Source organism: Blennius ocellaris, assembly GCF_963422515.1.
Source record: "Blennius ocellaris genome assembly, chromosome: 1".
In the NCBI taxonomy this organism is placed as follows: domain Eukaryota; kingdom Metazoa; phylum Chordata; class Actinopteri; order Blenniiformes; family Blenniidae; genus Blennius; species Blennius ocellaris.
The window spans coordinates 1,371,414-1,513,674 of NC_137650.1; the positions used below are offsets into that span (position 1 = coordinate 1,371,414).

The 142,261-nt window shown below is 43.3% G+C and overlaps 2 protein-coding genes across 2 annotated transcripts; one reads left to right on the top strand and one right to left on the bottom strand.

Annotated features, from left to right (window-relative positions):
- Positions 1 to 13,039: 13,039 nt before the first annotated feature.
- On the bottom strand, positions 13,040 to 16,418 carry uqcrfs1 (ubiquinol-cytochrome c reductase, Rieske iron-sulfur polypeptide 1). The gene is made up of 2 exons (XM_080507885.1): positions 16,161 to 16,418; positions 13,040 to 13,898 (listed from the first exon to the last, which is right to left on the bottom strand). Exons 1-2 carry the CDS (start codon positions 16,369 to 16,371, stop codon positions 13,288 to 13,290), a joined length of 822 nt encoding a protein of 273 aa, XP_080364011.1. The 5' UTR covers positions 16,372 to 16,418; the 3' UTR covers positions 13,040 to 13,287.
- A 3,218-nt stretch (positions 16,419 to 19,636) lies between these two features.
- On the top strand, positions 19,637 to 120,897 carry mapk8ip1b (mitogen-activated protein kinase 8 interacting protein 1b; the record flags this gene model as incomplete). Its single annotated transcript, XM_080520605.1, has 12 exons — positions 19,637 to 19,713; positions 47,975 to 48,086; positions 85,063 to 85,320; positions 100,887 to 100,968; positions 104,143 to 105,273; positions 109,261 to 109,336; positions 110,769 to 110,941; positions 114,336 to 114,439; positions 115,950 to 116,066; positions 119,327 to 119,397; positions 119,748 to 119,846; positions 120,812 to 120,897. 12 exons carry the CDS (start codon positions 19,637 to 19,639, stop codon positions 120,882 to 120,884), a joined length of 2,373 nt encoding a protein of 790 aa, XP_080376731.1. The 3' UTR covers positions 120,885 to 120,897.
- Between the last annotated feature and the right edge of the window lie 21,364 nt (positions 120,898 to 142,261).

A 142,261-nucleotide genomic window follows, 5' to 3' on the forward strand; every position in this document is an offset into this window, starting at 1 on the left:
AATAAAACTAGTTGGTATTGGCAGGTTATTGACAGGTTATGAGCTAATAAAACTAGTTGGTATTGGCAGGTTACTGACAGGTTGTGAGCTAATAAAACTAGTTGGTATTGGCAGGTTACTGGCAGGTTATGAGCTAATAAAACTAGTTGGTATTGGCAGGTTACTGACAGGTTATGAGCTCATAAAAGTAGTTGGTATTGGAAGGTTACTGGCAGGTTATGAGCTAATAAAACTAGTTGGTATTGGCAGGTTACTGACAGGTTGTGAGCTAATAAAACTAGTTGGTATTGGCAGGTTACTGGCAGGTTATGAGCTAATAAAACTAGTTGGTATTGGCAGGTTACTGACAGGTTATGAGCTAATAAAACTAGTTGGTATTGGCAGGTTACTGACAGGTTATGAGCTCATAAAACTAGTTGGTATTGGCAGGTTACTGGCAGGTTATGAGCTAATAAAACTAGTTGGTATTGGCAGGTTACTGGCAGGTTATGAGCTAATAAAACTAGTTGGTATTGGCAGGTTACTGGCAGGTTATGAGCTAATAAAACTAGTTGGTATTGGCAGGTTACTGACAGGTTATGAGCTAATAAAACTAGTTGGTATTGGCAGGTTACTGACAGGTTATGAGCTTATAAAACTAGTTGGTATTGGCAGGTTACTGACAGGTTATGAGCTAATAAAACTAGTTGGTATTGGCAGGTTACTGACAGGTTGTGAGCTAATAAAACTAGTTGGTATTGGCAGGTTACTGGCAGGTTATGAGCTAATAAAACTAGTTGGTATTGGCAGGTTACTGACAGGTTATGAGCTCATAAAAGTAGTTGGTATTGGAAGGTTACTGACAGGTTATGAGCTAATAAAACTAGTTGGTATTGGCAGGTTACTGACAGGTTGTGAGCTAATAAAACTAGTTGGTATTGGCAGGTTACTGGCAGGTTATGAGCTAATAAAACTAGTTGGTATTGGCAGGTTACTGACAGGTTATGAGCTAATAAAACTAGTTGGTATTGGCAGGTTACTGACAGGTTATGAGCTAATAAAACTAGTTGGTATTGGCAGGTTACTGACAGGTTGTGAGCTAATAAAACTAGTTGGTATTGGCAGGTTACTGGCAGGTTATGAGCTAATAAAACTAGTTGGTATTGGCAGGTTACTGACAGGTTATGAGCTAATAAAACTAGTTGGTATTGGCAGGTTACTGACAGGTTATGAGCTCATAAAACTAGTTGGTATTGGCAGGTTACTGGCAGGTTATGAGCTAATAAAACTAGTTGGTATTGGCAGGTTACTGGCAGGTTATGAGCTAATAAAACTAGTTGGTATTAGCAGGTTGCTGGCAGGTTATGAGCTAATAAAACTAGTTGGTATTGGCAGGTTACTGGCAGGTTATGAGCTAATACAACTAGTTGGTATTGGCAGGTTGCTGACAGGTTTTGAGCTAATACAACTAGTTGGTATTGGCAGGTTACTGGCAGGTTATGAGCTAATACAACTAGTTGGTATTGACTCATAACTGGCAGGTTATGAGCTAACACAACTAGTTGGTATTGGCAGGTCACTGACAGGTTATGAGCTAATAAAACTAGTTGGTATTGGCAGGTTACTGGCAAGTTTTGAGCTAATACAACTAGTTGGTATTGGCAGGTTACTGGCAGGTTATGAGCTAATACAACTAGTTGGTATTGACTCATAACTGGCAGGTTATGAGCTAACACAACTAGTTGGTATTGGCAGGTTACTGACAGGTTATGAGCTCATAAAAGTAGTTGGTATTGGAAGGTTACTGGCAGGTTATGAGCTAATAAAACTAGTTGGTATTGGCAGGTTACTGACAGGTTGTGAGCTAATAAAACTAGTTGGTATTGGCAGGTTACTGGCAGGTTATGAGCTAATAAAACTAGTTGGTATTGGCAGGTTACTGACAGGTTATGAGCTAATAAAACTAGTTGGTATTGGCAGGTTACTGACAGGTTATGAGCTCATAAAACTAGTTGGTATTGGCAGGTTACTGGCAGGTTATGAGCTAATAAAACTAGTTGGTATTGGCAGGTTACTGGCAGGTTATGAGCTAATAAAACTAGTTGGTATTGGCAGGTTACTGGCAGGTTATGAGCTAATAAAACTAGTTGGTATTGGCAGGTTACTGACAGGTTATGAGCTAATAAAACTAGTTGGTATTGGCAGGTTACTGACAGGTTATGAGCTTATAAAACTAGTTGGTATTGGCAGGTTACTGACAGGTTATGAGCTAATAAAACTAGTTGGTATTGGCAGGTTACTGACAGGTTGTGAGCTAATAAAACTAGTTGGTATTGGCAGGTTACTGGCAGGTTATGAGCTAATAAAACTAGTTGGTATTGGCAGGTTACTGACAGGTTATGAGCTCATAAAAGTAGTTGGTATTGGAAGGTTACTGACAGGTTATGAGCTAATAAAACTAGTTGGTATTGGCAGGTTACTGACAGGTTGTGAGCTAATAAAACTAGTTGGTATTGGCAGGTTACTGGCAGGTTATGAGCTAATAAAACTAGTTGGTATTGGCAGGTTACTGACAGGTTATGAGCTAATAAAACTAGTTGGTATTGGCAGGTTACTGACAGGTTATGAGCTAATAAAACTAGTTGGTATTGGCAGGTTACTGACAGGTTGTGAGCTAATAAAACTAGTTGGTATTGGCAGGTTACTGGCAGGTTATGAGCTAATAAAACTAGTTGGTATTGGCAGGTTACTGACAGGTTATGAGCTAATAAAACTAGTTGGTATTGGCAGGTTACTGACAGGTTATGAGCTCATAAAACTAGTTGGTATTGGCAGGTTACTGGCAGGTTATGAGCTAATAAAACTAGTTGGTATTGGCAGGTTACTGGCAGGTTATGAGCTAATAAAACTAGTTGGTATTGGCAGGTTACTGGCAGGTTATGAGCTAATAAAACTAGTTGGTATTGGCAGGTTACTGACAGGTTATGAGCTAATAAAACTAGTTGGTATTGGCAGGTTACTGACAGGTTATGAGCTTATAAAACTAGTTGGTATTGGCAGGTTACTGACAGGTTATGAGCTAATAAAACTAGTTGGTATTGGCAGGTTACTGACAGGTTATGAGCTAATAAAACTAGTTGGTATTGGCAGGTTACTGACAGGTTATGAGCTCATAAAACTAGTTGGTATTGGCAGGTTACTGGCAGGTTATGAGCTAATAAAACTAGTTGGTATTGGCAGGTTACTGGCAGGTTATGAGCTAATAAAACTAGTTGGTATTGGCAGGTTACTGGCAGGTTATGAGCTAATAAAACTAGTTGGTATTGGCAGGTTACTGACAGGTTATGAGCTAATAAAACTAGTTGGTATTGGCAGGTTACTGACAGGTTATGAGCTTATAAAACTAGTTGGTATTGGCAGGTTACTGACAGGTTATGAGCTAATAAAACTAGTTGGTATTGGCAGGTTACTGACAGGTTGTGAGCTAATAAAACTAGTTGGTATTGGCAGGTTACTGGCAGGTTATGAGCTAATAAAACTAGTTGGTATTGGCAGGTTACTGACAGGTTATGAGCTCATAAAAGTAGTTGGTATTGGAAGGTTACTGGCAGGTTATGAGCTAATAAAACTAGTTGGTATTGGCAGGTTACTGACAGGTTGTGAGCTAATAAAACTAGTTGGTATTGGCAGGTTACTGGCAGGTTATGAGCTAATAAAACTAGTTGGTATTGGCAGGTTACTGACAGGTTATGAGCTAATAAAACTAGTTGGTATTGGCAGGTTACTGACAGGTTGTGAGCTAATAAAACTAGTTGGTATTGGCAGGTTACTGGCAGGTTATGAGCTAATAAAACTAGTTGGTATTGGCAGGTTACTGACAGGTTATGAGCTAATAAAACTAGTTGGTATTGGCAGGTTACTGACAGGTTATGAGCTCATAAAACTAGTTGGTATTGGCAGGTTACTGGCAGGTTATGAGCTAATAAAACTAGTTGGTATTGGCAGGTTACTGGCAGGTTATGAGCTAATAAAACTAGTTGGTATTGGCAGGTTACTGGCAGGTTATGAGCTAATAAAACTAGTTGGTATTGGCAGGTTACTGACAGGTTATGAGCTAATAAAACTAGTTGGTATTGGCAGGTTACTGACAGGTTATGAGCTTATAAAACTAGTTGGTATTGGCAGGTTACTGACAGGTTATGAGCTAATAAAACTAGTTGGTATTGGCAGGTTACTGACAGGTTATGAGCTAATAAAACTAGTTGGTATTGGCAGGTTACTGACAGGTTATGAGCTCATAAAACTAGTTGGTATTGGCAGGTTACTGGCAGGTTATGAGCTAATAAAACTAGTTGGTATTGGCAGGTTACTGGCAGGTTATGAGCTAATAAAACTAGTTGGTATTGGCAGGTTACTGGCAGGTTATGAGCTAATAAAACTAGTTGGTATTGGCAGGTTACTGACAGGTTATGAGCTAATAAAACTAGTTGGTATTGGCAGGTTACTGACAGGTTATGAGCTTATAAAACTAGTTGGTATTGGCAGGTTACTGACAGGTTATGAGCTAATAAAACTAGTTGGTATTGGCAGGTTACTGACAGGTTGTGAGCTAATAAAACTAGTTGGTATTGGCAGGTTACTGGCAGGTTATGAGCTAATAAAACTAGTTGGTATTGGCAGGTTACTGACAGGTTATGAGCTCATAAAAGTAGTTGGTATTGGAAGGTTACTGGCAGGTTATGAGCTAATAAAACTAGTTGGTATTGGCAGGTTACTGACAGGTTGTGAGCTAATAAAACTAGTTGGTATTGGCAGGTTACTGGCAGGTTATGAGCTAATAAAACTAGTTGGTATTGGCAGGTTACTGACAGGTTATGAGCTAATAAAACTAGTTGGTATTGGCAGGTTACTGACAGGTTATGAGCTCATAAAACTAGTTGGTATTGGCAGGTTACTGGCAGGTTATGAGCTAATAAAACTAGTTGGTATTGGCAGGTTACTGGCAGGTTATGAGCTAATAAAACTAGTTGGTATTGGCAGGTTACTGGCAGGTTATGAGCTAATAAAACTAGTTGGTATTGGCAGGTTACTGACAGGTTATGAGCTAATAAAACTAGTTGGTATTGGCAGGTTACTGACAGGTTATGAGCTTATAAAACTAGTTGGTATTGGCAGGTTACTGACAGGTTATGAGCTAATAAAACTAGTTGGTATTGGCAGGTTACTGACAGGTTATGAGCTAATAAAACTAGTTGGTATTGGCAGGTTACTGGCAGGTTATGAGCTAATAAAACTAGTAGGTATTAGCAGGTTGCTGGCAGGTTATGAGCTAATAAAACTAGTTGGTATTGGCAGGTTACTGGCAGGTTATGAGCTAATACAACTAGTTGGTATTGGCAGGTTGCTGACAGGTTTTGAGCTAATAAAACTAGTTGGTATTGGCAGGTTACTGGCAGGTTATGAGCTAATACAACTAGTTGGTATTGACTCATAACTGGCAGGTTATGAGCTAATAAAACTAGTTGGCATTGGCAGGTTATTGGCAGGTTATGAGCTAATAAAACTAGTTGGTATTGGCAGGTTACTGACAGGTTATGAGCTAATAAAACTAGTTGGTATTGGCAGGTTACTGACAGGTTATGAGCTAATAAAACTAGTTGGTATTGGCAGGTTATTGGCAGGTTATGAGCTAACACAACTAGTTGGTATTGGCAGGTTATTGGCAGGTTATGAGCTAATAAAACTAGTTGGTATTGGCAGGTTACTGGCAGGTTATGAGTTAATAAAACTAGTAGGTATTAGCAGGTTGCTGGCAGGTTATGAGCTAATAAAACTAGTTGGTATTGGCAGGTTACTGGCAGGTTATGAGCTAATACAACTAGTTGGTATTGGCAGGTTGCTGACAGGTTTTGAGCTAATAAAACTAGTTGGTATTGGCAGGTTACTGGCAGGTTATGAGCTAACACAACTAGTTGGTATTGGCAGGTCACTGACAGGTTATGAGCTAATAAAACTAGTTGGTATTGGCAGGTTACTGGCAGGTTATGAGCTAATACAACTAGTTGGTATTGACTCATAACTGGCAGGTTATGAGCTAACACAACTAGTTGGTATTGGCAGGTCACTGACAGGTTATGAGCTAATAAAACTAGTTGGTATTGGCAGGTTACTGGCAGGTTATGAGCTAATACAACTAGTTGGTATTGGCAGGTTGCTAACAGGTTATAAGCTAATACAACTAGTTGGTATTGGCAGGTTACTGACAGGTTATGAGCTAATACAACTAGTTGGTATTGGCAGGTTATTGGCAGGTTATGAGCTAATAAAACTAGCTGGTATTGGCAGGTTACTGGCAGGTTATGAGCTAATAAAATTAATTGGTATTGGCAGGTTACTGACAGGTTATGAGCTAATAAAACTAGTTGGTATTAGCAGGTTATTGGCAGGTTATGAGCTAATAAAACTAGTTGGTATTGACAGGTTACTGACAGGTTATGAGCTAATAAAACTAGTTGGTATTGGCAGGTTACTGGCAGGTTATGAGCTAATAAAACTAGTTGGTATTGGCAGGTTACTGGCAGGTTATGAGCTAATACAACTAGTTGGTATTGGCAGGTTACTGGCAGGTTATGAGCTAATAAAACTAGTTGGTATTGGCAGGTTACTGGCAGGTTATGAGCTAATAAAACTAGTTGGTATTGGCAGGTTACTGGCAGGTTATGAGCTAATAAAACTAGTTGGTATTGGCAGGTTACTGGCAGGTTATGAGCTAATAAAACTAGTTGGTATTGGCAGGTTACTGACAGGTTATGAGCTCATAAAAGTAGTTGGTATTGGAAGGTTACTGGCAGGTTATGAGCTAATACAACTAGTTGGTATTGGCAGGTTACTGGCAGGTTATGAGCTAATAAAACTAGTTGGTATTGGCAGGTTATTGACAGGTTATGAGCTAATAAAACTAGTTGGTATTGGCAGGTTACTGACAGGTTGTGAGCTAATAAAACTAGTTGGTATTGGCAGGTTACTGGCAGGTTATGAGCTAATAAAACTAGTTGGTATTGGCAGGTTACTGACAGGTTATGAGCTAATAAAACTAGTAGGTATTAGCAGGTTGCTGGCAGGTTATGAGCTAATAAAACTAGTTGGTATTGGCAGGTTACTGGCAGGTTATGAGCTAATACAACTAGTTGGTATTGGCAGGTTGCTGACAGGTTTTGAGCTAATAAAACTAGTTGGTATTGGCAGGTTACTGGCAGGTTATGAGCTAATACAACTAGTTGGTATTGACTCATAACTGGCAGGTTATGAGCTAATAAAACTAGTTGGTATTGGCAGGTTACTGACAGGTTATGAGCTAATAAAACTAGTTGGTATTGGCAGGTTACTGACAGGTTATGAGCTTATAAAACTAGTTGGTATTGGCAGGTTACTGACAGGTTATGAGCTAATAAAACTAGTTGGTATTGGCAGGTTACTGACAGGTTGTGAGCTAATAAAACTAGTTGGTATTGGCAGGTTACTGGCAGGTTATGAGCTAATAAAACTAGTTGGTATTGGCAGGTTACTGACAGGTTATGAGCTCATAAAAGTAGTTGGTATTGGAAGGTTACTGGCAGGTTATGAGCTAATAAAACTAGTTGGTATTGGCAGGTTACTGACAGGTTGTGAGCTAATAAAACTAGTTGGTATTGGCAGGTTACTGGCAGGTTATGAGCTAATAAAACTAGTTGGTATTGGCAGGTTACTGACAGGTTATGAGCTAATAAAACTAGTTGGTATTGGCAGGTTACTGACAGGTTATGAGCTCATAAAACTAGTTGGTATTGGCAGGTTACTGGCAGGTTATGAGCTAATAAAACTAGTTGGTATTGGCAGGTTACTGGCAGGTTATGAGCTAATAAAACTAGTTGGTATTGGCAGGTTACTGGCAGGTTATGAGCTAATAAAACTAGTATGTATTGGCAGGTTACTGACAGGTTATGAGCTAATAAAACTAGTTGGTATTGGCAGGTTACTGACAGGTTATGAGCTTATAAAACTAGTTGGTATTGGCAGGTTACTGACAGGTTATGAGCTAATAAAACTAGTTGGTATTGGCAGGTTACTGACAGGTTATGAGCTAATAAAACTAGTTGGTATTGGCAGGTTACTGGCAGGTTATGAGCTAATAAAACTAGTAGGTATTAGCAGGTTGCTGGCAGGTTATGAGCTAATAAAACTAGTTGGTATTGGCAGGTTACTGGCAGGTTATGAGCTAATACAACTAGTTGGTATTGGCAGGTTGCTGACAGGTTTTGAGCTAATAAAACTAGTTGGTATTGGCAGGTTACTGGCAGGTTATGAGCTAATACAACTAGTTGGTATTGACTCATAACTGGCAGGTTATGAGCTAATAAAACTAGTTGGTATTGGCAGGTTATTGGCAGGTTATGAGCTAATAAAACTAGTTGGTATTGGCAGGTTACTGACAGGTTATGAGCTAATAAAACTAGTTGGTATTGGCAGGTTACTGACAGGTTATGAGCTAATAAAACTAGTTGGTATTGGCAGGTTATTGGCAGGTTATGAGCTAACACAACTAGTTGGTATTGGCAGGTTATTGGCAGGTTATGAGCTAATAAAACTAGTTGGTATTGGCAGGTTACTGGCAGGTTATGAGTTAATAAAACTAGTAGGTATTAGCAGGTTGCTGGCAGGTTATGAGCTAATAAAACTAGTTGGTATTGGCAGGTTACTGGCAGGTTATGAGCTAATACAACTAGTTGGTATTGGCAGGTTGCTGACAGGTTTTGAGCTAATAAAACTAGTTGGTATTGGCAGGTTACTGGCAGGTTATGAGCTAACACAACTAGTTGGTATTGGCAGGTCACTGACAGGTTATGAGCTAATAAAACTAGTTGGTATTGGCAGGTTACTGGCAGGTTATGAGCTAATACAACTAGTTGGTATTGACTCATAACTGGCAGGTTATGAGCTAACACAACTAGTTGGTATTGGCAGGTCACTGACAGGTTATGAGCTAATAAAACTAGTTGGTATTGGCAGGTTACTGGCAGGTTATGAGCTAATACAACTAGTTGGTATTGGCAGGTTGCTAACAGGTTATAAGCTAATACAACTAGTTGGTATTGGCAGGTTACTGACAGGTTATGAGCTAATACAACTAGTTGGTATTGGCAGGTTATTGGCAGGTTATGAGCTAATAAAACTAGCTGGTATTGGCAGGTTACTGGCAGGTTATGAGCTAATAAAATTAATTGGTATTGGCAGGTTACTGACAGGTTATGAGCTAATAAAACTAGTTGGTATTAGCAGGTTATTGGCAGGTTATGAGCTAATAAAACTAGTTGGTATTGACAGGTTACTGACAGGTTATGAGCTAATAAAACTAGTTGGTATTGGCAGGTTACTGGCAGGTTATGAGCTAATAAAACTAGTTGGTATTGGCAGGTTACTGGCAGGTTATGAGCTAATACAACTAGTTGGTATTGGCAGGTTACTGGCAGGTTATGAGCTAATAAAACTAGTTGGTATTGGCAGGTTACTGGCAGGTTATGAGCTAATAAAACTAGTTGGTATTGGCAGGTTACTGGCAGGTTATGAGCTAATAAAACTAGTTGGTATTGGCAGGTTACTGGCAGGTTATGAGCTAATAAAACTAGTTGGTATTGGCAGGTTACTGACAGGTTATGAGCTCATAAAAGTAGTTGGTATTGGAAGGTTACTGGCAGGTTATGAGCTAATACAACTAGTTGGTATTGGCAGGTTACTGGCAGGTTATGAGCTAATAAAACTAGTTGGTATTGGCAGGTTATTGACAGGTTATGAGCTAATAAAACTAGTTGGTATTGGCAGGTTACTGACAGGTTGTGAGCTAACAAAACTAGTTGGTATTGGCAGGTTACTGGCAGGTTATGAGCTAATAAAACTAGTTGGTATTGGCAGGTTACTGACAGGTTGTGAGCTAATAAAACTAGTTGGTATTGGCAGGTTACTGGCAGGTTATGAGCTAATAAAACTAGTTGGTATTGGCAGGTTACTGACAGGTTGTGAGCTAATAAAACTAGTTGGTATTGGCAGGTTACTGGCAGGTTATGAGCTAATAAAACTAGTTGGTATTGGCAGGTTACTGACAGGTTATGAGCTAATAAAACTAGTTGGTATTGGCAGGTTACTGACAGGTTATGAGCTCATAAAACTAGTTGGTATTGGCAGGTTACTGGCAGGTTATGAGCTAATAAAACTAGTTGGTATTGGCAGGTTACTGGCAGGTTATGAGCTAATAAAAGTAGTTGGTATTGGCAGGTTACTGGCAGGTTATGAGCTAATAAAACTAGTTGGTATTGGCAGGTTACTGACAGGTTATGAGCTAATAAAACTAGTTGGTATTGGCAGGTTACTGACAGGTTATGAGCTTATAAAACTAGTTGGTATTGGCAGGTTACTGACAGGTTATGAGCTAATAAAACTAGTTGGTATTGGCAGGTTACTGACAGGTTGTGAGCTAATAAAACTAGTTGGTATTGGCAGGTTACTGGCAGGTTATGAGCTAATAAAACTAGTTGGTATTGGCAGGTTACTGACAGGTTATGAGCTCATAAAAGTAGTTGGTATTGGAAGGTTACTGACAGGTTATGAGCTAATAAAACTAGTTGGTATTGGCAGGTTACTGACAGGTTGTGAGCTAATAAAACTAGTTGGTATTGGCAGGTTACTGGCAGGTTATGAGCTAATAAAACTAGTTGGTATTGGCAGGTTACTGACAGGTTATGAGCTAATAAAACTAGTTGGTATTGGCAGGTTACTGACAGGTTATGAGCTAATAAAACTAGTTGGTATTGGCAGGTTACTGACAGGTTGTGAGCTAATAAAACTAGTTGGTATTGGCAGGTTACTGGCAGGTTATGAGCTAATAAAACTAGTTGGTATTGGCAGGTTACTGACAGGTTATGAGCTAATAAAACTAGTTGGTATTGGCAGGTTACTGACAGGTTATGAGCTCATAAAACTAGTTGGTATTGGCAGGTTACTGGCAGGTTATGAGCTAATAAAACTAGTTGGTATTGGCAGGTTACTGGCAGGTTATGAGCTAATAAAACTAGTTGGTATTGGCAGGTTACTGGCAGGTTATGAGCTAATAAAACTAGTTGGTATTGGCAGGTTACTGACAGGTTATGAGCTAATAAAACTAGTTGGTATTGGCAGGTTACTGACAGGTTATGAGCTTATAAAACTAGTTGGTATTGGCAGGTTACTGACAGGTTATGAGCTAATAAAACTAGTTGGTATTGGCAGGTTACTGACAGGTTATGAGCTAATAAAACTAGTTGGTAAACCTCCTCTGGTGTCCCTCCTGTCCACACCCACAGCACCTCATATTGTCTGTGGTGGCAAACAGGACATAGTCAAACCTGTCTGCGTCCACGTTGAAGGACAGGTTTAACTCCGGCCTGCTGTCCTCCATCACCTCCTGTGGGAGATGACTTGTCTGTCCTCTGGCTCCTTACAGCCTGAGGACAGCTTCCTCACAGGAGACACCACCTTTCCTTACCTGGAGAGCAGCTCCACTAAGGTTCAATCCTCCGATGGTGGAACGTTCCCCACCTGCAGTCTTTTGAGAGGGTCTGGCTGCAGGACCTCCACTGTGAGGCTTCCTCCACTGTCAGACAGGAAATGATGACACATTTAACCACAGATACAAGCTACATAGCGCTAAGTTACTACTTTGAAATTTCCCGAAAAAGCTGTGAATGTATGGTTTCTTGCGTGTCGCTGTTGATATACCTGCTATAAACTAACATATATTGATGATGATAACAGCGTGTTAAACCAGTGGTTTAGGTTACGTGTTAACTTAACGTTGACTATCAATAAAGTACCCAGGTTGACCTTTTTTCACTACATAATGGAAAGAAACTGTTTGTATATCTGATGGGTGAAACAATTTGTAAAACATACAGTAATCAATAAATCCTCCATGCAGTAGCTAATGCATGGCAATGAAGTAGAAAACGTGTTTTTCTCAGCTCGTGAACGTTTTAGAGAAGCGAGGTTCTCACAGGACGGCCAAAGTATCAACATATAATGTAAAGCAAATGATGCATTACTGTAGTTTATATTAGTATCTGAAGTTGTTAAAAATAGCTCAACCTTAATCTGTTGTAGTAAAGAGATTAACATATATCAAATCCAGGAGTAAAATTAATGCAGTACTGATTGATAAAAGTGGCTGCTTTTAATTTTTTCCTTCATTTTAATTTATATTACTGTATATATGGTATGTGCGCGGCATCCATCTTTACATGTCAGCAGCGTCTTCTGGGCTACAACCGCCGGGTCCCATCACGTTCCACAACCGCCGGGTCCCGTCACGTTCAGCAACCGCCGGGTCCCGTCACGTTCAACAACCGCCGGGTCCCGTCACGTTCAACAACCGCCGGGTCCCGTCACGTTCAACAACCGCCGGGTCCCGTCACGTTCAACAACCGCCGGGTCCCTTCACGTTCAGCAACCGCCGGGTCGCGTCACGTTCAGCAACCGCCGGGTCCCGTCACGTTCAGCAACCGCCGGGTCCCATCACGTTCAACAACCGCCGGGTCCCATCACGTTCAGCAACCGCCGGGTCCCATCACGTTCAACAACCGCCGGGTCCCATCACGTTCAGCAACCGCCGGGTCCCATCACGTTCAACAACCGCCGGGTCCCATCACGTTCAGCAACCGCCGGGTCCCATCACGTTCAACAACCGCCGGGTCCCATCACATTCAACAACCGCCGGGTCCCGTCACGTTCACGCAGCAGTCTGATGGGAGTTCGGGTTTAAAACCAAACGTGAACGATCACGCAGAGAATCTGACACCAGCAAAAAATGGGAATTGATCGTCAAGACCTGTATTAAAATGTACATCGTCTTTTCAATTAAACAGTCGTGAACTTGTGAACTGCTGGGATGTAAATGAGAGGTTCAGCATTTCATTTTTGGACAAGTCCTGAGCACAGCTGACAGTTTTGAACATCTCAGTGCCGAGAGCCAAGAAAGACACGAGACAGACTGCAGCCATCACATAAAATAGAAACCTTTATTATTTCTCAGCGCAGACACACTACAAGGCTCGTGATAGGTAGCAGTTTGACGGTATTCACAAAGAGTGGTGTCCTCATGTTCACATATCCTGGCTGCTCTGCATAAATAAAGGTTGAAGACAACACTGAGACACTCCTGTGAGGTGACGATACGCCAATCATTTTCTTTGCTTCTATACTCAACGTGTCATCACTGCCTGAGGAACCACCATCCCTGCTACACTCTCATCCCACCACCACCGTCTCCTCGTCTGGGAACTCATAGAAGGGGACCTCCAGATTGAGGGGGGCCGGGCCCTTCCTGATGCGCCCCGAGGCGTCGTAGTGTGAGCCGTGGCAGGGGCAGTAGTAGCCTCCGTAGTCGCCTGCGTTGGCGATGGGCACACAGCCCAGGTGAGTGCACACTCCCAGCACGATGACCCAGCTGGGGTGGAGCACCCGGTCCTTGTCGTGCTCCGGGTCCCGCAGCTCTGCCAGGTTGACGGCAGCCTCGGCGGCGATCTCCTTCTCGGTGCGGTGACGTACAAACAGTGGTTTCCCTCGCCACTTGAATGTCATGTTCTTGCCTTCGGGGATGTCGCCCAGCTTGATTTCGATCTTGGACATGGCGAGGACGTCAGCGGACGCACTCATGGAAGACACGAACTGAGTGACCACCGTCTTGGCAGCATAGATGCCCACGACCGTGGAGGCCCCGGTGAACAGGTAGGAGAAGGCTCTTCTGGACTCACTGCTGCCCTGAGACGACTTGTTGGGGTCCAGCACTTCTGGACGCCTGTAGTCGGAGAAGTCCGGGACTCTGATGTCTGTGTGGGCCAAGCGGACTCCTGCACACCCTGCAACAAGAACACAGTGGGGAGTCAGGCTGCACCAACTCTACCTGAAATACATTATTGTAGAACACATTACATTCATAATAATAACATTATAAAAACACATAATGTGTGAGTAAAGCAAAACACTGACAATATCGTTCAAGCGAAGAACAGTGCTCTTTCTCTTGCCCCCAACTCACACTGGGGGCCTGGAAGCAGTCTTTGTTGAGCCACATCTCCCATTGTGTTTTTCCAGCTTTGTTTTCGCAGTAAGACATTGAATATTTGTCTATCAAAATTATCTCCATGCAGCCCTGTTTAGCAGTTTGTTCACTTTACTTTTCTTCTTTATATTTGTGCTTCTGATCTCCGTCTTGTCACCAGACTGGATGTGATGACACGGTATCAAAGAGATGTCATTTGTTTTAACACAGGACGTCTGATTTTGAAAGAGACAGTATGTTAACTTCCTGTTTGGTCGGATCTTCTTTGGGGCCGAACATGGAAAACAATCAGTGTGAGAGCTGTGGAGACTCAACAAATCTAAGAGCTGAACTACGACGCTGGATGTTCTCTTACTGAGGTAACTTCAAGGATTAACCCTGGGTTTTCTGTACTATGACGCTCGCTCACTTCTCACTGGGATAAATCACCATGGTAATGATGTAATTATGTCCAGAGCAGGTTATGACCCGCCCATTCTTAAATGATGGTGATTGGTGCGTGGGTTCAGCGCTGGGCTGCAGCGGAGATGAGAAGAGAAATTAATTGAGAGATCTTTGTAACAGAAGATAAATCCTGGTCCTTTGAAGGATGTTCTTGTTGTTGACTTGTTCCAAGTCTGCTTTTCTCCACGAGGGGTGACAATGAGGTTAATGATGACATCCGACACACCTGCAGAAACATGACTCTGCAGAACGCAGAACTCCTCATGCCGTCGCGGTGATGAATTCATATTCCAACACAAAACACTCACACAAGAGAAACTCAGCCTCAAAACAACTGGATGCAAAATGTAAACTAAAAGAGCAGTGAGGAAGTTCAGCCCAACACGTTTCTGCTGGAAGAACTGAGTGATCAGAGGGCCGTCCCTTTAGATCGCCGATGAATTAATATCCTAGAATCTCACACATTAATAAGTTAGGAATGGTCAGGCTTTGGGGAAAAAGCAATAGTGTTTTAATTCTTCATTTGATCAGAGAATAACTGCTCCTCCATGTGTCCCATTGGTCAGACATGAAGAAACTCCACTTCTTTTGAGTGAACACACACACACACACACACACACACACGTAGGTCTGGGCTGAACCAGTGAGTTGACAACCTGCTTCGCAGTAACCATTATCAGGATGGTGCGTGTCTGGATAAGTCAACCCAGGAAACGGAGAGACACTGGATATGTTGATCATGGTTTGTAGTTCAGGCTGCTGGACTCATCTGATTGGTTTTGATTGAACGGAGCATGGAAACATCATGTATCCCAGTTGCCATACATTACACACGTTAATATTGTGATGACGGCATATTTGGAATACATTGTGCTTTAAAACAGCTTACTATGTATTGCTTTACATGTCACACATCTTTCCAAACAAGTGCACTTAATGTCAACGAGACCAACTCCTGGAGCTGAACCACCAGAGACCGTCTGACTTCAAACAGAACTTTCTGCAGACCCGCAAGAAAAAGCCAAGAATCACCTCCCAGCCTTTATACTGTAACGTCCACCCAGACCTTGTAAGAACCACAAGTTCACCAGCTTTATTACCTGGTCACCTCCTCTAAAGCTCCTTGACGGAGGAGCAGCTCCTCTACACCTCCTCTAAAGCTCCTTGACGGAGGAGCAGCTCCTCTACACCTCCTCTAAAGCTCCTTGACGGAGGAGCAGCTCCTCTACACCTCCTCCTCTAAAGCTCCTTGACGGAGGAGCAGCTCCTCTAAACCTCCTCTAAAGCTCCTTGACGGAGGAGCAGCTCCTCTACACCTCCTCCTCTGAAGCTCCTTGACGGAGGAGCAGCTCCTCTAAACCTCCTCCTCTGAAGCTCCTTGACGGAGGAGCAGCTCCTCTACACCTCCTCTAAAGCTCCTTGACGGAGGAGCAGCTCCTCTACACCTCCTCCTCTAAAGCTCCTTGTAGCTCCTCTACACCTCCTCTGAAGCTCCTTGACGGAGGAGCAGCTCCTCTACACCTCCTCTAAAGCTCCTTGACGGAGGAGCAGCTCCTCTACACCTCCTCTGAAGCTCCCGTGAAGCTCCTCGGTCAAAGAAGAAACCGGGACTCACCGTTAATGCTGACCGACACAGCGGGCCCGGTTCTCGGGCTCTGACCGTTCAGGGACTCTCGGCACAGGAACCGCCTCTTCGGGTTCAAAGCGACTTGCTCTCCCTTCAGAACCACCCCGGGAACCAGAGCCTTTAACGGACCGGCCACGGAGAAAGCCGTGGCCTGCATGTAGATGGAGAAAGGCCCGGAGCGGGCCGCGGCGGACATCATGTTTCTGCTCGACCTTGTGCCGACTCTTCTTCTGTTGAGTCAACGGAGCTGCTCCACAGTGGCTCCATGGCCACAGCGCCCCCTGCAGACCCGGAGCTGCTCTCCAGTACTGCTCTGCTTCCACAGCGCCCCCTGCAGACCCGGAGCTGCTCTGCAGTGCTGCTCCATGGCCACAGCGCCCCCTGTTGCGGTCAAGCCCGCCTGCCGTTTCAAAAGCCTAATAAAGTGAGTCCGCACGGCGGTGTAGGTCATCTTGTTGCGTTCGCCCGCTCCACCCAGTGTGATCTGTTTGGCAGAAGTAACGAAGTGTCAGCCACTTTAATCATAACTTGCTGAATAGTAAACTGATTTTCACCTGGTTTTCTTTCCTGCAAACGTCAAACATGTAGTTCTGATACAGAACACATGGTTTGGAGTATTTTAATGTTCATAGTGGGCTAAACAATAATAGAATGTGCAGAATTGTGATATGTAATTTCTAAAACACAACACAACACAACCACACGCACACACACACATATACACACACACACGCACGCACGCACGCACGCACACACACACACACACACACACACACACTAATATATGATGGAGAAGCAGAAGCAGCTGTCTTAATAACTTGAAAAATGTCCATCCATCCATCCATTGTCTGCCGCTTATCCGGGGCCGAGTCGCGGAGGCAGCAGTCTGAGCAGAGTTGCCCAGACTTCCCTCACCCCAGACTCTTCCTCCAGCTCTTCTGGTGGCACCCCAAGGCGTTCCCAGGCCATAGAGAGACATAGTCCCTCCTATTGACCTTATTCCAGAAGTTTGCGTGGGCGGCGCCATGCGCGTAATCACACTTCCGGTTTAGCCCCGCGCTACTTGATTTGCGACACCAGTCTGTTTAATTGTTTCCAATTTAAAGCACAGTCACAAGTCAGCAAGATTACATCGCTGTGGTAAGACATCATGGAGGAGAAGTAGGCCAATGTAGGCTTTGTTTATTTGTTTATTTGTTTATTTGTACATTAAAATTCCTCCTGAGCTCCTCAGTGCATGTGTGGTCTCTTCCCATGTCGTTCTCTCCATGTTTCTGTGACTGACAGTGAAAGACAAGTCATTAGCAGAGGCAGAAAAACAACGTTTTACAAATGGAAATACAATATAACAGACTATTGGTGCAACAGAAAGTATATAAGAGATAAAGTAGCTGTACTTTAGTTTTTACATTCATGCTTCACTGTTCTCAGTTTTAGAATAGACGAGACCAGTGTTTTTCAACCTTTTTGAGCCAAGGCACACTTTTTTGATTGGAAAAATCTGGAGGCACACCACCACCCGAAAATGTTAAAATGTGAAACTTTAGCCTATATTAACAATATAAAGTCATTCTCATCAAAGTTTTATCAACAGGAATCAAATAAATACAGAAAAAAAGTATTTCCCAATTTCTTTTTTTTTTATTTTGACTCCCTCAGTGTGAAACCTGGACCTGATGGATGAAGAGCTGAGATCCTGGTTTTCAAAAACTTCTCCATCACTGTCACTGACACAGTACTTTGATACAAGATGGTAGCAGGAGGTGGAGATTAACCACACTGACGTCTGTCACTTTACATTTCACCGGCAAAGTTCTGTGCTGCCCTCTAGTGGTGAAGAGTATTTATACATGATTACTCTTCAACACACTGCTCTTACAGCTGACGGGGACTGTGAGAGCAAATGAATTTTAGAAAAAAATGTGAAATTGGATAATTTCCCACGGCACACCTGACTAGATATCGCGGATTCACGGAACACCAGTGTGCCGCGGCACAGTGGTTGAAAAACACTGGACTAGACTACATTATCATCATCAAATGTATAAACACCTCTAGAAACACCTCAAAGTCGTTTTCAAACTATCAACAGAAGCAATGCATCGTTTACTCGTTGGTGTACATCTTCATAGCACATTTGCTGCAAAATAACCTGATATGATATTTTAGATGCAAGTCTTCCCAGTAGTTCTCCGTTGAAACAAACGCGATTTCGCTGGAACAGGAAGTGCGTTTCAAACGGAAGTGTGGGACAGAAGTAAAAGTGGGCGGGCGGAATAAGGTCAATAGCGTGTCCTGGGTCTGCCCCGAGGCCTCCTACCGGAGGGACATGCCCGGAACACCTCCCTGGGGAGGCTGACGGGGGGGGCATCCGAAACACATTGAGAGGAGCCACCTGGCTCAATCCAGAGGGACTTGAAAAATAATTTTAATATATTATAAACCAATATGTCAGATACACAATACCTCATAACACAATAGACAAGTTATTGATCAAAATAAAATATATTTTTTTTAATTATTAATTCATTTCAGGCATATGGCACTGTACATGTGTACAATCACACACACACACACACACACACACACACACACACACACACACACACACACACACACACACACACAGAAGAGTATTAGGGTCACTGAAGAAAAAGAATTGGAGGTTGAAAATTAAAAAAAAACCTTCATGCACCTCAGAAAAAGTCGAAAATCAAAGTCCAGGTTTTTTTTTCACGGAGAGACTTCGGTCCATCCCTCATCATCGTGGATGTGAAATCACATTAAATCACTTAATTCTGACTATATAGTGTGGCTTACTGCTTATGGACATGTGATTAATAATAACACATTTAATAAGCACCCGGGATCCGTGCCTTTGTCCTTGGTTCTCCACGACAGAACCACGCTGCAGGCTGCACTGTGTTTGTGCTTTTTACCACTTCATTAAACCGCCTGCGATACATTTTGAAGCAGTCAAATGCGTTGCCATATGGATGTATGGACTTTGTTTAAAAAAAAACCCAAAACAAAACGAAAAAATCTCCGCCAAAAAAATTCCGACTTTGACTTTTTATATATTTTTTTTTTCTTCACTGGCCCTAATACAAGAGAGAACATGGTAACATATTTTCATAAACCCACTCTTTGCAGCATTTAAAAATGCATTAAAATTGAATTTAAAGTTTCAATATTTGTGGAGGCTCCAAAGTGACCTTGCTTTGGGTGTCCAGAGTATCTAGAAACTATATCCTTTGCTCTTTTTAATGGTGGAATACATGTATGTTGAAGGGAAGTGGTGATAAAACTTCACAACAATCTTCACCATCGTTTGGTTACGTAGTGCGGCCGAGTGGCCAGTTTTCCCACTGCCCCTGAAGGCGTCACCGCCGCTCCTCTCAGGTGTCCGCGCCGGGCGGCTGCACCGCGGAGCGCAGGCGGCTGGAGCGTGAGCGCTGAGCGGCATGGCGGACCGAGACAAGAGGAAAGCCGACCCGCCGCCGGGTCGGAACGTCCAGGTGAACTCCACGGCCGGCTTCACGTAAGCGCACCGGGCTTGACGGGGCGGAGGAGGGAGGGGCGCGGCGGGGCGCGGCGCGGCGCAGCGGGGCTGCGCTCGGCAGACCTGCAGCCGCTGATATGAGCTGCTGCTGCTGCTGCTGCTGCTGCTGCAGACATTCTCCCGGTTGCAACGTTTTTGAGTCGCATGTTGAGAGTTTGATTTGGGGCGTGTCTGCTCCCGCAGGACCGAGCACGGTTCTTTGCGGCGTGTCGCAGACTTTGTTGCTTTGTGTCCCGGTGTGTTAATTCATCAGCGGCTTTACTAGATCCAGCTTTGCGCGCTGGATTTAGTTTACAATGACCTTGCAGCATCTTTCTTGTTTTTTTGTTTTTTTCCCCTTTGCATCATTTCTGGATTCACAAAAACAAACAAACAAACAAAAACAATAAAACAAATCCCATCTAGTTCAGCCCTCATATCTTTTAGTCTTGTTGATATGACTTATTTATGATTTTCGTCGTCTCAAATTTAAAGTGGCTTCAGTTGAAAGTTTGCCAGCTGCACCTTAAAATTCGTATTTCTTCGACATAAATGATTTTTTGACATCCCATTATTTCCAAAACTTCGATTTTGTTTTGATGCAACAACCAAGTATGTTAATGTATTAATTAATATTAAAAAAGAAATAGGTCTGGAAACATAAGGAGATCCACATTTCCAGTAATTAATAGAAAATGTTCTCTTAAGCTGATCTTTGAATATATCCCATATATTTCTATTACCTTGTGTAAATCAGGTGTTAAATATGACATGTGGGCCAAAACCTTTAATGCAATCTGCTGGTGTCTCGGATAGATATCTGTACGTTACAAATGTTTGATTGTGCATATTTGGACTTGACATTACACAAATCTGTATGCGTGGAAAGAATTGCATATATATGTAGTTTTATCTGTGTATGTGTTAAAATTATTGATGTGTGCATTCTGAGATGTATGCACACATATAGGCACCTCGGAACATCTGCTTTTACCTTCTTTTCAGACAGGACTCTCATGGATTTGGTAGCTTATTTTTGCAAGATTATTATTGTTTTTTCCCTCACTGTAGACTCCCAGGCTCAGTTCATCAATCCAGTTCAACTTGCCTCATGTTTGGAAAAAAGAACCAGATACATTGCCACTTAGTGTTGGGAAGCTCAGGAGACATGCAGATGAAAAGGCACTCAGTCTGTAAAGCCCACAAGTCTACAACCAAGGTAAATAAAAGCTGTACAGGTCCCTGTAAGCACACACAATTCACAATAGCTGCACACATACAATAACACACAAGCACAAATAAATCTCATTGCAGAGCCACAAGTAATGCAAACATGCCAATACCGTGCATACGACCCACAGCTCACGTTGCTCTCTAATAAGTCAGCCTGTATAAGGAGGAGACTTAACGTAACGCTGAGACCCAACCATTAGATCACTGAAGCTGCTACACCACCTTTCTCTGGTACCATTAGTATCAGAGCCATATTGTGAAGGTGGGCTGGTAAAAATGTGCATATGTTACCAGAATTACAATTGTGGACAAGATTTGGCAGATTTGTCACATCATTTGTTGCACTGATGCAACAAAATTCAAAGAAAATACAAAGTACACCTGGATGACGCTTTTGGAGACTCAGCTGCATTTTGAACCAGTAGGTATTGTTAGAAATGGAAATGTGTTAACATTGCACTTATTTTTTTAAATTCAGAATAAGGTCTGTAGTACATCTACACATTTGTCGTGATCTATATTTTCAGGTTCATCTATAGACCGTGGTCTGAATGGAAATTAACTCGACACTTCTCTCAATAAATGAAAGCCGTCAGTCAATTTGGTCTGTTGCATCACTTTTCATGGCATTTATAACCTTTTTTCTCCTTCAATTATAATGTCTAAAAAAATCCCTTTGTGCTTCAATAACCAGGGATGAGTTAGGAGACAGATGCAGCCAAGTTATCCAGTGTCTTTGTAAATGAAAAATGATCGAGCCTGCCAACCTTATCGAGCTCATTTTTAATTATCGTGCAATTAATTGATTTATTGATTATCGCCACAGGCCTGAACACACACACACACACACACACACACACACACACACACACACAGACACATACACATACACACACCCTCAGGCTCAGACTGTCCCTGTCCCATTAGCTGAGCTGCGAGCAAACATACACAGCTTTATGTAAATATGTGGACAGTTTTACTAAAAAACTAAAAAAGTTAGTTTTTCTCACTGAGCTTGAACAACAACGTCATTGCTCATGCTTCTCACGCTTCTCATGCTGCTCAAGCTACTCACCCTGTTCATGCCGCTATGCTTCTCACCCCACTCATGCTACTCATACTCTCATGCCGCTCATACGCTCATGCTGTGTCTCACTTCATGTTCTTAACGATTGTTTAAATGCCAGAGTTCCTAGTATCTGTGTGCGTTTTGAACGTTGGTTCGCTGTTTGGATCTACCGCTACTGAAAAGCCTCATGCTTCGGTCTTACTCTTTGTTTTGTAAAATAATTCTATATATTTTCATTGCAGCTTTTAAATCAGGCTAAACAGTATCTGAAAATCTGAGCCAGCAAGAACTTGTGACTAACCCCTAAAGTCACATTGGATGCATCTTTGGAGAGTCACGGATGTGCTTTACCGTCCAGAATGACCGCTGGTCTGTCTTGTTTTACCTTAAGCTGCAATTTAACTCTCAGACACTCTCTGGATTATTTAAAAGAGCTGAATGAAGTTGCAGAGAGAAGGTCAAGACAGACAGGAAGTTGTATTCTACTTTATTATGTCAACATTACTTCATACCTATAGACCACAAAGCAGAATTCAGAAACACAAAACTGGGGGACAATTACCAGAAACAAGTGTTAAGCAACTTCTCCAGCTGTCAAGTGTTGCTGATGGGAAATGCAGACGCATACATGACGGGGGAATCAAAGCTAAGTCACAGTGTGAATTCGGGGCAGGAGAAAGAGCAGTTCATTGAACGATCAAATCCCAGACATCAACATTATCGACTTGTGCTTGTGTTTTTGGTGTAATGCGCTCGTTTTGTCACTCACAAAGTTGCTTCATTATTTATGCCCCAAAAAGGGAAAAATATGCCGGAAAGATGCACTTTCTTTTCTGCCATTTCTGTGTGAAGCAGCCGTCTGCAACCTTAATGACTAAAAGGGCCGTTTTCACAATTTTCCACCCAATGAAATTTGTCTGGAGCCACAAAATCTGTCAATTATTGGTGTAGGTTTTCCAATAAAACCTTCCACTATCCACCGGAGCTTATGGCTGACGCGTGTTTAAAAAAGTGTCCTCCACAGTGGTCTCTCTTTTATGTTATTTATTGGGCAAAAATACAAAAAGACAAGCACCTGTTCCACACGAATTCCTCGAGCCAAACACTGTTCCTACACGGTCCTAACAGGTTCCTAACTCGGTCTTAACACAATCCTAACACGTGGCTAACGCGCTCCTAGCACGTAGCTAGCACGGTCCATACTAGTCATCCACGTCGCTTTGCTCCTAAAACTTCCAAGCCTCAAAAACGAAACTTAACTCTTTAAAGCTACAGGCTCTTATTTTTATCCACGACACAAATAATAATGAAATATCAACGTTCGTGTGCAACATCAATAACAATGCAAATATTAATATTTTACAACTTAAATCAACATTTTCCAATACAATTAAATAATGAAACTAATATAAATCCAAAATGTATTGTACCATGAACTGAAATTACCATGAAATACTTACTAACTAATATGGCACCTACAATTGGGCTTGAAGGAAAAAGAGCAAATAGAGATGGCTGTCAATGCAAAAACAGGATTTGCATTCATGAAGCATCGTATGTACAATTTAGATACATTTGATTATATTGTTTACCTTTTGTAGCCATTTTTAAATATTTTTTTGTTCAGTTTTAGCTGAACTGGCACTTTTCTGTCTTTTTCTAGCCATTTTAACCATCATAATTGGACCATTTTTTAAAAAGTAATTTTCATTATTTTCTCCCAGCTTAAATCTCTTGAATACCTGGAATTGTTCATTCCAGGCATTCAAGAGATTTAAGCTTTTTTACCTTATTTATCTGTTTTTAGCCTGGAGATTAGACCATTTTAGATAATCAGTGTGGAATGCAAATGAAACAACATATATAGTGCTTATTTACATGACATATTGTGAAAGCTTCAGGGAGCTGCTCCAGAGGGCCAGAGGAGCCGCAGGTTGCAGACTTCTGGTGTAAACGGACATCATTTTAAAAATGATTGTCACATAAACGTGAAAACGCAAATTCTATGTGTTTTTGCCTGAAATGTTGTGTAAAATTGCCTTGAACGGCATTTCCATGTTTAAAATGATTCAGGTCTTGATCGATGTTTCACTGTTGTGGCTGACAGGAGGAGAGTAAGTGAGATTATCCTCAAGGTTGGCTCGGCTCCACAGCGGCCATATGTCGACACGTTTCCCTCCATCACCTCCTTGTCTGCAAAAGCTGTGGCCGAAGCCTCCATCTTTCCCCAGCCTGTGTAGATTCTTTTAGTGTGGAGGTATTCAGCCCCTGGACGTTGAGGGATGCTTTGATTCCTTGCATGAATTCTTTAGCATTTTTAAATTTGACCCAACACAGCAAAACTGTGTTAATTATATAAAACAAATTAAACGTTATCGTTTAATTTGTTCTAATCAATTAATTAAATTGACACACTATTTTTGACAGCACTACTAAAAATACATTCATGCTGAGTAGATTAGATGAAGATGAATGTTCGCTTTTACCATCATGCTTTCGTCTGCATGAATGCTGGATCAAATATTCAAGCAGTACATTTCAAAATGTCCATCATAGTGAGTATTCTGAATGAAGGATGGACAAATCTGCAGTGTCTTGCTCTTTTTTCACTTGATAAATCGTTCACACCTTCTTTCATCTTCGCACTTCCAAACCGATGTGCCTCCCCTGGCGAGACGTGTCGGCAGAGGCATTCACAGTGTGGGAGGTGAAAGAGAAGTGTGAGAGGAGCTGACCACGGTGAAGCAGATCACATATGTTGCTTTTCCCTGATATACTGCAGCCTCCTTTTCAGAGACTTTGAGGATTTGGAAGGGGAAAAAAGGAAACTCAGAGTCTCTTTAAAAGCAGGATTACCCAGATGTCTTTTATCCGTGGGGAGAGAATCGAGGTGAATTTATATTGAGCTGATTTGAATTTCGCCCACAGTGGAAGGTGACGGATTGGATAGTTATTGCTCCGGTGGCAGTTCTGGTCTGCTGATTTACTGCTTCCGCACAATTTTGATGAGGATGCATATTTCACATGGCTGCACCTCCCCTCTGCTCATACACTGCACTCCCTCTCCTCCTCTCTCTCTCTTTCTGTGTAAAAAAACTGAGTAGCTCAAACCTAGCATTGACTCAAGAAGCTGGTATACCTTTTTCACTTATTTAAAAGAAAAGCTAAACATTTTTCATCATGTTGTTCTAGGAAATCCAGCAAATCTCTTCAATGTTATGTTTTGAAAAATATTATTTATACTCCGTTTATAGTGAGAAGATGATACGTGCAACCTAATTTGAAAAAGTCATACTTACTAGATAGTAATAATGATTAAATAAAAAATCAAAATTGATACAATATCAATAAGCATTATTGTGTCAATGAAGCCTCCCTACAGAGCTTGAACCATACCGTACCTCTTCAACCCCACTAGATAGAAGCTTTCAGTGTGAAATATTTCGTAGGTTTCAGATGCAGTCAACAGCGACGGCAGGTTCCTGAGTGTTTGTACTGCTCACGCTTTTCAATTTAACATGTTGTGAATTTACAACACCATCATTTGCATCTGTGAAGATGTATTTGTAGCAGATGGTGCAAAAAGACAATTTAAATGAGCTTGGATGTTTCTGTCCTACTCTTCTCTTTAAGGATGCATGAGTGGCTGTATGACAAGAGCACAGCGCCATCGTATGGCTGTCCAGCATGACTACAGCGGGGCTGCAACTATTACTGTAATTTATGAACTATAAACCGCTACTTTCCACATTCTTTGAACCCTGTGGCTTAAAAAAGCAACGTGGCTAATTTATGTATTTTTACGGGTTAATATATGGTGCTTATAGTCAGCACCTCAATAGTCTAAATATACACTCAAGTATAAACTCGACTATATACTGTGTCAATTTTTATTAACTCCCTGAAGTGTTTAAACCTTGAACTTAGTCAAGTGTAGCAATCTTTGTCCCAGAATGTCGTCACCCCCTGCCTCCCTCACCACCTGCCTGCTGCTGGGGGGTTAAATTGGCTTTTGCACTTTTGCTCAGGCGATGGCTTCTGCACGTCATGCAGCAACAGCTTGAAGTTCTCCAGTTGTTATAATGTTTATATGCAATAGAGTATACTAGAGAATTAATGACTAGTTTAAGATAAAAACAAAATTGTAGTATCATACATTAAATTATATTATACAGTGACCAGATTACACCCATAAAAAGACACAAAACTGATTCATGACAGAGTCCAGTAATGTAGAACACAAACTGACAAAATATATATCCAGTTTTTTGTCACTAAAATATTTTGAAAACAAGTATTGAAGCACAATTAATGAACATTCAAATGTTCTTATTTCAGATTGAGGGACAGCTTCAGGAACCTGCTCAGCTCCATCGCAGTGGGGAAGCACTGATCCACGTTTTTCCACTTCCGATTCGATCCTGATACCCAAATTTGTATATCTGCTGATACTATTCTGATACCAGAGCTGTTTACTTTAATATTATTATTATCATTAATGTTGATTTTTTGAGACAGTAATAAACTCGTCTCAACAGTAAAGTAATAAATGTAGGAATGTTTGCATGTTTTCTCTCAAAAGACAACTTGAGGTTAGTATAAGGTGAGAAGAGGAAGCAGTACAAAGTATTTTAGTTCCATGTGGACAATGTTGGGGTCTGTGTGACGTCATCATCTCTAATAAACTAGTTCCATCTTTAAAACCTCAGAATCACGTTAGTAATCCCTGCAGAAATTCTTTAGCAATGTAGCACAAACTGCAGTGTTTCCAGCTCTAATGCAACACAAATGATTGGGACTATTTTCAGTGAGTTTAGCGCAGCTCAACAGACGTGTGACTCGGCTGCTACAGCGGAGGAGTTCCTGTTTTGATGCCGCGATCAGCGCCGTTCTCCTCGGTGAGCTGATGGTGACGTCAGGCGGCAGAGCGTCCTCCTCGCTGGACAACGGCTTTGCAAACATCCACGTTGATGTTTGCTTTGCGGTGTTATGAGCGTAAAATACGTTAAAACAGCGGACATGTCATGAAAAGTTGGTTAGCTGTAATGCTAACTTCCCCAGCAGAGTCGCCAGCAGGTAACAGTAAAGCAGAAGAGACTTTATGGATCTGAAATCTCCACAAGTTGGACCGGAAATTTCTAATTTTTCACAAGTCCCACGGACTGGCCATCGGAAATGTGTACTAGTCAGTAGAAATATGTACTAGTCTCGGACTGGCGTTATCGACCCATGGTTAATATTTACTGTATTTTCTGGACTATAAGTTGCACCTGAGTATTAATCACATCTGTCAAGAACAGGAGAAAATATAGGTCACACTGATGTATAAGACTATAGGTGTGAAATTAATCGTAGAATGACAGATGTGTCTTATACATCAGTGTGACCTATATATGTTTATAAGGTTTTTTTTTTCAAACTTGTCCCAATTATGGTACACACTCTTACACAGAAAATTCTGAAATATCTTACTTAATGTAATTTTTACTATAAAAGTATTTTTGGGGAGTGATGTTTCACTCACTTTCAGTCAAACACAATAGCGATGGAGGTTTTTGGTTTTCTGTGACACTCTAGCAGAATTCTGTTGCTATACAGTGACATCTGGTGGTCAGTGATGGTATGTTTTTATATTGCAAGTCACTTGACTAGCCAAACAACAACAAATGGGGTTGTAGTACAACTAAAATTGGTTTGACCAAATAATATTTTTGTTGTTATTTTGTAAAGAGGAAAAGTTTGATATATTAATCAGTTAATCATATCTAGTTGTTTAGTATAGCGGTATAATTCTATGATAAATATAAACCCTTGACGGTAAGATGTTAATGTGTTTGTGCCGCAAGGGTTGTTCATGCTTTGTACGAGTCGTCAACTAATTTTCACCCTCACGAGTCACTTACAACATGTAGATATAAAAGCAGATTGCCATTTTTTTTTTACTTGCGTACTGCCATGTCAGGATTTCTTGTTGCTGCCAAACCTCAGCATTAGCCTCCTTCGCAGAGTGTGGTACTGAAGTGATGGAAGACTATAAGCCCCGAATTTCCTTTTAAGAAGATGAATGAAGGGAGAGAAAAAGAAAAATTTGGAGCCCTCCATGATCATTCAGCCTCATAAATAATTGAGAGAGAGAGAGAGAGAGAGATGGAGAGAGAGAGAGAGAGAGAGAGAGAGAGAGAGAGAGAGAGAGAGAGAGAGAGAGAGAGAGAGAGAGAGAGAGAGAGAGAGAGAGAGAGAGAGAGAGAGAGAGAGAGAGAGAGAGAGAGAGAGAGAGAGAGAGAGGAGAGAGAGAGAGGGAGAGGGAGAGGGAGAGGGAGCGAGAGAGAGAGAGAGAGAGAGATTCCCCCTGCGGACAAAAGCCAGCAGCTCCGGATCGGACGTCTCTACGAGCTGCGCCCCTCCTCCCCTCCTCCCCTCCTCCTCTTCCTGCTTGCTCCTCCCTCTCTGTGTCTCCCACCCTCCTTCACTTGTTCCAGCCTTCCCTGCTCCATCTCCTCCTCCTCTCGCCTTAGATGTGGATTCCCTCCTCACTTACAGCATGGACTCGGGAGGGGAAGGAGGAGAGGGCTGGATGGAGGACCAGTGGGAGAAATGGTAGGGCTTCTCTTTCTCTCTCTCTCTCTCGCTCTCTCTCTCTCTCTCTTTCTCGTTCATTGTTTCTGCGCTTCTTTTTTACTGAGTGACCTTGTGTAAGTGCTAACATCTGTTCTTCTGGCATGTCCTTGAAGGGGAGCAGATGCATATGGCCGTGTGTCGAAAGTGGAAGGGGAGGGGGTATGCAGGTTGATGGTGATCAAAAACAGGAACAGAGAAGCCATGGGGGGGAACTCGGATCACATCCTATGCTTGCCGTATGTATTTTAGGTCTGATGTGTAGAAGAACTGTGTAGGGTTTGTTGTCATAATAATAGCTGTGGTTGTTTACCTGTATATTGATTGGTTCTGATGGGACGGTCCAGATCAGGAGGCTCTTGGCGTCCTTGCAGGAGGGCAGTGCTGCTAGTTGACCTACAGCCTGTCGTCTTGTAATCTCTTCCCAGGAGCATGAAAATGGGACAATTATTAGCGAGAAATACAGATCTCCAGGTTTCTGGTAAATGCAGAAAGTGAATGGAGAGTGAATATGAGAGCACAACACAGATGCGTGTCCCTTGAGCCCTGCAAAACATGGATGTGCAAGAATAGACATAGTTGTGTGGGTAGTCCAGTTTCTCTTTTCCTACCAATGTAATTGCAAATGCTGCACAAATTAAGGTACTCATTTGAGATCAATATTTTTTTCCTGAAGGCGTTCGGGTCTATAATTAGCAGCTTTTCTACATTATCTCTCTATTATTCAGCTCGTTTTCTCGTTCTGGGAGGTGTGACCTTTTTTTCCCAGAAGTCCCTTGTGATCGCAGGCGTTATAACAACTTCTATGTCTGTGGGGACGGAAAACGTTACCTAAATTTGACCCTGTGCGTCTGCTACTTGTAAACAAAAAACCGAACAGAGTGGATCCATGCAGGTGCAGTGAGAGTTGGAGGATTGTATGGAGACTAATAAGCGAGCTGAGACGACCATGCCCTGAGCAGGAGGTCACGCTGTCCTTCATTAGCACCAGCAGAGAGGCAGGCCGGGAGACACAAGCATGACAGCAGGTGGCCTTGTCACCTCCCACTGTCAGGATGAGACTGCAGTTTATCCCAAATCCTTCCTGGTACCAAGTTACACATCAATCCTGCAGAGCTAAACTGCAAACTGCAGTAGATTTGTGAATGTGGCCAAGAGATGAGCAAATAGCAATCAGGATCACCAACTTTCATAAAGTGTCGCTTTGGTACGCTTTGCCAGGTCGACCCCGTCTGTCGATGACCACATTTACTTTTGTGCCAGATCATACAGAAAAAGGATCCCACATGAGGATCAGAGTTACAAAATGTCAGAAGGACAAAACTCATAATACTTCATTTATTCTTCAATCAGTGCATCATACCTCTTGATCCGAGCCAATGAGGGGCTGGACGGGTGTTTATCTGGTAAAAATAGCCACGGAACCAAACATTCACAAAACAGCCAATTCAATTGGACTTGAACTTGCACATCAGTACCCCAGAATATGTATATGTATGTGCTTTATGAATATATACTTCTTTATTATATATAAAAACATACATGTGCTCACAGCGACATGCACATGAATCCACACATTAAATACACCTTAATCAAACTACATACGGATTGCAGAATTGTACCACACTCACTTAGAAAATAAATACGGTATTCCAAAATGAAATGTACCTAAAAAAAAAAAAGAATAGTAATCAAACCCAGGTTTTTTAATGGCCAAACCATTTGACATATATTTAGTTTTGGACTGGCAGTGGCTCTCACCTCGCGGCTGGCAGATCCCTTGATTCTGGATTCAAGGTCTTATTATTATGAGTTTGCATGTTCTCCTTTTGCATGCATGGATCTTCTTTGGCTCCAGTACCTCCATCCTTCAATCTCAGTTCATTTTTGTTCAAATATGTGAATATGGGTTTGTCTTGGTTTGCGCTGGCATTGATTAATACACTATCTAATGTTTCCTCTGCTCTTCAGCAAGAATCAGCTGGAATTGGCTTCAGTTCCCCGTAAGCCTTAGTTGAAAAAAGCAGGTATAAAAGAGTGGCTTTTGTTTCTAAACTCTTTGCTGTATGAGCAATTTTCTCAGTGAGATGGTTCACAACAGTGATGCTGTCGATGTCAACCTGGCGCTACTATGTCCCGGCTCAACTTGCTGTGTCTGATTTTCAGTGATGATGACACAGTAGACGTGTGACAGGGATCCCTGACCTGAGCAGCCCAGGCAGTCTGCTGAGTCAGCCAGTATCGATTACCCAGTGTGTCGTTGTGTATGCAGGACAGAAATACAGCCCCACGAGGAAGTAACAGCTGTAATGTTAGTGTTTGTAGTAGGATACATGACAATTGATAAAGCCTGTTGATGCTGGGTATTTCGAAGGGAATTGATATTATGATATTTATCAAAAATGGTAATAAAAAATGTACCAAGAATTGTGATATTATGGTAGTTTTATACAGTATTTGTGTTTTTATGTGTGTGTCTGACATACATACATACATACATGAGTAGAGAGCTTTATTCCTCGCCAGGGGGAAACACAAACTTACAACAGCTCAAGGTAAAAGGTGCAGAACTTATAAAACTAAGGAATTAAAATATGTAAACATACATACATATGTAGGAATTTCTTACCTCATAAGGATCACTAGGTGCCATCTATGTGGTGCAGTCCACCATTGGGTTACCACCTATGTTGCATTTGGCAGTTTGGCTATCGATAATGATTAATAATAATCGAAGATAGTTATTAATTATGTTATTGAAAATTTAATCTGATCTGTATCAGATACCTCAGAGCTCCACCTGTCTTAACAGGAAATGATAGCCAATTCAGTTCTATCAGTCTCATAAGATATACTAAACAGTTAATCAGGAATTTGAATTAATAGTTAAATTAATTACAATTACCAGAATTAACAGTCAAGGTTGAAGGATTTTGGAGTTCTTGACATAGAAGAGGTCGACATTTCATTCTCCTTTGTGCTCATTAATAAAACAGCAAGTATGATTCCAACAAATAAACACAGATTATAACTACATATATACAGCTTGGTGTGTGTGTGTGTGTGTGTGTGTGTGTGTGTGTGTGTGTGTGTGTGTGTGTGTGTGTGTGTGTGTGTGTGTGTGTGTGTGTGTGTGCGTGTGTGCGTGTGTGCGTGCGTGCGTGCGTGCGTGCGTGCGTGCGTGCGTGCGTGCGTGCGTGCGTGCGTGCGTGCGTGCGTGCGTGGGTGGGTGTGGAGGAGGTTATCAGAGAAGTCTGTCCTGGTTCTCGACCATGTGCTGGAGAACAATGGAACATGGAAGCTAGTCTTTAGCATCTGCTTCCTGTGTGTCTCTGCTAAAGGACCATTTCTAGAATGAGTTTATGTGAATGAGACTTGTTTTGTAAAACGTCAGGAGTCGTCAGATGGTGTTCAGTTACTGTGTGATGTTGTCTTTGATGTGATATGTGTAGGATTGTGAGTTAACTAGTTAGTAAAGCAAAGATTAGCATGCAGACCCTGTGTCTGTAGCAGAGCTAACGTTGGTTTACAGGTTGATCACTGCTCCTAGTATCATTATCTATAGAACTCAATCACTGTAACAGAACCAACACATCTTCATAAAGTTAAACAGTTCTATCATAGCATCAGGTTTAACTAATCTCAGGTATTTGCAGGGAAGCTGTTTGGCTTCTATAGCAGTTAGCACCTTCTGCTAACTGTGGTTAGCTGCATGTGCTTGATGATTCAGAAGTCATCCTTCTTTGCAGCTCCTGGTTGTTCCTTTTGTCCAGACTGAGGAGCTGGTCGCTCAGGTCTGTGATGGTTTTCCTGCTGGTTGAGGAAAACACAAAGAAGTTCTGTGAGGCGTCGTTTCCCTGGTCCGTCCTGGAGGAACTGGTTGGTTTTCCTGGTTGATGGGAGATCAGACTCTGGTGGTCTTTCGATTGGAAGGAAGGTCTGACCCTCGTGGTCGGGTCAGAAGAGGAGTCGAGGCCTTTGGTTGTAGGACTCTGGTGTTAGCTGTTAGCAGGCTGGGCTACAGCTGAGCTCTCTTCAGCAACCCACCTCCTCCGTCGAAGAGCAGGACCAAAGGTTTTTGAGAGAATCTCTCCAAATGCTTTCTGGTGACGTGTCGGGGGATTCGAAGGTGTAGAATCCTGGGGCCTCCATGGGGGAAGTGTTGTTTGAGAAGAAAGGTGGGAAGATATCCATGGGTCCTGAGTCAGACTTCACATGTCATGACTGTGTATCATGACATGTGAAGATTGTCTTTCTTTAGAAATTAACCAACTTTCTGTGGTCTTATGAGATCCCAACACATCCATCCTCACACACACACACACACACACACACACACACACACACACACACACACACACACACACACACACACACACACACACACACACACACACACACACACACACACACACACACACACACACATGCATACTGAAAAGTGGAAAATATGTTATGAGATATATTTACTTGCCTTAATTGTATTTATTTACATGTCTCTCTGAAAAATACATGCACATATACATACTTGAAATTAGGGCTGCAACAACAAATTGCCAAAGTTCTCTCATTAAAAGTGTTGGCAACTAATTCCATCGTTGATTTGTCGTATTGCACGGTTTATGCGCCACTCACCATGTTGCGGAGCCATTTACTTCACCTTCCTTAACTTTCCATAACATAGCATAACGATCTGGAAAATATCTAAACTTTTGCTGCCTGGCGTTCTTCACCTTTCCAAAAATAGTTTAGGTTTCATTTCAGGAGCTTTGTGTCATTTGGCCGTCTTTATTTGCTTTTAAATTGAGATTGTTCCGACAGGGATCTGCTCACACAAGCTCTGGCGCATGCGCAGTCGGTGCGTACAGGACATGCTAAAATTGTAATAATTTTTAGTTTGATCTTGTAAAAACATGGACAATTTCATTCCATACACTGTGACCACAACAAAGAAAAACTTTGAAGTGTAAATTTAAAGGTTATTATAGCAACATTTTATCAGTCTGTTCCACTCAAGATGAAACTGGACTGTATGTGGTCACTGAATAAATTAAATCTTACTTAATAATGATCTTGTATACATCTTATATACATGTATGTATATATATATATATATATATATATGTGTGTGTGTATTTATATTGTATATATCTTTGTATTGGTTCAGTGCTTCTAAATAGTATGAATAATATGAATATAAACTACAGAACGCATGCGTGCCAAACTCAGTCTCGGTCAAAGGCTATTTAGACCTTGGAGATTTTCCAGTTAGACTATCAAAGGCTTTTGTTTTAGCCTGCATTCTTGGAATAGATGTGGTTGAGAACTCTTGATGGCATCATTTCTAAACTACCTCCCACCTGTAGAGAGATCAGCTGTTGAGAAAGCTCTCCAAGGCACAATAGATGCCTTTCACAAGGATGGGTTCCCACACCCTACCTTCAAAGAGCAATATACAGGCCGCCATTGAAACGATGGCTCATGAAACTATTCTTCAAGAGCCAAAGTATGTCATAGATTGCTTTTGTACACCGATGGGAGATGTACGTATGAAACTACCAGACAACAAAAGTGTGTCTTGCCTCTGTACAAGTCAAAGAAAGAGTAGACCAACACCTTGAAACATCAAAGGCAGTTTTGTCTCAGAAAGAACAGACAACGTTGAACCATCTCCAATGTTACGTGAAACATGCTGACGAAAACAAAGCTGTAACGGTCCTGCGGTTCTGCACCGGTGCAACTGTCATTTGTGTTGACAAAATTCTGGTCTGCTTCAGTGCTGAAACTGGAATCGGCAGAAGGCCTGTTGCTCATACCTGTGGTGCTCCACTGGAAGTACCGTATACTTACAGTTCCTACCCAGAATTTCGTTTAGAGTTTGGCAACATCCTTTCAAGTAACTATCTTGAAATGTACATTCTTTCAGCTTTATGACCACCCTCAAAGGACATGCATTGTTTGTTTTGTTATGTTTTGTGTTTGAAATGTACTCTGCAGTCCTATCTCTTCAAAATCATCTTTATTGAGCCTTTTACAATCACATGGAATCTACGACAACAGTGAGTTCTTAAAGTCTGCCTTTAAAAAGATAATGTTTAAAGATAGTGTTCATGTTAAAGATGTTCTACACTTCTGTTCTGTCATGTCTGAGCCTTGATATGTGACAATGTCATTTGTTCTGTCTTTTCCACTCGGCTGCTTTTCTTCTTACCTGCAGTTCACTGCGGCGGCGGGGTCACGCTGTCCTGTCCCCGCAATTTATCTCTCTACACCTCATTTTGCCCTCCCTCTATCCTCTCTGTCCGCTGCCTTCACATGCCTGTTCAGGGTTTAATGCCTGTAACAGTAAAGACTCCTCTCACCTCTTTATTTACAACCCTGTAAGCTCTTATTCTCTTTTTGCCATTGTGGAGGCACGCTTACAAAAACGGGCTAATCAGACATAAACATATAACTAGGGATGTCCGATGATATCGGCGGGCCGATATTATTGGCCGATATTGACCTAAAAATTTAACATTTGGAAATATCGGTATCGGATTTTTACAACCGATATTGGAATTTCCGAGTCTGCATGAACGCAGCATGGGACGTTTATGGGCGCGCGCTTGATGACGTTTAACAACAACAAATACAACATGCTGGACTCGTGGCTAAGAAGGAGAAGCCCGGTGAATGAAATGTCCGTGGAGGACTGGAGGCTCAACCAGGCCCTCTTCCCTGCTGGACCAGTACCTGACTGCACCCTGCACCAGTGTTGACAGTGAACCAGTGTTTAGCACTGGTACCAGTACCTGACTGCACCCTGCACCAGTGTTGACAGTGAACCAGTGTTCAGCACTGGTACCAGTACCTGACTGCACCCTGCACCAGTGTTGACAGTGAACCAGTGTTCAGCACTGGTACCAGTACCTGACTGCACCCTGCACCAGTGTTGACGGTGAACCAGTGTTCAGCACTGGTACCAGTACCTGACTGCACCCTGCACCAGTGTTGACGGTGAACCAGTGTTCAGCACTGGTACCAGTACCTGACTGCACCCTGCACCAGTGTTGACAGTGAACCAGTGTTCAGCACTGGTACCAGTACCTGACTGCACCCTGCACCAGTGTTGACGGTGAACCAGTGTTCAGCACTGGTACCAGTACCTGACTGCACCCTGCACCAGTGTTGACAGTGAACCACTGTTCAGCACTGGTACCAGTACCTGACTGCACCCTGCACCAGTGTTGACGGTGAACCAGTGTTCAGCACTGGTACCAGTACCTGACTGCACCCTGCACCAGTGTTGACGGTGAACCAGTGTTCAGCACTGGTACCAGTACCTGACTGCACCCTGCACCAGTGTTGACGGTGAACCAGTGTTCAGCACTGGTACCAGTACCTGACTGCACCCTGCACCAGTGTTGACAGTGAACCAGTGTTCAGCACTGGTGCCCACATCATTGATGAGAAGAGAAATCTCATACATTGCTGAGATGCTGAGATGCTTGTATTCATACAGAACAATCTCCCTCTTACACATGAGGACATGGGGGAAAAGAAATATATTTATACGTGCTATATTTATATTTACACTATTTTGTTCCTCTTAAAAGAGATTGAGCCCAGTTTGAGTCTATTATTTGACAAGTTATGTCCAGTTATTCATTCATTGACTGTTTACAACTAATGGACTGAAGATATGCCTCTTCCTTTTTTTTATATTGTCTGTGGTGTTGTTGAGTTTGTTGTTGAGGTTTCTCTCTAACACTAAATAAATATGGCACTTTTTTCCATTATTTAAGTTGTTGTTCTCTTATTTTTCTCAGTGTGTACATTTGGAAAGCCATGTTTGATTCACATATGCATCCAGTGGGGCGTCACAATAAAATTAGGCGTAATGTGTTAATTCCACAGTAGGAGATATTTTATGTTGTTGTTACCTAACAGTTTTGATGTAAAAAGCCAGCATATATCGGTATCGGTGATATCGGTATCGGTGATATCGGTATCGGAAATTAAGAGTTGGACAATATCGGAATATCGGATATCGGTAGAAAAGCCAATATCGAGCATCCCTACTAGGGCTGCAACGATTCGTCGACGTTGTCGACAAAAATCGATAATAGAAATTGTCGACAATGAATTCCATTGTCGACATTCGTCGCTAGACGGGTTTTTTCCAACAGAGTGAGGCGTCTCACTTTATTACAATCTCTGCCGAGTCGCACATGCGCAATCAACGTACACAGAAATAATGGCGGCGTCCAACACAGCAGCTGCGCGCACGAGAACTTCAAAAGTTTGTCCACCAGGACAGGTTTGTGTCCAGGTTGTAGCACACAGTCCATGTTTTCAACATGAATTTGGAACAACTCTGAATGCTTCTTCAGCGGTGTATCTACACATGTCCGTTGTTAAAACCGTTAGATTTCAGACTGTTGAGAATTGTAAAGTTCTTTTACAACTGAATGCACTTCACAAAATGCACTTTATATTTTTTTAATTTAATGTTTTACTGCTGCTAATGTGCCCTTGGTTTACAGGAAAGAAATGTTTACTTGATTTTAATTTATTTTTTTATAAAACACATTTGCCTGTCCTTGGACAGAGGTTGATTTATTTTTGGATTTATGGCCTATCAGCAGCAAAGTTGAATAAAAGACGCATTTTTCATTGAAGTACCCACCTTTCTTGTGTTTATTATCATTTGCCACATAATTAAAGCAACCTCATGCTAAATTTAAGAAAAAATTCATAATTATCCGATTAGTCGACTAATCGTTTCAATAGTCGGTGACTAGTCGACTATTAAAATAGTCGTTAGTTGCAGCCCTAATCCCTACATATAACACTTGTTTTTACATTTGTTTTTTTCTTTATTTTCTTTTGCTCTACTCTCTTCAAGGTCAGGTCCATAAATGTGTCATCCATCCATCTTCTATAGGCAGGGATAGATCTTAATTTTTTTCCCCACTAGTTGAGTGGACTAGTGAGCCATGGGTTGCACTAGTCCTGCAGCCAGTGAAATATATATTGTTAAACAAAAACAGTTTCATGTTATATTAAAATCATGATCATAGAAATAACAATAGATTTTTTTTCCAATGCTACACTTTGTGTTGCAGGTACATCATCTCAGAGTTTTCTTCCCAGATGGTACACGGCAGAAAACTAGAAAAAGAGCTCAGAATGTCGTCACCCTCTGTCTCCCTCACCACCTGCCTGCTGCTGGGGGGTCACATTGTTGTTCATTTTGCTCAGGCCATGGCTTGTGCACATTGTCCAGCAACAGTTTGAAGTTCTCCAGTTGTTATCATTTTTATATGTAATAGAGAATATTAGAGAATTAATGACTAGTTTTACATAAAAACTAAATTGTAGTATCATACATTAAATTATATTATTCAGTGACTAGAGTACACCAATGACAATACACAAAACCGATGCATGATGGAGTTCAGTAATGTAGAACACAAACTGACAAAATGTATATCCAGTTATTTTCACAAAAATATTTTGAAAACAAGTATTGAAGCACAATTAATGAACATTCAAATGTTCAACAGCAAATAAATGACTATTCAGACCAGCTGAGTGACTCTGCACTGATCTCACTATGTGCATGCCACACTGAGATCAGAAAATGTAATGATCCTCTACTAATGATCAGAATTAGCAGCAGACAGGAGAAAATCCTGAACCTCCATTTAGTCATAGAAATAAATAAAACGATCACCTCACAATTATCAAGCCCACACACAGAACTCAGACTCTGCAAAGCCTACATTTGATCTGCAGTTTCTATCAGCACAACTTTGCACACATGAACAATACTTTTGGTGTGTATCACCCTTTTTTATTTTGATTGTGCAAGGTTGGACCTAAGTGTCAAAGCGTCACTGTTTTTCATAAGTAAATAAAGGCTTGGAAGTGTCTGTCGAAATGATTGGTGTGTATACATGAAAAAAATACATATCTGTTATACAAAACTAAACTGAAACAAGGCAAGTTCAATATATTAAAATGTTCTGTACTTGAATTAGTGTTACTCCAGTTGCTAAATTATACCTGCGGAAGCAAAGAAAGACTTCATATCATCTTTGACTTTTTATTCAGACCAGGTGATTTTCATCAAGCAAAACATTCTGGTGAAAAAACATACCTCTTGGCCGCAAACGGCCATAGTAGCTCTATATATCTGACAAGCGTTCTGCAGGGAGTAGACGTTCAGGCAGACGGGCTCCAAACAAGGATGATCAACCACACGACGGGTCTTCATCCATCTCCTGTAGCGTCTCGTGACCTGCAGTGGATTACCAACAGAAAATGTCCTTTGTTTTAGTTTTGCTGTGAGATTGCTACCTGTGGTATCTCCAAGCAGCAAATATTCTCAGCTTCTGTGGGCATGGTGGCACAGTTTGCACAGGAGCACCCATCCCAAAAAGTGAAAAAGTCAACATTTCACACACATACCAGAGCTGTGGTCAAGTCCGCCTTCATCAAGTCCAAGTCAAGTCCAAGTTCACAAGGTCCGAGTCCCAAGTCCAAGTCCAGATGAGATCAAGAGTAAACCTTATGACATGAAAAAAAAGTATTTTCACAACCACAAAATTAGAGAAAATACATTTTACTCAACTCTTCTCATAGAGATTATCCACTAAAAAGACCCAGGTTCAAGTTCAGGGCCAGGGCCAGTTCTGAGCACCGCCAAAGAACCGCTTGTTTTTCCACCGTTAAAGGAGCCAAGTGAGACCCACATCATTGCGTCACTACAAAACGTGATACATCATTGATTTCACTAGTTTTCTGCCGACAGTGCTCATACAGGAACGAGGAGACAGACTGTATTCATCGGTTTGGTCCGGGTCGTTCCATCTCGTCTGGCCTGAACCTCCGATTCAGACCAAAGAACCAGAAAACATTGAGTTTCGTCGTACCTCTATTGTAGTTTATTCTGTCTGTCTATTCTGACTGTCTTGTTTTAGTCCGGAGCCCCAGAGTGGCCATAGAGAAATAAACAATAATGCGTGAATGAGCTTGGGGCTTATTTTTCAACATTTGGGCATTGCATAGTGAATTTCTGCTCCTTTTACTTTATTGCTGGACGTGTCTGAATCAAATTCTTCAACATCAGGAGGAATGGAGGTGTAGAATGATAGAATATGACAATAGGAAACTGCTTCTAAATTATATATTACCTGTGCAGCATCTGCAGAACCACGGCTCTGCGATCGCAGATTACCGTATTTTCTGCACTATAAGGCGCACCTAAATACCTAAAATTTTCTCAAAAGCTGCCAGTGCACCTTATTACCCAGTGCGCCTTATATATTGTAGCGTCCCGCAGGCCGTTGGAATGACCACGACGTTCTTGATAGCAAAGCCGCTTTATTGCTTCTAGAACCTGGTTACTGTAGGCCGTAACCACGCCAACACAGAACACAATCCCAAACGAACCTGGCTGCTCTCTCGCTCATTCACGTCACTCTCCCCTCTCCTCAGGCCGACGCACCCAGCACACCTGACCCGCCCCTATTCTCCACCCGCAGCCACTCACAATCCAACGGTGCATTCACTGAACAACAAAACAATCGGAACCATCAGAACATCATTAACAGACAATAAATTCACAACTATATTACAACTGCAGAATATTACACTGCCCCCCCCTTACTGAATCCCTCGCCCCGAGGGATCACACAAAAAGTCTCTGAGATACCCGGGGGGTCTTGTCAGTCTCTGGGGTCTCCTGGAAGGGGCCGTCCGGGGCTGTATCTGCGGCACTGCAGCACCCTGTGACTGAGCAGCAGGTGGGCTTAGGGTTGAGGGGGATTGTGGGGGATCGGAGGGGGAAACAGTCCATGGTTCTGGTGTTGTGGCTGCTCTGTCTCTCCGGGGGGGTTTTGCCAGGGGTCCCGGTCGCTGGATTGGGCGGGCATCGCCTCTGTACGGTGCCAGCCTGTCTCTGTGGAGGGCCACTCGTCTTCCCCGAGGTGGTAGCTGAACCCTGTACACCACTTCGCCAAGCTTTTCCAATACCTCACATGGCCCCACCCAATGGCAGTCCAACTTCGGGCACCGACCCTTCTTTCGCTTCGGGCTGAACACCCAGACCAGGTCACCAGCCTCAAAGTCCCGCCCTCTGGCTCTCACGTCATAGTTGCGTTTTTGCCTCATCCCCGCCTTCTCCAGCTGCTCACGGGCAAACGTGTGAGCTGACTCCATCCTGTCTTGGAGCCGCCTGGCATATTCTGGTCCCGGTGGCACCATCGGTGCATCCACAGGTTTTCCAAATGCCATTTCTGCCGGGGTCCTTAATTCTCGTCCCAACATAAGCAGGGCGGGTGTGCACGCTGTGGACTCTTGTACAGCAGACCTGTAGGCCAGCAAGACAAGGGGGAGGTGCATGTCCCAGTCTCGCTGGTGCTCTGCAGTGAGGATGGCAAGTTGTTTCGCCAGCGTTCTGTTGAAACGCTCAACGAGGCCATCACTCTGAGGGTGCAGAGGAGTAGTCCGTGTCTTTTGCATCCCAAGGCGCTCGCACATGGCGGAGAAAACAGCAGACTCAAAGTTCCTCCCCTGGTCGCTATGGAGAGTCTCGGCAGCCCCAAATCTGGAGCACATCCCTTCAACCAGTCTGTCGGCCACAGTCTCTGCTTCTTGGTCAGGTATGGCGTAAGCCTCAGGCCATTTTGTGAAGTAGTCCATGGCGACCAGGGCATAACGGTTCCCCTTGTCTGTGCGTGGGAACGGGCCCATAATATCCACTGCTACTCTCTCCATAGGGGCCCCTACTGCCACCTGCTGGAGCGGGGCGCGGGACTGGTCCGTGGGGCCCTTGTATGCCATGCAGAGGTCGCAACGACGGCAAAAGTCCTCCACATCTCTCCCGAGCCGGCCCCAGTAGAAACTTTGCCGGAGCCGACGGAGGGTTTTGGAAACACCAAAATGTCCCGCTCCAGCTGTTCCATGGCAGGATTTTAACACGTCCTCTCTTAGGACCCTGGGGACTACCACCTGCCACTTACTCTCTCCTGTAGCTGGCTCCTTCCAAGCTCTCTGAAGCACTCCATCCTTCACTCGGAGTGCAGTAAACTTTTCCAACAGTCCCTTAGTGGCAGGTGAGCATCCAGCGACCTCATCCCATTGAGGTTTCCGCCCCAACTCCACCCACTGAAGCACGGGGTGAAGGTCAGCATCCTGTTCCTGTTGGGCTCTCCATTCCGTTGCGTCGACAACCTGCACCGCATTGCAGCCTGGCCCCTCTTCACCATGCATGGGGTCCCGTTCCTCTCCGGCGCGGAGTTCCCCCTCCCGGGCCTCTCTCTTCTCACAGTACCGGCACCCATCGGGGACACAGGGGCGTCGGGACATGGCATCCGCGTTGCCGTGGTGAGCTCCTGCTCGGTACTCGACTTTGAAGGAATATGGCGCTAGTTCCTCCAGCCATCGCGCAATCTGCCCCTCTGGCTCCTTAAAAGACATTAACCACTGGAGGGCAGCGTGGTCGGTTCGAACAGTGAAAGGCAGGCCACACAGATAATACCTGAAGTGTCTTACTGCTCTGACTATAGCCAGAAGCTCCCTGCGTGTCACGCAGTAGCGTCTTTCAGCCGGGCTAAGTAGTAGCAGACATGCTAGTGCATCTTCAGTGAGGCAAAGGGCTAATTGGAGTGCTTTAATGTCTGTAGACCAGGCTTCCGCCTGTGCTAGCAGTTCGAATTGCGCATGAAAGGCCTCCCAGTCCGCCTTACCGGAGTATTTCGGCGTTTTAACGTGTGGACGAATATACTGGGCGCCGCCATCTTTGTTTACGTCTGACGTCACGTCACGTTCGGCGCCTCTTCTCGCGTGATCGCGTTGCTCGGCGGGAAACGACACGGCATCCGCTGTCGGCTTACTGGCCATGCGTCCGGCCTCATGTTCCTCGGTTGGTTTAAGGCCGCTCTCCCGTCCCGATGCTCCGTCGTACTCACTGTCCATAGACTCCTGCTTGACTTTCGGTCGAGCGCCGGTCTCACTACCAGGCTCCATCTCTCTCGGCCGCCGCAGAGTTAGCAGTCTCCAGGCTAGCCGCGGTCTGAGCAGTCAGGCAGTCCGGTGGTTTTCTTCTTTTTACTTCTGACACCAAATGTAGCGTCCCGCAGGCCGTTGGAATGACCACGACGTTCTTGATAGCAAAGCCGCTTTATTGCTTCTAGAACCTGGTTACTGTAGGCCGTAACCACTTATAATCTTATAATGAGGTGCACCTTATATATGAACACAGTGGTAAATTATGTCAATCAATGTAGGGGTGCCTAATAATCCGGTGCCTTATAGGGCAGAAAATACGGTAAATGATCTCGTTCCCTGCTATTATTAACTTGAGGGAGCAACTTATTACATCATTCCCATGCGTTTTTATTCTTTTTTTCTTTTCTGTAACCACTCCAGTTCACTGTCGATTTCAGAAAGCTGGATCAACGACTCTTCCACCTCGTAGGTAGAGATAACTCCGCCCCCAGCTAGTGACGTGTCAGGCTCCGCTCTGGCTCCATTTTGGCCCAGCAATGATGTGGGGCCGACAGCACCAGTTTAACCCCTGATGGGTCGGAGCTTTGATGGTGGACAGACAAAGAGGAAAAGCCCCCTTTGATAGCTGTAATCCTCACTGTGAATAATGTTGAAAATGTATCAACCTTGTGTGTGCAGATAAAAAACAAAAGCATTTTCAAAGACAATGTTGCTTTATTAAACAACTCACCGAGACTTTTTTTTTTTTAAGCAAAAGGTATATCTGCTATGTCAGGACTTTGTTTTGTGTGTGTGTTTTTTAAATCAAGATCCAAGCAGTGTTTACTGATGAAACATTCTCCACAAAATACAATGAAATGTAAATAAGTCCTATAAATCCTGTATAACTACTTGCTTGGTGGTTTCTGAGGCTGATTGGAGCTTTTAGCGGCCGGTTTTGGTCCACGGGCCTCATGTCTGACAGACGTGAACTTCCCAGCAACGCCCCCTGCTGGAGGCTGTCCCTCATTAAGGTGTTCTCACCGGGTCCCGAGTCTGAGGTTCTACTGTACACATCAGTTAGACGGATTTCAGCAAGGTGGGCGCTGTTTTTTTTGGCCATCTTTTTCAAAGCTTGACCGTCCAAATGACATCTGGACGGCTCGCTGCATTAAACTGCATTGAAATGGAGCTGCTACTGCTACTTGAACCTGGTTTTGCAGCAAAAATAATACTGCCTTTCAGTATTGGGGCAAAAAACGTTTTGACAAAATAAGAGCCATGTGAAAGTGTAAAGTTGTGTTATATGACTCCTTTAACTCAGGACTTAAACGTTCTTATTTGCTTTGGAATAAATAATAGATTTTTACTTATTTATTCTACTTTTTATGCTGTTTTTAAAACTTTTATGTAGTATTTCTTTAATTTATTTTACTTCTTTGTAAAGCACTGTGAATTGCCCTGTGTTTGAATGGTCCTCTTTTAATACATTTGCCTTGCCTTGAATTATGGCAGGTGTTTCGCTGTACTTTGTCGTGTTCTGTTTGATTTAAAGTGACAGAATTTTCTATATGAAGGAAAACGGTGATTAATCATAATTTATTTGTTCTTGGAACAAATCTCAAGGCAAAATAACATAACATAATGTAAGCATTTTTATTTCGTGTAACTCATAATCACAATACTAAACATCATTGCATCTTTGCCAAAAATCGTGCAGCCTTATCGGCCATCGAAAATTAGGGATGGGGCCGATCGGATCCAGTATCAGTATCGGGTTTCGTTAACAATACAAAATGAAATTTTCGATCCAACCTGCAGAGATTTCTGATCCATGAAGCCTCGTCTGCTTCACTGTTACTGAATTGACTCCACGTGTTTCCCTGCTGCTGCTCTGCTGGCTGGCTGCAAACTGTGGACTGGATTTCCTGAAGGGAGGCGGGTCTCAATGAGACGCAGAGTAATGAGTCAGCGAATCCTTTCCACAGTTTGCAGCCAGCCAGCAGGTAAGGGAAGCAGCACTGCCACTATCCAACTTTTCATGACAACATGTTACTGTTTGGACGTATTTTATGCTCAAAACATCGCAAAGCAACACAGCAACGTGGATGTTTGCAAAGCCGCTGTACAGCGAGGCGCCACTCGGCTCACGTTATTATTTTAAAATGCCAGCTCGCTGAGAACTGCTCTGACCATGGCGTCAAAACAATGAACAGCAGCTCCTCCACAGTAGCAGGTGATTCACACCTCCGTGAAGCTGCGTCCTCCTCCACGCTAAACTCACTGAAAATAGTCCCAATTATTTGTGCTGCATTAGAGCTGGAAACACTGCAGTTTGTACTGTGTTGCTAAATAAGTTCTCCAGGGATTAATAAAGTGTGTGAGGTTTTAAAGATAGAGCTAGTTTATTAGAGATGATGACATCACGCAGACCCTCACATTGTCCAAATGGAACAAAATACTTTGTACTGCTTCCTCTTCTCACCTTATAATAACCTCAAGTTGTTTTTTGACAGAATACATGAATACATTAGTACATTTCATACTTTACTGTCGAGAGGAGTTTATTACTGCCTCATATCAAATCAACAATAGTGATAATAATAATATTAAGGCAAACAGAGCTCCGGTATCGGAATAGTATCGGTATCAGCAGATATCGAAATTCTGGTGTTGGGATTGGATCGGAAATGAAAAAACGTGGGACGGTGCTTCCCTATATATAATCAATTTTCCTCTTTTTTTTGTTTTGTTTAATTTTCTTTCTCTGTAGTTTTCTATCCTTCAACTCTTCTCCCTCGTGTCCTTCTGGGCCTCATTACCGAGTTAAACATATGTTTTTCATCCGGCTCAGACCTTCATTTCACAGTCGGTAGGTATAGATGTTTGTGCTTGCAGCAGGAAGAGACGGTCCAGTGTGGGTGTAGAATCAGGGGCATCATGCGAGCGGGGGGGGGGGGGGGGGGGGGGGGCATCTGAACTCTCTGGGTTAAGCAGGTTTCTTAGACATCTGGCTCCTGTGTGATCGCTGTCATCCTCTAATAACATTTCTCTGCTCAGACAGACTCTGCTGTGCCCACAAGACTGCAGCACGACGAGATAACAGGCGGACATAATTGCAGATGGGGAAAGTGAAGCACTGTTTACTGGAAGTTAATTGAATCCTGCCACAACCAGCAGAACACCACGTTTCACCTGACTGACTCTGGAGTGATGTCCAGGCTTTGTTTTGAGAGAACAACCTTCTGTTCTTTGTTGGGATGAAGAAAGAGGGGCATGTCTGGGAGCTCTTTGGGATTAAAGGAAGGTCCAAGGCTGTGTCAGATTGTCAAAATGATAATCTCATATTTGAGAATAAACCATCACGAGACACTTTCCCAGTCCAGGGAAATCGCTTATTAGGACTACACAATATATTGCAAATGTATCCCCAATTTCTTCAATAAAGACTATTGTTTAAAAAAACTTGAGTTAAGGTGTTTACCTGAGAAAAGTGACTTTTTGATTGAGTATATGTCCGTTGGCCTGCATGAGACAGTATGCTTAATTCAGCTGTAATAGTACTGTTTTTTTCTACATTCTGCATACAAAAATACATTTAGTTACTTATCAACAATATTAAGAATGGATTTTATTTATTTGTGTATGTATGTATGTATATATGTGTGTGTCACATTCATGGATTTTGTGATGTCAAGTTGTGCAACGTACATATCAGAACTGCAATAAATGATGCTTCCATGCACTTTGAATTTTCAAATTAAAAATTAAATGTGATTAATTGCTCTACATTTAAAAACAATAAACAAAAAACAAACAAACATTATAAGCTCAAATTTATGTTTTTTTTTAAGTCAGACGCTAAAAACCCCGACTGGAAACAACAAATTTAAGTTAATAATGGGATAAAAACACATAAAAACACCCAGTCACAGCAGAGAAACATCACTGGTATTTGGAAGAACTAATCTCAAAGACATTCAAATGATCCACAGTTTTCTATTCAGAGCAAATCATATTGTCATTGCAGCACTTGATCACTACATTCTGCATGTTAACCTGATCTCACGCTGCTCTGCTGAACGCCTGCTGTGTTTGTCCACCAACGTTTAGCTTTGCTGTAATGTTTTGACAAATCAGCTCTCACAAAGGTTCCCGGGGGAAAAGAAAGGATTACATTTTGTTCGCATTATCTCACACTTCGTCTGTGTGCGGAAGTGCTGCCTGAAGCCAATGTAGCTGGAGGGTCCACATATTCTCTTTGCAGCTTGCACTACCTCACTGTTGTCCTCGTCTCTCCTATGACAGAAGGACATGTCCTCTATTGCCTGGTGATAATTGTGAAGGGCTTTTCTCACAGAGGCTCATCTTAAGAACTGCTTCCATCTCGACATTTACCCATGTTGCCATTAGAAGGAAGGGATGTACATTTAGAGAATGTTCAGTCTGATCTGAACCTGCCATGATTCTTTTCTTCAACAGGAAACTTGTAAAGTGATCGACCATCTGCGACTGTTTTCCTTTGCTTCCTCACTGTGTGTGTGTGTGTGTGTGTGTGTGTGTGTGTGTGTGTGTGTGTGTGTGTGTGTGTGTGTGTGTGTGTGTGTGTGTGTGTGTGTGTGTGTGTGTGTGTGTGTGTGTGTGTGTGTGTGCGTGCGTGTCATGCTGCTAATGCTCCACCAGCAGCCTGTCACTGAGTGAGAGTTGTGTCTCCTGCTTGTGATCAATCCTGCCAATATGAAGTTAAATCCCACGTTGTTTCAAAGATACAGCACAGGTCAATGGAAGCCTAGAAACATGGCAACTGTTAACTGCTGTTTATCCATTTCTTTCTATCACTGCTGGAAGTATTTTTTGCATTTGTACTTCTCATAGCTCCAAGAACAGTTATGATGCCTCAATGAGTACTTCTTCTTGCTCATATTCTTAGTAATTAAAGTGGCCTTAAAGGATTTTTGCATTACATCTGTCTGATAGGATTCATCAAAATGGTCATTAAAGAAGAAATAGCTATCGAACCTAGTTTCTATCCGGGGTGATTAAATATGAGCCACACTGCCGGCCCCTCTGTGTTCAAGCCATAGCAGATTTCTGTTGCTCACCTACTTCATATTAAATGGTTTTGTCTTTATCTGTTTAATATGTTCAACCATTTGCAACCTGCTCATAATTTACACTCTCACAGTACTGGTCACTGAAAACTCAAACAATCAGGCCTGCAGCCATATTCTGCAGAGAATCACCTCCCTGTTGACGTCAGATGTCTTTTTGAAGTCAACTCATTTCCTTTCATTCGAAATAAACTGCATTTATCTTCCATTCTTTTCTGATATATTTAAATACCAGACCTCCTCTTTCCAACAGGTTGACCCACGACATCAGCCTGGATGAGTTTGAAGATGACGACCTGTCGGAGATCACAGAGATCACAGACGAGCGCGGGATGAGCCTCAACTGCAACGGCCCCGATAGAAAGGTAATGAAGGGGAAAAAACACCGTGTTGTTCACATAACATTCAGTTTCATTTGACTATTGATGTGTGACACAGTAGTGGACTGCGCTGATATGAAGCTAACCTAACATATAGAAACTAGCCCATGACAGGTGCTGGAGTTTATTGATGCAATTGGATTTTTATACAGAGTATGTTTTGTGGTCAATGTTGAAAATACATGACTATAAATTACTCAAAATTTTGACTGTTGTCTGAGCATTTTCACTTATATACAGTATGTTGCCAAAGCGTTTTACACTGTTAATCACATTCACACTCCAATGGAGGAGGCTAACATGCAAGGACACTTTGATGAAGTGTGGATGGGGAGCTGGGGTATTGAACCTGCAACTCTCTGAATGAAGGTTAACCACTCTACCAACTGAGCCACAGCCAGGAAACTCCCTTTCCATAGAGGTTTGTAGAGTTTGACAATGCCAGTCTTACTTACGGTGACGTCTTTCATGTTGCTATCTTAGGGTGGTGTTAGTTATCGAGGATGCTTTCCTCTTTCAGTAAACAGGAGTTTAATGAAATAGTAACAGCGAAGGTCCTGTTTACAAAACATTTACAAGTGAAAACACAAAATGTCTGTTGTGTTTTGGGTGTCCCTTTTCACTATGACAGTGCTTGGAGCCACTGAAAATGCACCTTTTTGAACTTTTTGGGCTCTCGATGTGGAACTTTTTGAAAATACTCCAACTTTGTCTCCATGGAAATGGTGGAATCTGCAACTTTTCTGAACCACTGCTACTGCACATATGCATCTCCCCAGCAAATAGTTCTGCACAAGCTCAGTAGAACCTTTTCGTTCAAGTTGTTTAAAAAAAAATAAAAAAAAATGCATTTTTATAAGTATTGATTACAGGTGATCTTATTTATGGAAAATTATAAGTCAGAAAAATAATCTATAGCTTTGTTCAGTCCGAAATTGAATTGAAAACAGTCTGGAAAGGAAACCCACCCCAAGATAATGCAAGCATTTGTTTTGGAAATTAGTAAAATACTTCATATACAGTATGTCAACATTTCTGTGGTTGTCTTTGGGATGTTGAGCTCAGCTTAGGCTGTTTTCTCTGTTTGGTCCTGAAGAGCTGCTACTTTCAGCTTCCTGCCATGTCAGGAAGGACACCAGAAACAAGTCTGATGACATACGATTCCCCAGATTACCCCAGAGAGAGATTTTCACTTTATTGTAATCATGCTGGAGTCTTACTCCTGGCTGTATTCAGGCTCTTTGAACCCACCAGCTCAGCTATTTCTCTCTAGTTTTCTCAGCATGGAAATGATCTGGTCATTATTAAAACTGGAGCGTGTGGGTCGGGAGGGAAAAGGGAGAGATGGAGTGTTACTGAGGCAGGAAAAAGGCAGGGTTAAATGTATTATTCTGTCAGATCTCCCCTGCTTTTTTTTCCCCCCTAAGTGAAAACCATCATCACCTCCTCCTCCTCCTCCTCTTCGTCTCCTATTCAGCTCTGGCGTAACCTTGGCAACAGGAGGGTTGAGGCCTTTTTCTCACTGACATTTAAGATGAGATGTTGTTTTCTTCATTTTTAGAAGATGGATTGACTTCGACGTGATGTTTTTAACAAGGTTGTGTTTTCTCCAATCGAGAGATTACAACTACCGATATTTTTAGTAATAAAAGCCACTTCATTTTTATGGCTCTTTCTTGGCTTCGTATCCAGGGAGCTAATTATAGTGCGGATCATTGAATGTGTACACTCTGATGTATATGTGTGTGTGTGTGTGTGTGTGTGTGCGTGCGTGCGTGCGCGCGCGCGCGTGTGTGTGTGTGTGTGTGTGTGTGTGTGTGTGTGTGTGTGTGTGTGTGTGTGTGTGTGTGTGCGTGCGTGCGTGCGTGCGTGCGTGCGTGCGTGCGTGCGTGCGTGCGTGCGTGCGTGCGTGCGTGCGTGCGTGCGTGCGTGCGTGCGTACGTGCGTGCGTGAATGTGAATGCTGATGACTCATACCCTTGCAGGGGCTTCACAGAAATCCCCAAAATCCTCCTTGACTGTCAAACATAAGACAACAACAACAAACCTCATGTGTCACTGAGTATTATTGTTCTCAGAAAACGATACCAACTGCATGGAAAAGGGTTATTATTCAGCTGTAGGATAGTTTTGGAGGGAAGAAGCAGCAGTTTCATCTGGGCAGTCTAAATAAGTGTAGGTTAGCGATGTCTTTTATCTTCTCTGTAACGTCTGATAAACTGCCTGCAAATTAACTTGTTATATTTAGGCCCCTGATGGTTTGAAAACAATGTCTGCTATTTATTTTGAGACAAAGCTAACAAAAATAAAAATGTCTTCTTTTTTTGATCTGATAACAATACAATGTAAACCAAAAATGCTACAGTGTATTCAGTTCTATCAGTCTCATAAGATATACTAAACAGTTCATCAGGAATTTGAATTAATAGTTAAATTAATTACAATTACCAGAATTAACAGTAAAGCTTGAAGGATTTTGGAGTTCTTGACACAGAAGAGTCGACATTTCATTCACCGTTGTGCTCATTAATAACACAACAAGTATGATTCCAAACATTATATTTATTTACAATGAAAACAAATGAAACACAGACTGACTACCTGTACACAGCTTGTAGGTGTGTGTGCATGTGTGTGTGTGGATGGAGAAAGAGAGAGAGTGAGTTGGAGGGAGTGTGTGTGTGAGACGTGTGATGGAACTACAAAACAAGATGGCGGATCACAAGAAACTACATTCAAATGGAGGTTATCAGAGAACAGGAAGTCTGTCCTGGGTCTCCACCATGTGCTGGAGAACAATGGAACTTTGATGTGATATGTGTAGGATTGTGAGTTAACTAGTTAGTAAAGCAAAGATTAGCATGCAGACCCTGTGTCTGTGGCAGAGCTAACGTTGGTTTACAGGTTGATCACTGCTCCTAATATCATTATCTATAGAACTCAATCACTGTAACAGAATCAACACATCTTCATAAAAGTTAAACAGTTCTATCATAGCATCAGGTTTAACTAAGGTTATTAACTAAGGTTCTGTGAGGTGTCGTTTAGCCGGTCTCGTCCTGGAAAAACTGGTTGGTTTTCCTGGTGGATAGGAGATCAGACTCTGGGTGCTGGTCTCTGGTCCCGGGGGAAGTGTCTGACCCACGTGGTCGGGTCAGCAGAGGAGTGGAGGCTTTTTCTGGAGGACTTTTCTGGTGTTAGCTGTATGCTAACGCTGGGTGAGCTGCCTCCAGTAACCTCCTCCATCGAAGAACAGAAGCAAAAACCTTTTTGAGAGAATCTCTCCAACTGTTTTGATAAAGGTTGGGGATTTGAAGGTGTGAAATCCTGAGAGCTTCACCCAATGCTGAGTGCATAGGGGAAGCGTCTTTTGAGCAGAAAGGAGGGAGGATTTGCATGAGTCTGCTGTGGCAAAAGGTGATGGTCAATTACATATCTGAGTCAGAATTCACATCATGATAGTTGTTATCATAACAAATGAAAATGATCTTTCCCGAGAAATGAACACATTTTCTGGAGGGAAGCTGGTGTCTTCTGTTGTAGTTAGCACCTCCTGCTAACTGTGGTTAGCTGGTTCTGAGGGCATCTCCTCCATTGAAGAACAGGAGCAAAAGCCTTTTTGAGAGAATCTTTCCAAGTCTTTTGATGAGAGTTGGGGGATTTGAAGGTGTGAAATCTTAGAAGCCTCACCCAATCGGTGACTGGCTGAGTGCATGGGGAAGTGTCTTTTGAGCAGATAGGAGGGAGGATCTGCATGGGTCTGCTGTGGTAAAAGGTCCCCCCCTGCTGTGAGTGATGCTCGGTCACATTCCTGAGTCAGAATTCACGTCATGATTGTGTATCATGACAAATGAAAATTGTCTTTCATTGGAAATAAACAAACTGTCTGTAGTCTTGTTAGATCCCTACAGAGAGTCAATTAAAACGTATTATTATTCTTAAAATTGTTGACATTTCCCAACATAGTAGATTATAGTATTCTCCAAATTATGTAAAAAGCTCATAAAAGAACTTTACAAGTCAATATCCAGAAGAGATTTGCAAAAAGAGTAAGTAACTATAACTTAAAGGAGCAGAGATTCAATTCAATTCAACTTTATTAATATAGCACCAAATACAATACAGTCATTTCCAAGTGCTTTTAACAGAGACCCAACGGATCCACATGGCAGAGTGACTGTGGAAAGGAAAAACTCCCTCTAACAAGAAGAAACCTTTGCAGAAACCAGACTCAGAGGCAGCAGCTTTTCTGGTGGTTGGTTGGGGTGAGAAGGTAGAGGAGAGGGGAGGAGAGGGAAGACAGACAGGGGGTCAGGGGGTGGGGATTCAAGTCCTGGTTTGTGTAGGGAGGCAGAACCTCGTTGGAGCAGGATGATCTCCACTCCACAGGAGGCTTCACATCACCAACATCCAACTCCATCTTCAGAGATCACACAAGGAGCGGTGCGGTGATGGTGGTGGTGAGGGGGTAAAGATGGAGAGAGGCAGGAGAGAGAGGTAGAGAGGTGGGACGGTAGTTTGAGCAGTAGAGTTAGCAAGGGGTAGAACAGAAGAGAGAGAGAGAGAGAGATGGGGTGTGTGTGTGTGTGTGTTGGGGGGTCTCGGGCAGGGGTCTCAAACTCCGGTCCTTGAGGGCCCTGCATGTTTTCCTTGTCTATCTTGAAACAGCCCTAACTATAAGCTTTAGTAAATATAAAAGTTTTGAGTTTTGCCTTAAAAGTAGAGACGATTTCAGCCTCCCTAACTGAAACAGGGATCTGGTTCCACAAGACAGAAAGTTATGCCTCATTCTACTTTTAGAAAACCTAGGAACCTCCAGTAAGGCAGTACTCTGAGAACCAAGTGTTCTTCTTGGGAGACATGGGACTAATAGTTCTTTAAGATATGATGAAGCCTGGTTGTTAAGGGCTTTATAGGTTAGAAGAAGGATTTTAAATTCTATTCTAGATTTAACAGGGAGCCATTGAAGAGAGGTTAGTATTGGAGTGATGTGATCTCTTATGCTGGTCCTTGTCAGGACTCTTGCTGCAGCATTTTGAATTAATTGAAGACTTTTTAAGCAATTATTTGGACACCCTGATAATAGGGAGTTACAATAGTCTACTCTCCAAGTAATAAATGCGTGGATTACTTTTTCAGCATCACTCTGAGTCAGCATGTTTCTAATTTTGGAAATATTGCATAGGGGAAAAAAGGAAGTCCTGCAGATTTGTTTAATGTCTGAATTAAAGGATCAATGCTGGTCAAAAATAACTCCCAGGTTGCTCACACTGGTACTGGAGTTTAAAGTAATACCATCCATTGTGACTATACATCATGCACATCACGGGCAATGAGGAGCGGTTAACTCCCTCAAATCACAGCCGGTGGAAAGCAGGACATTGAACTCAGGTTCAAGATGAACACTTGTTGTATTTATTTGGCAGTTAGTTTTATGTATAGCTTCATGCTGGACTAGGAATGAGCCGGATAAAGCATTTTTGATGAGTGCGAGTACGAGAGTCGTCACGCTAAAATCATGGCGAGAATGAACACAAGGCAACCCCGACACCGATTGCAACGGCTAAGTGAAGTACCTTCAGAAAGTCTCCTGGAAACTGTGAATGCAGCAGTTAGAGTGATCCCTACCACAACAATCACTGAAACCAATGAGCTGATATACACTTCAGCAGCAGTGATCCTAGAGATGCTTGGCTATAAGAGCAACCATGGGAGCCATGAGAAACAACACCCACCATGGAAAAGACGGCTGGAGGCTAACATCAAGGCAACACGGAAAGAAGTGAGTCAACTGACAGAGGCCCAGAGAGGTGCAATGAAAAGACCGTTACCCAAGAGGTACACCCAGATGCCCATACCTGAAGCACTCGAAACTGCCAAACAAAGACTCCAAGCCTTGGCCAGCCGCCTAAAGAGGTACACGAGAGACATTGAAGCCAGGCGAATAAACAGGCTGTTCGCAACGCAACCTGCGAAAGTGTATGCTCAGTGGCAGGGTAATAACAGCAGAGTAGACCCACCAAGGCTGGAAACTGTAAAGGTACTGGAAGAGCATATGGGAAAAGGAGGCAGCACATAACATCGGTGCTCAATGGCTGGTGTCTCTGAGGGAGGAACACAGCAACATCCCTGAACAGAATCCAGTTACCATCACAGCGGCAGACATCCAAGAAAGAGTCTCAGGTATGAAAAACTGGACAGCACCAGGCCCTGACATGATCCAGGCCTACTGGCTAAAGAAACTCACAGCTCTCCATGAGCGCCTGGCAGCACAAATGAACCAGCTGCTCAGAGATGGGACTCACCCAGAATGGCTAACCGAAGGGCGAACAATCCTGATCCTGAAGGATCCCACCAAAGGTGCAGTCCCATCCAACTACCGGCCAATAACCTGCCTCTCCACAACATGGAAGCTCATGTCAGGCATCATCGCGGCTAAGATGAGCGGGCACATGGATCAATACATGAGCAAAGCACAGAAAGGCATTGGTAGAGATACCAGAGGAGCCAAACACCAGCTCCTAGTTGACAGAACAGTTGCCCAAGACTGCAGGTCCCGTAATACCAACCTGTGCACTGCCTGGATTGATTACAAGAAAGCCTACGACTCAATGCCACACACATGGATCACTGAATGCTTGGAGCTGTACAACATCAACAGGACTCTAAGAGCGTTCGTTGCAAACTCGATGAGGTTGTGGAAAACCACCCTCGAGGCCAATGGTAAGCCACTTGCACAAGTGTCCATCAAATGTGGCATATACCAAGGTGATGCTCTGTCCCCACTGCTGTTCTGCATAGGTCTGAACCCCCTAAGCCAAATAATCAACAAGACAGGCTACGGATACCGCCTCAGGAACGGGGCCACGATCAGTCACCTCCTCTACATGGATGACATCAAGCTGTACGCCAAGAGCGAACGGGACATAGACTCCCTGATCCACACCACCAGGATCTACAGCAATGACATTGGGATGTCATTCGGGCTTGAGAAAGTAGTAGGATGGTGACAAAGCGAGGCAAGGTAGTCCACACTGAAGGGGTCTCACTCCCAGAAGGAACAATAGCAGACATTGAGGACAGTTACAAGTACCTGGGAATACCACAGGCAAATGGCAACCTTGAACAGGCAACAAGGAAAGCGGCAACGGCCAAATACCTCCAGCGAGTGAGGCAAGTCCTAAGAAGCCAGCTCAATGGCAAGAACAAGTCCTGGGCAATAAACAGCTACGCCCTGCCAGTGATCAGGTACCCTGCGGGTATAATAAGGTGGCCAAAGGAAGAGATACAGACCACGGATGTTAAGACACGAAAGCTCCTTACCATGCATGGTGGGTTCCATCCCAAATCCAGCACCTTGAGACTGTATGCTAGCCGTAAGGAAGGAGGCCGAGGACTAGTGAGCGTGAGAGCCACTATCCAGGATGAAACATCCAAGCTCCATACGTACATCAAGGACAGGGCTCCAACGGATGACATACTCAACGAAAGTCTCAGACAATGGCGAGATGAGGAGGTGCTGGAAGAGGGACCATCATGGGAGGACAAGCCCCTACATGGGATGTACCACCGGAACATAACTGAAGTGGCTGACCTCAAGAAGTCCTACCAATGGCTAGAGAGGGCTGGCCTACAGGACAGAGGCCCTCATCCTGGCTGCACAGGAGCAGGCTCTGAGCACCAGAGCCATAGAAGCCCAGATCTACCACACCAGACAAGACCCAAGGTGTAGACTGTGCAAAGAGGCACCTGAGACCATCCAGCACATAACTGCAGGGTGCAAGATGCTGGCTGGGAAAGCATACATGGAACGCCATAACCAAGTGGCTGGCATAGTGTACCGAAACATCTGTGCGGAGTATGGTCTGGAAACCCCAAGGTCACAGTGGGAGACCCCCCAAAGGTGGTGGAGAATGACCGAGCCAAGATCCTGTGGGACTTCCAGATACAGACAGACAGGATGGTAATGGAGAACCAACCAGACATCGTGGTGGTTGATAAAGGGCAGAGGAAAGCCGTGGTGGTGGATGTAGCAATACCAAGTGATGGTAACATCAGAAAGAAGAAATACCAAGGGCTCAGAGAGGAGCTGCAGAGGGCTTGGAAGGTGAAGGTGACAGTAGTGCCCTCGGGGCAGGAACCCCCAAACTGGAGGAGTGGCTACAGAAGATCCCTGGAACAACCTCGGACATCTCAGTCCAGAAAAGTGCAGTACTTGGAACAGCAAAGATACTGCGCAGGACCCTCAAGCTCCCAGGCCTCTGGTAGAGGACCAGGACCCTCAAGCTCCCAGGCCTCTGGTAGAGGACCAGGACCCTCAAGCTCCCAGGCCTCTGGTAGAGGACCAGGACCCTCAAGCTCCCAGGCCTCTGGTAGAGGACCAGGACCCTCAAGCTCCCAGGCCTCTGGTAGAGGACCCGAGCTTGGAATAGAAAAACAGGTGACCGCCCGCGGAGGGCGAGAGGGGAATTTTTTTTTTTTTTATATATCCAGCTGATATATAATATCTGGGATAAAAAACACAGCAGCAAGCTCGTTGTAAACATCCATTAATACAGAATGATATGATTACTGGTGCAGTTCAATGTCGGCACATTCTTAATTCTTAAAACACCAAAAGTTACAGGAGAAAGTTTTCACAAGACAAGAAATGACACTTAATACACCAAAACAAGGAACGAGGATAGAAAGAGTAACTTAAACTTTCATTGCTCCTAACTTAACCACAAAACTCCTCCTACTCTCATTAACAGTGATAAACTACTGCTTCTTATCAGAGCAGGATGATCGTTACTATAGAGACAACAAGGCAAATCTTTACCTTATGAGAAGATAGTCCTTCTGTTGACATACGAAAGATGGAAAAAAGAAACCATAAACGTGCGTCATTTCTGACGCCATATCTGGCGAGTGGGTCCCGCTACGTCACTTCTCAAGTGTTCATGTCGTCTACGTACCTTCCTGCATGTTCGGTCAGAACGTCACTAACTGTGGGTCGGCCTCCGGGAACGTAATTCCCTACGTTTTCAGTCCTATACGTCCCTTCCTGTATGTCGCTTTTGTGACGTCACTTCCTTGCGTCATTTTGCATCATCTCCAGTCACGCTTCCGCCTTGCTCGATTTCAAGATGGCGGCGACCTGTAAATAAGTATGGCGGCGCCCGCAACACCGCCATCATGGATTCCCCACCGACATCTCTTGGATAATTGAGATGGTTGAGCAGGTACAGAGAGTGGTGAACTCGCTCATCCCAATGCTGGACCCGCTCAGCATAAGCACGCTTGCTCTCTAGTGCACGCTGGTCTAGCGAGCAGCTCGTCTGTTAAAGGGGCCACACACACAATGTTTTCTAACAGTGTAAGTGGCAGTGCTAGAAAAAAAAAAAAAAAGTAAATTTAAGTACTCAAGTACTCAAATGCAAGTACTCATACTCAACCGTTTTGGAAAAAATCGCTGCATCCCGCTGTATTGCTGCATCCCTATTCATTATAATTATAATTTCAACAAATCTCCGAACCACTTATTCATACACTTAAACATCAGGCTGTGTGCAGCAATGATTATAATCAGCATCAACAACCAACAATAAGGTTTGGTGTTATGAACAATAATGTAAAGAATAAACACAAAATATACAGGAGGACGAAATGCAACAGATGATATTAATGAGACTTGATTTTCATAATTTTTAAAGCAGCAAATATTTCTCTTAAGACTGAATAGATTTTTCAATTTGAACCTTTTTTTTGAACAGAATTACTTCTTGAAAGTTTCTTCATTGGTCATTTAGAAAGAATGAAAAATTGATCATTCTGTTTCTGTCCCTGAAAGGAAAACCTAAAACCAACAAACAGCACATTTTAGCTTTATTTTAATTATAGAAATACATACACATTCACTGTTAATACATTTTAACCTTTGTGGAGGCGTCTGGATGGTACTAGTGGAGGGTGGAGAGGACATGGAAATAATATATTTTCTTGTTTAACAGCCAGATCTGAGACAGAAATGCTTTATTCATGCATGACCTCTTTCTTCACCTTTTTGGTTTTTCTTACTTTCTTACTTAATTACTTTCCCTTTAACCTCTCTGCTTCCACATGCTTTCATCAGCCTCATATTGGCCCAGAAAAGAAAACGACAAGAAAAATATCTGCAAAAATCAAAGTACAGTACAGTTTACAATGTGTACTGACTTTAGTAGCAGGTTTTCTAAACACATATATATTTGAATGAGTCATTTTAGCACCAAGTCTGAATTATTTAAATTCATGTGCTCATGACAAATGCAAAAATTGAAATCAGCCTTATAGGTCATCTCATCCCCAATAGTATTTTCTCAGTACAATGAGCAGATCACAGTAGTTCACAGGAATTAAAGGCGGACAGACAGCAGATGGATGAGCTCGTAGTAAAACTACGAGCTCATCCATCTGCCAATATCAAGAAAGATTACATCACAGTGATTTAAAGAAAATCTTTTACTATTGCTATTTATACTCATAAAACATCCACTAAGTGCTGCTTGCAGCTAAAACACCCACTCTGCAGCTGCTTTGTGACGCTTTAAGATTTTAGTCTCGGGTCTTTTCATCCTGCATGAGGAAAGAGGAAGGCAGAAAGAAAGTCGGCACGACATCCGGGTTGTTCTGTACAGCTGAAGAAGAGTTCATGTGGAATGGACACAAGGGCAGATGAAACTGGATAAGAATTGAGGAGAATTGCACTTTAATGCATTTGAGTCTCTGCAAGCAAACCTGCAGCAGATCCAGATATTTTATATTATTCTGACAAACTTTGGCTGCAAATACAGTCTTTAGATTCATGGTTTTACCTTTGCTTTCCATTTATAAATACAGTTTGCACATTGTTGGATCACGTCTGAATATTTGCATGAAATAAGCTTGATGGTAGAGATTTATGAGGTCTGATTCATCAAACCTTTTGTGCAATATTTCTTGAATTTTCTACTTTTAATCACTTTTCCACTTTTAGCTTTTCCTTTCAGAATTCTCAGCATGCTATATGAATATTTTAATTTCGACAGCTGACACCATCCAGGCTTCCACCTTTTGCACGTGGCTGCTCGACCAGAGGTTTTTCCCGTCAACACAATTTTGTGAAAAAATACTCTTCAAACTGTTAGATGATCAATGAATTAGCTGTAAGTTGTAGGGAATTTCTTTTTTCTTTATGCATTAATTTTTTATGCATTAATTATTCAATTATCTCGGAAATCATAAAGCCCTACTAGTAGTAGTAACCAAAGGAGTACAAGAGGGAGAGTGCATGTACAGCACGGTGGTCAAACATAAGCCGGCCTGCTCCAAACCATAGAGCAAATGGTAAGGTATGATGGTGGTATAAAAACATTTTTTTAACAAATTCCTTAAGAGTAGCAGACCCAACACAACACTGAGACCTGAGATGAGATATCAGTGATGCTGTCATGAAAGCAAGCAAAGTAACATTAGCCTCAAAGCCATGCTGCCAGGATGAGTTTGTAAAAACACCCATAATGCAACAGCTATAGGAGATGTTTTTTTGGGCAATTCACTTTATTTTGCATCAGAATGTATTATTAAAATTGGCTTTATGTTGAGATTATACAAGTATGTCAGCGCCCATAAGCCACCATCTTGATACTGCACTGGCACGTTTTCAATTGTGGAAAACTATGTAGTGTGTGTGTGTGTGTGTGTGTGTGTGTGTGTGTGTGTGTGTGTGTGTGTGTGTGTGTGTGTGTGTTTGTGTGTATGGAGGGGGGGGGGGGGGGAGTGTGAATGGTGTAATGACCTCGAACATCCACCAGGGGGAGTCGGTACACACGCATCCACTTGAGACGTTTGGCTTGCTCTTCCTGGGAGCGTGAGGAACTGCGCAGGGGGGTTCCTCACAGAGCCAAAATGGAGGTCGCATTTCACCGACGCACAGTTGTTGCTGTAGACACTTCCATCGGCTTCGTCGGCCCAGTTCTTAACGCCCAATTTTTAACCGAATGTCGGAACATGCAATTAAAGCTCTGGTGACCATACGGAGGTACGATGGCAAATTGAGCTGTTTGGATGCTACTTGTCTGTGTGGGGAAGCGTTTATCTAATCGTCACCGCCGAGTGGTGATGGACACGTGCGGGATGCGTGTGTGGAGTCAGCATTAATGAAAGAGATGTGAGGATCCACATCTCGCACCAACACCGGGTCCTCCCTCCCTGACACTCCGGCAGGTGATTAACTAATTGATTGCTCCCACCTCTAAAGCCGTGTTTCCACCGCACAAAAAGTGTAGGGATGGAACGGAGCCTTACGGAGCGGTATGGCAACGCATAACCAGAGCCAAATCCGCTGCCCGTTTCCACTGCAGAAAGGAGCTTAAAAAGTAGGTGGGGCTTAGAGCTCTGTAGATATGTGAACTTACAACAGTCGTCTCAGCCATCTGGATATTATGACTTCTCTGTTGTTGTTGTTGTTGTTTACATCCTCCACTTTGCACTATTTGTTTTGTCAACTTTTACTTTTGCAGCCGCAGAGCGGCAGCTGCAACATCCGTGTTGGTCCAGAAAGAGCGAACGCTTAGGTGACTTGCTTCACACCCGAGCCCTGAGCTTTCTGCTCAAGCGCCGGACACGGAGGCTGCTCCGAGCGTCTCTTTGCGTCGCGTCCGCCTTCTGCCCGACCACCGGCAGCGCCGAGCTTTCTGTTCAAACGCGATGCAGCGGATCGAGAACTCTAACTGCTGCTGCATCGCATTTGAACAGAACCCTCAGACGCGATGCAAAGACCCGGCGCGGTGCACACCCCCGTTGCGAGGCGCAACCCGGGCACGGCGCACCCCAGGCGCCGGGTGCCCCTCTGGCGCGGGGTGCTCCCCTGGCACACTGACGCTATGCTGCAAACAGAAAGCTCCAACGCAATGCAGTCCCGAGCCCCGGTCTCCCCTGCCTCACATCAGCTCTTTCACGACCAACACGAAAGTTGAGCGGCAAAGATAAAAAAAACAAAACAACCAACCAGAGCAAAGCTGACCACACTGACAGCAGAGGGTTCATACAGCCCACATATTAACATATTGAGGGCGTGTAGTAAATCACTGGCCAATCAGCAGACAGCTCCTCAAAGTCAGACCCGTTCCATGGTCCTGGTACCCCTGGTTGAGCCTCCAGTCCTCCACGGACATTTCATTCACCGGGCTTCTCCTTCTTAGCCACGAGTCTAGCGTGTTGTCTTTGTTGTTGTTAAACGTCATCAAGCGCGCGCCCGTAAACGTCCCATGCTGCGTTCATGCAGACTCGGAAATTCCATTATCGGTTGTAAAAATCCGATACCGATATTTCCAAATGTTACATTTTTAAGTCAATATCGGCCCGCCGATATTATCGGACATCCCTAGTATATATATATATAGTATTATTCCTTCCAAATGTGTAAAAGACACTTTGATATCCAATCCTTCAAATCAATAATGCTGAAAAGAACCGTTGTCCGGGGTTGCAGTTTTGTTGACGTTCACCGTGCCGTGGTGCCGTACTCATGAGGCCGCGGCAACTTGTCCATTACTGGGTGTGGATTCGGCGTCCTGAACCAGAACTGTGGAGCTTTGCGTTCGGCTTCAGAAAAGCTTCCTGTAGAAAAGCTGTACGTTGTTGCGGCAGTGAGGAGAGACGCTGACTTGCACCCCAACGGTCAGAAGAAGAAAAAGAAAAGGAGGAAAGGTCATCCAAACTGAGTTGTGCTCGTCCAGCACAGTTTGGTTCTGTGGTCCACTTTGTGCTCTCGTTTCCCTCTTGACTGCTTCAACCCACCTGGCACTGGACCTATTCAGAGAACCTCTACCTGGATGTACCTTCCAGTGTACTTGTGCTTCATAGAACTGAACATGATCCACGAAGCCGTGATTTCATTTGCCCATTTACATGTCGGCCACCACAAACAAATGTGTCGGAGCCTCAACAACGCCATATTGTGATACCGCACTGGTGGGGTTTCAATTTTGAGAGTAGTATGCCACTGACCATGTACAATTATAACAGCGCACACAAACAAGTATGTCAGCGCCCATAAGCCACCATCTTGATACGGCACTGGCAGGTTTTCAGTTGTGGAGAAGTACGGTGGTGCTGCAGATCATGTGCTCCCACCTCCCACTGACTGCTGCGATGGTGCTTCAGGAACACAACGGCAGCGACTGGCGGAAGCTGTCATAGTTCCTGTACGACCACCTTCCACCGACAGTGGTGCTGTGGTGGTGATTGGGAACATAATGGCAGTGACCCCCGGAAGTGGCCATGTTGTCGGCCATCTTGGATTCCCTTACTCCACAAGCAGCCTCTCAAATATGTAGATAAAATCCATCCTCTCTCCCACTCTGATGACATCACTAACTGCAGTGTTCATCAGCATCATTCACACTAACAATTAAACGAGGCCGTGTCAATCAAACTGTCCACTTAACCTGCATGTCCTGACTTTCTAAATAAAACCTCAAACTCCTTCAAAATAAAAGCTCTTGTTTATCAAAAATTCTAATCTTGATTTCAGAATGAATATTGAGTGTTTAGCTAGCAAGCTGGCTTTCAAAATAAAAGCCCACAAGTCCTTCAAAATAAAAATCCTTGTTCAACCAAAATCACAATTTTGACTTCAAGCTGGATATTCCGTGTTTATCTAGGTTAGGGGTGAGCTGGCTTTCAAAATAAACCACCCCACTTTTTTTCAAAATCAAAGTCCTTGTTTATTAAAAATCCAAACCCCCCAAAATTGATAAACGATTAGCTAGATCAGAAGTTAGTTGGCTTTCAAAATAAAAGCCACCGACATTTTTCAAAATAAAAGTCCTCTTGTTAAAACCTTTAAAATGTTTATTTGATCAATATTTGGGCCCAAGGCCATGATTAGGCTGACCTTGAGTGTTAGGTCCCAATCAAGGCTGCTTGCAGCTTCAATAATAATAATAATAATAATGATAATAATAATAATAATAATAATACTTATTGTTATTATTATTATTCTTATTATTGTTATTATTATTAATGGTCGTAGTATCATGTTGTAGTTTAAAGTTTTTTTGTGTGTTTTGTTTAAAATAATAAGACAGGAGAAGGACAACCTCCTACGACTGCGACTACTAATAGTGATAATAACAATAATAATATTTGTTTAACAGTGCTAATGTTGGTGCTTAGTTATTTTAAATATTATTTGAAGTACCTAACCACTGACATTACTACTCATACTACTAGTTATTACTACAACTGTTCCTACTGCTAATACTGATAGTAATAATTACAATAATAATAGTTGTAGCAATGTTTATGAGTTTGTTCTTTAAATATTTTTTGAAGTACTGATTAATTGGCATATTTCTAATGTAAGCTGAATGTTAAATTGTGATGCATATATAGCACTTTTCAACTGATTTAACAGTGCCAAAGTGCTTCACACGTTAGTCCCATCTAACACAGGGAGTGGTTTGGGGGTTCAGCGACTTGCTCAGAGACACTTTGACATGTGTACAGTGGGAATCGAACCTGCAACCTTCGGATTAAGAGACACTCTACCTACTGAGCCGTAGCCGCCCCACTATACTGAATACCACTCTCCGTAAATGCAGCGCTATCGCTATGACTATAGGTCGAGTCACAATATAGAGAGAGTGGGTCTCAATGGTATATCAATACTCTGTCTACTCGTGTTGAATTGGGCTTTTGTTTCCTTACCATTATTGGTAAGGATGGAAAATGTAGCAGTGAAGCTCATTGTGTGGAATATTAATTGAAAATGGGGGTGGGGTGGAATAACTTTTCTTCCCACTCCTTTCAGGCAAAATCGGAGCTTACTTTCTTTTTATGTAAAATGTACTGTATGTTGATAAGACATGTCATGAACCATGTGATGACTGTGTCTCCCTTGTGGTCCACTGGGGAGTGCTTTTGCCTGAAATAAACAAATTAGCTAAATAAATAAACAAACCAAAAAGCAAAATCCGGCCCACAAGAGGCTGCAATACAGCCTGCCAAGCCAATTGGAAAAATTCCGAAGTAAACATGCATTTTTTTTTTAAACTCAACACAGAGACCTACGGAGCCCCTCTGGTGACATTGGTGAAAAAAAATATTATTGCTTAATAACGCGTGGTCACGCGTTATTAAGGCGTGGGAACGAGATAAATAAGTCGTGGCCACGCGTTATTAAGACGTGGGAACGAGATAAATAAGTCGTGGCCACGCGTTATTAAGGCGTGGGAACGAGATAAATAAGTCGTGGCCACGCGTTATTAAGGCGTGGGAACGAGATAAACAAGTCGTGGCCACGCGTTATTAAGGCGTGGGAACGAGATAAATAAGTCGTGGCCGCGCGTTATTAAGGCGTGGGAACGAGATAAATAAGTCGTGGCCACGCGTTATTAAGGCGTGGGAACGAGATAAATAAGTCGTGGCCACGCGTTATTAAGGCGTGGGAACGAGATAAATAAGTCGTGGCCACGCGTTATTAAGGCGTGGGAACGAGATAAATAAGTCGTGGCCACGCGTTATTAAGGCGTGGGAACGAGATAAATAAGTCGTGGCCACGCGTTATTAAGGCGTGGGAACGAGATAAATAAGTCGTGGCCACGCGTTATTAAGGCGTGGGAACGAGATAAACAAGTCGTGGCCACGCGTTATTAAGGCGTGGGAACGAGATAAATAAGTCGTGGCCGCGCGTTATTAAGGCGTGGGAACGAGATAAATAAGTCGTGGCCACGCGTTATTAAGGCGTGGGAACGAGATAAATAAGTCGTGGCCACGCGTTATTAAGGCGTGGGAACGAGATAAATAAGTCGTGGCCACGCATTATTAAGGCGTGGGAACGAGATAAATAAGTCGTGGCCACGCGTTATTAAGGCGTGGGAACGAGATAAATAAGTCGTGGCCACGCGTTATTAAGGCGTGGGAACGAGATAAATAAGTCGTGGCCACGCGTTATTAAGGCGTGGGAACGAGATAAATAAGTCGTGGCCACGCGTTATTAAGGCGTGGGAACGAGATAAATAAGTCGTGGCCACGCGTTATTGAGGCGTGGGAACGAGATAAATAAGTCGTGGCCACGCGTTATTAAGGCGTGGGAACGAGATAAATAAGTCGTGGCCACGCGTTATTAAGGCGTGGGAACGAGATAGATAAGTCGTGGCCACGCGTTATTAAGGCGTGGGAACGAGATAGATAAGTCGTGGCCACGCGTTATTAAGGCGTGGGAACGAGATAGATAAGTCGTGGCCACGCGTTATTAAGGCGTGGGAACGAGATAGATAAGTCGTGGCCACGCGTTATTAAGGCGTGGGAACGAGATAAATAAGTCGTGGCCACGCGTTATTAAGGCGTGGGAACGAGATATATAAGTCGTGGCCACGCGTTATTAAGACGTGGGAACGAGATAAATAAGTCGTGGCCACGCGTTATTAAGGCTTGGGAACGAGATAAATAAGTCGTGGCCACGCGTTATTAAGGCGTGGGAACGAGATAAATAAGTCGTGGCCACGCGTTATTAAGACGTGGGAACGAGATAAATAAGTCGTGGCCACGCGTTATTAAGGCGTGGGAACGAGATAAATAAGTCGTGGCCACGCGTTATTAAGGCGTGGGAACGAGATAGATAAGTCGTGGCCACGCGTTATTAAGGCGTGGGAACGAGATAAATAAGTCGTGGCCACGCGTTATTAAGGCGTGGGAACGAGATAGATAAGTCGTGGCCACGCGTTATTAAGGCGTGGGAACGAGATAGATAAGTCGTGGCCACGCGTTATTAAGGCGTGGGAACGAGATAAATAAGTCGTGGCCACGCGTTATTAAGGCGTGGGAACGAGATAAATAAGTCGTGGCCACGCGTTATTAAGACGTGGGAACGAGTTAAATAAGTCGTGGCCACGCGTTATTAAGGCGTGGGAACGAGATAAATAAGTCGTGGCCACGCGTTATTAAGGCGTGGGAACGAGATAAATAAGTCGTGGCCACGCGTTATTAAGGCGTGGGAACGAGATAAATAAGTCGTGGCCACGCGTTATTAAGGCGTGGGAACGAGATAAATAAGTCGTGGCCACGCGTTATTAAGGCGTGGGAACGAGATAAATAAGTCGTGGCCACGCGTTATTAAGGCGTGGGAACGAGATAAATAAGTCGTGGCCACGCGTTATTAAGGCGTGGGAACGAGATAAATAAGTCGTGGCCACGCGTTATTAAGGCGTGGGAACGAGATAAATAAGTCGTGGCCACGCGTTATTAAGGCGTGGGAACGAGATAAATAAGTCGTGGCCACGCATTATTAAGGCGTGGGAACGAGATAAATAAGTCGTGGCCACGCGTTATTAAGGCGTGGGAACGAGATAAATAAGTCGTGGCCACGCGTTATTAAGGCGTGGGAACGAGATAAATAAGTCGTGGCCACGCGTTATTAAGGCGTGGGAACGAGATAAATAAGTCGTGGCCACGCGTTATTAAGGCGTGGGAACGAGATAAATAAGTCGTGGCCACGCGTTATTGAGGCGTGGGAACGAGATAAATAAGTCGTGGCCACGCGTTATTAAGGCGTGGGAACGAGATAAATAAGTCGTGGCCACGCGTTATTAAGGCGTGGGAACGAGATAGATAAGTCGTGGCCACGCGTTATTAAGGCGTGGGAACGAGATAGATAAGTCGTGGCCACGCGTTATTAAGGCGTGGGAACGAGATAGATAAGTCGTGGCCACGCGTTATTAAGGCGTGGGAACGAGATATATAAGTCGTGGCCACGCGTTATTAAGGCGTGGGAACGAGATAAATAAGTCGTGGCCACGCGTTATTAAGGCGTGGGAACGAGATATATAAGTCGTGGCCACGCGTTATTAAGACGTGGGAACGAGATAAATAAGTCGTGGCCACGCGTTATTAAGGCTTGGGAACGAGATAAATAAGTCGTGGCCACGCGTTATTAAGGCGTGGGAACGAGATAAATAAGTCGTGGCCACGCGTTATTAAGACGTGGGAACGAGATAAATAAGTCGTGGCCACGCGTTATTAAGGCGTGGGAACGAGATAAATAAGTCGTGGCCACGCGTTATTAAGGCGTGGGAACGAGATAGATAAGTCGTGGCCACGCGTTATTAAGGCGTGGGAACGAGATAAATAAGTCGTGGCCACGCGTTATTAAGGCGTGGGAACGAGATAGATAAGTCGTGGCCACGCGTTATTAAGGCGTGGGAACGAGATAGATAAGTCGTGGCCACGCGTTATTAAGGCGTGGGAACGAGATAAATAAGTCGTGGCCACGCGTTATTAAGGCGTGGGAACGAGATAAATAAGTCGTGGCCACGCGTTATTAAGACGTGGGAACGAGTTAAATAAGTCGTGGCCACGCGTTATTAAGGCGTGGGAACGAGATAAATAAGTCGTGGCCACGCGTTATTAAGGCGTGGGAACGAGATAAATAAGTCGTGGCCACGCGTTATTAAGGCGTGGGAACGAGATAAATAAGTCGTGGCCACGCGTTATTAAGGCGTGGGAACGAGATAAATAAGTCGTGGCCACGCGTTATTAAGGCGTGGGAACGAGATAAATAAGTCGTGGCCACGCGTTATTAAGGCGTGGGAACGAGATAAATAAGTCGTGGCCACGCGTTATTAAGGCGTGGGAACGAGATAAATAAGTCGTGGCCACGCGTTATTAAGGCGTGGGAACGAGATAAATAAGTCGTGGCCACGCGTTATTAAGGCGTGGGAACGAGATAAATAAGTCGTGGCCACGCGTTATTAAGGCGTGGGAACGAGATAAATAAGTCGTGGCCACGCGTTATTAAGGCGTGGGAACGAGATAAATAAGTCGTGGCCACGCGTTATTAAGGCGTGGGAACGAGATAAATAAGTCGTGGCCACGCGTTATTAAGGCGTGGGAACGAGATAAATAAGTCGTGGCCACGCGTTATTAAGGCGTGGGAACGAGATAGATAAGTCGTGGCCACGCGTTATTAAGGCGTGGGAACGAGATAGATAAGTCGTGGCCACGCGTTATTAAGGCGTGGGAACGAGATAGATAAGTCGTGGCCACGCGTTATTAAGGCGTGGGAACGAGATAGATAAGTCGTGGCCACGCGTTATTAAGGCGTGGGAACGAGATAGATAAGTCGTGGCCACGCGTTATTAAGGCGTGGGAACGAGATAGATAAGTCGTGGCCACGCGTTATTAAGGCGTGGGAACGAGATAGATAAGTCGTGGCCACGCGTTATTAAGGCGTGGGAACGAGATAGATAAGTCGTGGCCACGCGTTATTAAGGCGTGGGAACGAGATAGATAAGTCGTGGCCACGCGTTATTAAGGCGTGGGAACGAGATAGATAAGTCGTGGCCACGCGTTATTAAGGCGTGGGAACGAGATAAATAAGTCGTGGCCACGCGTTATTAAGGCGTGGGAACGAGATAAATAAGTCGTGGCCACGCGTTATTAAGGCGTGGGAACGAGATAAATAAGTCGTGGCCACGCGTTATTAAGGCGTGGGAACGAGATAAATAAGTCGTGGCCACGCGTTATTAAGGCGTGGGAACGAGATAAATAAGGCGTGGCCACGCGTTATTAAGGCGTGGGAACGAGATAAATAAGTCGTGGCCACGCGTTATTAAGGCGTGGGAACGAGATAAATAAGTCGTGGCCACGCGTTATTAAGGCGTGGGAACGAGATAAATAAGTCGTGGCCACGCGTTATTAAGGCGTGGGAACGAGATAAATAAGTCGTGGCCACGCGTTATTAAGGCGTGGGAACGAGATAAATAAGTCGTGGCCACGCGTTATTAAGGCGTGGGAACTAGATAAATAAGTCGTGGTCACGCGTTATTAAGGCGTGGGAACGAGATAAATAAGTCGTGGCTACGCGTTATTAAGACGTGGGAACGAGATAAATAAGTCGTAGCCACGCGTTATTAAGGCGTGGGAACGAGATAGATAAGTCGTGGTCACGCGTTATTAAGGCGTGGGAACGAGATAAATAAGTCGTGGTCACGCGTTATTAAGGCGTGGGAACGAGATAAATAAGTCGTGGCCACGCGTTATTAAGGCGTGGGAACGAGATAAATAAGGCGTGGCCACGCGTTATTAAGGCGTGGGAACGAGATAAATAAGGCGTGGCCACGCGTTATTAAGGCGTGGGAACGAGATAAACAAGTCGTGGCCACGCGTTATTAAGGCGTGGGAACGAGATAAATAAGTCGTGGCCACGCGTTATTAAGGCGTGGGAACGAGATAAATAAGTCGTGGCCACGCGTTATTAAGGCGTGGGAACGAGATAAACAAGTCGTGGCCACGCGTTATTAAGGCGTGGGAACGAGATAAACAAGTCGTGGCCACGCGTTATTAAGGCGTGGGAACGAGATAAATAAGTCGTGGCCACGCGTTATTAAGGCGTGGGAACGAGATAAATAAGTCGTGGCCACGCGTTATTAAGGCGTGGGAACGAGATAAATAAGTCGTGGCCACGCGTTATTAAGGCGTGGGAACGAGATAAATAAGTCGTGGCCACGCGTTATTAAGGCGTGGGAACGAGATAAATAAGTCGTGGCCACGCGTTATTAAGGCGTGGGAACGAGATAAATAAGTCGTGGCCACGCGTTATTAAGGCGTGGGAACGAGATAAATAAGTCGTGGCCACGCGTTATTAAGACGTGGGAACGAGATAAATAAGTCGTGGCCACGCGTTATTAAGGCGTGGGAACGAGATAAATAAGTCGTGGCCACGCGTTATTAAGACGTGGGAACGAGATAAATAAGTCGTGGCCACGCGTTATTAAGGCGTGGGAACGAGATAAATAAGTCGTGGCCACGCGTTATTAAGGCGTGGGAACGAGATAAATAAGTCGTGGCCACGCGTTATTAAGGCGTGGGAACGAGATAAATAAGTCGTGGCCACGCGTTATTAAGGCGTGGGAACGAGATAAATAAGTCGTGGCCACGCGTTATTAAGGCGTGGGAACGAGATAAATAAGTCGTGGCCACGCGTTATTAAGGCGTGGGAACGAGATAAATAAGTCGTGGCCACGCGTTATTAAGGCGTGGGAACGAGATAAATAAGTCGTGGCCACGCGTTATTAAGGCGTGGGAACGAGATAAATAAGTCGTGGCCACGCGTTATTAAGGCGTGGGAACGAGACAAATAAGTCGTGGCCACGCGTTATTAAGGCGTGGGAACGAGATAAATAAGTCGTGGCCACGCGTTATTAAGGCGTGGGAACGAGACAAATAAGTCGTGGCCACGCGTTATTGAGGCGTGGGAACGAGATAAATAAGTCGTGGCCACGCGTTATTGAGGCGTGGGAACGAGATAAATAAGTCGTGGCCACGCGTTATTAAGGCGTGGGAACGAGATAAATAAGTCGTGGCCACGCGTTATTAAGGCGTGGGAACGAGATAAATAAGTCGTGGCCACGCGTTATTAAGGCGTGGGAACGAGATAAATAAGTCGTGGCCACGCGTTATTAAGGCGTGGGAACGAGATAAATAAGTCGTGGCCACGCGTTATTAAGACGTGGGAACGAGATAAATAAGTCGTGGCCACGCGTTATTAAGGCGTGGGAACTAGATAAATAAGTCGTGGCCACGCGTTATTAAGACGTGGGAACGAGATAAATAAGTCGTGGCCACGCGTTATTAAGGCGTGGGAACGAGATAAATAAGTCGTGGCCACGCGTTATTAAGGCGTGGGAACGAGATAAATAAGTCGTGGCCACGCGTTATTAAGGCGTGGGAACGAGATAAATAAGTCGTGGCCACGCGTTATTAAGGCGTGGGAACGAGATAAATAAGTCGTGGCCACGCGTTATTAAGGCGTGGGAACGAGATAGATAAGTCGTGGCCACGCGTTATTAAGGCGTGGGAACGAGATAGATAAGTCGTGGCCACGCGTTATTAAGGCGTGGGAACGAGATAAATAAGTCGTGGCCACGCGTTATTAAGGCGTGGGAACGAGATAAATAAGTCGTGGCCACGCGTTATTAAGGCGTGGGAACGAGATAAATAAGTCGTGGCCACGCGTTATTAAGGCGTGGGAACGAGATAGATAAGTCGTGGCCACGCGTTATTAAGGCGTGGGAACGAGATAGATAAGTCGTGGCCACGCGTTATTAAGGCGTGGGAACGAGATAGATAAGTCGTGGCCACGCGTTATTAAGGCGTGGGAACGAGATAGATAAGTCGTGGCCACGCGTTATTAAGGCGTGGGAACGAGATAGATAAGTCGTGGCCACGCGTTATTAAGGCGTGGGAACGAGATAAATAAGTCGTGGCCACGCGTTATTAAGGCTTGGGAACGAGATAAACAAGTCGTGGCCACGCGTTATTAAGGCGTGGGAACGAGATAAATAAGTCGTGGCCACGCGTTATTAAGACGTGGGAACGAGATAAATAAGTCGTGGCCACGCGTTATTAAGGCTTGGGAACGAGATAAACAAGTCGTGGCCACGCGTTATTAAGGCGTGGGAACGAGATAAATAAGTCGTGGCCACGCGTTATTAAGACGTGGGAACGAGATAAACAAGTCGTGGCCACGCGTTATTAAGGCGTGGGAACGAGATAAATAAGTCGTGGCCACGCGTTATTAAGGCGTGGGAACGAGATAAATAAGTCGTGGCCACGCGTTATTAAGGCGTGGGAACGAGATAAATAAGTCGTGGCCACGCGTTATTAAGGCGTGGGAACGAGATAAATAAGTCGTGGCCACGCGTTATTAAGGCGTGGGAACGAGATAAATAAGTCGTGGCCACGCGTTATTAAGGCGTGGGAACGAGATAGATAAGTCGTGGCCACGCGTTATTAAGGCGTGGGAACGAGATAGATAAGTCGTGGCCACGCGTTATTAAGGCGTGGGAACGAGATAGATAAGTCGTGGCCACGCGTTATTAAGGCGTGGGAACGAGATAAATAAGTCGTGGCCACGCGTTATTAAGGCGTGGGAACGAGATAAATAAGTCGTGGCCACGCGTTATTAAGGCGTGGGAACGAGATAGATAAGTCGTGGCCACGCGTTATTAAGGCGTGGGAACGAGATAGATAAGTCGTGGCCACGCGTTATTAAGGCGTGGGAACGAGATAGATAAGTCGTGGCCACGCGTTATTAAGGCGTGGGAACGAGATAGATAAGTCGTGGCCACGCGTTATTAAGGCGTGGGAACGAGATAGATAAGTCGTGGCCACGCGTTATTAAGGCGTGGGAACGAGATAAATAAGTCGTGGCCACGCGTTATTAAGACGTGGGAACGAGATAAATAAGTCGTGGCCACGCGTTATTAAGGCGTGGGAACGAGATAAATAAGTCGTGGCCACGCGTTATTAAGGCGTGGGAACGAGATAAATAAGTCGTGGCCACGCGTTATTAAGGCGTGGGAACGAGATAAATAAGTCGTGGCCACGCGTTATTAAGGCGTGGGAACGAGATAAATAAGTCGTGGCCACGCGTTATTAAGGCGTGGGAACGAGATAAACAAGTCGTGGCCACGCGTTATTAAGGCGTGGGAACGAGATAAATAAGTCGTGGCCACGCGTTATTAAGGCGTGGGAACGAGATAAATAAGTCGTGGCCACGCGTTATTAAGGCGTGGGAACGAGATAAATAAGTCGTGGCCACGCGTTATTAAGGCGTGGGAACGAGATAGATAAGTCGTGGCCACGCGTTATTAAGGCGTGGGAACGAGATAGATAAGTCGTGGCCACGCGTTATTAAGGCGTGGGAACGAGATAAATAAGTCGTGGCCACGCGTTATTAAGGCGTGGGAACGAGATAAATAAGTCGTGGCCACGCGTTATTAAGGCGTGGGAACGAGATAGATAAGTCGTGGCCACGCGTTATTAAGGCGTGGGAACGAGATAGATAAGTCGTGGCCACGCGTTATTAAGGCGTGGGAACGAGATAGATAAGTCGTGGCCACGCGTTATTAAGGCGTGGGAACGAGATAGATAAGTCGTGGCCACGCGTTATTAAGGCGTGGGAACGAGATAGATAAGTCGTGGCCACGCGTTATTAAGGCGTGGGAACGAGATAAATAAGTCGTGGCCACGCGTTATTAAGACGTGGGAACGAGATAAATAAGTCGTGGCCACGCGTTATTAAGGCGTGGGAACGAGATAAATAAGTCGTGGCCACGCGTTATTAAGGCGTGGGAACGAGATAAATAAGTCGTGGCCACGCGTTATTAAGGCGTGGGAACGAGATAAATAAGTCGTGGCCACGCGTTATTAAGGCGTGGGAACGAGATAAATAAGTCGTGGCCACGCGTTATTAAGGCGTGGGAACGAGATAAACAAGTCGTGGCCACGCGTTATTAAGGCGTGGGAACGAGATAAATAAGTCGTGGCCACGCGTTATTAAGGCGTGGGAACGAGATAAATAAGTCGTGGCCACGCGTTATTAAGGCGTGGGAACGAGATAAATAAGTCGTGGCCACGCGTTATTAAGGCGTGAGATATATAAGACGTGGCCACGCGTTATTAAGGCGTGGGAACGAGATAAATAAGTCGTGGCCACGCGTTATTAAGACGTGGGAACGAGATAAATAAGTCGTGGCCACGCGTTATTAAGGCGTGAGATATATAAGACGTGGCCTTTAACTCATCATCATTGTTCCTTTAGCACCAGAGGGGCTCCGTAGCATACTGTTAGCGTGTGAGCCGATGCTTTTTGAGCAGCCGGATTAAGTGTCTCTTGCTAAGAATGACTCCATGCCGAACTGCAAGCGCCTGAAGAATATCATTGTAATTCATTCCCAGATTGAAATAAAACCAAATGTATTCAAACTCGTCCATGTTTGTAAGCAGCTAAAGGAACAATGATGATGAGTTAAAGGTCATGTCTTATATATCTCACGCCTTAATAACGCGTGGCCACGCGTTATTAAGCAATAATATTTTTTTCACCAATGTCACCAGAGGGGCTAAGCTAAGCTAGCAAAGCTAGATTCAGAAAGTTGATTGAAGTTGCAAGATGTCTCAAGGGAAGAAAGGAGATCAGAGAGAGATGATGAGGAGGAAGGTATAGCCAGAGTGCACTAAAAGCACACCCATTTCCACAGCAAATGTGTTCCTCTGACCTTCTGCTCGTATGAAAGCCGAAAATACATCACACTGAAGGCAAATGAGCGTACGCAACTTTCACCTCCAAATTGGGCCGCCATGGATACTGCTCACGTCATATCACCCACACATGGTAACCACCGAGAGGAAGCCGCTGCTTCAACACAAACAGAAACAAGAGAACCTTTGTTTATCCTGTTTTATCTCATGAGCAGTTCAGGGCAGCATGTACCATATGATAAACTGCTGTTTACTGATAATGTGCACAGATATTTATGGATGCCTGGAGCCAGAGGCTCTGTTTGCTGTGGATAATTTGATAAGCGATCATCCAATGTCCTGTATGTCCAATGTTTTTGAGATCTCTAAATTAGTTGAATACATACATTCATATAGTTTCTGATAAGGTACAACAGCATATAATTGTGATCCTTTTATAGATCAGTTGTTTTGTTTAAGGTTGGCATAACCTCGTCTTTGTCTGGGGTGTAACTGCCAGTAACACAATAATTTTGGCCATTTTGATTGAAGCCAATCATTTCTTAACTGTCCAATAATGTAATCAAATAGTGAAGAGAGTTGCAGTTTCTTTCTTCATTGAATGCAAGTATGCTTATTTATCATGACAAAACTGCACAAAACTTGCAAAAACAAACTTGTATTTCCAATTATTGTCGCTCCGTTTATGTATTTTTTTGGTGACGGCCAAATGACGCTTCATGAACCATTTTCTTTATTTTCTGACTCCACTAGACGGCGCTCTTGGTTTGAAGATAGAGTCTGAAAGACTGGCGATGAAGTGAGCTTTCAAACATTTGTTGAACAGACAGCGCCATCTAGTGGCTTCAGGAAATACAGACAATATTTCATGAAGCTTCATTTGGCCGTCGCAAGTATTTTTACAATATTGGCTCCAATCGTAACATTCTGAAGGATTTCTTTTTTAATGCTTCTTCAATCATTTAATAAGGCATTAAGTGCTATTATGATGGATCATATTATGGATCTTATTACATTTAAAAAAGGCCAAAATTATCCTATTGTTGGTGATTATTTCATTATTACTTGTTACATGTTGTTCTAACTACCTGCCCAGACTCTAAGCCTTACTTGGTTGGACGAGGGTGAACGTGCCTCCATGGCCGGTTGAAATCCATCGATTTACGGCCGCGGGCGGGTTTCTCTGGCGTCCCAGAGAAATAACCTGAACTGGTCTGTGAACACGGGGAAAGTCCAGAGGATGATCCAAGGGGGGATCAGGAGCGTCTTGTGAGGAGGGGGAAGAAGAAGTGTGGTTCAGGTCGGCATGCGGGGAGAGTTCCCAGCGCACACTCAGGATCCAGGGGAAGAAAGAAAAAAAGAAAAACAAAGGTAATTCCACAGTTTGTTCTCTGCTCGTCCAGCGAGGTGAAGAAACTCCGGCCTGATCGGCGTGTTAACACCAGGTCCTTTGTCTCTGTGTGAAGAGGTGCGTCGTGTCCAGACGGACGTTCGACTGGGAAAGACGCGTGTTGCGTTCGTGGCTGGACTTTATACCTCTTCGTGGTGTGGCGGTTCCGCTGTGCTCAGGGCGATGTGGACCAATCCTGACGGGGCTCGCCCCGGAGCTTCCGGCCGGTGAGGGAGGTTTGGGTTCCCCTGCCGGTGACCTGCAGTGTTGCACCATGCTGGGGGGGGGACCCGGGGGGAGGGGCACGTGACCAATGGCGGATTTTTCCAGGCCTGAGCATGTGGTCTCTTTGTTCTTAAAACGTGGTCCCCCCCCCTCCCCCCTTCCATGAGGTTGAGTGGCCACTGGACTTTGGCCCCAACAACTTGCATAGTTGATCATTTTTCGTTCTTTTGTCCTGTGTTGCTTCTTTCTGGAAACATTTGTTCTTGCTTGAGCTGTCAGTCAAATATGATAATAGTAGAAGTTTTTTGCAACACTGTAGCACCAATATGTTGTCCTATAGTGCCACCTAGGGGTCCCAGATGGTGTATACACGTGTATTTTGATTATATATACGTTTTCCTAATTTAAGTCACATAACCAGCCAAACAACATAAAATGTGGACCTCCAGTCTGGAAAATATGGTAATCACATTGCCGCCATTATATTCTGAAAAAGCACATTTTGTAGCCAAGCCATGATCATTTATTTTTTGCAAGCAAGCAAGCTAAAAAAAAGTGGTGTCCAAAAAGAAATAATTCATACATATATGACTCTTATGCACCAACACCTGATAGATGATATGACTGGCTCTGTGGTGTTTTCTTTGACCAGACTAAGGTTTATGGAATGAGCTGTAATAAGAAAATAACTCAGAGCTGAAGAAACCTTAGGTAGTTCTGTGCATTTTTATAAATAGCAGCAGCACCTCTAATGTGGCACAACTTGTTTTCATCTAGTGGTAAAGTGCTTAGCCGGCACAGCGTGTGAGATTTCAATCCTGTGTGCAACAAATGATCATGTCTGGACTTTGTGGTTGAGGTATTTATTTGAGTGCAAGTGATGAATTGAACCTCTGAATTGGATGGGTTAGTATTTTTTTCCATCCACGTCTTGTGTTGTGATCGACCTGTGTGCTCTGTGTTTCCTCCGCTGAAGCCGATCTGATTGGAGGGAAGCTGGACGTCACAGCGTCTTTGGGGGCAGCCGCCTCTCCTTCGCCACTCAGCCCCTTTGTCTCCTAGCAACAGGGGGCAAGTCTCTCTTAAAGGCACTGGTGATCATCTGTGGTCATAAAATGCTAGAGGAAGAGCAGACCACTGCATTTATGGGCATTGATTGATTCATTTATAGCAGGAGATAGATGAACAGAACTGAAAGAGAGGGGGAGGCTAAATAGAGAAAACGTACAGTGTGGGAATGTTTTCCATTGTAGACAGACGGAGATCGCTGTGACACGGTTGGACTGAGAATAAAGGGAAATGCATGAGAAGGTGACTGTTTTTGACAGTTAATCACACCAGGGAGTTCTTTGTGAATGAATAATGGTTTGTCCAATGACGGGATGGACTGTGTGGTTTTATATTCACCCACATACATTTAATTCTGACAGTCAAAGCTGATTGGATGTGAGACATAACAGGAGCAGTTATCACACAACAGACAACACACAAGGGCTTTTTACAAGAGATATTACTCAAGGATTAGAGACATTCTACAAGTGCCAATTAAAAGAGAAGTTGCATTAGTGCTGATTGGACAGGAGACATTTCACAAGCACTGACTGAGCACTACACATTTGGCATTAGCACCAGAGTCCTGATTGTATAACAGACAATGTACGAGTGATGATTGGACAACAGCTAACCCTAAACCTAATGCAGAAAGGCCTTTTACAAGAGACACACAAGACACAAATGGAACCAACCAACTACCTTTGCATTAGCACCGTTTGAAGAGACATTGTACCAATGTTGATTTTGTGTGAGACATTACAGGAGTATCGAGTGGACAGGAGACATTTAGGGCTAGGCGATTTGGCCTAAAAAAAAATACTTTTTTTTTATAAAGACAAATTCCAGTTTCGATTATTTTTTTTTTCTCAATTCACTTAAAAATGACTACAGACATCAGATATATTGTCAAAAATACAACTTTATTGCTGTGATTGTCTTCAGTGTTAAAATGCATAGAAACAATCCCAAAATAAAAAGTAAATGAGACTCCATCATTCAACAAGTCCAAGCTTTATACCAGGTTTAAGCAAAAAATACAACAGCAGCTACAAAAACTCACAAGGACTGTGTCAGGTCTAAACCCCTGAAATAGGTCAATAAAGAGAAGACACATGAATCAAGAAACAATCAAGGTACTTGCAGCGAGGGAAGACAGCAAGTTCACCTCACAGGGTTCACTCAGAAGTCTTCCCAGAACGCTCTCTACCAGCCTTCTTGATTGACAGCTCAGTGGGCGGGTTCACAAGTTGTAAAAACACACTGGTTCAAACTGGGTCCTGTGGTCTGTCTTACAGGATCGTAAAAACACAACTAGTTCGAAGGGGGAGAAACACAAACACTTAACAGATAAAGATCTCATGTGAGCTGCAGGGCTGCAGGCCACTGCACCCAAAGGTCTGCACAGAATTTGCACAAGCATCAGCAAATGATAATGAAACATTTCTCCTTACAGACTGGTAGAACGGAACACAAATAATGCTGAAAAACTGGGGGGGGGGGGCTTGAATTTACACAATAAGTCTTTTTTTTGTTGCAAATTCGATTTGCTCTATTAAATAATTTGTTTGCCAGGCCCTAGAAACAACACATGAACCCTGGCCTGGGCCTGGAAGCCACTGCCCGTATTCACGAAGTGTCTCAGGCAGCTCCGATCTTAGTCTAAAAGTTCTGAGCAAGGAATTCTTAGCTCAATGCACTATTATTGTCGGGGCGGTATTGTCGGTTGCTGAACGAGGTGCTTTTGAGAAGAATACAGTGAACAAGGCTGACATATTGTTTGTCTCCACTGGATGTTTACATGAATCACCAGGTTCACACATCATTAAACATAAACAGTCTTACAGACCACTGACACACATACACACATTTAGCTGAACACACAAAGTAGCCTATATTAATATGTTTATTGTATATGGCCGTTCATAAAAATAAATATAATATTGTAAATATTGCAAATTAAGATTTGTATACTGTAGATAGTATAGAGTTTTTTTTATATATAAAACATTGAATCTCAATTCTAAGGCTGTTCTGTAAATAGTTTTCAAATAAACAATAAATAAATCAATTTCTGATCAATCCATATCAATTTCAGACTTAAAATAATGTACCATCCAGTTTCACTCGAACCACCCCCACTTTCGGTTTAGGCCCCGCCCACTCCGAGTACAGACACAGATACACATAACTTAGAAGGTTGAACAGAGACAGATAGCGGTGAACTCGCTCATTCCTACTTCTCACTTTTGTTCCAATTCAAAGGTTCCATATTCCTCTGGAAACCATTACTGTCGCTTTCTCTTCTTTTTTCTTGTGCTGCTGGGAAAGAGGCCTTCTGGATATCTGGGATGAGTGTTTCACTGCATACAAATGTGCTTGAAGGCAACACTTCACAGAGAGAAGTGGATTAACCTCCATTCCTTTCACCCACTGTGAGTTTGAATGTTGTCGACACAGCGTCATTACAAAAGACCATGCAGATAATAATTAGAATAGAAGCTGTCTTGTGGTACAAAGATGCTTGGCACCAGAGGCACCAGAGGATTTGAATGAAGAGTAGCTTCATATTTACACAGTTTAGTTACTTTAGTATCCTCTATACCTCAGGATGAATGCCAATCCAGTTTAATTCCTAGATATACCAAAGCAGCACAGAGGTTCCAACAGTGCTGCCACGGGTCAGCCTTGAACACAGACTGCAAAATTACACATCATCCTTTATGAGACAAAACAAGATTCCTGTAACAATGATATTTCACTCAAATTTGACAATGGTGAGAGGAGACGTTTTTTTTGACAAAAACCTTGATGGCTGTTTTATACAGCTGTTCTACAGTTTTTAGTGCAGTGATGCCAGCAAATACAGTAAAATAGTACTCAATACGAGAGAAGATCATACAATGAAAACTGGTAGTTTTATTTTGACAGTCACCTGTAATAGCAGTCCAACTTAGTCGTCCGTCCACATCCGAATGTCCATGTACTACGATATAGCGTATTGTTATCTGCACAAGTGTGTGTGTGAGATTTCCTTACAAAAATAACCAACAGTAACCCCGAGCAGCCCAATAAAGTCTGTGTGCGTGTGTGTGTGTGTGTGTGTGTGTGTGTGTGTGTGTGGTGTGTGTGTGTGTGTGTGTGTGTGTGTGTGTGTGTGTGTCTAGTTTAAATGCATAGTTGTTTCTGTGCTGTTGGTTTCTATGTGAAGCTGAGGCACAGCTAAAGACTATAATAGGCTTAACAGTGACTGGTCTCTATGTCAAAGCAGTTGCATGTGACGGCAGATGGACTTTTACCATTTGTGTGTATAGATGTGTTCACATGCATTTAGGAGGACCGGTTGAAACGTCTCCACGCTGTAGAATTAGGACCATGTAAATAAAACCCAGCATTTTTGGTCTGCTTTTTGTTTGACTACTCAGCTTGAGACTTTAGAGGGGAAAAGAAGTATTTTTAGAAAGGAGTTATAGAAAACGTTGGTTAAAAGTCAGTGTCCTCAAAAAGATAAACCTCCAAACCAAATGTTTGTAGGTGTGGCTTCAGTCATGGTGACGGTAAGTGAAGCAGACTGTAGTGGCCCAGTGCCCTCTGACTTTCTAATGATACTCATGCTGTTAGTTGTTCTGATTCAGCAGGACTGTCAGAGACGGTCACTATAAATGTCATCACAGAATACAATGACTCTCTACACGCTACAAACTCGGCTGTGTTGCACCCTGAGTGTGTGAACTATCAGCAGTTCTTAGCACTCTGCCCAATCTTTTCAAGTGAGTTTTATGTAGCAGCTGTTTAGTGTGCATCTGACATCTGAATATTAGCAGTTGAGTCCCTAATGTTTGGAATGTTAGTGTTGGAATGTTCAAATTAGACAAAATGTAAGAAGCAATGCTGCTTTGAATGATCAAACTAGTTTCCTAACTAAAAGCTGCTTCTACATTCAAGCTGATTAATGTGCAAGAACTCATGGTCCTTGTATATTGTTGTTTGAACAAAGACAGTAATCATATCTATACTTCATATAGTCTAGTTTTGATGTAGAGACGCCCTAAAATCCAAGGGCATGTGTCCCCTGAAGACAGGTGTCCTCTCTGGGACGGGTCACGAGGACACATTTTAGGACCAGTTGATATTGAACAAACCAAACACCAAATATGTTATGATTATTTAAAAGCACATAACTGAATCAATACAAAAGCTATATAATATAAATACATACATACATATGTATATAAGATGTATACAAAATAATTATGAAATAAGATTAATTTACTTCAGGGACTTTACGTCCAGTTTCATCTAGAGTGGACCAGACTAGTCAAATATTGCTATTAGGGATGAGCGAGTCCACCACTATCTGTATCTGTACCTGTATCTATTCAACCATCTAAATGATCTGTATCCGTATCTGTACTCGGAGTGGGCGCGGCCTAAGGCAGAAGTGGGCGTGGTTCAAGTGAAACTGGGTGGGGCTTAAATCAGTACATTTTTAGGGACCTCGCCAGCGGCTGGGCCCTAGGCCCGGCCAACGGCAGGACCCTTTTGTAATTCGTACGTCGCCGACAGTACGGCCACTGACAGTAATTTTAAGTCTGAAATTGATATGGATTGATCAGAAGTTTCTTTATTTATTGTTTATTTGAAAACTATTTACAGAACAGGCTCAGAATTGAGATTCAATGTTTTATATATATAAAAAACTTTGTACTATATACAGTATATAAATCTTAATTTGTAATATTTATAATGTTATCAATGATGTGTGAACCTGGTGATTCATGTAAACATCCAGTGGAGACAAACAGGAAATAATATGTCAGCCTTGTTCACGGTATTCTTCTCAAAAGCACCTCGTTCAGTACGAGCAGAGTTTTCAACTGACTTTACACCACCTATGGTCATGAACTATGGGTCATGACCAAAAGAACGAGATTCCGGATACAAGCGGCTGAAATGAGCTTCCTCCATAGGGTGTCTGGGCGTACCCTTAGAGATAGGGTGAGGAGCTCAGTCACCCTTAGAGATAGGGTGAGGAGCTCAGTCACCCTTAGAGATAGGGTGAGGAGCTCAGTCACCCTTAGAGATAGGGTGAGGAGCTCAGTCACCCTTAGAGATAGGGTGAGGAGCTCAGTCACTCTTAGAGATAGGGTGAGGAGCTCAGTCACCCTTAGAGATAGGGTGAGGAGCTCAGTCACCCTTAGAGATAGGGTGAGGAGCTCAGTCACCCTTAGAGATAGGGTGAGGAGCTCAGTCACCCTTAGAGATAGGGTGAGGAGCTCAGTCACCCTTAGAGATAGGGTGAGGAGCTCAGTCACCCTTAGAGATAGGGGGAGGAGCTCAGTCACCCTCAGAGACAGGGTGAGGAGCTCAGTCACCCTTAGAGATAGGGTGAGGAGCTCAGTCACTCTTAGAGATAGGGTGAGGAGCTCAGTCACTCTTAGAGATAGGGGGAGGAGCTCAGTCACCCTTAGAGATAGGGTGAGGAGCTCAGTCACTCTTAGAGATAGGGTGAGGAGCTCAGTCACTCTTAGAGATAGGGGGAGGAGCTCAGTCACCCTTAGAGATAGGGTGAGGAGCTCAGTCACCCTTAGAGATAGGGGGAGGAGCTCAGTCACCCTTAGAGATAGGGTGAGGAGCTCAGTCACCCTTAGAGATAGGGTGAGGAGCTCAGTCACCCTTAGAGATAGGGGGAGGAGCTCAGTCACCCTTAGAGATAGGGGGAGGAGCTCAGTCACCCTTAGAGATAGGGTGAGGAGCTCAGTCACCCTCAGAGATAGGGTGAGGAGCTCAGTCACCCTCAGAGATAGGGTGAGGAGCTCAGTCACCCTCAGAGATAGGGTGAGGAGCTCAGTCACCCTCAGAGATAGGGTGAGGAGCTCAGTCACCCTTAGAGATAGGGTGAGGAGCTCAGTCACCCTTAGAGATAGGGTGAGGAGCTCAGTCACCAGGGAGGAGCTCGGAGTAGAGCCACTGCTCCTCCACATCGAGAGGAGCCAGCTGAGGTGGCTCGGGCACCTGATTCGGATGCCCCCCGGACGCCTCCCAGGGAGGTGTTCCGGGCATGTCCCTCCGGTAGGAGGCCTCGGGGCAGACCCAGGACACCTGGAGGGACTATGTCTCTCTATGGCCTGGGAACGCCTTGGGGTGCCACCAGAAGAGCTGGAGGAAGAGTCTGGGGTGAGGGAAGTCTGGGCAACTCTGCTCAGACTGCTGCCTCTGTGACGCGGCCCTGGATAAGTGGCAGATAATGGATGGATGGATGGATGGATGGATGGATGGATGGATGGATGGACGGACAGGAAAATACACAACATTTGGGCAACCAAGCTGGATGCCCCCTACCTTCAGCGGAGATGCGGTGGACAACTCTGCAGAGCCCAATTTTATGGTTACTCACCATTATAGTTACAACATCTGAGTGGCCATCTTAATATTGTGAGCTGGAACATCAAGGGTCTAAATCAGCCAGCTAAAGGGAACAAGGTCTTTACCCATCTCAAACCTCTATATACAGACATTGCTTTCTTGCAGGAGACCCATGTGCACTTTTCAGATCATTCTAGATTCCAGTCAACATTCCAGGCCAAGGCAAGGGGGATCTCCAGTCCAACAAGAATATACATTTCCAACCAAGCAAAATTACTGCCAATAAAAATGGAAGATTTATAATCAATTCAGGCTCTCTACTTGATATCAAATCAACTCTGACAAATGCATATGCTCCAAACTTGCATGATGTAAACTTCTTTGACTATTTGTTTCTATGTCTTGTACGACTTGGACACACACCACTTAATACTAGGAGGAGATTAACTGCTGGTTGGATCCATCCCTTGATGGTTCATCTAGCAGGCCCGGGGTCGTAAGCAGGTCTGCTCCCTTTATCCAGTCCTTCCTATCTGAATTAGGGGTTCTGGACAGATGGCAGTTCCTTCATCCAAACATGAAGGTGATGAGGATCTTTGTTCTCCAGTGCCCACCATACATACACAAGGATAGACTATTTTCTGGACTTGGAACGGACTTGGAACGGACTTGTGGAATCAGTCTTTTGTCAAGGGACAAAAGACTGATTCCACAAGTCCGTTCCTGTACAGATCACAACATTGTCATATCCGATCATGCCCCCGTTGTGTCACTGTAACTTCCTGATGCTCCACAGTTCAGGGGACACTGGTGTTTCTACTCAACCTTGCTCTCAGATCATATGTTGGTGAAATACATTGACAAACACAAAAATCCTGTTCAGTGGACTTTTACATTTATTTCAAATTGATATTTCATATATGTTTCATATATCTAGTATGTATATATATTTAGGATCGTATCATATGGCTTTGTTTCTTGTGAAGAATGGTCTTTTCTGGACACATCTTCATGCAAGTGAAAAATTATTGAATTATTATTTTCATTTAATTTTATACTTGCATTTTCCAACCCCTTACAGTTATTTTCATCCTTGGTTGGGTTCAAAAAAGGGCTTTCTCTCAGTAGGTCAAATTTACCTTTCATTGAACATTTACATTTTGGACAAATATTTCTTTTTTTTAAAAAGTGAGTCTAATATGGCCAATTTTATAAAATGTTCTGAGATAATAGGTGAAAAATTGGTAGTTAATTAATTCTGGCTCGCTTATAGTTCTTATTTATATTTTGTCAAATGTATTGATCTTCAAATAATATTGCTCAAGCCACTTTGCTGTCTTTCACAAAAAAAGAGTCAGTGACACAGATTCACAACTCCTGAACTTCCTGAAGATATCTTACTTGTCCAACGTGAAACTATTAATGAAGCTCATGAGTCAAACAACAATGTTGTGGACACAACAGTCATTCCTTGCAGATCAACACAAAACCTCCAAATGGAAAACACAAAAACAATGTCTGATCGAACCGAGACAGCGAGTGTCAAGTCTTAGTGTCTCGCTTGGCGACGACAATAGCAATCCTCCGCCATCAGTAGTCAACGCTCAGAAACACTCCAGAAGGGTTTTTCCTTCACAATTGATGGCTGTTGGTGAGTGTTGTCATGTGGAGCTGCCGATGCCAGATATAGTGTTTCTACCGAGCTGCAGGCGCTCTGCTGGCAGTGAAAGGGTTACAGGCTGGAGACAGAGCCGCCTCTAATTGGCTGGCTCGGTCTCCTCATCTCGTCCACACATGCTTTCTCTCCCTCTCTCGCTCTCTCTATCTGTCTCTCTGTGCTTCTGTCTCCCCGACTGACGCCGGCTCCCTCCAATCCCTGTAGGGCCGTGTGAGGCGGGGAACCAATAGCATGTCGGGGAGGGCGGAGCTTGGAGCTGTCGGCCAGCTCCAGGCGGAGATGCTGCATTTGGACCTCATCGACGGTGCCGACTGTTACCGTGGTGACAAAGAGTCCTCCAACGCGCCCGCCGTCGCTCTGCCGCAAGTTACTAAGGATCCCGTGGCTCCTGTTACAATGGATACTTACCGGCCCAAGAGACCCACCACCCTTAACCTCTTCCCTATTGTGCCACGCACACAGGTATTTACCACACACACACACACACACACACACACACACACACACACACACACACACACACACACACAGTTTCTGGCTGAATATTGATTTTTTTATTAGGGGGGGTGGAACTGATTTTGATCTTCTAGTGATGGAATACACTCGTCTCTTTCTGCTCATCTCTTTGCTCTCACTCACAAGCTTCACATTTTAAAGTGGCATGATGAGTAAACGAGCGGCGTGACATCACCACAGGACTCACGACAATCGTTTCTCTGACAGGATGTGTTTTCTAGCCGAACAATAGTTTCAATTGTGAAGACCCAGCTTGTTGTTTTCCTTGGTGCTCATCTCTGTTTGTGCTCGAAGGCTGTCTGAGCTCGTGATGTGTGTGTGTGTGTGTGTGTGTGTGTGTGTGTGTGTGTGTGTGTGTGTGTGTGTGTGTGTGTGTGTGTGTGTGTGTGTGTGTGTGTGTGTGTGTGTGTGTGTGTGTGTGTGTGTGTGTGTGTGTGCGTGTGTGCGTCGTGCATGATACAACACAAGCCGGAAGACATTTTGTATGTTTTTTTAAGTTCTTGAAGGCTCAATGTTTGGGATTCAGATACTACAGAGTTTTAGAATATGTGTTTTTTGTGTAGGTTTTTGTGTAGGTATACATCTCGCTCTATTTTCTTAAACGTGAATGTTGTTATCGGCTTTTCCTTTCAAATAAATCATTATGAATCAATCCTCAAATGTGGCATCGCTCCAGTTGGAGGTCCAACTGCAAGGATAAATGGAAAATGACATCCATCTTTGCTGGTCGCCACCTTACAGTGCTTCATCCAAATTATGGAGGCTGGAGCCAATCGATGCAACTCTGGATGGAGAGTGGGTCAATACAGAGGCCACCTCACACACATTCATGCTTATCTTCAATTTAAAAACACAAATCACCAGAACAAGCATGTCAACGTGGAGAAAACACGAATAACCAAAGGGAGACGTTGAAAACCCCACACTGGACTCCCAGGACTCTCCAAACCAGACAGACTCTGATTAAATAAGACTTGGATTCTCAAAAGTGGATTTGACCTGCATCCTTTAAAAGCAATCCAGATGTTCTCCATTGGACGAGCTCTTTCAAATATACTTGGATTTTCTTTTCAGACCAGATTCCTTTAAAAACCAACGTGAATTCTTCAGAGAAGATACAGTCAGACAAAACATCTGGCTTCCTCAATCTACAATACAATTCTCTGTACTTCACCCGACAAATGTAAACTACACAAGTAGTCTTTAATCCACTTATTTTAATATAAACCTAGACTCTTTCAATTTTACTATTTGAGGTACCTGTGGAGTGTTTCGCGGTTGAAGTGGCAGGCCATCATGCTTAATAACTCATTTTTACCAAACTGAACCAAGAACACGGCAGGCACTTTCTACGATTGTACATTCCAAGGTAAAAGGCATTATTTATGCATTTTCATTTTAGAAAAGTTTCATGTTCACACAACATTTTGAAAGAAAATTATATTCTATTTCATAATTTTAGTCTCTTATTCACACACACACACACATCATGGTACAGCGACCATGCAGCGTGTTTACCTTTCATCAGGAGCCCTGGACCGCTGAGGCTCTTTCTATCTGCTTTCCTTCCACCTGCACGTTACCAGGTCAGCTAAAGGGCTTTGAAGCTTGGACTTCAACATGTCTCGCCTCGCAGGACTTATAGACAGTGCTGCTATAAGAAAGACAGATGTAGAGTTTTAGGTCCTATTTTTTTCTCTAAAGAAATGAATTCAATCAGTCTTTTGCTGGCAAACATCTGACAGCTCTTTTGTGGCGACGCCTTGTGCTTTCAGCTCCACTGGATTCTACTGGCCCTTTAATGCAGGTCATTGGGTTCATGCTGTGCTCATCGGTCAAGTCAGTAAATATAATCATGAACAGAGTGACTGTAGAACCAAGACTATCTCAATTAACAATTAAAAAGAAAACAAATCTTTGGATTAGATGAGCTGCCTGTGTATTGTTCTTGTGGTCTTTTGACTCTTGGTGGATTCAAATAATTTAACTCTTCGTCAAAAGAGTTGTGGCGTCAAACATAAGGTCCACAGGTCCAAACCAGCCCGCAAGAGGCTCCAGTCCGGCCAAACCACCAAGAAAATCCTACACGTTTGACAGCAAGGACACAACAATGACACTATATTTGAAGAACCTACATGCATTCGTTTTCAAGTATCAAAGAATTTGTCATGGAAAATAATTCATTTTTACATGTTTGAGGGCATAAATAATCAAAAAACACAATAAAGGATTAAAAAGGAACCATTTTTGTTGCTTTTCACATGGAAGTTGACTGTTTTTACCGTAATACTGATGCATTCCCACAGAAAATGTGTGCATTTTCATTCTTCAGGATTATGTTTTACACAAACATCACATCCTCACCCATACCTTGAAGTGTCTTATGCAAGAAAGCCGCTGAATTGTCCCTGACTCAAACATACATGCAGTCCCCTGCAGCGCGGCCTGTCAACATGATCAACCAAGCCGCTCTAAATATCTGCGCTTTGTTCTCTACGCAGCCTCCGTGAGGTGTGTGTGTGTGTGTGCATGTGTGTGTGTGTGTGTTGTCTGAGCTGTCAGAACAGGATAGTGTAAAGGAAATAATTGCTCTCAAACGTGTTTTTATTCTTGGGAGGTCTTCCGGTCTTCTGGGACGTTGTTAACGTTCCTTCTGCAGCTCAGGGAAACAAATCTGAAGGATTCCTTTGAGATTATCGTTGCATGGACTGTGAAGGTAAAGAAAACAACAAGGTAAAGAAAACAAACTGCATATTATTAACATCAATTCATCAATTGAAGTGGACTTGTGTTTTGATATGATCGCTGTTTAAGGAACTTTAAAAAGTAGAAATGAATAGAATAGATTGATCATTGATTGATGAGATTGCTGCAGACATAAAAAACATTAATATAATGAAAACAATCTACATTATTGATGTGGGTTTCACATATTTTACAATCAAAATATCTTTGAGGTGCCTTTGTTTTAGTAATTTGTAGTCTCCCTGAAAGATCATAAAGAGGAAGTCACTTTTCTCTTTTTTGTAGTGTTTTCCTGTCTCGTACTCAGATAAATGAGATGATAGTGATGATAGTGAAGGCTGAGATTTTGTCAGATTGTTGATCAGATTTTTCAATACTGAGTTAGAGCTCTAAAAAGAAAGAAATATCATGGCGACTGTTTCAAACTCAGTGGATAAACATACTAAAAAATGTTTTTTTTTAAACACGGGTAGCTCTGCATAATTCAGCCTGCAAGTTTTGTTAGTTGAACTCCTTATCACACTGATCATGGCTGGATCACTGCTGCTTTTTATTTTGTAAAGCAATACATTTACATTTGATAATCTCACAATCTCGCATAGTAACAGGCAGATTATGTGAACACTGCCTTCTAGGGATGAGCGAGTCCACTACTATCTGTATCTGTATCTGTTCAACCATCTAAATGATCTGTGTCCGTATCTGTACTCACAGTGGGCGGGGCCTAAACAGGAAGTGGGCGTTTTTCAAGTGAAACTGGGTGGGGCTTAAATCAGTACATTATTTTAAGTCTGAAATTGACATGGATTGAGCAGAAGTTGCTTTATTTATTGTTTATTTGTAAACTATTTACATAACAGCCTCAGAATTGAGATTCAATGTTTTATATATAAAAATACTATATACTATATACAGTATATAAATCTTAATTTGTAATATTTATAATGTTATATATATTTTTATGAACAGCCATATACAATAAACATACTAATATAGGCTACTTTGTGTGTTCAGCTAAATGTGTGTGTGTGTGTCAGTGGTCTGTAAGACTGTTTATGTTTAATGATGTGTGAACCTGGTGATTCATGTAAACATCCAGTGGAGACAAACAGGAAATAATATGTCAGCCTTGTTCACTGTATTCTTCTCAAAAGCACCTCGTTCAGTACGAGCAAAGTTTTCAACAGACTTTACACCACCAGCCAAACTAAGAGCAAGCAGACGGTAAAAAAAAAAACCCGGAGTGGAGACAGTGTCCGATGCGACACGAGGTGTTTTCAGCTCTGTCTTGTCTAATGCACCACGTACGTTAAGAAACAAGTTCATCAAGTAACTTTAAATATCATACAAACCAAAATAGAGGCGAGCTGAAGAAAACCTGAGGAGGACTGAAGAGAGTAACGTGTGTGTGTGTGTGTGTGTGTGTGTGTGTGTGTGTGTGTGTGTGTGTGTGTGTGTGTGTGTGTGTGTGTGTGTGTGTGTGTGTGTGTGTGTGTGTGTGTGTGTGTGTGTGTGTGTGTGTGTGGGGAGGGGCGGGCTCTGTGTGTGACTGGCCAATCACAGAACGTGAAGACAGTCAGTTACCAAATGAGGATTTTCAGCGAGCGCAGATATTATACAAGTTTTACTTGTATCATCTTCGGACTTGTCAAAAAATGCATCACCTGTCCTGGATACTTGTGTGAAACGAGTATCCGGCTCATCCCTACTGCCTTCACACACTTTAACATTTAGGAAACATATATGTGGTGTGGAAAAGGGTTTGGATATAGAAAAGCGTAATAAAACTGTAATAACGACACACATGCACGTGCAGAGAACAATACACTCTAAAGCGGGAGTAGACAGACATTCATACGGACAGACGAGGAAGTTGGATTGCTATTTAAAAACATCATGCAAACAGAGCGTTAGTCTGCTTATGAGAGCTCACTACACAATCTTGTGTTACAAACTGGTTCTGCATCCCAGTATTAACCAGGGATAACTGCACTAACTAAGCTGTTCGTTTGATAATGGCAAAAAAATAGATAATGTAAATAATAATGCAGCCATGGTAGCAGTTAATTCACACGTTCTTGACTATGCTCATTTTGTTTTAACCATAAAAGTTTTCAAGATATCTTCAAAGATACAAATCAGGCTAGAATATATCTAGACTTTGGTATTACAAACTAGTATCTCACATGTTTTTAGAAACAGGGAAGGTTTTACTTGACAGGTTGTTTCCTCTGGAGAACTTTAAGAGAAGCGATTCAGTAATCTCATGACGACGGATTGAGCTTTGTCCTAATCTGACTTTGTCTTGTTTGCACCAGCCTACTTATGTCGAAATGTGTCTGTTGACTTAAGATCGACATGCAACGTACCCCTGCATACAAGCTTGATCTGTCTTGATAAGTTCGTGATGACTGACCAACTTAAACAACACTGAGTTTATAATTCTCAGTAGTTTGAATCTATATCTGACATTCATAGCAGTAGACTAAATTTTGCTTGATTATGCATAAAATCTTCCTCGATAAAAAAGTTCCAAACTATCGCAAAAGTAAATTCACCTTATTGTATTTTATACAACTTGGATTATTGCTAGGAATTTTAATTTCCTCACACAAGGTAGCCCAGAGATGTTGTAATTTTACATACACAATGTATGTATGATTTTCTTCCTATAAAATTTGTTTTCCCTTTTATGCAGCTTCAAATGCTAAATTCAAACATGGCATTATGTTCACCAGATAATAAATTTTTATCGCAACATCAACGCACACAATAAACATTAGTAAAAAGATTGACTGAACTGTGATCAATTATATTTCCATGCACTGTGCAGTCATGTGCTGCAGATTCCAAATAACATAATTTTAAATATAAGAGACTTAGTCACAATTGATTTACTAAAGATTTGCTGTTAAACTGAAGTGTCATTATCTCCAATCTCACAGGTTCTCCTAATGTTGTGCAGCCTTAACAGATACAGGAAGATAAGCGCCCACATATATCAATATTGTGTGAAATTATTTCACCCTCCTGTTAAATTGTGAATATTGCAGACTCACTTCCATGTAAAGCTCACTTATTAATACTCAGACTTTATAACTCGGTGCCCCGAGCAATGATCTTTTTGTCACTTCGGCGGAAAACACAGCTCAATGCTACTGTTTCCCACCTGCTGAATCACTCGTTACCGTGGCAACAGCTCCTTCTCCGCCTGGTCCGTGTGGATGGGAAGTGAGTCATGTGTGGTGGGTGGGCAAGAGGAGGAGGAGGAAGGACAACGTCTTATTTTTGGACTCATTGTCGTCACAGGAGTTTCCAGTTCTCCTTCCTACATGTTAACATCTACCTTTTACCATTGTGGCCTCGTCTCATCACATCTGATATGCAGCCCTGAGTCTCTCTCTCTCTCTCTCTCTCTCTCTCTCTCTCTCTCTCTCTCTCTCTCTCTCTCTCTCTCTCTCCCTCTCCCTCTCCCTGTCTCTCTCTCTCTCCCTCTCTCTCTCTCTCTCTCTCTCTCTCTCTCTCTCTCTCTCTCTCTCTCTCTCTCTCTCTCTCTCTCTCTCTCTCTCCCTCTCCCTCTCCCTCTCTCTCTCTCTCTCTCTCTCTCTCTCTCTCTCTCTCTCTCCCTCTCTCTCTCCCTGTCTCTCTCTCTCCCTCTCCCTGTCTCTCTCTCTCTCTGTCTCTCTCTCTCTCTCTCTCTCTCTCTCTCTCTCTCTCTCTCTCCCTCTCTCTCTCCCTGTCTCTCTCTCTCCCTCTCCCTGTCTCTCTCTCTCTCTCTCTCTCTCTCTCTCCCTCTCCCTCTCCCTCTCCCTGTCTCTCTCTCTCTCTCTCTCTCTCTCTCTCTTTCTCTCTCTCTCTCTCTCTCTCTCTCTCTCTCTTTCTCTCTCTCTCTCTCTCCCTCTCCCTGTCTCTCTCTCTCTCCCTCTCTCTCTCTCTCTCTCTCTCTTTCTCTCTCTCTCTCTCTCTCTCTCTCTCTCTCTCTTTCTCTCTCTCTCTCTCTCTCTCCCTCTCCCTGTCTCTCTCTCTCTCCCTATCTCTCTCTCTCTCTCTCTCTTTCTCTCTCTCTCTCTCTCTCTCTCTCTCTCTCTCTCTCTCTCTCTCTCTCTCTCTCTGTGTGTGTGTGTGTGTGTGTGTGTGTGTGTGTGTGTGTATATATATACACACACACACATACATATACATATATATATATATACATACATATATATACATCTCTCTCTCTATATATATATATACATATATATATATATATATATATATATGTATATGTATATATATATGGCTGCCCTGGAGCTCTGGTTTCCCAACACGGAGCTCCAGACCTTGCCGGTGTGTGTGACGTGATACAATGCAACACGACGATGGGACTCGGACGATGTGCCGGGACACCGGAGATGCTCCGAGCCCCGAGGTCTGTCGTGGCATCGTGTCCGCGATCTCTGCCCCATTGCAGAAGTTGACGCTGTCACATCCAGCGGCGCGACGTCACCTGGGCCGGCCGGCGTTCGCTCTCGGAACCAACAAGGAAGTTGTAGCTGCAGCTCTGTGGCTACGACAAAAATGAACAAAACAACTAGTGCAAAGCAGAGGATGTAAACAACAACAGAGGATTTATCGCCCCACCTGAAATTACCGTTGCAACGTCACTAATCACTATCAGTCACATTTTAATCATATTTAGCTTCTAACATCGCTACTATCTGAGCGCCGTAGCTCGTGAAAATGCCGTGATGCACCTGAACGCATCACTGAAAAGCGCTCAGCTCCTGCAGTTAAAACCAGAGAAACATCGCGCTCGTCTCCAAAGTCTCTCTTTTATTACTAAAACAGTTCAGAGAAATGCATTTCTGACAGCACAGGAGGCGAGAAATAAACTGTGCAGTTGAAAAGTGACAATACCACTTCACACATGTGTGACTGCTGTGGGGGGGCGTGGCCTTTTGTGAGGGGGCGTGGCCTGAGAGTTCGGCAGCGTCTTGCAGTCGCCTTTTCTTCATTTCATCCACGAGAGCGTATCTTAATAACAATTCTTCTTCCTCCTCAGCTTTGAACATGTCTTTCTTCATCCTCTTCCTCTCTTATCAACTCGAAAACGACTCTTTCTGCCATCGTCACACCCTGTCGCCGTCTCATCCAAATGTTTGACTCAAGATGGGTACATGCCGCAAGGGGCGTGGCCTCAGAGTTCGGCAGCATCTTGTGGAGTTTAAACAGTCCTGCCGAACAAACGTTTTTATCGGCAGCTTGTTGACGTCACTACGGAACTTTATTAATTGTGCCTGCCTCTGTAAGAGGCGTCGCACAATTATTACAATCCTGGGAAAGCGCCGTTTTTTTTAAATATTATTCTTCCTCTGCCGCACAAAGTTTGCCGAACTACTAGTCCCGCACCGTTTGGAGTACGTAGACAAAAAGCATATCGCTACGTAGGGAATTATCGGGAATCCTGTGCATCCATTTGGATTATGGATATCGCAAACGGCTTCCGAACAACACGTAAAAAACGGCGATGATTTTTACATTCGCTTAACATGGGAGCCAAGAAAATACAGAAAAAAAATCACACTTTTTCCACGCCACATCACGTCGCCAAATCTTCAGCTACAGACGCCAACTTACTCTTAAAACGTTGCCGCACTTGTCCTCTATTCAGATATGTTCTCGGAATTTCCAAAAGTTTCACCAATTTTACATTGTGAGCCTTCAAATCTCATCAACTTTTCCCTCCTTTTTCCAGTTTTGTATGGGTGTGTATGTGAAAAGTTAGAGTGACAAGATTTCGGTCAGAGTGAGAGAAACTGCCGTTTTACAAACAAAAAAAGTTTTTATCTCGTCATCACAGACACATTTCTTCGTCTTTCTCAACATATTATACATCAAAATGTAGCTACAGGCGTTGTGCTTCTCACGAGGGGACACTTTTGTCTCAGAGAGACACGGTTCTCCCTCCAGGGGACTTAATTGACAGGAAGCGCAGGATTTTCTGTAACCCGCTCCTATGTATTTTGGGGAGACGTTTTCTCCCCAAATCCCCAAAGTTCAGCCATTTGTTTCAAGTCCTCACGGGGAGACGGAACTTCGTGAGGACACGAAAACCACACCGCACGTCCTTCAACTTCTCCCGACGCCCACGGTGAAGGAATTTTTCACCCAAGTGTCACGATTCTCCAACTATAAGCAGTTGTTCGGGACCTGCGTTTGTGCTTAAACACCTTCTTCCCTCACATCAGGTCTCATAGTCTCTGCCACCTGCAGCAGCTTGTCAATCAGGAGCCGGCTCCATGACATCACACAAGCTGCTCCCAATCTGCCTGGCAACACACACGGCTCCTCTGATTGACTGGACCAGTAACATGATGGCTGACCACACAGTGCTCACACACACACAGTAGCTTAGGCACCATACTTTTCAATGCATTTTAATGCTGATGGCAATGACTCAGCATCAACACTTGTTAGCATGCCAATTAGCATGCTACAAAGTTTGTTCAATTGAGCTGAAATTTGGAGGGTGGCCTCATGGGGGTGCTGCGATCACGGCGCACTAGCTAGCTAAGTGGCCTACCATCTCAGAATGTCATAAAACTCCAGATTCCAGGTCAGCCACACCTGGGAGGTAACTTCTGCACTTTTCAGGCAAATCGCAGGTGTTAGCATCTCATGCTAACAAGTTAGTTCAAATGAGCTCAAATTTGGAGGGTGGACTCGTGCTGGCGCTGCGATCGAGAATCACTAGCTAATGACATGGTTTCCACGTACTTAAATCGCTGGTGTTAGCATCGCATGCTAACAAGTTTGTTTAAATGAGCTGACATTTGGAGGGTGGCCTCGTGGTGGCGCTGCGATCGAGAATTACTAGCTGACCACATGGTTTCCACGCACTTAAATCGCTGTTAGCTGCTAGCACCATATGCTAACAAGTTTGTTCAAATGAGCTGAAATTTGGAGGGTGGCCTCGTGGTGGCGCTGCGATCGAGAATCACTAGCTAATGACATGGTTTCCACTTACTTAAATTGCAGGAATTAGCATCGCATGCTAACAGCTTTGTTCACATTAGCTGAAATTTGGAGGGTGGCCTCGTGGTGGCGCTGCGATCGAGAATTACTAGCTGACCACATGGTGTCCACGCACTTAAATCGCTGTTAGCTGTTAGCATCACATGCTAAAAAGTTTGTTCAAATTAGCTGAAATTTAGAGTGTAGCCTCGTGCTGGCGCTGCGATCGAGAATCACTAGCTAATGACATGATTTCCACGTATTTTTCACACTACCTCGGCCTCGCTCGGCAGCAGGGGGCGGCAGGTGGCAGGCACAATAAAATTTCCGCGGGAATTTTCTAGTTCTTGTTCTTATGGCTAACACAGATTTGTGAACAATATTTGAGAGAAATAGGTATTTTTTGTACATAGAAAATGTTTTACATCTTTGAATTCAGCTCAAAAAATTGAAAAATTTTAAATAAAATATGGGATCAAAAACAAAAGTGTGCGTTTAATTTTTGTTCAGTGTACATTATTTTTTTTTTCAGTTTTAAACTTCCGGACACATTATATTTTTTGTAAAGAATATTGATGTTATTGTGCACTGATTTTTAAAGGTTTACCAATTTAAATAACAAAATTAAATAAGTACTTTACATGCTTCAAAACACTCACAGCCCTTTCAATGAGTATTTAACATTAATATAATGACATGTCAACATAACGTACAACATTTCTATATGAATATAAATTTAAATAAACAAACATTCTGTAATGCTGAATTTACTTGTTTTATTCATCAGCATTCATTTTAGCATAACACCTCACAAATTAAAAGTTATACATCTATGATAACATTTTAGTCTTTTATTATTATTATTACCATGAAATGCGAATTCAGACCTGGAAATCTTGCAAATCTGACTTCTTCATCATATTAACTATGGTGAACTTTGACACACACACACACACACACACACACACACACACACACACACACACACACACACACACACACACACACACACACACACACACACACACACACACACACACTAATGTAACAGCATTGCTTTGTATTTACAGTGTTTACAGTTGCTGTTTCTTTTCTTTTACCAATAGAGGCTTTTGTTATTTTACAGTACATGCTTTTTAATTGACTTCAGTCTGGCTTCTTTCGAAACTACACTGTAAGCTTTTATTTGTGTTCAATAGACACATTTTTAGAGGATGTTTTATGTTTCCATCCCATCATCCATGTCACTGCAGCTTCTGCTTCCTTCTGAACATCCACACACTGCTGGCACCTACACAATGTATGGAAACCTGTCCAGCTTGGAATAGTGCATCTCTCTGCATCAATGAACTTAACAGATATATTAAGTTCATTCAGTTCAGTTTGTGCAGCATGCTCTGTCTTCAATCTGTACAGTTCTGTCTGCAAAGAAACACTGTCATGATGAGACAGACTCTGGGGTCCCTCTCTGTTTGACGGCTGGTACAGTTCCAGTGGGACGGTAGGGGTCGGTTTGAGTGTGGAAACTTCCTTCTGTAGCGGCCGTCTGTTTAGCTTTGACTGTTGTTCAATGACTGAACTTTGCAGCATAATGCCGTGAGTGTGGTGGGTAGTCCCACGACTGGACAATGTCTCCTCTCAAAAGTCTATATTGTTGGTGTGTCCTTACAGAATCCGTTCGGTATTTTGTCTCTGCCCTCTACTAACTGAAGTTGTGCAAGGCTGGTGTATGGACTCAGAACTGTGTCCCATGAAGCACAATGTCATAGTCTACTTAGTAGTGACACAACTTGTGATGAACCTGTTGGATGGCGAACAGTTAGACCAAGACACACAGATTTGGGTGTCTGATATCAGCCCTTAGAAGCAAGATACACTACATCTTGACAAATGGATAACACTTTAAGACTCAAGTCAAGTGATATATTGACAGTGTGGGTTCCTCTGAAGCGCCAATAATCCAAGCAATCAGATTATACAGTTCAAGTGGCACAACAGATTTGGCTTCAGACACATTTAGGTCATCAGATGTGGGTGGCCATGGGCATGTCATGCCAGAGGAGTCTCGTACGAGCCTCTTCAACATCAGTGCAGCAACAATAAAGTGTCCTTGTGTTCTCATTGGTTTGCCAAGCAGCTTTTGCACTGTGTCTGGTTTCAGTGTCACATTGTGCTTGGCTCCCCTCTGTTGTTGACTCTGGATTCTGTACCTGGTGGCTGCGTGAGCCTGCTGAGCTTATCTACAGCAAGTGCATGTACAAAAACCAGCTCACATATGTTGCACTTGCTCGGGGACTGAAACACCAGCTGAGGGAAATCAAGGGTCAGCCTCCTCTACGTCCATCCATCCATCCTGCAACAGATCAATGCGACAATGTTGGGTTAGAGTAGGAATACATATAACAATACAAAGCTATTTACCAGTAGACTTTTTGGGGGAAATATTTACCACCTAAACATCCAATATTTAAGCAGTTATTATCTTATGGTCATAACAAAGAGGCTAAAACATTATGAGCCAGGACATTGGTTCAAAATTATGGAGAATTGCTGTAATGTTTTCTCTCCAATGCTGACAATGTTGGTATTTCAGTCATATCAACAGTAGTTTGAAGCGTCAACGTCTTGCTCTTTCACTATAGTGATGAACTTTCTTCTCAGCTGATCCATCCTCTTGGTTCACATTCATTATTTGCCTGATGATTTCCTCACAGGAGATCTTGTAGCTTAATGGCTTATGTCGAAGGCTGGCTCATTTCTGAAACACACAAACACACACACACACACACACACACACACACACACACACACACACACACACGCTCAACACGCTCATCTGGTAGTAATGTACTGACACATCTCGGCCCTCCTTAGTCTTTTATTGTGGGAATAGCAGCAGGTTTCAAGAGGAGCTTCTGAGGAAGTCCAGTTTCAAAGTACCGTAGTTCTGGAAGCTTCTTTGGTGAAGAGTCGCTCACAAACAAACATTGTTTGTGGAAAAGAACAACAAGTCCAGCCACATTGGCCGCTGTGCTTCTTCTTCCACAAGACAAATAGTGAGGAACCATACTGGTACCTGAAAACACATTTTCTCCTGTGGACATGAAGGTGAAAACACATTTTCTCCTGTGGACATGAAGGTGAAAACACATTTTCTCCAGTGGACATGATGGTGAAAACACATTTTCTCCAGTGGACATGAAGGTGAAAACACATTTTCTCCAGTGGACATGATGGTGAAAACACATTTTCTCCAGTGGACATGAAGGTGAAAACACATTTTCTCCAGTGGACATGATGGTGAAAACACATTTTCTCCAGTGGACATGATGGCGAAAACACATTTTCTCCAGTGGACATGAAGGTGAAAACACATTTTCTCCAGTGGACATGAAGGTGAAAACACATTTTCTCCAGTGGACATGATGGTGAAAACACATTTTCTCCAGTGGACATGAAGGTGAAAACACATTTTCTCCAGTGGACATGAAGGTGAAAACAGATGTGGAACAACAAAAACAGCAGTTCAATGTGAAGCAGCAGAGACTGAGAGAGCAGAGAAGAGGCTCCTTGGCACATTGGTGGGCGTGTCTTGTTTTGGTTTCTCCTCATGTCAATCTTCCTGGAGGCGGGGCTTCTCCAGCTCTGTGAGGTCAGCAAGGTGGTGCCACATCATCAAATAGAATCAAGGTGTTGAGCTCCCCCAGCAGGTAGAACAGAGAAAGATCACTGTGAACTCAAGCTGGAGGGAATCAATGAAAAAAAGCAATTTGGGGATGTATATGAACCTTTATGATGCTTTATGATGTTTAAAGCACAGAAAAGTCGATTTAGTATAATCTGGGTCCTTTAATGCAGAAAGTTGTTTCTTCTGTTATCGCAGTGACGGTTGCAATGGACTTGGCCAAGAACCCGGTGTTCTGACGGTAACAGGACTAATGGTATTGAATCCATGGACGCACAGTCTTTATCTTTAATGTACATAAGAACTCCAGTATCTTCCTTTTTCTCTGCAGCTTTCAGCAACAAACCTTTAATGAAGGAAGACAATGACATTGTGTCTGTCTGCATTTGTTTGGGCTTTACAACAAGATAACATACAGAATTACAATCCTATGAAAACACAATACCCTGTATTAAAACCAGTACAACCGGTCAGAATCACCACAACTCTAAACAAAATAGGGTCATTTTACATAATCACTTATATACAGTGTTTGTGTGTGAGTGTAAGAGACAGTGAGAGATTGTTTTTTACAGACCTGCTGATGGTGGTTGAAGGTCTGTGCCAGGGTAAGATGAACCTTTGTGCATTTGTCAGACCCGGTGATGTATTTATCCACTTTTTTGCAGACGATGCAAATTGCAGGCCGACCAGGACCAGAGGAAACAATAGATAGACCCATCCTGGACCAGAGTTTCTTTCTCTGAGTATCACTTGATGATCCTACGGTGCTCCTGGCATCACTTGGTAGCACAGACTCGCTTCCCTGTGTTTGTGTTTCATTACCATCTGGATGCTCTCTTCTATGTTTCCCCGAAGAATCCAGGAGCTTTTTATCAGTGAATTGTCTGAAGCAAGTTCCAGCATCTTCTGGAACATTGTCAAAGTCCATATTGATGCAGTGCTTATAGGTTTCAGCTATTGTCCTGCTCTCCCCACTCAAGCAAAGCCGTCGTTTGATGCAGTTTCTGAACGTTTCTCATTGTTTTTCTGAAAAGCCTCGCATTTTTTCTTTTCTTTCTTTTTGTCATCACACAAGAAAAGAAAGTACTACTGATTTTAAGCAGATTAAAAAAATACTACAGGATTACAAATGGAGAACTTTTGGCACCTAGATCAGGACTAATATATCTTTGTAACGGAGCAAATCGATTGCAGTGCCCCAATGTCGGAACGGGATGAAATGATACGGCTTTCACCTGACGGCCTATTTTTATGGGATGGAAGAATAAAAATAGAAATCTAGAAGAAACAATAATGAAAACTGCACACTGCATGACATTAATAATATTAAAGAAAATTAAGGCACACAAAAGACAACAGATAAGATAGATAAAATATGTCAGCCAGTGTTAACTAGTGCAAATAAACAGTAACAAGGTCATTTGCTAGGTCTATTTTCCTAAGTTCAGCAGGCTGTCTGAAGAATAGTGATGGTAAGTGATATAATAATAATTATTATTCACTCTAACTTTTAAATCTGTCTCAAATTATTATCACTCATGTTTCTAGGTTAAAAAAGAAAGATGTCTTGACGATTTGTTCTGGGCAATAATTAGATCGAAAGTCCTTCATTAATTATTCCTTTTTATCCCTGTAAGCATATATGATATGATATGAATGTGTGTGTGTGTGTGTGTGTGTGTGTGTGTGTGTGTGTGTGTGTGTGTGTGTGTGTGTGTGTGTGTGTGTGTGTGTGTGTGTGTGTGTGTGTGTGTGTGTGTGTGTGTGTGTGTGTGTGTGTGTGTGTGTGTGTGTGTGTGTTTCTCGGTAGCTTTGGTGAAACGTCTGGTCCCTTTAAATGCACACCACGGAGCACGGACAAAAGACTCCCTGCTCATTCAGCTGAATAAAAGGCGTGTGTGTGTGTGTGTGTGTGTTTTGTGTGTGTGTGTGTGTGTGTGTGTGTGTGAGAGTGTGTGTGTGCGCGTGCGTGTGTGTTTTGTGTGCTTTTCAGCATCCAGAACACACTGACTGAATCCCACACGTTGTTTTTTTCTGGCTGTAATTGAATTCTCATCACTTCCTCCTGCTTCCCTCTGTTCAGGACACACTGAACAACAACTCTCTGGGGAAGAAGTACAGCTGGCAGGAGAAGGTTTCGGGTTCGTCGTCGCCTCTCAAAGCAGGTGAGTTCATTTCCCCCGGCAGGATGTTTGACTCGAACCGTCTGAATATTTCCTAATGTGTGTGGCGACCAGGTTATTGTTGCTCTATGTGTGTGATGTGTATTGAGCTCGGCAGTTTGTCTTCCTGATCCTGAGAAACGGTGTTGAAGCTTAGAATAGCTGCTTTGTCCAGTGTGTGTCACCGGCTCATTGTTACTGTTTCCACTGTGGACGGCGAGGAAGAGGAAAACATTGTTTCTTCTCCGTATATTAGAGAGGAAATCAAGAAGACAAGAGGGACTGAGTGAATCCTGAAATTAATCAGTACATTGGGTATTATCACTATTCAATACTTTGTTTCAACATGTATTTATACACCTTAATATGACAGGATTATAGTGGAGATGAGTTGTAATTATGAAATACGCGCAAACTAATGCATACAACAACAGACTATGTATATAAAGACATACAACATTTCTGTTTAGAAGCCTGTTGCTACCAGTCATGCTTTTTATTGCTGTTAACTATAATATCCCATAATCTGAAAGTCTGTTGTAAGTCTGGCATTCAGGAGTAATTTAAAACTTGGCATGAGACTTACTTTCTGGCATTATGTTTAAGCTCTGTGAGGGGGAACTCATTCCCCACTTTTTGAGTCCCCCAGGCGTAATGTAATGTGTGTAGTGTGAAATATAAAACCAATTCTAACTAAAATGATCCGTACTTCAAAAGTATAAAGGTTTAAATGTAAGAAGTTCCTAAATTGTGATCATGGGTCAAAATAGCAAATGAATGTAGTTTCTTCCTGCAGATCCTCCATCAGTCTGACTTCCTAATCTAAATCGACAATGAAAAGCCTCACTGTCTTCACTGGTTAATAGGATTTCCCCCCCCACTTTGTAGTTAACGCCTCACTCAGTTAATCATTTGAAGCTTCATCTATCTGGTTATATTATGCTAATGCTACGTGACTGAGATAAACACAACAGGGCATAGCGATCTTATAACTACACCTTTAAATTAACCAGCATTCCACTTAATTTTGCTTTGCTTTGCATTGATTGAGGTTTTTATACACCTACATTTATCTTTGGTGGGTCATGAAACCTTAAAACCCTTCACATATGCAAAATACGTCTATATTTAAAACATTTCAGAAGGTGCCAGGATAAAAATCTTTACCAGCCACCAATTCAGCTGAAGTTTTGCCAAATGCTAAACCAAAAATACCTATTGTCAGTTCCATAATGTCTAATATCAACTACATCTGTACAGTCCACAGGAAAACTATTTCGCAATATTTACACATAACTCAAGTTAAGCGATACATCAGGTCCAAAATGGTCATTTTCAGGTTCACAACTAGATTTTTATTCTTTCATTTTAAATTTTTTCAATGTAATTTTTGATTTATAAACCTTGCAAAATGGGCATGTAAACACTCAAAGATGTTGTAGAGTATTACACAATAACTACTGTATATGATCAATCAATCAAAATGTATTTATAAAGCCCTTTACAACACTCAAGGTGACCAAAGTGCTTTCCAATTAAATCAGACAATAAAATGAGAAAGAAAAGTCAAAAAGAGAACAAGAGTAAAAACATACACTTGACCTAAAAAAAATAAATAAATAAAAAATGAAATAAAATAAAATAAAATGTCACCATATTACTGTGTATGAAAAGCCAGTCTGAATAAATAGGTTTTGATATGATTAGCAGTAAATCCAAACATTGCATTTAGGTCTGAATTTCTCACCAACACTTAGAAATGAAGACATTTGTTTACCAATTGTCAAAAAAAAAATCATTATATTAGTTAAGCACTCCATAGAATCAAATGAATCACCCTGCAAGAAAAATTCAGGATCTGCAATGGACTTATTACACCAGATTCCATATTTTTAAACCATCTCTAACTGTTTAACATGTTACAACACTTTACAAGTTGAGAGTAAAGTTGTAGAAGGACCTTTATGGACATCCAGGGAGATTTTTAGCATAGACTTTAACAGAGACTTTTTTTTTTACCAGAAAGTGGTGAAAAAATAGTCAGTTACACCTTCCAAAAGATTTTTATTACATATAAAATGAATAAATAGTCTGACTCTAAAAATGTTCCAAACGTAGGTCTTAAAATGCTTTTGAACAATTCTTAAATGAATGAATGAATGAATGACCTAGAACTACACTCAGTAGAGCTCAGACCTTCACCAACGCCACATTTGTTTCCGGAACCGAGTTAACGATTAGCTCATATCGTTGCTAACTAGGTAGGTCAGGTCACTCATCACTGTGTGAAACACTGAGCAGGAAGCGTCTCCATGGTAACAGACGTTCGGAAACGGTCAGCCGTTTACATCCCAAAATCGAATCAATTGGTTCTTGGATGATGATAAAACATCCCTAAAAATTTCATGAGAGTCCGTTTTTTTGCGCAAAGTTGGTAAAATACATATATTCAAACCAATTAATAAATACACACATGTGAAAACATAACCTTCTTTGCGAATTCAGCGATTGTAATGACTGAAACAATCTTTATTTCGAACATACAAACAAAAAAGAAAGAAAAAAATGTAGACATTTAGACAAATAAAACAAATGCCACACAAACAACACAATCCACTCAATCTACATTTGCACGAATGAAAATGTTTAAATTCTCCATTTCCATGTATTTCAATGACTGTGCTGCGAAGGGTTAATGGGTGTTTTTGCAGCCCTTTATGGATTTAAACAGACTCAAACAGTGAAGTCTGCTCAAACGCCCGCCTGTCAGTGAGCGTTAGGCGTTAGCGTGAGGTCTGCTTTTGGATGTCGCTGCCGCATGATCCGCAGTGAAAACATCATACATGGTTTTCCCGGCAGTGGATTATGACACAACATGTCAATCACCTTCCCCTGGCAGTGCTTGGTCTTTGATGAGTAATGGGGGGGGATTTAGCTGTGTAATCCTGACATGCGTTACCTAACCATTCCTACTCCTCTGCCTTCTGATTGTCCTTTCCTTGTTTGTCCGTGTGCCCGCCGCCATGTTGTCTCTGTCCTCCGCGTGTCGCTCATGCCTGCGTCCATGCGTCATGTGCGTCTACTGCTTGTGTGTGTTCACGTACATGTTTGTGTGTGTGTGTCTGTGCGTGTCTGTGTGCGTGTGCGTGCGCACGCTTGCCTGGGCTCCCCCCGCAGGTGACCTCACGCCTCCGCGGGAGCACCGCTGCCTGAGTGACGAGGACAAGCTGCAGGGTGGGGGAGCGCAGACCAAAGACCGCGGGACGTCCACCGACGCCCCCTGCAGACACGGGCACGCCTCGGGACACTCCCACGGCGTGTCCACGGCGGCCTCCACCCGCTCCAAACTCCAGGAGAAGCCTCCCGCGCCGCCGCCACAGAACTACACGCCGGTTCCCCTCTACCCGACGGGAAAGGCGGATGGCGGAGGCCACCACCGGGACAGGATCCGGTACCACACGGATGTTCATCTGGAACCCACGGAGGAGATCTATCTGACTCCCGTGCAGCGTTCAGCGGACGCTCTGGAACCCGCCAGTACGCAGGACCGGCCGTTCCTCTCCCAGCAGACTGAGCAGGGCCGCATGTCCATTAGCTCCGACACCGAGGGCCCGCCTCCTTACCAGCCGCTCCCCGACCGGACCAACGCTTCCATCTACGAGGAGGACGAGGTCTATGTGCCGCCGCCGTCGTACGCCTCCTGCGTAGAGGCCCTCATCACGCCGCCCCGCATGGCCGTCTCCACTCGCTCCTCTCTGGCTCTGGACCTCAGCCTGAAGGGAGCGGGGACGGGGGCCGGCGTCACGCTGAGAGCCGGCTCTTCGGTGGAGTACGTCGACGCCACGGACGATAGCTACTGCGGCGAGGATGAGGACGTGGACAGGATAATAATGGACGGAAGGATGAGAAAGGGGGTAGGGAAGGGAGACGATGGCGGCGGCAGATCTGTCCCGCCGAGGACTTCCATGAGCTCGGAGGCCAGCGGGCTTTCCTACGACTCGGTCAAATACACGCTGGTGGTGGATGAGCACGCCCAGCTGGAGCTCGTCAGCCTCCGGCAGTGTTACCAAGGCTTCAGCGACGACAGCGACTCGGCCACTGTCTACGACAACTGCGTGTCCTCGCCGTATGAGTCGGCCATTGGGGAGGAGGACGAAGAGGACGACGAGGATGAGCAGGACGCTCGGATAGGTGGAGTTCGACGAGAGGCCACGGCCTGCCTCTCCGAAGACTCCACCCCCGAGGCCGACCTCCACTTCTCCAAGAAGTTCCTCAACGTCTTCATGAACGGACGATCCAGCTCCTCCAGTAAGTCCTGCTGAATAATAGTCAGTTGATGGAATGATCAAAAGTGCACGTAAAAGACAACACTCCAGATTTACATATAGAATAGCTTTCACGTCTTTTTTCAGTGTATATATTCATTCATTTACCACATTTCTTAGACCAGGGTTTGGCAACCTTCTGCACTCAAAAAGCCATTTGGAACCGGTTTTCCACAGATTATTATAATATTATTAAATTGGCGCACATTTGCAGAGTTCTGAGTTTATAGAATCATGAGTGTGAGTGGTATGGCTTCCAATGTCATTCAGAGTGTGTTTCCACTGCAGCAACAGACACACTGACAGTGATGTAGTTAGTGTGCCAGGTCATAGGAGGGCGCCGTTGCTTGATTTTGTAATAAAACCACACGTCACAGAGAGAACAAAACGTGAAGAAAATGGAGAGAAGCGCTCATCCGTATGGACTGATGACGCATCGGATGCTATCAGGGGTCTCAACTGTAAAACTACTGACATGGGTGATAAAAGTAGAATACAGTCAAACAAGTCAAACCACTATGGGTCGGCCATGTTTGTTTACAAGTACACAAGCAGAAGGAAGGGGAGGGAGGGGGAGAGATGCACAGTAACAGGCTCCAGTGCCTCTATCAGTCTCCGCAGGAGGGAGTATACACCGTGAGGAAGTTCTGCAGATACACTTGTGTTCGTTGTCGTGTAAACGGGCCCTCAGTTGTATAGATGCTGATTATTTAACATTAACTGAAGAATTGCCGCTGTCTGTGGCAGCGAGGTGAAGAAGTGAAAGCCCTTCGTTGTTTGCTGACTGGTAGTGACGATCTTAACTCTTGACAAGCAGTAATATTAAAATATCCCATGTGTCGTAAACACGCCTGTCATTGTTTACATATTCCACTTAGCGCAGCACCGCCGCACATGGCTCTGAAGCCGCAGGTGGCCAACCCCCGTGTTAGACGTTTTGGGACGATAACTGGTCGCCCATGTCAGGTGTTTTTAATGGGTAGGTTGTAATAAACACATCAGAGCCAGTGAAAATGCAACTTTTCAAAAAGGCTCCAACTTGAACACATTTTGACTTGGATCGTCATGAAATTGGGTCATAACTTACTCAAAAATACAGTTTTACTGAGTTTATTTCAAGGTTGGAAATATTAAATGGATTCACGTCTATTAAAATTAGAAGAAAAAATATCATTAATTAAGCTGCTCTTATCCCTAAAGTTTACTTGGTCATCTCTAAATGTAACGTCTTTTATTTTTGTTAGTTTCTTTCATATCCAGAGAGCGCATTAACAATGAAGGTCTTTTGTTTTCTATAATTCCTCTTAAACAGACAAAAACATTGCAGTGAAAGCTGTCTGGCCAAATTGGCAGCGTGGAGTTGGAGGCTTGAAATATGTGGCTGATGAAGCAGAACCACGGAGGAAAAAACCCTCAATAATCATCCACATGACTGCTTTAACTGGGCCCACTGAGATCCTCTGCACCACCACTGGCTTCAGTTTGACTTTAAACTGATGTTAAAAGTGGAAGAGTGACTGGAAATGTAAGGTTTTGCAAGTAATATAGAGTAGTCGTTTAATTCAGCATGTTTTTGGTGTGTACGGTATACAGTTTTTACAGAGAACCTTCAAGATGTGCTGCTTTCTTGGTATTTAAAAAAAAATCATCATCCCGACAGCAGCACAAACACAACAGGACGCCGAAATAAAAGGCCAAAATCTGCTCCTTAATTTGTCCACTACGTCTCCCTTTTCTTTTCCAAACACATTTTCAAAAAGCCTTTTTAAAAGCAAGCGTGGCTCAGAATAATTAAATCACCATCCAGGAGGTAACTTTTTCGTGCCTTCATGTTTAAATCCACCCATTTAGATTTGAGACTACATTTGTTCATTCAAATGTGAAATCAAAGAATTGTTTGGGCTCGATTGTGTGTCTTTAGAAGGAGCTGCTTTCTCAACTGGCTGTTTGAAAAGATGCGAAAAATATGCAGTCTCATAGGGCTTTTCCACCAGAAGGAACCAGGTTTTCGTCCAGGGCCAGTTCTTAAATGAGCACCGCCAGAGAACCGCTTGTCTTTCCACCGTTAACGGAGCCAAGGCAGAGCCACGTCATTGTGTCACTGCAAAACGTGATACGTCACTGATCTCACCAATTTAGCGCTCAGAGAAGAACGAGGAGACAGACTGTATCCATCGGTTTGCTCTGGGTCGCTCCATCTAGTCTGGCCTGAACCTCGCATTCAGAACAAAGAGCCAGAAAACAGTGCGTCTCCTCATGCCTCTATTGGTGTTTATTCACGTCTATCTTGTTTTAGCCCGGAGCCCCACAGTGGCCATAGAGATACAAAACAACGTGGGAATGAGCACATAGTGAATTTCTGCTCCTTTCACTGTGTTTCTGGACGTCTGTAAATCAAATGCTTCAACATGAGGAGGAATGGAGGTGTAGAATGATAGAACAGCCGTTTCTAATGGAAACCTACGTAAACACACTGATTAAAGTTCTCTTTCACATGAAGCCATTAAAAGGCTCATTTTATGGTTAAAAAAATCCAGCTTTCATTTACAGTAGTGTGTAGTTTGTTTAGTAGTTGCTGATGAACAAAAAATATTGTTTCATTATAAAGAAGTTCTGTGGGTATAAAATAATAGCGGAGAGCAACACAGTCTCCTGCAGACCTCAGCCTGCGATCAACACAATATAAGATCTGGAAGTGAAGTTAGTTATAATGATGTTACGATGAAAAGCTTGAAAACAACGACAGAAAACTGCTTCTAAATGATATATCCTACGAGGCTGACAGCGGAGGAGCTCTGCAGCATCTCGAGAACCACGGCTCTGCGATCGCAGATTAAATGATCTCGTTCCCTCGTGTTATTAACTTCAGGGCGTAACTTATTACATAGTTCCCAGGCGTTATTAAATTTTTTTTCTCTATAACCACTCTGGGGCTCCGTGTTCGCTGTAGCTTTCAGAAAGCCTGTTCAGCGTCTCTTCCTCCTCGTCGGTAGCGATAGCTCCAGTGATAACTCCGCTCCCAGCTGATGACACGTCTGGCCCCACGTTGGCTCAGCAATGATGTGGAGCTGGCTCAGCAGCGGTTTAGCCCCTGATGTGTCAGCCCCTTAAGCCGTGTTTCCACCGCACAAAAAGTGCAGGGACAGAACGCAGCCTCACAGAGCGGTATGGCAAAGCTTAACCGGAGCCAAATGCACTGCCCGTTTCCACTGCAGAAAGTAAGTTAAAACGTAGGCTCTACAGGGGGCTGAAGAGCCACATGTGGCTCTAGAGCCTCAGGTTGCAGACCTCTGGTATGGACTGTTTGGAAGCTTTGTCTCAGTTAGGACATGCTGACAGGTATAGAGGGACAGCGATGATGATTTCCTTCACAAAGTGGAACACACTGTCTTTTGTAGGATAACAAGGTGAAAGTACAGAAAGACTTAAGATCCAAAATTTGTCCAAATATGAGATTTTCTGTAGATGCCCTAATGCTGATGAGAATGAGCTTTTTTCCCAAACTGCATCTTTGTGCTCTCATTGTACAGACTTGAATTCACATTGAGTGAATTGTGTCATTTTCCTTCATTCGTCTGTTTACCACTTTGGAAATGTAATAGAAAATACGGCCAGTTGTTCTTTGACCCTCAATATGTTTTTTCTTTTAATGTGGATAAACTATCCGAGGTTTGTGAATATATGTGGTTATTTCCTCTTGCAGTTGCCAAAAATGTCAGATTCATTAGAAGCACCACAGTAGAACAGTGCAGGAGTTGAAGTCTCAGGGGAACGCAGGTAGAAATACACAACACTCATCTGTTTTCACGACTAATTTAAGCGCGACACAGAGATCTTAAAGAATGCCTTATAATAGACGCCTTAATTGCATTTTCTGTTTGCTAATAATATACTTTTGTTACAGTGTGAAGTCGGCATCATTAATCCTTTTCCCTGCATGTTGACTCTTCATTTCTTCTCTGTAATCAAGGTGCAGAGTCCTTCGGTTTATATTCCTGTGTGATAAACGGAGAGGAGAAGGATCAGACCCACAGAGCAGTCTACAGGTGAACCTCCTGCTGCTAATCATTCTACAGTTGATGTCTAAGAAATTGGAAGTTGTTTTATTCTAAATATAAAATGTACAAAGAATACCAGTTCCATGGCCTCTCTTAGAGGCAACACAAGGAATCCTCCTGGGAAAATTTAAAAGTTTAAACCTATTGCACTATTGAAACATTCTTTACAATGTTAGTGTGTTGTTATTGTATTTAATTGCATTGCAGATACACAGCAAGTGTTACTCATCTCGGAGTTACTTCCGATTCACATTTCATTTTGTTGTGTCTTGAAACACATTAATCCATGTCAACTGGACCCGAGGTGTTTATCAAACACCAACTTTAACTAGTTTGTGCAGCTTTATTAGGATTTGTATAAAAAGTAGCCTTTCTACGTCGACCAAATGTTTCAAAATGTTGGCATGAATGCAGATTTTATTATTGCTTTACTGTCACTAATTCTGGATTTGGTAACCTGCTCAAGATGCATTTAATATAGAAATCCTAATTCATAAAAGTAAGTATTAGAATATTCCCCAATTGCCAAAAACTACATAATGTTGCAGAGGTGATGTCCATTTATTCATCAAAATAAGCCCATATTAAGTTCAGAATGATTATAATTCACTGTTAATTACCAGAAAATGGGCCATGCTTTAACATTTACAAGAGAAGTTATTTTTTTCCTTAGTTTTTTTGTACCATGATAAATTATTCACATAGAAAAGTAGGCATTGTTATATTTGCAAAACATAACAATACCATTCTGCATGGCGCAAAACAGCCATACCCCAGATGTCAAGTTGTATACTTTGACATAAGTATACAAGTCACTGCATGCTTGGTCCATGCCCCCCCCCCCCCCCCCCCCCCCCAACTTGTGATATTAAACAAACAAACAAAAAAAAAAACAACTCCTAGTTTTAAGCTGTAAAAAATGTACCATTATGCTGCTTTATCTATTTTGAGTCTATTTTATAGTTTATTTCTGTACGATGAACATCAAACATTGTTGAAATGGACGTGCAGCTTAAAACTGTTAAAACTGCTTCAAACATGAAGCCTCAAAGTTTTGAAATGGTTAAAAATTGTCGAAAAAACATATCTTGTTGATTGAAAAGTAAGAGTAGGTGCTCAATGGCAGAAAACGGTGGCGTTCCAATTGGAGGGATTTTAGTGCTGTCGTTATTAAAAGCACACGGATTGTTAAATCCAGTGAAACACAGAGCTGTCATGTGTAAACAAAGTCTCTGTACAGCAGGTCATGTGATGTTCGGGGACATTTTCCATGCAGTTTCCAGTTTCTCATCAGAGACATTCGTATCTGAATCACCATGAGAAAGTGGTGTAAAGTGTACGTTGTCGACTTTAGAAATGTACACCAAACACCTGAGTTAGTCTGCGGTGCAGACTGTTGACGAGCTGATCCGTGGGCCAGGTTCGTCCCCCGACACGATGACGAGCTGGAGCTGGAGGTGGATGACCCACTGCTGGTGGAGGTCCAAGCAGACGACTATTGGTACGAGGGCTACAACATGCGGACCGGCGCCCGAGGGATCTTCCCGGCTTACTATGCTATCGAGGTGACCAAAGACACAGAGAACTACAAAGGTACGGACACTGCTCACATTTGGAAAATGTTTACGCTTGATTATGCCCAAAAATGTCTTGTGGAAATGAAAACGGTACAAATGAATCCATCAAATTCACTGCAAACTGTGGACCGCAGCCAGTCAGAGTGGCGTGCCGAGAGTTGGTATACCGGGGACGCTCGGAGCGGGGAGACGCAGAGCACACAGGCGAGAGGACTGCAGTAGGGAAGGAGTGTGCCGTGGATGCTTGGAGTGAGGGGCCGTGGACCGCGCGAGCGAAAGGACTCAAGCAGGGAGGAGAGCTGCACCGGGAGGAAGTGCGCCAAGTACGCTTGGAGTGAGGAGCCGTGGAGCGCAAGAGGAAGCTGGTGACTCGTGAGAATCTTCTGGCACTGGACCTGCCTCATTGCAGGGCTTTAGCGGTGGGAGCAATCAATTAGTTATTCACCTGCAGGAGTGTCAGTGAGGAAGGATCCGGTGCAGCTGCGAGGTGTGGATCCTCACCTTACACCCCCCCCCCCCCCCCCAACGGTGGCCACCTGGTGGTCTGTCCGGCTTGCCCGGGTGCTTGTCGTAGAAGTCTTCGATGGGCGTCTTGTCCAGGATGAACCGACAGGGAAGCAAGGAGCGTGCCTCCGGACCGTACCCCTCCCAGTCCACCAGATACAGGAAATGCCAACCCCGGGGCCGCACGTCCAGGATCTTGGATGCGGCGAAGGCAGGATAGTCATTGATGATATGGAGGGATGGCGGTCCATCTTCTTCCCTGAGCCGAACGAGATGGTATGTGTTCTGGACGTCCAGTTTGGTAAATACCCAGGCCTCGCAGAAGGAGGGATCAATGAGGGGAAGAGGCGACCTGCTCTTTACGGTGATGGTGTTTAAGCCCTTGAAGTCAATACAGAGACAGAGAGTGACGTCTTTTTTGTTTACAAAGAGAAATCCTGCTGCCATCGGTGATGACGAAGGGTCATCTAGCAGCCAAAGACTCCTGGATGTTCGTCTCCATCGCCTCCTTCTCAGGACGTGAGGTGCGCTGCCAGCAGCAGAGCCCCAGGAAGCAGGTCAATTGAGCAGTTATATGGCCGGTGAGGAGGGAGAGTCTGAGCGAGGTCCTTGCTGAAGACCGGCACCAGCTCATGATACTCCAAAAGAACCGCAGCCAGATCGGGAGGGGCCGGAGAATGGTAACAGGAGATGGCCTCGGCGGACCGGAGGCACTGGTTGTGACACTGGAGGCTCCACCCAATGATTGAGGAGTTTCTCCAGTTGAGGTGTGGGTTATGCTGGTGCAGCCAAGGGTAAGTGAAGACGAGGGGCGTGACCGGAAAAGAGATCAGCAGGAGCTGGAGAGTCTCTCGGTGGTTCCCGGAGATGACCAGGGTGAGAGCTGTCGTGCAGTGTGTAACCCGGGAAATCAGCCGGCCATCCGTTAATGCTTTGGGGAGAAGGCAGGAGCTCCAACAGCAGTCCGAGCCGGGCTGCCATCCCGGCGTCCACGAAGTTGTTGTCAGCTCCTGAGTCCACCAGTGCTGGAATGGTCACAGAGTTTTGAGCCCATTGGAGGCTGGCGGGCACCTTCATCTGGGCAGAAGAAGTCGGGATACGGGAGATATAGTTCGCCAGAGGGTTTGCAGTTACTGACGAGCTGCACCTTTTTGGTAGGCTCGGGCAGGAGTCCTGAAGATGTCTGGCTTCACCGCAGTACAGCCAGAGCTCGTTCTGGATGCACTGCCGTCGTTCTCGGGGGTCCAGGTGAGTCCGCCCCAGCTGCATCGGCTCATCTGCTGACTCGTCAGTAGCTCTGGGCCCTGGCGGGAAGTTCAAAGACCGGAGAGCCGGCTGGGATGAGGAGAGTCCGGCGGGAAAGGATCGGCGGTCGGTGCACCCCTGCTGCCTCTCCCGCAACCGGTTATCCAAGCGGATAGAGAGAGAGAGATGAGCTCGTTGAGAGAGGAGGCTTTGTCCCGGGTAGCCAGTTGGTCCTTGAGTCTCGCCGAGAGGTCCTGGGCGTAGATTCCCCGGGAGCCACGTCATGCCACCCACACTCTTGTGCCATGATCCGGAACTTGACAGAGTAGTCGGCCGCTGACATGGTGCCCTGGGAGAAGGAGAGAAGCCGCGGCGACGCCTCTTCTCCTTTCACTGGTTGGTTGAATGCCTTCTTAAGCTCCCCAGTAAAGTGTGCCCAGGTCTGAATTACCAGGGAGTCATGGTTCCAGAGCACCGTCACCCACCGAGCCGCCTTCCCTCACAGGAGGTTGGTGGTGTAGGCGATCTTGGCCCGATCCGAGGGATACCTGGAGGGCTGGAGGTCGAAGACGAGGCGGCACCTTAGCAGGAATTGATCACGAGCCCAGTTCCCCAGTGTATGGTTCTGGTGGGGGAACGGAGGGCTCCTTGCCGGGAGGAAGAGTCGCCCAGGCCACCGGAGGGGTGGTCGCCGCCGGGATCTGATGTGGAAGAGTCGGGTGTGGTGGTAGAAGACTGCTGGACCACCTGTTGGGGAATGTCCTGGATTGAGGTGGCAAGCTCCTGCAGTAGGTGGTCATGCCGACCGAGTAACACTCCCTGGAAGGAGAGGGCTTCCACCACCGGGTTGAGGTCTGCTGCGTTCATTTTCACCAGAAGATTCTGTTGGGAGCCGGTGTGCAGTGTTCTGAACCCAGAAGCAGACCAGGAGGCAGAGCAGTTGCAGTGTCTGAGAGATTTAGTGATGAGTTTTATTTCATGTTTGTGCAAGAAAACACCACAAAAATGGAAGTGAAGAGATTTTGAATGGAATATTTATCACTTTACATCCACATATTGTTTTTATTTTTGTGTGTGTTGGCATCATGTAAGATTGTATTCAACTATCACATTCAAACTTCACCAATATCTCAATTCAATTAATTTGTGAAGTACCGTATGTCTTCATTGTTGTTGTGATTTGTTGAGAGAAAACTGGTTTGTAAAAAGCCTTTCTAACACCGAGCAACAATCCCCTCACACCTCGCTCCCTCCAAAGCCAAAACATTTTCCACTCCAGCGCTTTCTCAATCAGTTAGTTTGAGTTATTATTAATCTTTTTGTTCATTGACACCTTTTTCGCACAAAATCTCCTCCAACAAAAAAGTCCTCCGGCTTTGTCTGAGCGCTGCACAATATTATCCCCCTGCAGTTTGTTTTCATTGAACTTTGATCAGTATTCCCACAATAAATAAGCTTAATCTGATTTCTTTTGTGTGTGTGTGTGTGTGTGTGTGTGTGTGTGTGTGTGTGTGTGTGTGTGTGTGTGTGTGTGTGTGTGTGTGTGTGTGTGTGTGTGTGTGTGTGTGTGTGTGTGTGTGTGTGTGTGTGTGTGTGTGTGTGTGTGTGTGTGTGTGTGTGTGTGCGTGCGTGCTTTAATTTACCTCTCTATTTCTGTGCAGTGAAGAACAGTGAATGGATGGACAGATACCGGCTGAAGTTCCTGGGTTCAGTTCAGGTTCCCTACCACAAAGGAAATGACGTTCTGTGTGCGGCTATGCAGAAGGTACGACACTCATGTTGATATTCACTGCTCACTTCCTAAAGCCACTTAGACGGGAAATCCTGGCAGAAGAAATATGGTATTTTAGTTAAAATATGAGGAATTATGAGAGCGAGAGGGAGGGGAGCAAAGCCTGTTGTGCTGTTATAGTGTTGGCCAACATAATTAACCAACCGGTGTGAGCGATGAACTTTAAGGTCATGAAGTTCGGACTGGTGAAGACAGGGTCTGACATGGAGCCAGTGATTCACAGGTTGAATGATAACAAACAGTCATGTTCAAACCGGATCGGAAATGTTTGAATCAGATAATCAGAATCGACTTCATTGTCATTGTTAAAAACAACAAAATTGTAAGTTTGCATGCTTGTGAACTTGAATTTTTTCATTTCGGCAGTGTTCAGAATACAAAACAGAGCAAATAACACTCAATTGTCCAACTAATCAGCTGAAAGGGTGTAGGTTGAACAAAAGCTCATTCAAACCTACCCCATCATAAAAAACAAAACAAGGCTCTCTAGATAATGTCACAAAAAAACCAACCAAAAAACGAATACAGTAGGCCCTGTGAGGAGCGACACCCTGTACTGGGCGACACGTCACTGAGCACCGACACATATTTCACTGTTAACACACCTTCATGAGGACCACCTGCTGAACCAGGACAACGGACAGCTTTTCCTGGAACATTTCAAGCTGAGCGACACTGAAACGGCCAAAATACTTGGGCTGGACTGGATTATTCGAATATCCAGGTGTTGTGGTGTCAGGAGATGAGTTTTGAGGTCTGAATATTCGGCGCTTCCCCGCAGCACGGTGCTGCTCTGCTTTCTGCATTGAGTGTGTGCAGACTGTGGGCGGGCCGTGGTGATACACCAACGCCTCCATACTGCACTCTGGACTCACTTCCTCAACGTTCCTTAACGGAACGGAACGTATCTCCACTTCTGCCGCCCGGCGTTCTCCACCTTTCCTCCTAGTTTATGTTTCACTTCAGGAGTTCTTTTTGGCTTTCACAGTGAGATTGTTCAGACGGGGAGACGGAGGATCTCCTCACACAGGCGTCCAGTCGCTCTGGAACATGAGCAGTCCACCACAGCCTTCACAAAATTCAGGCTGCGCGCTCGAGCGCAGAGGGTCGGAGCCTAGCGCACAGGGACGATGAGGATTTTGACGTCAAGTTTCCCTTAACAGCAGAGAACATAAAACTGACCTCCATCTGGTCCCACCAAGCAAGGAGCTGATAGAGGATTTCTTTAAGTGTTTCTTTGACATTTCATTGAATTTTGCACCAGAATGTTATATTCAGGTGCACTCAATAGTCCGGAAATTAAATCATTATTGTTTTAAAAAGTGAATGTTTTCCTAGAAATGTTTACCATTTGCTTGTTTATTTGGCCAGTTTGGAGTCTGTTGCAGACCAGTTTTAGTGCACAGCGCTTATGTTTGACACCCCTGATCTAGAGGAATAATAAAGTTGTAGTTTCACTCATCTTTTGTGATTCGTCCTCCAGATTGCCACCAATAGAAGGATGACAGTCAAGTATAACCCACCTTCCTCCTGCATCCTGGAAATCAGTGTGAAAGGCGTCAAGCTCGCAGTTCAGGAGGATTATTACGCCTGTGACAGAGTGAGTCTCCTGCTTCTCTTTCTTTTTGTTTTTAAAAAGGTAGAAACCCCTTTGTCTGTGAGGCCTCAAAGATGGAGAGGAAGCTTCCAGAACAAACAGCCTGCTTTCAGTTTGAGGTTTAAAGAGTTGAAGCATTCCAAGAGTGAAATTCCAGTTTTCTGCATGCGTAAAAAGAAAGCATACATTCACTTATGTTTGGGACTGATATTAAAACAAACAACGTGGTAAGATAATGTGCACACCTCCATGGCAGCTCTGATCCTGCCGTACGCACAAAACCATAAGAAACGGGAAACTATGACCCCAACATGAGAAGGAGGAAATTAAAGACAGCTCTGTGAAATGGATACGTTTGTGTGAAATAATTGAACATTCCACATTTAACAACACATATCATACTGCATAAGAAGGATATATTGAGGAAAAACTTATTCGCATTTCACTCAGAGAGTGAGTGACATGCGCGTGCCTTCCAATACAGTTTTATATGAATAATAACTGTAATTAAAATCACATGATCATTGGTCCAAACTGCCGATCAATTGGCTGCAACACCTGCACTGTAGCTGTTATAAAAAGGTGGACTCACACTTTGTAAAGATGCACAGTGGCTTATCTGGCACTGCTGGGAGAAGGGCATGTCTGCAGAGTGAGAGGGGGGAAGCCCTCCAGCTGCAGGCCTCTACGTGTGCTCTCCGGCTCTGCAGACACATATTGCACATGGGAGACTCTCACGGGAGAGGATCTACAGAGACCTATTGGCAGGACCCCGTGAGGATGAGGTTTCACTCAGACACCCATCAGACTGCTCACTCACTGATGCTGTGAGGCAACGCAATGGCCTCCTCCTTTCTGGCATTTGTAACACACACTGTGTCACCAAATCACGCTCTCCTGCGGGTGCCCACCTCGACAATTAATACCTTCACCTCACGTTGAGTGAAATTTGTTGTATTTGCTCAAATTCCCCCTCGTTTCTCCCAGAAATTGGTGTTGATTCATTCTTAATTCATTCACCGGACGTTTTATAGGCACCGTATGTGCAGAGCAAAGTGTTTCCTCTTGTCTAGCAACTTTCACATTGATTGTGATTTAAAATGTAAACGTGGGACGAACATACGCCCTCGTGGATAAGTCTGAGTTTTTCTGCGTACGCGCGTCCTGGTTTTTAGCGTACGCCAGCGGAAGTGTGCTTTCCTCGGCATTTTTAGACTTCCAGGGTCTGTCACTTTTGTTACACAACTGGTTGCTATAGATCTTTGCTCTTTGAAAAAAAATGCTGCAAACATTTTTTTTTGATACCCCAGAAAGTCTTTAGTGGATTGAAAAACTTTATCCAGCACAAGGGTGAGTGGATAAAGAGGAGTTGTGTGTGAATGGGGGGTTTCTGAGAAAGTCCAGCGTCAATGTGCCTTTCAATAAACTATTCATCTTCTTTATTTAAATCAATTACTCTCAGTATTAAAAGCCTCTGATGTTTTCACCCAATGATGCTTTTTTTAAACAAAAATTGTGCTTTTTCCAAATCTTTCTCAACATCTTCCTAAATGTAGACCATAGCTTTAATTTCTCACTTTCAACTCAGGCCAAATCGTTAAAGTCACGACACCAGTAGAAATAAACATTAATATACTGGAGGAAAATCTGACCTTATTCTCATTAATTGTCCTTCCCTCTTTATCCTTTCCTTGAACAATATATTCCAGCGCATCTTGGTCAGAGACTTTCTCCCCCCCCCCCTCCCCCCCCCCCCCCCCCCCTCCTCCTCCTCCTCCTCTCACTCACCTTTACTGTAACAATGTCAAGATAACATAACATTTCAAACAAGCTTTAAAAACTGTCATGTCGCATGTGACATTCCTTTAAACACTGTTGAGTGGAGTATTATGTCATAGTCGAAGTCACATCATACATTCTCTTCACATTGAACATATTTCTCCAGGTAAGTGGATCAGGTGAACTGGACTGAGCTTCTGATGAAGCATTTAACCTGGACAAATGAGAACTTGCAGACATTAAACATGTTTTGAAGATAGAAAGAAATCATGCACAGATATTATTATACCCCTGTTAAACTTCAGAGAATGGGACAACAGCCATCATTTGTGCTGCTTTCATTTTTCAGACATAAGTTTATTATGACACAATTTGACATCGCACTTTAAGAAGTTGCACTGTTCCAGACATGCGCGACTTTTATTTTGACACTCACCTGCAGGAACACCATGGCAGGAGGACGCTACACCCTAAACCCTCTTCAGTCCCGGTTGCCAACTTACAACTAATAAACTAAACTAGATGAACTAATTTTTTACATGAACTGAGCAACAAAAACACAACACAACCATGACCAACACTACAAACCCAACATAACCCCCAACAATGGTGCATAATGCATTGCAGCTATCAGCTCCTTTATCGCGACACATTGTTAAAATGGTGGCTATATGTGGGAGATCTGTTTTTTTTAGAACCATGAGTGTGAGCGATGTGGCTTTAATGTCATTTAGTTGTTGTGTCATTACCTATTATGCAGCGTTAAGTGAGTGATTGCCCCTCTGTGGCTCTTGAGCATCAGCATGAAGCAACGTTCCTCCACATGTCTGTTGACGAGTGTGACGATCGTCACTCTCAACAAGTGTGCAATAAACCCTCCCATTATTGCCGGTGTTCCCCAGCACCGCGGCCTTGCTGTGTCAAAGATACAGGAAGCTCACGGCTTCGGGTGACGGAGCTGCAGCCGCAATTCTACGTCCTTCACGCCATTATTTTTGCGTAATGATGTCACATCGCTGCGTCGCTCACAACCAGCCTACATTTTACCGCACTCTCTGTAGTTGCTCTGGGTGCGCTCTGCCTTACTGTAGCGACCGTACCGTCCGTACCGTCCGTACGGCCCCGCTCAGGGAGGAACTGCAGTGGGCCCGAGGCTCCAGGAGCTGCAGCAGAGGGACCAGAGAGCCTCATGTGGCTCCGGAGCTGCAGGTTGTCAACATCTCATCTAAATAGAGCTGCTCAGGCTGGTTTAACCTCAAATCAGTTGTAAAGTGTTTGGATCAGTGTAATAACTGTAAATAGTATATGTAGCATTAATAAGGCCCCCATGTGTAAGAACGGGCTCATCCTCAAAATTATGTTCTCAGTAATATTTATTAGAGAAAAACAGAGCATCTTTAAAAAAAATGTAGCCTAGATTAATGACAACACGCCCTAAAAGCGTATTTACAGGTATTTTTTGTTTGTGTGTGTCTCATCCACAGAGTAACGAGTGCAGTCACTTTTTCCAATTAAAGAACGTCTCTTTCTGCGGGTATCATCCCAAAAATAGCAAGTAAGTATGAAACACTGCTTTCAACCAAGATGTCAAACATCTCACTACGACTACCAGTACAAACATCTGAAGAATAGTAATGGGTGTGGGGTTTTTTCTTACATTTTGCTGCTGTTCATTGAAAAAGACAATCAGAAAGTTTTTTGTTTTTTTTTAAGAAATAGTATCTTTCTGTTTCTGATCCCTCAATTGCAAAAAAAAATTCCAAAAATGAGCCATTTTTGACAGACTCCTCCTCATTCAACTAACTGGAAGCAAATGTCTGGACCACTCACTGCAAAATGAAGCATGGTTGATGTTTGTGATGTTTGTTCTTTGAGTCAGTCACAATGCGCTCCCTGTCTCTGCAGGTATTTTGGTTTTATTACGAAGCACCCGGCGGACCAGAGATTTGCCTGCCACGTATTTGTGTCTGAAAACTCCACGAAGCCTCTCGCAGAGTCAGTGGGGTGAGTTGGATTATGTCTCTATTGATTTTCTGTTCTGAGATATTGAATGTAGATTTTTATCAGTCATGTTCAAGGAAATTGAAAGGGCAATATCAGGATTGTAATATCCAACAACTTGACAACACAGATATAAATACTATATTAAATACTATATTGAATACTGAAACTTTCATGGGCACAGAGGAGCCTGACATCAAAGTCATCATCCGCCCCAGTGGGCTCGGCTCCACACCGACACTCTGCGGTCGACTGCACAGCCAGAATTTGTGACTGTGCGATCTGTACGTCAGAGCTACTGGGTGCTTATGTGAGGAGATCCTCCGTCTCCTCATCTGAACAATCACAATTGAAAAGCAAATAATTCTCAGAACTCCTGAAGTGAGACATAAACTACTAGGAAAGGTGGAGAACGCCGGGCAGCAGAAGTGGAGATATTTTCGTTACGTTATGGAACGTGAAGGAAGTGAACCAGGAGTGTAGTATGGATGTGTAGCACCGGCGACCTGTGACCAGTCTGCAAACACACAATACGGAGATGACACATTGTGGACAGGAGCGTCACACAGTGCAGAATATTCAGATCTCCTGACAACACGTCTGAATATTCCAATAGTCACGTCGACCCCAAGTATTTTGGCCGTTTCAGTGTCAATCAGCTTGAAATCTGTCAGGAAAACTTGTCCTTTGTCCACACCAGGCAGGTTGTCCCTCAAGGTGTGTTACGTTATATTGGGTAGTGGCTTAGTTATTTGATTGGGTATTTATTTATTGTCTTTCAATTTAAATGCAAAAAAACAAAACTATCTACATAAACACCTCAACCTTTGAGTACAATTTTGTTAAGCTTTAAAATCTCTGCACTTAAAGCCAGTTTGTGTCCATTAAAACCTGATCCATCAAGTAGAAAATACTCTGTGAAGTCCTGTAATTTTCAGTAAAATACGTGTATGTTTTATGTCTTTCAGGAAAGCCTTCCAGTTGTACTACAAAGAGTTTGTGGAGTTCTCGTGCCCGACAGAGGACATATACCTGGAATAGCCCTGCCTTTAACCACTGCCCTGTACAGTCCACTGTATAATAATATAATGTTGCATGAAGGTCTCACAAACCTAAATTTAAAAGGCAAACATTTTTTATTAAAGGCAACAAGTTGGAAAACGAAGTATCAGGGATGGGATGTAGTGAGAGCTTTGTGCAGCAGGAGGAGATGATGGAAACGAGCCAAAAGAGGAGAGTCTTTACAGGATGAAAATATGCAAAAACGGCATGAAGTGAGGGGGTGGAGAGTGGCGGCGGCCGGTAAATAGCACAAACATTGCATCTTGTCAGCAGCGCCAGTTTTCCTGTAGCTTGGCACCGGCCAGGGAGAGCGACTGAACTGCACTACCTTGTACTTACTTGCACTGGAGAGAAGAAACGCAGCTGCTATGATTCACTGAGTCGCTTTTGTCATGACGTACGTTGGGCGTGAGTATGAGAGGTGTAAATGACATAGAACATCCTCACACTGAAAAAGTACATTAAGTGACATTTTAAGAAAACAAAACAAAAAAACATCCATGTTTGGAGAAGTGAATATTACCTTTTCGTGACAGAAAGATGATGTCCACATTGTTTTAGTGGCAAACAAACAAAAATCCACCTGTGAACACTTATGAAGCTGAAGTGATATTCTCTGCATTTCTGGAGTTCTTTAGGATGCTTTGCATCATAAAACTAAAGGTTTACATTGTCCGCATTACTCATGTGTAAGAAACACTGGAAAGATTTAGGAAAGACTGCCATGAAAATGTCAAATAAAACATTGCAGGTGATTATTTTTAGTGAATGATCAAGGAATCATGTCGTTTTCAAAGGAGACATTTTGTGATTCAAGCACTGTTACATTTCGGGTGCGAGAGTTTCCCTGAACGCTCGGATGAGCCGGCCCTTTAAATGTTGCTGCTGCAAGGAATTGTGGGGCAGCGTGAGCTGGTCTCCTTTGGTAAAGGGAGCATCAGTGTTTCCTCGGCTAAAGCAGATAATAGGAAGCATTGAGCCTCCTTCCTTTGCTTGTTGACAATTTGAACGCCCCTTAACACTTAAACACTTCCGGGGGTTAAGGAAAAGGAGATAGGAAAGGAGATAGGAAGGGAGATAGGAGGGACTGTTCAGTAGTGACGCCAAATGAAGCTTCATGAACCATTTTCTTTATTTTCTGACTCCACTAGACGAGGCTCTTGGTTTGAACATAGAGTCTGAAAGACTGGTGATGAAATGTGATTTCAAACATGTGTTGAACAGACAGCGCCATCTGGTGGCTTCAGGAAATACAGACAATATTTCATGAAGCTTCATTTGGCCGTTCACGACTATTCAGACGTTCCCATTGTTTCCTTTCATCATAGAAGTAATACAGAGCTCTGGCACCATCTTCAGGTCTGTGACTTCCTCCTCATCGTCGTAGTTGAGGTGGATCTCTTACTCTTTAGATGCTTCACTTTACTTTTTTGATCATGTCTAGATTCACACTGACCTCTTTTTTCTTCATTTCTGGCAGTGCAATAGGCAAGGCAAGGCAAGGCAGATTTATTTATAGAGCACCATTCAAACACAGGGCAATTTACAGTGCTTTACAAAGAAATGAAGGAAATGAAGGAAATACAGAACAGACTTTACAAAGACATAAGAAGTATACCACTAACATAAATACATCAAAACTTCAAAAGAAATACTATAAAACAAATAGTTGAAAGACCATTAGCATAAATTAGCCTGAGGACTATCAGGAGGTGAACCTCTACCTAACCTTTACTCATTAATTAAACTTCCTGTCATGTCTTAGTTAATGCTAATGCCACCTGTGCCCAGTGTGGTAATGCCACCGTCTGCCAATCACCTGTCGGTCTATAAAACATGGAGTGGACCACAACTATTCATTGATCTCCTGCAATGCAAAGTGCATCACTTCTCAAAGCTAAGAAAACAATAAAATAAATAAAAGTGTGAATTTGACCTTTACTTTTTACTATTGGTAGCAGAGTCCCCAGCCCCGACCACACGCCCAGAGCCTCGGCCTCAGTCCTTTGTTCCCTCGCGTGAAACCAGACACGTCCTTTTAACCCTGCAGGTGTGGGGGAAATGGAAAAGCGAGGTGAGGCGGTGTCACCCCAGATAGATGCTTCCCAGATAGACGCCTTATTATAAGTGAATTATTTGTAACATTTCAGTGACTTAAGATGAATAGCTATGTATTTGTGCACATAAAAACATACAGTTCCTCTGAACAAGTAGCTCAACATTGGTTTAAAATCACAGTCGAGGAAAGAAAAAAGCCAGGTCCCGGTTTTCCAATACAAATCTTCAAAGAAAAAATGAAAAACATATGTTTTTATATATATATATATATATGTGTTTATATATGTTTAACTGAGACGCGTCTATCTGGGATAAAAGCGGTTTGGCTGTTGGTTGGTGGAGGATGACATCCGACACACAGAATCTCCTTCAGGTTTTACAAAGTTGCTCCTCATAGTTCCAACGTCGGATAAATAAAACACGCTCTCAGTAGCAGAGAACAGGTAACAAGGCTGATCCTTGGTACAGTGAATACAGGTGCTAACAGGGGAGCAAACGTTTAAAAAGAACCACAACAACAAAAACAAAATAATCTCTGGTGTCTTCAGACCTTCACTAGTAGTGCCTCTTTTTCATCGGATCATTGTAAACTTCTTCACGGAACATCTCAACCTTTAAAGGGATCGTCATTGACTGTGTGTCAGATTTGAATGCAAAATGAAGAATATAGGAGTGTTTTGCTGTGACTTGTTGTGTATTTCACTGCACTGATTGGGCTTTGTTGTACCCGTGCTGCGAAAATATTCAGCTTTTCTCTTTTTACGTGAAACAAAAATTCACCACCATACGTTGGTCCTGAACAGGCCAGGCTGAACAATTTGAACAAGATCCAAGAATAAATGGACTCTATGCCACTAACAATAGCTGTGGACTGCCGCATGGTGCATAATTTGCCATAATATTACAGTAAAATCAAATACTAGAATACACACCTATTCACATGACAATACAACTTCCACCTTTCGATTAAAGAAACCTTTGTTTCACGTACACATTTCAATCAGCTCAGAGCAGGTACATTCTTGTGGATAGATGTGGAAACCATTCAAAATGTAAATTAAGTCTGCATGTGAGGTTTTTTTTTTTTTTTTGCAAAAAATGTATTTGAATGGGAAGATTTTTGCCGTTTTGGGGTATTTTTGTGTTAACGGTTTGGCGAATCTTAAAAACAAAAGTCATAGCGTGCTTTTCCAGAATTTAATGCACATTTTGATGTGTTTGTTGTGTTGGTGCTTCCAGCATAACTGAAAGTGTGTGCTTCCCACACTGAAAATCAGCTGAAAAATTAACCTGGAACTCTGGAGCTTGTAGTTTTTGATTATTTTCACAAAATAAGAAGATTTTTTTTTAATCATCATAATTTTTTTAAATAACGCATGCTTAGTTATTAATTTGACCCCAACCATAACAAAGCAATATCGTGGAAGTTTCAATTTAAATACATTAGATGTAGCTGGAAGTATGCAAGAACAGAAACTATTAAGTTACATTTCTTAACTGCAAAAATCATTAAAAATCTAAATTAAGACTTTTGCAAACTTCAGGCAAGGGATCGTTTTTAACCACATTTAAGCTGTGAAGTTTGCATGTTCTCCCTGTGCCTTTTGTTCTTTTTCTCAAACTTACTGCCACAATCCAAAACACCCTACTGAATTGGCTGAATTGGTGAGTCCATGTGTAAACTGATCATTGCAGACCTGACTTGCCAAAAAAAATGCCACAATTAGCTTTTTGTAATTGAACGTTTGCAACCAGAACTTGGCGCAGAATAAAATATACGTGACAAACGGTCCGGACCAAGCACCTCAATCATTACTACAGGAAACTAAAGGACGTCACGTTTTTCCCCCCTCCGTGCCAGCATGGGTGCAGCTCAGCTGCTCTGCAGTGAAACGCAGTGTTCTTCCTACATCATCATCATCATCATCATCATCATCATCATCATCATCATCATCATCATCTATCACTGACGCTGAGTTTAACAGATTATTTTATCTGATCTATATTTAACAGAGGATGAAATGTCTGTGAAAGAAAGATTAATAAATAAATGAAGGATATAGATATTTTCTATTCAGCCACTTCCCCCAGTTTGTCCTTTAAAGTGAATGTCTGGAGCGAAACAAAAAAGTGAGTCCGCGTGTCGTCGTTCGAAGCCATGATGTTTCCATCGACACTCACTTTTATATGAATCCGTCTCGAGAGCAGACTGCCATGGGGGCTATACAAAGGGTGTACAGACATGCCATATACAAATAGATCATTTAATATCTCTAATTATAAATATTACAATGTATTGATTCAACCTGTAGTATGTGAATTTTTCTTTTGGGGGATTTTTTTTTTTTTTAGCTGTGAATTATTCTTGATTTAAAAATGTAATGCAGATCTCAGAGTGTCCTGTGATTATTATACTGGTATGTATGTACACACACGCGCGTGCGCACACACACCCACACACAGAAGTGAATAATATTGGGGATACTTCAAATAATGTAATAATGGCCCATAACATAATCATTTTGGCCATTTTGAGTTAAATAAGGCCAACAACTTGCAATCAACTGAGTAAAATGGTTAAAAAAAACAACATAAATATCACAACCCATAATTGAGTGCTGCGAAATATACGTCCTTGAATGATGAGTTTGCTGTCCATTAGATAAGCAAACTACAGATTAACTGCAGAAAAATCTTTCATTTAGTTGGAAGTTTAGTCTTATTTCCATGTTTTATTACATTATTGGCTGCAGTTATTATATTTTCAAATTTTGCAATTCCTGCTACTTCAATCATGTCATTTTACTGTTTCAGCAGTCTTAATATTTTACAAGCCTCTAATTCAAGAGTGTCAAACACATTTTCTAAATCTCAGGGGCCATAATTTAATCTTTAACGGCTCAGACTGGTAAAACAATGCCAGAATAAGCTTTAAGTTTAAAATTGAAAGGTTGTTTTTTTTTGTGGGGCAGAGTATGCATGATGAAAATGTTGATATTTTTGCAAAACCAAATTATTACTGCTGAAATATATGACAATTTCAACTGAAAGCCAATTTTAAGGAAACCTGGTGAACAATACAGTGAAACGTCCACAAAAACTTCTTCTAAAGTTGTTCTGGGTGTTCTGGGCTGACAGAGGGGCTTTTAGGCGAGGTTGAATTTCATGGCAGCATCACTAATATCTCAACTCGGGTCTCAGTCTTGGGTTGTGTCACTACTCGAATTTTGTGGAATAAATTTTTGGTTTTTTTTGCACAATTTGCTTTGTGGTTTTGTCAGATCAGAGCCTCTTGTGACCAGTTTTGGCCCACGGGCCTTATGTTTGACACCCCTGCTCTAGTTCATTGACTAAAAGTAATCTCAATAGGAAGTCCAGCATTTAAACATCTAATACTAAGGAGCAAAATGTTTCCCCTCGCAATAAACAAGACAAGTTTATATCCCTGGAAATTGCATTCGCTTAAGGAAAAAGACAAAGCAACACTTCAAATAAAGAACATGAATACATTCAAATAAATATGATTGTATGAGAGAAATTGGAAATCAAGGAAAGCTTGGATGAAAAACACTTTTTTTTTTCAATGGCAAAATTCTCAGATGTATTGGAGCTGGGAACGTAAATGAGGAAAAAAATAGTCTTCTGAGTTGAGAGAATTTAGTAAGCTTTATTACCTTTATTTGGAGAAAAAAAAAGACTTGTGAACACATTAAGATGTTAGTTGTTGAGGCCAAAATCAAGTTTGATTTAATTAACATTGAACTCATTTAACTGAACAAACATGAAACAAGTTTGTGTATTCTTGATTCTGTAATGTTCATTTGTTGCCTCTTCTCTTTTGCTGTGTGTGTGTGTGTGTGTGTGTGTGTGTGTGTGTGTGTGTGTGTGTGTGTGTGTGTGTGTGTGTGTGTGTGTGTGTGTGTGTGTGTGTGTGTGTGTGTGTGTGTGTGTGTGTATGCACTGCCTGCAGTCATTCAAGGCCTGATGTAGGACACGTAGGTGAAACATGTACACGTACTTTACACGGCTTTTACAAAAATGAATATTTCCCCCTCTTCCTTTAAAAAAATAATCTTCATTTGCACTGACCCTGATGTTCAGCTGGTTGAGAGCTGCTATGAGCAGCCAAACCTGTAGGGGGCAGTGTAGCAAGACGCATGAAGCCATGATAACCAATCAGAATAATGGATAAAACCACCACGTCACGAATGGTGATGAAATATCCACCTACCCCCCTTTAGAGGCAAGCAGAGACACAGAGTTTATCCAGATCTCCACTGCGGCTGGAGTTTTCAGGAATCATTGTTTGTGGTGAGTCGTAGCTGAGTCTCACAAGAATCACTCTGTGTGAGTCTCACAAGACCACAGAAAGTTGGTTAATTTCTAATGAAAACCATCTTCGTTTGTCCCCGATCATCTCACCGCAGGGGGCCCCTGCAGACACTAGCAGTCCCATGCCTACAAATTCTTCCCCCTTTATGCTCAAAAGACACTTCCCCTATGCTCTCACCCAGTCACTGATTGGGTGAGGCTCTCAGGATTTCACACCTTTGAATTCCCCCTCCTTCATCAAAAGCCTTTGGAAGAGATTCTCTTCCAGACTCCTCAATCAACTCTTCCCCCTGTGAACACCGGGGAGAAAGGAGCTGCATCCCAGCAGCTCAGCTGGAGCCCAGCCTGCTAACAGTGAACAACAGAGGCCTTCACTCTGCTGACCCACCACGAGGGTCAGACCTTCCCCTGGTCCAGAGACCAGCACCCAGAGTCTGATCTCCCATCAACCAGGGAAACCAACCGGTTCCTCCAGGACGGACCAGGGAAACGACACCTCACAGAACTTCTTTGTGTTTTCCTCAACCAGCAGGAAAACCATCACAGACCTGAGTGACCAGCTCCTCAGTCTGGACAAAAGGAACAACCAGGAGCTGCAAAGAAGGACTCCTGAAACATCAACTCCATCTTCTTCTCCTCAGCCTGCAGAACCAGCAACCACAGTTAGCAGGAGGTGCTAACTACAGGAGAAGACACCAGCTTCCCTCCAGCAGGACAACAACTGAACTCCTTCAAGGAAGTGGAAACAACTGGGCTTTACCTGAGATTAGTTAAACCTGATGCTATGATAGAACTGTTTAACTTTATGAAGATGTGTTGGTTCTGTTACAGTGATTGAGTTCTATAGATAATGATATTAGGAGCCGTTATCAACCTGTAAACCAGTGGTTCTCAATTATTTTCTGTCACGCCCCCCCTAGAGGAAATAATTTTTTTCAGCCCCCCCCCCCCCATGGTCTCCAGGTGTATGGTGTATGGTCTCCAGGTGTATGGTGTATGGTCTCCAGGTGTATGGTCTCCAGGTGCCGTCTTCATTTATTTGGTTTCATGCTCCGCTGCCAGAGTTTTTAGGCATATAATACAAACGGGTGTTTCCTGGTTTCCGACGTGTTCACGGTAAACCCAAGGGCGATGTAGCATCGTCATATCTCCTGCTCTTACTAGCTTTATGTTTACTCTCACCTGTTTTCTTTTCCTCTGATGCCTCATCCTTTTTTCTTTTCACTCCTGTCAGAAACTTCTCCACCTCTCCTCCTCCTCCTCCTCCGCCAGCTCTGTACACCGGTGTTCATGTGTAGTACTTCTTCTTCTCTACTGGTTGAACAGGCAGCCTGTTGATTAGTTTGAGCACTGCTGCCACCTAGTGGCTGGAGGCACTTTTTTTATTGTTCAAGCATGAATAAAGACACTAATACTGAAAGTCGCACCTGCCTCACGCCCCCCCTGACACCCCACCACGCCCCCCCAGGGGGGTGCCCCCCACCATTTGAGAAGCACTGCTGTAAACCAACGTTAGCTCTGCCACAGACACAGGGTCTGCATGCTAATCTTTGCTTTACTAACTAGTTAACTCACAATCCTACACATATCACATCAAAGACAACATCACACAGTAACTGAACACCATCTGACGACTCCTGACGTTTTACAAAACAAGTCTCATTCACATCAACTCATTCTAGAAATGGTCCTTTAGCAGAGACACACAGGAAGCAGATGCTAAAGACTAGCTTCCATGTTCCATTGCTATCAGCACATGGTGGAGACCCAGGACAGACTTCCTGTTCTCTGATAACCTCCATTTGAATGTAGTTTCTTGTGATCCGCCATCTTGTTTTGTAGTTCATCACACGTCACACACACACACAGTCCCTCCATCTCACTCTCTCTCTTTCTCTCTCCACACACACATGCACACACACCTACAAGCTGTATATAGGTAGTTAGTCTGTGTTTCATTTGTTTTCATTGTAAATAAATATGATGTTTGGAATCATACTTGCTGTTTTATTAATGAGCACAAAGGTGAATGAAATGTTGACCTCTTCTGTGTTAAGAACTCCAAAATCCTTCAAGCTTGACTGTTAATTCTGGTAATTGTAATTAATTTAACTATTAATTCAAATTCCTGATTAACTGTTTAGTATATATTATGAGATTGATATAACTGAATTGGCTATCATTTCCTGTTTAGACAGGTGTATGGAAAGCCATTTGAGCATTTATTTGATATCCTTGATATCAAGCTTAAAGTCCATGTACTAGTAAGCTCTTTGTCCTCACTAGTAAGACAATTTTGCGTAGTAGTAGAACCGCTGTGTCTTACTAGTACTGGTTTGTCTACTACTAGTGCCACTTTTGGCATACTCGTGTGCAATCAAACCTTACTAGTGAACTACTGTGCTGCGCTAGTAACACTACTAGGCCCAACTAGTAGGCATGTGTCACCCACTAGTAGCTTCCTAGACTCTACAAGTAGAGCCAAAATGCCCACTAGTAGCACGTGTAAGGCATTTTGTATCTCACTAGTACTACTAGTGAGGGTCAAAACATCCATTAGTGCTACTAGTATGGTGTGTTTTATCATTTTAGTACTACTAGTAACGGCAAAGATGGCATGCTACTAGTGAGGTGTTTCTGACCTCACGAGTAGTACTAGTGATGTCTACAAGGTCTACTAGTGCTAGCAGTGGATATTGTGTGCCCACTAGTACTACTAGTGGGCATCCTTGCTGTTACTAGTAGTACTAGAAAGATAAAACTTATCCTACTAGTAGCACTAGTGGACATTTTGGCCCTCACTAGTAGTACTAGTGAGGGCCAAAATGCCTTTCTAGTGCTACTAGTAAAAGCCCAAGTGCCTATGAGTGACATCAATTGCACAAAATGCTAATGTAAGGTGGGGAAACCTTGCTGCTGCAAGGTTTCCTATTGGTTCTCTAATTCAAATTAAATAGTGCCAACCAATCAATACTCATTATCACACCAGTTTCATTTGCATTTTGTGCAGTAGTACTTCATGTTGGCCTGACGGAATACAACTAGTAACACTAGTAGATTTTTGTCACGGCTTACAAGTTTACGATTAAGTAGCAAAATGCCTACTAGTAATATGAGTGAGGCAGTTTGGACCTTACTAGTTCTGTTGTATAGGACTAGGTGTAAATATCCCCCAATAACTAGTATGGACCAAATTGTCTACTAGTACCACTAGTGAGACTTTAATGATATTACTATTACTACAAGAGGAAGCCAACATGCCGAATAGTGCCGCTTATGAGTCATGCTTTACTTTACTAGTACTAGTAGTAAGGGACATAATGTGTATGAGAAGAACTTGTAAATGGCTAAATCTATACTCGTTCTACTAGAAAGGTACTCTTACACCTTACTAGTAGTACTAGTGACATAAAAATGCTCACTAGTGTTAATAGTGACATTGTTGTTGTTTTGTGCTAGTGTAACTAGTAGAGGAAAGTTTGTCTTACCAGTGAGCCTCTGAACCTTACATGTAAAGGCTTTGGTCGTACTAGTATGTGATTGTGCACTACTAGTGTGCAACTATCGTCTCACAAGTGTGCATTTACACACTACTAGTGCACTACAACATGCAACAAGTAGGGCATTTCTGTAACAAGTAATACATTTCTGCACACTAGTAGCACTAGTATGATATACTAGTGAGGCAAATCTGTGCACTAGTTGACGTCTGCGTGCAACTAGTAATACTGGCGAAGTGCTCTATGTTAACTAGTAGAATTTTATTGGTTAACTACTAATAGGTCTTACTAGTGAGGACAAAGAGCTTACTAGTACATGGACTTTAAGCTTGATATCAAGGATATCAAACAAAGGCTTAAACTGCTTTCCATACCCAGTGGAGGACAAGTAATACACAAAAAGTACTGACATGACATAATATATGACGTTAAAGTTGTGTACGCTCTGACTGATGGTCGGATATTGGTGTGGTCTTTTGAAATGGAAGAGGTGAAGGGGGATTGAAAACATATATAAAGGCCCGTGTTACAGTGCTCAGCAGTTGTCGGGCGAGATCCATAGCTCTCAGTAGTCATTGGTGAGATCCGCGGCTCAGTGTTTGTTCTGGAGAATAAAAGCTCTTTTGTATCCAAGTCCGACTTCTCATCTTCTTTTTGCTCCAAGACTTAAGTTTTTCACCATAAGAGTTGAAGAATTACAGAAAATGCTCGTGGGATCATTTGGCACCACAACTGGCCCAGATCGACGTGCCGAGATTTATCCACGACAAGAGGAAAGTGGCTGAATATCTCTTGGGCACCCAGCTACCAGGGCAACCTGTTGGTCCTCCTGGCTGTCCTCCTGCTAATTTGAGCTTGTTACCCAGATTGAAGGAAAAGGATCCTGACACATTCTTTCCTTTGTTTGAGTGGGTAGCAGATGCTAGGAGGTGGCCTGACACTGATAGAACATTCATGCTACAGTGTGTATTGACAGGTAAGGCACAGGAAGCATATTCTGCCCTTAATCCTGTGGATAGCTTGGATTATGCCAAAGTGAATGCTGCACTGTTGAAAACATATGAATTGGTGGCAGAGGCATATAAGCAGAGGTTTAGAAGCTGGAAGAAGTATGACAGGCAAACACATGTTGAGTGAGATTTCAGCTCACTTTGCTCGCTGGTACTCTGCCTCTACTGTAAATAGCTATAAGGGTTTCAGTGATCTCATTGTTTTGGAACAATTTATAAACTCTGTTCTCCACCACAGTGCAGTGTATATCAATGAGAACAAGGTTAAGCTCGCGTCAGCACTTGCAGTCTTGGTAGATGAATATGTGTTGACCCATGCGGATTGCTTAGAACAGCATAAATATGGTGTTAATGTCATGTAAAAAGAGAATGGGAGGTTCAATCCAGGTAAATTTGATTGGGCTCAGCAAGGTTGTCAGTCCAGTGTCAGAAGCGTTCCAGGGACAGATGGGAAATTTGATCCGGGGAGGGTCTGTCATTCCTTTATAAGAATAAAGGTCACTGGAAAGGGGAACGTCCACTATCTAGGCCGGATCGAAGTTCAACTGAGGCCTGTGTCTATGTGAAGTCTGCTGGTTTTGTGACTCCAGTGTTGCCAAGGTTGTGTCAAGTGGGGCCTGAATCAACTCCTGCAGACAAAGGAGAAGGATATTTATTCACCTTTCATGACAGAAGGTTTTGTCTCTCTTGGCGATGGTGAGCAGAGGCCTGTTAAAATGTGTGTGATACGAGGACATCACAGAGTTTCATCTTGAAGAAGTTACTGCCATTCTCATCAGCGACTGACACAGGTGGTACTACTCCAGTTTGTGGCATTAGTTTGATCTTCTTATTCATACCTTTGCACCAGCTTAACCTGTTTTCCGACTTGGTTAATGGCAAAGTGGTCATGGGGGTTTGGCTTCTTCCCAATGGACGGGGTCGACATTATCCTGGGTAATGGTCCTTTCCCCAGCCCCAAATAAACCTGCGGGCTCATGTGAATCCGTTGGATTTTTGTCTTTTCCCTGTTAAAAGCACCTAGAAATGACTGTGTTGTGTTTGATGCTATATAAATAAAGTTGAATTGAATTGAATTGGATTAATGGCTTGGCTGGGGCAAAAGTGTGGAAAGATGTTCCACAACCACTGATGGTGACAGCTTCACCTCAGCGTTTTGATAAGCTGGAGAACATCCACATGTTTTCATTGTGTGTGCTGTGACTCAAACAATGAGCAAGGCTTTGGTCAGAGTTGTGTTCTCAGAGGCCTTCAAGATTCAGGTGGATGCCAGTGGAGTTGGTGCAGGAGCAGTACGGGAGGGTGAAGCAGGCATTGACCATCCAGGTCAATGGCGCTAGAGAGCCATTTTTGGACTTTTTGGGAATTTTTTGACATGATCTTCTGGAAGCTGTGATTCTTCACGAGCCTGCCAAATTTGGTGAGTTTATGAGCGTGTTTAAGGGGTCAAATTTGTGCGTAAGTGAAAAGAAAAACGAACGAATAATAATAATAATAAGAAACATTCGAAATACAATATAGAATTTCGCCAGTAGGTAGTGGCCACGCCCCTTTCTGGGGCGTGGCCACTCTGAGAGGCCAGTGGGGCCATGAGGGTGACCGTATTAGTGCGGGGCCTCCTTTGGTGGTGACGACGAATTACAAAAGGGACCATCCGTTGGCTGGCCCTAGGGCCCAGCCATTGGCAAGGTCCCTAGCCAGTGTAAAAGTACCTTCAAAGTAAAACTAGCAACAGTAACAAGCATTTCGGTCCTTTATAAACTCCATTGAGAGTTTTTGTGTCTAAAAATTTAGTTTTGGCCTAAAAATATATATTTTTTCTTATAATTTTGATAGACAACTCCTTGTTCATATGTGGTACCGGCATTTATGGCCTCCAGACCAGCTCCTCTGGACACCAAGCCAATCCCAGAAAGGCACCGGTGCAGGCTAATCTGCATTTGAATGACTCATGGGCGGGGTGCTGACATAGCCAGCCAGTCCAAAGAGGGCACCTACACAAATTAATTTGCATGCCAAAACACACATACAGTGGGGGTTCATTGGAGGTTCAACAGTCTCAAAGATTCTCCCTGAACTCTGAGTCGACTGACTCTAAGATGGGAAATTCAGCGCTTCCGGTTCCAGAACAGCCGATCGGAATCAGTTCAACCAACTCTTGAGTGCATGAACCTTGACTTAAGCATGTGCACGACCACAATAACAAGCCATCACCAATGGAGCCCCAAGATCACAAGGAAGAAATGCTGTCTGCCTCCACCAGGATAGATGCGGAGAGGCCTATTGAAGTGGGTCTTGATTATATGTATGGCTTCTTGACAGTGCTCTACCCATTCACATTCCTTTACATTATTGAGTGGAATTTGGAGTTAGACATGGACACTGAAGTGACGAGCATAGATAATGGACAAACAAGTAGTATGTTCTTGGCCTTCAACAGAACATGCCTGTGCATCCCCTGGAGGGTCCATCATCCTCCACAGCTCAGTTTGACACGGTAAGATGGTTTTCACACTATACCATGTTAAATCTCACACTATACCATGTTAAGTCTGTATGTAAAACTATGGGCGTTAAATGTTTTCTGTATGTTTCCCAGGTACCAGTGAAGGAGTTGTGCAGAGTCCACCTCCGGAAAATGATTCAAAAAACAGAAAAGGAGATGGTGTACCTGGATTGCCAGATTTAAAAAAATGCCCTTGAAATCCGATTACTGGAACGCCAGTTGAGGTGGGCGCATCATCACAAGTTAATGGTTGAGACTATATTACAAAACATAACTGCTGCTTTTGTAATTTTCGGGAATAAAGAAGCAAATCAATATAACAAAGTGAATTTCTCTTTATTTCAATGTGTCACTCAAAAGTAATTCCTGCAGATGAGGTCCCTTACAGCCCTTCATCCCTGACATCTGCAGGGTGGATGGGATGGTCATACTCAGGATAATTGATTTGTATGGCAGGGTGTTGCTTTCTTCTTATTGTTGCATTATTATAGAGAACAACACATTCCACAATTATATCACACGCCCTCTCTGGGCTAACGCAGGCATTGGAACCAGGATTTCAGTATACCGATGGTCATCTCAACCCGGGCTCTCGTCCTGCAGTGGGCCACATTAAAGCGTTGTTTGGGCCCTGGCTCAGGGTCAGAGGAAGGGGTCAACATGTGGGCTGGCATGGATAGCCTCGATCCCCAAGTAGGTAGCCATTAAATTCTCCTGTAATTATAGAGGACACATTTCAGTGCAGTTAGAAAGAAGACAAAGAACATTTGTGTAAAGTTTTAGCTTCATTACCACGTGCAGATCTGTTGCGCAGACTACACTCCTAGAAGATTCTGTAATCATGGATGGAGCCAGAATTGGCTACTACAAATATATTGATATTACATTGATATATTTTTACTGTTCTATATGTTAAGTGTTATTACCTATATGTTTTATGTTTTTAAACTCATTGATTGTCTTGTGTTTCTAACTTGTTAGCACTTTAAGATGTGTTTTTCATGTGTAAAGTGCAATATAAACAACATGTATCATTATTATTATCATTACTATTGGTGTTATTATTATCATGGACCATTTCTGAACCATAAACGCAACACAAACACTGGGTATGACATTACTGGGTGTGGCTTTGATCTAATGGCTTTGATCCCAAGAAGAAAGCCACACACTGGGTGTTAGACCTCGGATCTCCGATATGGCCTCAGAGTGGCTGGCGAGCGGTTGGAGCCGTGAGTAAAATCAGGGATGAGTCAGCTTTGCAGGTGGTCCACATCTTTCTTTCTTTTATTTTTCACACGTGCCCAAAACAAAAACTTACAACGTGCTACAAATGCATTGGAGGATTGAGGAGTGTGGCTTCTCCAGCAGCAGAACAGTGAATGATGTACAAAGGCGCCTTAAATCCACTTCCCTCAACTGGGTGAAACCATTAAAACTCCATAGGTAATAAAAGTTAACATTAGTGTCTAAAAACTAAGTTAAAATCCTCCAAACCAAAACCCTAACTATAACTTAATGAACCAAAACTCCTATTAACCAATACCTCTAAAACCAAACACCTAAATAGTAAATTAAATCCTAAACCCTACTACAACTATGTGCAACACCCCCACTTGCTCCTACTCTTGGTTCAGCCCGGAACCTTCTTCAATGTGTCCGTCCCAGGGGGAATCTTTTACTGGGACACCAGCCTGAACACAAGACAAGGTAAGTGGAACCTCCTCACAGAACACATCTTCAAACATTCACAGCACACATCAACAAGTAAAAGAATAAGATATTCTTAAATACACATATTGCACATTGCTCAATTCATTGTTGTGTTTCTCCACAGGTGGCCGGACCTATCGACAACAGACCATTCAATAAATAAGTTAAAACAACAATTGTGTGCAAATTCATTTATATATGTGCAAATATCTTTATCTTAAAGTGCCGTGTGCTTCTTAAAGTGCTGATGAACATTATAAAGTGCTGAAAAAGTGCTGTGAGTGCATCAAAATAAAGGAACGAGCTTCCTGTTCGTTACACTGGGTATGACAATACTGAGTGTGACTTTGATCGAATGGCTTTGATCCCAAGATGAAAGCCTGATGACATATTGTGCTGTCAGCAACTGAGCTCTGTTTCTTTTATAAGTAAAGTGGTGACTTTGATCCGAGAATCACTTCAACTGCAGACCTTGAAAGACGAAGCACCAGTTGGTACAGTAGCCACCACATTGATAGTTATTTTTTCTGAAAGACGTTTGAGAATGTCCAAGAGAAGCAGAGAAAGTTTTGAACGGGGCCCTCCCGTGCTTCCGAAGCCTTCCATTGCTCGTGAGTTGGCATTGCTGCGCTGCCGTATCGGTGAACTCGAGCAGGAACGTCAGAAAATGTTCCAGCTGAAAAAGCCCCTGGAATTAGAGCGAATTGAAGAGGAGCTCAAGAAGGGAAAATCCACACTGGAGCGTCTCAAGATGGATTTGGAGGAAGAAAGACAGAGGGAGGCCGAGGCCTCCTCAGACAGCCAGTCACCTCAAGCAACGAACAGGGACTTGGAACAGGAAGTCCTCCAGCTCGTTGGCAGTGAAGACGCCGATACTGAACTCCAGATGGAAAATAAGAATCTCTGTGCGATGCTCCATAGCGCCTTTGAAGATCTGGCTGAAAGAAAACGCCAGGGCCTCCAGAAAGATGAGGACATGAGGACCGAGCTCAAAGCTCTGGAGGAGAGGCTGCAGCAGGTGGTGGTGAAGATGGTCAGGCTGCAGCATGAGAAGGAGATGCCGCAGCATGAGAATGGGACGCTTCAGCATGAGAAGGAGACACTGCAGCATGAGAATGGGACCTTGCAGCATGAGAAGGTGACCCTGCAGCGTGAGAAAGAGATGATGCAGCATGAGAAAGAGACGATGCAGCATGGTAAGGAGAACTTGCAGCATGAGAAGGAGACACTGCAGCTTGGTAAGGAGATGCTGCAGCATGAGAAGGTGAACCTGCAGCATGAGAAGGAGACGCTGCAGCGTGGTAAGGAGACACTGCAGCATGAGAAGGAGACCTGGCAGTATGCGATGGAGACCCTGCAGCATGAGAAGGAGATACTGCAGCATGAGAAGGTGACCCTGTTGTCTGAGATGAAGACCCTGCTGGATGAGAACTTTGCTGAAGCGATGAAGAAGCGCACCAATGAGTATTACCTCTCAAAGCTAATGCAGCAAAATGTGGTGCTCTCAACTGAGTTCGATATGCTGATGGAAGAGAAGGGCCTCCTGCAGGACGCCATGTGCGTCTTACAGAAGGAAAACAAGGTCCTGAAGAAGAAAAGAAGCTTCTGGAGGCAACTCTTCTGTTGTTCCAGTGATGAAGACACCCTGACATAAACCCAAAGACACTATAAAAACAACTACAAACTGCTCCAAATAAATCTACAAAATACTCGAAATGTGTACGAACCTTGTGCCTCTGTCATCCAGGGGCTTTGTGAACTAAAATAAACTTTGGAAAACCGTAACTTATTTGCGTTCTATGTGCCGTTTCTGCCTGGTTTTAATTGAACTTCTGGTTTTATAGCCCTTCAAAATAAAAACCTGCCGTTTCTAATATAACTTCCGGGGAAAAAACAAGTAACACCAGTGTAAAAGCACCTTCAAAGTAAAACGAGTAAGTAACAAGCAGTAACAAGCATTCGGGTCCTTTATAAACTCCATTGAGAGTTTTTGTGTCTAAAAATTTAGTTTTGGCCTCAAAATGGTTTTTTTTCTTATCATTTTGATAGACAACCTTTATTCAAATCGACAAAAGCATGAGAAGTTAAAGCTTGAAAATATTTGTATTAAATAATTTTTACTGAAGGTCAAAATGAAATTAAATGAAATTCAAAAGTAAATTTACCCTTGAAATACATATTATTTAATGATTGCTGAGTCTAATTGCTTGAAGAGCGGATTGATTCTCTGGGATTTTAGGCATTAAACTTATTATTCCCCTGGGTATGAGCCTAAAATATATTAATACATGACTTTAAAGTGGAATAGAAAAGAAAACCATCTCAAAACAATAATCATGAGCAAGGTTATCAAACAATATTTCATATTCCTCTTTCCTTATTGATTCACTTTTCTCCCCTTTCTGTTTATTTTATTGGCAAAATGTCCCACATGGAAAGAACCTATATGAGAATATATGAAACCTATAAGCAGTTTATATGCACATATTTGCTGCATATATGTGTATATATGTCACATATAGGCTAAATTGAGGTGCATATATGTGAATATACAGGCCATATAGGTCTCCTGTACTGCTTCTTTATTTCCACACACATATATATAGCCTATATATCTCACTTTGGCAACTGTCATACATTATCAAGGCAATAACTAAGAACTAACTAAAAAACAATTATGCAAGAACAACATATAGGTGCATATATGCACACATATATGCATGTATATATGCACCTATATAGGTACCTGTATGCACATGTATGTGCACACATATGTACATTTAATATAGGAAAACGGCCAATTTTATATATGTCACATAAATTGAAAACCTTATATTAAAACATATATGTTTATATAGGTTCTTTCCATGTGGGGTGTCCACTTTCTTCTGGGGAAAGTTTAAGCAGCTTGCTGAATCTATAAAAAAAACCCAAGAACTGAGGCAGTATTGAAGGTAAATGAGGGTCTCAGGCTCCTCGAGTGACGAAGGCATGAACGTCACAGACGCGTTACGACACAGGATGTTGTGTCACCGTGGAAACTGACAGAAACATCAGTGGAGATCGTCACGACCTTCTGCCTGGACCGTAATCCGCTCAGCCGTGTCCCGGAGACGGGGGCGGTAAATTCCCACGTCTTCATGGACGCGTCTCCGCCGTGAGAACGCCGCTATCTGCTGTCAAAATAAAGATACAAGAGCGTCACGCGGAGACCACGGTTTACTTTATCTCTGGTACACCACGTCCACCGTCTGGACCTCACTGCTGGAAACGACGAGGAGCGACGGCCTCCGACGGGCTCGTCTTCAGCCCCGCGTGCATCCATCGCCCCAGAACTGTAGTTTGAGTCCACGTCGAGCAAACGACACGTCTTTCTCCATTAGAAGAGGTTTCATCCATTCAAACTTCAAACTTCATATCGTCCCATCAAAACGTCACATCGCTTAAACGTTCACATGTATAATTTTCATTCTACACGAAATAGCACGACTATAAAGTCGGCCACACTCCGCTGTTCTTTTAGACTCTATTTTGTTTATTCTTTCTTTATTTTACTGTCATAATCTTTGTTGCAATGACTCATTTGTTGATGTTTGTACGCCACAGACTTTAAATACAGTTTATTTTAAAAATCACCACATCATAAATAAATAACATCCTTAAACAAAACACTGTACACTTGAAATTCTGGATAATTTATCAAATGTATATCTAAAACCTCCAGTGAGCAACCTTCTTCTTTTAGTCAGATTAAATCAGTCAGGAGCCAAAAAAACATGTATCGCTTTACAGAATTAAAGATACCAAATCTTATGAAGAGATATGGGGTAATATTGTGCTACTACTATTTAGCTGTATTTATGTTGCAAAGTCATTGATGAAAAGCTGCTGACATATTAAGATATTGAGTATTTCGATCAATTTTAGCATTACAGCAGTTTCACAATGATATTTTGTTTTTTGTGACTTTGAATTTAGAGTCAGGTTTGTCACATAAAAGGAATAGAAGTTATAGAACAGCATAGAGCAGCACCTGGTAGCTTTACATATCCCCTTCATGAAGGTTTTGGCTTTGCCTAAGGGGGGTCAGAACGGGGTGCATGGGCCGGTCACCTGTGTACCAGCCAACATTGTTCAGACCAGTAATGTGTTACCCAGGTCCAGTATGGAAGGGTCTTTGCTGCAGGTCAAGTTAAAGCGTAAGTTAACTTACAAGGGTCATTATGAGTACCAGTTTGTAGACGCATTACGTGTGAGACAGGCGCTAGCTTATCTAAAGAGGACCAACAGCTACTATAGAGACATTGAGTTCAATGAAGAGTGGGTCAATGAGTTTTGTAGGCAGCAGGAAGAGGAAGAGACCAGGTTAGCTGGTGAGGAAGAGGAGGGTGAAGTTGAGGAAGAGGTGACCCACCAGGAGGATGATGAGGTGAAGGACGAGGAAGAAGCTGTAGAGGTAGAACCAGCAGACGTAGTACAAGATGAAATGTTACATGACAGACAGCAGCACTGCATGTTCCAGGACACTTGTCTCATGCCTGTTGACATTGGTCAGGAAGCTTTAGATCAGGGGTCACCAACCTTTTTGAAACTGAGAGCGACTTCATGGTTACTGAGTCAGACGAAGGGCTACCAGTTTGATACGCTCTTGTGAAATAACACATTTGCTCAGTTTGCCTTTCGTTATACATTATAAATAATGATGAATGAAACTCATCTATGTGAAGATATGATTTCTATGTCATTTCTTACAATAATTGTCAATAATGACAACAAGGTAGGAAACAGATATCAATATTCAGCACTTTATCTCTATTAGTCTCAGTAATTGTCACATTTTCAGATGATCACTTCATCACTACATTTCACAGCAAACAAGTCCCATTTTCACGAGCCACCGACATACCTTTTGAACAAATCATGAACTATGCTGCACCATGTTTCAAAATGTTATCAATTATGTAATGTTAAAGAAAATCAACTTATATATTTTTAAATAAATCTTGTCACATTATGAACTAATGACCAAATCTGCAGCATTTTTGACAAAATGATCACCGTTACATGTCATGAACACACTTTTAAATTGAACACAATTCTTCAGTATTTGAATTCAACTTTGCCATGGCACTGCCATGTTGCCCCTGACATCAGTTTCTTTGTTGGTGGGAAGGCTGGCATTGCATGCTGTCCACCAGTGTGTTGTAATCTGGTGTGTAACCTGACACTGCAAGTGTGAGTGAGTCTTTCAGATGTGCATCAGTGAGGCGTGTTCTGTGTTTGTTCTTGATGAAGTTCATGTCAGAAAATGCTGATTCACAGAGATTGGTTGAACCAAACAGGCTGGCAACCTTCATAGCTGCTGTGCACACACCACTGTACTTCTCTGTGTCAACAAGGCACCAAAGGTTTGGTGCAGCCTGATCGGCTTTGAGGTGGAGGTCATTTTGCAATGTTATGATTTCCATCTCCACCTGTCCACAATCCAAGTTCAATGTTGCACTTAGTTTCTCAGCAAAGCATGTTGTATCCTCATTCATGAAAGGATTGGAAATGAATGACACACATGACTCAAGCTGATAAAGGTCACAAAACCTATTCTCAAACTCTTGCCCAAGTCTGTTTATGACTTCACAGTACTTTTCTGCAACTTTGTCAAATGTCTTAGATGCAGAAGCATTGTCTTTCAGCACCGACTGCACAGAGGGAAAGTGCAGAACCCTTTTTCTCTGTAAATCCACAGAGAAAGTGTTCATTTTGGCTTTAAATGCATTTAAAGCACTAATCATATCAACAACAGTCTTCCCTTTGCCTTGCAGCTCACAGTTCAAGTGGTTTAGTTTCCCAGTAATGTCCGTCAAAAAGGCAAGGTCAAGTGTCCACTCTGTGTCCTCTAGCAGTGAGACGTCTTCGCCTTTGGACTGCATGAACTCTTTGATTTCACCCAAAAGGGACAAAAAACGAAGTAAAACTCGTCATCGGATTTCTGTGTGTAGCAGCAGGTCACCATATTCAGCTGACATCTCCTCCAATAGCACCTTGGAAGTCCTGTGCTGTTTTGCTTTGGAGCGAATGTTGTTTATGATTTTTACAACGGGAGTCATCACGTGCCCAAAGCCCATCACTTTCGCACATAACGCCTGCTGGTGAATGATGCAGTGGTAATGCAGACATTTTGGGAAGTCTGGGTCACCTTGACAGAGAGCGATGAAACCTGTATGTCGGCCGATCACAGCA

Coding starts and splice junctions, on each gene's coding strand:
- uqcrfs1 (XM_080507885.1), bottom strand. CDS start 16,371: ATGATGTCCGCCGCGGCCCGCTCCGGGCCTTTCTCCATCTACATGCAG. Junction 13,899..16,160: donor TGTGTCGGTCAGCATTAACG/GTGAGTCCCGGT, acceptor TTCTTGTTGCAG/GGTGTGCAGGAGTCCGCTTG.